Source organism: Cucurbita pepo, chromosome 1 (genome assembly GCF_057944985.1).
Source record: "Cucurbita pepo subsp. pepo isolate OVF chromosome 1, ASM5794498v1, whole genome shotgun sequence".
NCBI classification, from domain to species: domain Eukaryota; kingdom Viridiplantae; phylum Streptophyta; class Magnoliopsida; order Cucurbitales; family Cucurbitaceae; genus Cucurbita; species Cucurbita pepo.
This window is the reverse complement of record NC_141798.1, coordinates 4,002,486-4,138,364: the sequence shown is the minus strand read 5'-3', so window position 1 is coordinate 4,138,364 and position 135,879 is coordinate 4,002,486. Positions and strand designations below refer to the sequence as shown.

The 135,879-nt window shown below is 35.8% G+C and overlaps 20 protein-coding genes, 2 long non-coding RNA genes and 2 pseudogenes across 34 annotated transcripts in view; 10 read left to right on the top strand and 14 right to left on the bottom strand.

Moving 5' to 3' along the window:
- The window catches only part of LOC111802683 (ferric reduction oxidase 7, chloroplastic), a 12,710-nt gene extending 413 nt beyond the window's left edge, over positions 1-12,297 (top strand). The window contains exons 2-12 of the mRNA XM_087129313.1: positions 72-340; positions 602-702; positions 8,245-8,408; positions 8,689-8,782; positions 8,861-9,073; positions 9,157-9,391; positions 9,500-9,827; positions 9,928-10,195; positions 10,285-10,540; positions 11,164-11,605; positions 11,724-12,297. Coding sequence (XP_086985439.1) covers positions 72-340; positions 602-702; positions 8,245-8,408; positions 8,689-8,782; positions 8,861-9,073; positions 9,157-9,391; positions 9,500-9,827; positions 9,928-10,195; positions 10,285-10,540; positions 11,164-11,605; positions 11,724-11,896 — 2,543 coding nt within the window. The 3' untranslated portion in view covers positions 11,897-12,297. The remainder of the gene's footprint in view (positions 1-71; positions 341-601; positions 703-8,244; positions 8,409-8,688; positions 8,783-8,860; positions 9,074-9,156; positions 9,392-9,499; positions 9,828-9,927; positions 10,196-10,284; positions 10,541-11,163; positions 11,606-11,723) is intronic.
- LOC111802678 (NAD(P)-binding Rossmann-fold superfamily protein) lies at positions 3,674-6,439 on the top strand. The gene is made up of 3 exons (XM_023687131.2): positions 3,674-4,303; positions 5,532-5,881; positions 6,121-6,439. The coding sequence occupies exons 1-3, from the start codon at positions 3,818-3,820 to the stop codon at positions 6,266-6,268; spliced, it is 984 nt and encodes a 327-aa protein (XP_023542899.2). The 5' UTR covers positions 3,674-3,817; the 3' UTR covers positions 6,269-6,439.
- A 1,138-nt stretch (positions 12,298-13,435) lies between the features above and the next one.
- Positions 13,436-16,954, top strand: LOC111802661 (endoglucanase 25). Its single transcript, XM_023687106.2, has 6 exons — positions 13,436-14,024; positions 14,432-14,736; positions 14,955-15,416; positions 15,599-15,734; positions 15,849-16,021; positions 16,208-16,954. Exons 1-6 carry the CDS (start codon positions 13,646-13,648, stop codon positions 16,607-16,609), a joined length of 1,857 nt encoding a protein of 618 aa, XP_023542874.2. The 5' UTR covers positions 13,436-13,645; the 3' UTR covers positions 16,610-16,954.
- LOC147793787 (uncharacterized) lies at positions 15,938-16,287 on the bottom strand. Its single transcript, XR_015423233.1, has 2 exons — positions 16,163-16,287; positions 15,938-16,078 (listed from the first exon to the last, which is right to left on the bottom strand). It is a non-coding gene; the product is annotated as an uncharacterized LOC147793787 (long non-coding RNA).
- Positions 16,955-17,129: 175 nt separating the features above from the next.
- LOC111802669 (uncharacterized) lies at positions 17,130-21,489 on the bottom strand. The gene is made up of 6 exons (XM_023687118.2): positions 21,066-21,489; positions 19,825-20,103; positions 19,260-19,496; positions 18,801-19,018; positions 18,363-18,590; positions 17,130-17,642 (listed from the first exon to the last, which is right to left on the bottom strand). The coding sequence occupies exons 2-6, from the start codon at positions 20,074-20,076 to the stop codon at positions 17,507-17,509; spliced, it is 1,071 nt and encodes a 356-aa protein (XP_023542886.1). The 5' UTR covers positions 20,077-20,103; positions 21,066-21,489; the 3' UTR covers positions 17,130-17,506.
- A 5,955-nt stretch (positions 21,490-27,444) lies between these two features.
- LOC111807044 (very-long-chain (3R)-3-hydroxyacyl-CoA dehydratase PASTICCINO 2A) lies at positions 27,445-32,616 on the bottom strand. Of its 4 annotated transcripts, none has more exons than XM_087123065.1 (12): positions 32,308-32,616; positions 32,118-32,222; positions 32,001-32,019; positions 31,800-31,888; positions 31,652-31,705; positions 30,661-30,731; positions 30,403-30,567; positions 30,233-30,329; positions 28,733-30,144; positions 28,235-28,396; positions 27,989-28,126; positions 27,445-27,818 (listed from the first exon to the last, which is right to left on the bottom strand). In XM_087123065.1, the coding sequence occupies exons 1-9, from the start codon at positions 32,440-32,442 to the stop codon at positions 30,064-30,066; spliced, it is 816 nt and encodes a 271-aa protein (XP_086979191.1). In that variant the 5' UTR covers positions 32,443-32,616; the 3' UTR covers positions 27,445-27,818; positions 27,989-28,126; positions 28,235-28,396; positions 28,733-30,063. The 4 variants fall into 4 exon arrangements, with proteins under 4 accessions (XP_086979191.1, XP_086979200.1, XP_086979196.1 ...); XM_087123074.1 differs by having other exon boundaries at positions 30,486-30,567; positions 32,308-32,602; XM_087123070.1 differs by having other exon boundaries at positions 32,118-32,229; positions 32,308-32,532.
- On the bottom strand, positions 27,615-28,369 carry LOC111807037 (uncharacterized). The gene is made up of 3 exons (XM_087127292.1): positions 28,235-28,369; positions 27,989-28,126; positions 27,615-27,818 (listed from the first exon to the last, which is right to left on the bottom strand). Exons 1-3 carry the CDS (start codon positions 28,367-28,369, stop codon positions 27,615-27,617), a joined length of 477 nt encoding a protein of 158 aa, XP_086983418.1.
- Positions 32,617-38,388: 5,772 nt separating the features above from the next.
- LOC111785519 (uncharacterized) lies at positions 38,389-40,207 on the top strand. Its single transcript, XM_087121686.1, has 4 exons — positions 38,389-38,407; positions 39,378-39,533; positions 39,608-39,745; positions 39,861-40,207. Exons 2-4 carry the CDS (start codon positions 39,399-39,401, stop codon positions 40,062-40,064), a joined length of 477 nt encoding a protein of 158 aa, XP_086977812.1. The 5' UTR covers positions 38,389-38,407; positions 39,378-39,398; the 3' UTR covers positions 40,065-40,207.
- Positions 40,208-41,756: 1,549 nt separating this feature from the next.
- On the bottom strand, positions 41,757-45,646 carry LOC147793786 (uncharacterized). Its single transcript, XR_015420589.1, has 4 exons — positions 42,802-45,646; positions 42,362-42,627; positions 42,141-42,260; positions 41,757-42,057 (listed from the first exon to the last, which is right to left on the bottom strand). It is a non-coding gene; the product is annotated as an uncharacterized LOC147793786 (long non-coding RNA).
- A 2,743-nt stretch (positions 45,647-48,389) lies between these two features.
- LOC111807056 (very-long-chain (3R)-3-hydroxyacyl-CoA dehydratase PASTICCINO 2A-like) lies at positions 48,390-53,566 on the bottom strand. Of its 5 annotated transcripts, none has more exons than XM_087123049.1 (10): positions 53,381-53,566; positions 50,776-50,875; positions 50,586-50,697; positions 50,470-50,488; positions 50,269-50,357; positions 50,121-50,174; positions 49,130-49,200; positions 48,874-49,038; positions 48,704-48,800; positions 48,390-48,615 (listed from the first exon to the last, which is right to left on the bottom strand). In XM_087123049.1, the coding sequence occupies exons 2-10, from the start codon at positions 50,844-50,846 to the stop codon at positions 48,535-48,537; spliced, it is 759 nt and encodes a 252-aa protein (XP_086979175.1). In that variant the 5' UTR covers positions 50,847-50,875; positions 53,381-53,566; the 3' UTR covers positions 48,390-48,534. The 5 variants fall into 5 exon arrangements, with proteins under 5 accessions (XP_086979175.1, XP_086979166.1, XP_086979176.1 ...); XM_087123040.1 differs by lacking the exon at positions 53,381-53,566 and adding an exon at positions 51,700-53,369 and having other exon boundaries at positions 50,586-50,690; positions 50,776-51,615; XM_087123050.1 differs by lacking the exon at positions 53,381-53,566 and having other exon boundaries at positions 48,957-49,038; positions 50,586-50,690; positions 50,776-53,364.
- Positions 53,567-55,485: 1,919 nt separating this feature from the next.
- Positions 55,486-58,115, bottom strand: LOC147793785 (very-long-chain (3R)-3-hydroxyacyl-CoA dehydratase PASTICCINO 2A-like). 2 transcript variants are annotated; one of them, XM_087128750.1, is made up of 9 exons: positions 57,879-58,115; positions 57,691-57,795; positions 57,575-57,593; positions 57,374-57,462; positions 57,226-57,279; positions 56,234-56,304; positions 56,059-56,140; positions 55,806-55,902; positions 55,486-55,717 (listed from the first exon to the last, which is right to left on the bottom strand). In XM_087128750.1, exons 1-9 carry the CDS (start codon positions 58,065-58,067, stop codon positions 55,647-55,649), a joined length of 777 nt encoding a protein of 258 aa, XP_086984876.1. In that variant the 5' UTR covers positions 58,068-58,115; the 3' UTR covers positions 55,486-55,646. The 2 variants fall into 2 exon arrangements, with proteins under 2 accessions (XP_086984876.1, XP_086984877.1); XM_087128751.1 differs by having other exon boundaries at positions 57,691-57,802; positions 57,879-58,047.
- Positions 58,116-58,199: 84 nt separating this feature from the next.
- LOC147793784 (very-long-chain (3R)-3-hydroxyacyl-CoA dehydratase PASTICCINO 2A-like) lies at positions 58,200-62,222 on the top strand. Of its 3 annotated transcripts, XM_087128753.1 has the most exons (4): positions 58,200-61,078; positions 61,164-61,268; positions 61,366-61,384; positions 61,551-62,222. In XM_087128753.1, exons 1-4 carry the CDS (start codon positions 60,965-60,967, stop codon positions 61,553-61,555), a joined length of 243 nt encoding a protein of 80 aa, XP_086984879.1. In that variant the 5' UTR covers positions 58,200-60,964; the 3' UTR covers positions 61,556-62,222. The 3 variants fall into 3 exon arrangements, 2 of the variants coding, with proteins under 2 accessions (XP_086984879.1, XP_086984878.1); XM_087128752.1 differs by lacking the exon at positions 61,551-62,222 and having other exon boundaries at positions 61,366-61,543; XR_015423062.1 differs by lacking the exon at positions 61,551-62,222 and having other exon boundaries at positions 58,696-61,078; positions 61,157-61,268; positions 61,366-61,525.
- Positions 62,223-66,471: 4,249 nt separating this feature from the next.
- Positions 66,472-69,052, top strand: LOC111804970 (1-deoxy-D-xylulose-5-phosphate synthase 2, chloroplastic-like; annotated as a pseudogene).
- A 1,252-nt stretch (positions 69,053-70,304) lies between these two features.
- On the top strand, positions 70,305-73,322 carry LOC111807012 (receptor-like cytosolic serine/threonine-protein kinase RBK1). The gene is made up of 9 exons (XM_023692578.2): positions 70,305-70,607; positions 70,795-70,850; positions 70,937-71,431; positions 71,615-71,872; positions 71,988-72,139; positions 72,219-72,298; positions 72,402-72,537; positions 72,646-72,795; positions 72,873-73,322. Exons 2-9 carry the CDS (start codon positions 70,823-70,825, stop codon positions 73,038-73,040), a joined length of 1,467 nt encoding a protein of 488 aa, XP_023548346.2. The 5' UTR covers positions 70,305-70,607; positions 70,795-70,822; the 3' UTR covers positions 73,041-73,322.
- A 1,890-nt stretch (positions 73,323-75,212) lies between these two features.
- Positions 75,213-80,623, top strand: LOC111806986 (Xanthine/uracil permease family protein). The gene is made up of 10 exons (XM_087118094.1): positions 75,213-76,255; positions 76,636-76,733; positions 76,873-77,043; positions 77,229-77,329; positions 77,803-77,938; positions 78,153-78,203; positions 79,037-79,324; positions 79,464-79,698; positions 79,797-80,077; positions 80,200-80,623. Exons 1-10 carry the CDS (start codon positions 75,538-75,540, stop codon positions 80,419-80,421), a joined length of 2,301 nt encoding a protein of 766 aa, XP_086974220.1. The 5' UTR covers positions 75,213-75,537; the 3' UTR covers positions 80,422-80,623.
- Positions 80,624-86,687: 6,064 nt separating this feature from the next.
- LOC111808707 (AP2-like ethylene-responsive transcription factor AIL6) lies at positions 86,688-90,810 on the top strand. Its single transcript, XM_023694856.2, has 9 exons — positions 86,688-86,924; positions 87,015-87,221; positions 87,465-88,047; positions 88,297-88,379; positions 89,416-89,424; positions 89,521-89,609; positions 89,748-89,821; positions 89,902-90,029; positions 90,122-90,810. Exons 2-9 carry the CDS (start codon positions 87,080-87,082, stop codon positions 90,553-90,555), a joined length of 1,542 nt encoding a protein of 513 aa, XP_023550624.2. The 5' UTR covers positions 86,688-86,924; positions 87,015-87,079; the 3' UTR covers positions 90,556-90,810.
- Positions 90,811-90,895: 85 nt separating this feature from the next.
- LOC111808697 (protein NETWORKED 2D) lies at positions 90,896-95,384 on the bottom strand. The gene is made up of 2 exons (XM_023694841.2): positions 94,893-95,384; positions 90,896-94,632 (listed from the first exon to the last, which is right to left on the bottom strand). Exons 1-2 carry the CDS (start codon positions 94,984-94,986, stop codon positions 91,052-91,054), a joined length of 3,675 nt encoding a protein of 1,224 aa, XP_023550609.2. The 5' UTR covers positions 94,987-95,384; the 3' UTR covers positions 90,896-91,051.
- A 299-nt stretch (positions 95,385-95,683) lies between these two features.
- On the top strand, positions 95,684-100,539 carry LOC111806342 (cytochrome c1-2, heme protein, mitochondrial). 2 transcript variants are annotated; one of them, XM_023691609.2, is made up of 8 exons: positions 95,684-95,825; positions 96,473-96,543; positions 96,830-97,044; positions 98,494-98,773; positions 98,971-99,042; positions 99,808-99,924; positions 100,082-100,147; positions 100,230-100,539. In XM_023691609.2, exons 2-8 carry the CDS (start codon positions 96,487-96,489, stop codon positions 100,344-100,346), a joined length of 924 nt encoding a protein of 307 aa, XP_023547377.2. In that variant the 5' UTR covers positions 95,684-95,825; positions 96,473-96,486; the 3' UTR covers positions 100,347-100,539. The 2 variants fall into 2 exon arrangements, with proteins under 2 accessions (XP_023547377.2, XP_086979737.1); XM_087123611.1 differs by lacking the exon at positions 95,684-95,825 and adding an exon at positions 95,879-95,903.
- A 2,389-nt stretch (positions 100,540-102,928) lies between these two features.
- Positions 102,929-104,450, bottom strand: LOC111804960 (dof zinc finger protein DOF5.7). The gene has a single exon (XM_023689809.2). It carries the CDS (start codon positions 104,167-104,169, stop codon positions 103,120-103,122), a length of 1,050 nt encoding a protein of 349 aa, XP_023545577.2. The 5' UTR covers positions 104,170-104,450; the 3' UTR covers positions 102,929-103,119.
- A 3,467-nt stretch (positions 104,451-107,917) lies between these two features.
- On the bottom strand, positions 107,918-112,031 carry LOC111789844 (putative rhamnogalacturonate lyase B). Its single transcript, XM_087121147.1, has 16 exons — positions 111,841-112,031; positions 111,098-111,176; positions 110,881-111,002; positions 110,750-110,800; positions 110,557-110,676; positions 110,359-110,478; positions 110,130-110,265; positions 109,785-109,955; positions 109,548-109,703; positions 109,350-109,456; positions 109,155-109,245; positions 108,930-109,071; positions 108,692-108,848; positions 108,485-108,601; positions 108,278-108,404; positions 107,918-108,200 (listed from the first exon to the last, which is right to left on the bottom strand). The coding sequence occupies exons 1-16, from the start codon at positions 111,945-111,947 to the stop codon at positions 107,961-107,963; spliced, it is 2,043 nt and encodes a 680-aa protein (XP_086977273.1). The 5' UTR covers positions 111,948-112,031; the 3' UTR covers positions 107,918-107,960.
- Positions 112,032-115,295: 3,264 nt separating this feature from the next.
- LOC111778723 (L-type lectin-domain containing receptor kinase IX.1-like) lies at positions 115,296-117,711 on the bottom strand. Its single transcript, XM_023658701.2, has 2 exons — positions 117,365-117,711; positions 115,296-117,226 (listed from the first exon to the last, which is right to left on the bottom strand). Exons 1-2 carry the CDS (start codon positions 117,638-117,640, stop codon positions 115,451-115,453), a joined length of 2,052 nt encoding a protein of 683 aa, XP_023514469.2. The 5' UTR covers positions 117,641-117,711; the 3' UTR covers positions 115,296-115,450.
- Positions 117,712-120,180: 2,469 nt separating this feature from the next.
- On the bottom strand, positions 120,181-123,868 carry LOC111777439 (L-type lectin-domain containing receptor kinase IX.1-like; annotated as a pseudogene). Its single transcript, XR_015420541.1, has 4 exons — positions 123,503-123,868; positions 120,876-123,425; positions 120,512-120,562; positions 120,181-120,310 (listed from the first exon to the last, which is right to left on the bottom strand). The product of XR_015420541.1 is annotated as an L-type lectin-domain containing receptor kinase IX.1-like (transcript).
- Positions 123,869-125,608: 1,740 nt separating this feature from the next.
- LOC111804847 (tRNA/rRNA methyltransferase (SpoU) family protein) lies at positions 125,609-127,903 on the bottom strand. Its single transcript, XM_023689647.2, has 4 exons — positions 127,595-127,903; positions 126,643-126,940; positions 126,237-126,287; positions 125,609-126,035 (listed from the first exon to the last, which is right to left on the bottom strand). The coding sequence occupies exons 1-4, from the start codon at positions 127,840-127,842 to the stop codon at positions 125,637-125,639; spliced, it is 996 nt and encodes a 331-aa protein (XP_023545415.2). The 5' UTR covers positions 127,843-127,903; the 3' UTR covers positions 125,609-125,636.
- Positions 127,904-128,609: 706 nt separating this feature from the next.
- On the bottom strand, positions 128,610-130,722 carry LOC111804594 (L-type lectin-domain containing receptor kinase IX.1-like). Its single transcript, XM_023689432.2, has 2 exons — positions 129,380-130,722; positions 128,610-129,301 (listed from the first exon to the last, which is right to left on the bottom strand). The coding sequence occupies exons 1-2, from the start codon at positions 130,666-130,668 to the stop codon at positions 128,716-128,718; spliced, it is 1,875 nt and encodes a 624-aa protein (XP_023545200.2). The 5' UTR covers positions 130,669-130,722; the 3' UTR covers positions 128,610-128,715.
- Positions 130,723-135,879: the final 5,157 nt, after the last annotated feature.

Here is a 135,879-nt window from a genome sequence, read left to right as displayed (position 1 = left end):
TTAACTCCAAACCCTATTCCTCAATTTCTCTTTTAATTCATTCAATCTTTTGGATTCTTATTTATGTCTAGCCTTGGCTGCCATTGGCGAGAAGGAGTGGTTCTTCTACGTCCCTCGAGATCGCAAGTACCGAAACGGGGACCGCCCTAATCGAGTTACGACCTCCGGTTACTGGAAGGCCACCGGGGCCGATCGGATGATTCGAACCGAGGATTTTCGGTCCATCGGCCTTAAGAAAACCCTAGTTTTCTACTCCGGGAAGGCTCCAAAGGGTATCCGTACGAGTTGGATTATGAATGAGTATCGGTTGCCACATCATGAGACCGAGCGGTATCAAAAGGTTGGTTCTTATTTTGAGCTTAATCAAATAATTTTGTGTTTGATTAATTTGGATTAATCTAATCATTCATTTGCAGAGGGGAATTTATGAATTTCTTGTTTGCTTCCTACTGCCATATCACTGATCACTCTCTGACAATACTGTTTTATGTTTGTTTAAATGTTTTATCACCAACTGCGTGATCCGCTTTAAATTGTCCCCCAAGTTTTCAGAGGGACAGCTTATGAACAATGTTGTTTCCTTGTTTTTGATCTCACACAGACCGAGATTTCGCTATGTCGTGTTTACAAAAGAGCTGGCGTTGAAGATCACCCGTCGCTCCCTCGTTCTCTCCCCTCGAGAGCGTCCTCGTCGTCTTCGAGACCGATAAGCTCGTCGACGCCGAAGAATCTTCATCAAACTTCATCGTCATCTACAGACAAGTTTCAGAGATTCGAACCTCAATTCAATCACCATCTTCAAATTGGCGCCACCGTTGAAACCACCGCAGCCGACGCCTCCGCTACGAGCTCTTGCGAAGAAGTAACCACCGTCCTCGGCCTCTCGAAACAAAACCCTTTTACCTCAACTCCATTGATCAACATGGCTGCCACTTCTTCTTACACTCCTTTCTTCTCTCCTTCTTCCAATAATTCTCTTGACGACCTACAAAAACTCATTCACTTTCAACAACAACCGCCGCCATCTACTCCCACCACCCTCATAAACTCTCTACCAACGCCGTATTACCAGCCGACGCTACCACCACCGCCGCAGCTACCGGTCGTCTTCCCCGATAGATTGTGGGAGTGGAATCCAATCCCAGATGGAGTCAATCCGTTCAAGTAAATTCTCGACGAGAAGTCTCAAATTTTAACCAGTTACACTATAATCAGGTCGGTAATATCGATACGCTTCTACTTGATTGAAGAATACCGCCTCCTAGCTCAAACTACTTCAATTTCCATTTTCTTTTTTTGTTTATTATGCAGCTACATGCGATGAAGCTCATGAACATAAATATATATGACTAATTATAAGTTAGTTTACTATTGTTTCTTGTTGTCAATTATAAGGTAGAAGGGTTTTCATTAGATTTTTAAATAACTAGTTAGAACGTTTTATATTCGTAATAGATCGAAAGGGGATCTTGTTCTTGTAACATCTAGAACTGATATCAGATCTCAATATCAATATCAATATCAATATCAATAGATTGTCTTCTTTCTACGACCTTCTTGATCTCTCCAAAATTAGTTACTGAGCAGAGATTCAAACATCTGACCTCTTGTTCGATAATTATGTCTATGTCTAGCTCGAGAAGATAAGAATTTAAGGTCTCTGTCTTCGAGGGCTCGAACACAGGCATTAGGATAGGTGCGTGAGTTGGGGCAAAACATACGGTCATATTTATTACCAAAATTGAGGCACCATGCAAAGGCATTGAAAAAAATTGAGAGAAAAAGTTGGCAGAATAATTAATTTGAGAGAGCTAAAAGATTTTAGGGTTACAAAATAAATTGCATTATTATGAATATTGTAGTTATTGTGTGTAAATGTAGAGAGAGTAGTTATTATAGGTCCCAGTTTCGTTAAGGCAGCCTTCTTCTTTCTTTTTTGAGGACTTTTATAACCCATTTTCATTGCAATTGCAGGCTTGCAGCCCTACTTCGATACTGCCTATAAATTTGTATATACTATATGCTCTCTATCAATTAATTAATGTCATCTTATAAAGTCTAAACTTTGTTTTAATGACTATATACATATTACGAGTTTGAGTCGATGTCAATTATGGTGTTGAGTGTATGTGAGTCTTTTGTCTGAGGGGAGACAAATTGGGGTGTCGGGATGACCTTACTAGCGTGGGATGTGTCTTGATATATAGTATTCTTCACTATCTTATGGTAGGTCTAGACTTGATATTGATATGAATCAAGAGACGTCAATCATACAATATACTTCAATGAAGATGTGAAGAAAATATTGTTGAGATTATTAAAAGATATTTTAATTCATGTCACCTTGAACAAGAATGAAGTTTCATGTTATAATTTTGGGTGGATTATAATTTAGAGTTATTGTATTTCGTTAATGTATTTTAAGACTTTTTATTTAAGTTAGGTTACAATTACATAATGGTTAATTATGATCATTAAGTATGAATGTTACAACTCTCGGAATGCCTATAATAGTTTCATTTTGAGGCTTATAAAGCTTGTTCTTTTCTTTAGCCAATGACTAAGTTTCTTTGCAATTCTATGTAGTTTAAGTTGCATGTAGAACCATTCAAGCTCGACATGATCAATCTTGTTTGTGGAGTGATTCGAATCTCAAACAAGTGTTCTTGCATTGAGATATTTGATCAATAAAAATCATTCAAGCTAGACATGATCGATCTTGCTTGTAGAGTGATTCGAATCTCAAACAATGTTTTTGCTTTGAGACATTCGATCAACAAGGTAATCCGAATCTTACTCCTCTTATAGTGATTATTTATCTTATCAGATATGGTAGTGAGAATTAAGCAATGTTGGTGTAACGTGTGTGTGAGGTTGGTTCTTGAGCTCGATGGGCCTCTTTGATTCATCGCTCCTTAAATATGTCTCATTGGCTTGGTGAGCTCGATGATTGTCTCTAAGGGATCCTCTCCAACGTGTCATTTATGTGGTTCTTGAATGTCTACATGAAGGACGTAACGTGATCAACTGATCCTACTAGATGTATAAGATTAAGTTTATATAAGAAAAAGGTATGAACTCATGTATCATGATATGATATACAATAATAGATCATAAATTGTTGCTTTAATTTAATATATAATGCTATTAGACAACGGTCAAATTTACACATTCGATTGAAAGTGGCACAATGGACCTTCGGTTTTGCCAGACAGTTAATGTATCTAAAAGTATGGAATTTAGACTCTTTAGACATACCCACGATGTGAGTTCACCTAACCCACTTATCTAGTCACAATATAGTCTGAATCAGAATTATAAGATCTTTAATATTTTCAATTAACATTATTTATAAGGAGAGATTAAATATTTCGTGGTCCAGTTATTTTCATTTACATGAACGATTTGGATCAAATGATTTATGACAATGATAAAATGAGTCATATCAATAGTGACACCCAATATGCTGAATTATTTTCACATCAATGTTTTTCCGTTCCAAAAGTAACTCAAATAATTAAAAAAAATAAAATAAAAATATTAATGTAATTTTGGAAGTAATAGATTTCCCTTCCAAAATAATCTCAAATAATTAAAAAAGATAAAATAAAAGTGTTAATGTAATTTTGGAAGTAATAGATATTTTGAAACAAAATACAAAATTCAGAGCACTTCAAAACTATATATCGGATCTTCGGATGCTGAAGTTCAAAAACAAATCTCGTGCAGCTGAAATCTCTCAATGGATAAACACTCATCCTCTTTCTCTTTGCTTCATTTTTCCGATTCTTTTTCCACTCCAGGATCATAGGAGGCTATGGCGATTACCAAGGTGAAAGAGCCAGTTTGTGTGACCGGAGCCAATGGGTTCATCGGATCTTGGGTCATCGGTACGCTGTTGGAAGCCGGTTACACTACCATTCATGCCTCGATCTTCCCCGGCTCCGATGCTTCCCATTTGATCAATCTCCAGGCCTCCGCTAACCCTAATGCTACCCTTCGGATTTTCGAAGTGAACGTAATGGACGGCGAGGCTGTGGCCAGGGCTGTGGAAGGCTGCAAGGGCGTATTCCACATTGCGTCACCCTGCACGCTGGAGGATCCTATTGATCCACAGAAAGAATTGGTGGAGCCGGCAGTGAAAGGCACTCTTAAGGTTCTTGAGGCTGCGAAGAAACTTGGGGTACGGCGCGTTGTTCTTACTTCTTCTATTTCGGCTCTTGTTCCCAACCCTGGCTGGCCATCCGACAAGCCATTTGATGAATCGTCGTGGACAGATCTGGAGTACTGCAAATCGCGAAAGGTTATTTTTCCCTGGCTTTTGGTTGTCTTGTTTCCTAATTTGATACTGCTTGATGAAGTCTCGTGCTAATTGCTTGCTAGAAGGAACAGGAGGGTCATTGCCTTTTAGTGTTCTCTGTGTACAAAAACTTGTCCCTGTCCCTATTAGTATTGATGCTACCTATGAACGTAGAAGATGCATGCCTTTGTAGATCTTTCCCGCATTCAATGAATGTAAAGTAATGATTGAAGATAGAGATGAAAATTAATGTGAAGTAATGATTTAATTGTGGTGATAAGGTTTCATGTTTATTTCTTAATATGCAAGTATTGTAATCTCTGATATGGGCTCCTATAATAGCAAGAAGTTCAGCCTGCCAAAGAACATTCCTCTTATGAGGGTAAAAAACCCAGTTATTTAGCTTCTGAAGGAAACTAAGTTATTCACTTCAGGCACCATACATTCTTGAGCAATTTTAAAAGCTTACTAGATCACATAAGAGACAATAGATAATGGGAAATGATAGATTAAAAAGTTTGGGCAGCTGATTATATGATCTCTATAACCTAAGGAGAAAAAAGAAAAAAAATCGTAAGAACTTGGGGAGACCTATAAAGGTGGCCTTACAAGAGCTATGATGAGATGAAAGGCAAACAATGTTCCTATAATATTTTGGCTCTCTGTTTTGAGAAACCTTCTATAAATTGAAAGAATTCCTGAAATCTCCAAACTTACTAGTCAGCAGTTCTTCTGTGATCCCACATCGATTGAGGAGGAGAATGAAACATTCTTTATAAGGGTGTGAAAACCTCTATCTAGCCGATGTGTTTTAAAAACCTTGAGGAAAAGTCTGAATGGAAAAGTCTAAAGAGGACAATATTTGTCAACGGTGGTCTGGGTAAGAGTTTCATGCTTAGAGTTGGATTTCATTTCTCAAGCTGATTTATGAGACTTTGTTCAAGATTGGGGAATCTTTATCTAGTCTATTTCTAGTTACGGGGAGCTGATTATAGGAGTGATCTGATATGCAGGCGAGAGTTCTCATTAGGCAGTTCTCACTGGCTTTTAATTTTCTATCAGTGTAGGTAATCTGTATTTAATTGTTAATCTTATCAATTACATGAAGTTCTACGCTTATATTAGCAGAAAATTAAACTCTTCCACAGACATATTTCATTCTTTATCAACTCTTAATGTATAAAAATTCGGCTTTTAATATTGCTGTTTACTTATTGGAATGATTATGCAGAAATGGTATCCAGTGTCAAAAACATTAGCAGAGAAAGCAGCATGGGAGTTTGAAGAGAAGCATGGAATGGATGTAGTTTCCATCCTGCCTGCCACATGTCTTGGTCCTCTTCTGCAACCAAATTTGAATGCAAGTTGTGCTGTGTTGCAGCAGTTGCTCCAAGGATCAAAGGACAGTCAGGAGTATCACTGGTTGGGCGCTGTGCATGTCAAAGATATTGCAAAAGCACAAGTATTGTTGTTCGAGTCTCCCACTGCTTCTGGTAGATATCTCTGCACCAATGGTATCTATCAATTTGCCGATTTTGCTGACGAAGTCTCGAAAATCTACCCTGAATTTCCTGTTCACAGGTCAGAACATAAGTTCAACAAAACTGGCTCTCTAAACTATAGCATATGCTATTCTAATTCTGAACCATTTCATTAATAAATTGCATTATCACACAGTTGGAGTAACATGCATAACCTTACATATATTAAGTTTATAGTATTACGATACAAAGTTGAGGAATGTGGATCAGGTGTGTCCTATATATTCTCTTGTTTTCTGCTTACTGAGATCGAAAGTCACTGATTTGAATACCCTGCAGATTTGTGGGAGAAACACAACCCCACTTGGTTGCCTGCAAAGATGCAGCCAAGAGGTTGATTGATCTGGGACTTATCTTCACCCCTCTTGAAGTTGCAATTCGAGATACGGTTGAGAGCCTTAGAAGCAAAGGTTTTCTGAAGCAGTGAGTAAAATAATCATAGTAGCTTTTATTCCTTTTAATATTCCTCCTAAAGTATTTGAATGCAAATTGATATATAAGTTTATCCATGTCATGAATAAAGTAGATCTATAGCTTGTAGAACTGCTATGCTCTTGGTTATTTAGAAGTAGACACATAATATGGTCGGAGACTCTTATCTTTCTGCTATTCTTGATTTGATCTCCTGGGTTAGTTCTGTTTTCTTTCTCTAAATTCTAAGGTGATTTCAGTCCTAATTCAATTGGACCAAAAGCTTCAAAACCAAGATTAGCTGAATCAAGTGAGACCATAAGTTAGGAAGGAAAATGTAGGCTAAATGGACCAAAAGCTATCAGGTGAGTTGCAGCTAGCTTAGGCGAGTTGAAAAGCTAAGAAGTGGGACCAAAACTGGGACATAATCTAGACGCTAAGACAAGCATGAATCTAGATGTGGTCCGGTGTTGATCCATCATGTTGGCTTGTCCTCGACCATTCTTAGATGCAAGATTGCCACAGTTTCTCAAGTAAGCCTCAGCTGAACTTACAACTGGGTCGTTGTGATTTCTTTTGGTCCCATCTTTTAATTCCTTAAAACTTTTTTTTAAAAATCTAAAATATCCCTTCTAAACTTTCAATCGTATGTCTAATGGAGATTTTAAAATTCACGAACTTACTAGATACAAAATAGAGCTTCTAGAGTTTCATTATAGATTAAATTTAGTATTATATTCTATATACAAAATAGAATTTGGTTTTTTTTTTTCTTTTTCTCTTGGTTGGTATTAATTTAATAAGTATTTTATTATTCATTTAACTACGGTTGATTGAGATGGAATTGAAATAAGAGTGTGTCGTATTATTTGCAACCTATAGCAGCATGCATGTTCCCTTAATGTCCACAAAAAATTGTATGCAAAACGCAAGGCCATTAGATTCATAGGGGTCTCTATCTCTCTCGCCCTCCTTCTCTTTCATTTTCATCATAAATAAATGCTAAGCTATTCCTCAAATGCATATCCCTCTCGCCACCCCCATAAACCTGCTTTCGTGCTGTATTGAATTGGGTTAACTTATAGCTTACATCTAATCTAATTCTTCCATTGGTAAAATTTTCCAGGATTTAACTCTACCAAATTGAGATGAGTTTCCTTCAATTATTCACATTTTTTTTATTGTCTAAATTTGGAACTAAGTTAAGTCTTTTACAACTATGTATATTCTACTAAAATCTAACCTTAAAACGCTCACGAGTAAAAATGGTAGGCCACACAAAATAATACATAAACGTATACGTTAATGTGATAAGTGGGTATTAGAAATTGGCAGGACTTTAAACAAATTGGTCTAGGCTAGGAATCCTAACCTCTAGATGATAAAGATAGACATATGTTCTCACTTAGCTCACTTAAGCTAAGTGTTCTTCGAACTTAAACTGACTTCTTACCTAATTGTTTTCGGATATAAAACATTTTGATATATTATCTTAATTTGTCCTCATAAAAAGAGGTGGCCCGAATTGTGTTTGATTGCATTTCCACACACGTCCTTTCTCTCTTTTTCAAGTTAATTAATTTATTTTTGTTTTTTATTTTCTTGAATAATTGCAACACACAAACAAATTCAGCCCTTTCATTTCTCATCTCCCATCCCTTGTTGTGTTTTGTGGCTCAATTTTTGTTTCAACCAAATTATCCTTCCCCAACATTTTATTCCTAGCCATGCGTAAAAAAAAAATTAAAAAAAAAATCTACAAAATTCGAGAAATTTCATCTAAATTTCACCTCTTTCACATGATTATGGTCCCACCAACATAGTTTCTCCTCCTAGACTGGAGCCCATTCTCTATAAAGAATCTGTCTTTAAGCCTTCCATGGCTCCCAAACACCCCTCCTTCTACAACCACAAGGCCTCCATGGACAACGAACACTCTCCTCACCACCCACTTCTTCCGGCGCCCGAAGACCAGTTTCCGGCGACCGGAAATACATCGGCGATCGTTTCTTCGACGAAATGGGTTCTGAAATTGGCGATGTGGGTGATCTTCAGTGTATGGATGGTGGTTATATTTCTGTATCCATCTTCCTTCGCCTCTCACCTGTTTAGCGAATGGTTTGGAGCCTCCGGACAAACCCTTTTTGGAATCACAGGTTCCTTCTTCTAAACTCTTCCTTTTTTTTTTTTTTTTTTTTTTTTTTCTCTTCTTTATTGTTCATGTTTTTAAATTTAATGCTTAGTTTATGTATGAATTTTGCTTTTTACCGTTTTTAATAATTTTGTTATTTTTACTCTAATTTTAAAAAATATTTATATGAGTATGTGTCTAAAATAGTAATAAAATTATTATATATATTAATTGAATATAGATAAATGAATAGAATTAGTTTGTTTTTGGTTTGGATCCTCCATGGCTGATTCAATTACTTGCAGGCGCCATCTTCCTGACTTTCAGTGCGCCACTTCTGGCCATCGCCATCCTCGCCGCCGTATATCTCATCATCTCTCGCGACGACCAGCCTTACGAGTTAGTCATTTTCAAACAAATCTTTCTCTTCTTCCTCGTGTTCTTACTGTTTTAAAGGAATCTGAAATATAATAACAGGAGGAAGAAGAAGAAGAAGAATGGGAAAGAGAAGCCGAGATGGCGGCTCTGGACTTTGCCGGTGCTGGTGGAAGGGCCGTTGGAGGTAGTTACGGCGGCGGAGCTGGTTGGAATTTTGGTTGTTTTGGGCTATGTTTTCTGGGCTATTTACAGCTACACCTTGCGAATGCTGGCCACTGATTTCTCTCGGAATTTAACCTTCTTACAAATAAGGTAATTCAACGAATCCGTTTCAGTTCTGCTCATTTTGACTATCACGTTGAATTCAATTTAGTTTTGAAATTGTTTGGTTGCAGTTGTGAGGTGCTGGAAGTCATGGGGTTAAGGCTTGGTTCAATGGGATTATTCTGTTTAGGGTTTCTGTTTCTGCCAATTTCGAGGGGTTCGGTCCTTCTGCGCCTTATCGACATTCCATTCGAGCACGCCACTAGGTACCATGTTTGGTTGGGTCATCTCACTATGCTCATTTTTACTCTTCATGGCTTAGCTTTTGTCATTCAATGGTTAATCCAAGGTCGTTGCATCGAGCAAGTAAGTCTTCGTTATTCTTGATTCAGTTTCCAGTTTCCAGTTTCCTTTGGTTTTATAGTTAATCCAACCACTCACCTCCTGCTCTGGATTCGTGTTTTTGCATTGCAGTTGTTGGAGTGGAAAGACATCGGCATCGCGAATCTTCCCGGAGTTATTAGCCTTTTGGCAGGGCTGTTGATGTGGATTACCTCTCTTCCCAAACTTAGAACCATCAACTTCGAATTGTTCTTCTACACTCATCAATTATACATCGTGTTCGTCTTGTTCTTGGCCCTGCACGTCGGCGATTTCGTCTTCAGCATTGCCGCCGGGGGAATCTTCATCTTCATGCTCGATCGCTTCCTCAGATTTATTCAATCCAGAAGAACCGTGGATGTAATTTCCGCCAAGGCGCTCCCCTGCGGAACGGTGGAATTGATTATCTCGAAACCTAGAAGTATGGATCCAAATCGATTAATTTCTTCCATTGACTTTTGGTGCTTCGTTGTTCTGCGGCCTAATTTCCGCTATGTTTTTCTTTTATCTGATTGATTTAGGCCTGCGATACAATGCGCTGAGTTTCATCTTCCTGCAAGTTCGAGAGCTGTCGCTGCTGCAATGGCATCCGTTCAGTGTGTCATCGAGTCCATTGGAAGGGGAGGATCGGCTGGCGATTCTGATAAAAGTGCTTGGGAAATGGACAGAGAAGCTGCGGGGAAAGATCTTGAGTGATAAAGCCAAAGAGATTTCTTCTGATAAGCATCAATCTGTAATGACTGTTTCTGTTGAGGGACCTTATGGCCATGAATCTCCATATCACTTGATGTGAGTCTCTCTCTGTCTCTCTGAAAATCACCATTTGCAGTAGGATTGAAGCTTTTGAGAGTAAATTTGAGACTGTTTTATGTTTGTAGGTATGAAAATCTAATATTAGTAGCAGGGGGAATTGGAATTTCGCCGTTTCTAGCCATCTTGAGTGACATTCTCCATCGTATAAGAGATGGGAAGCCATGTTTACCAAAGAAGATCTTGGTTGTTTGGGCAATCAAAAACTCATCTGAGCTTCCTCTTCTCTCAACCCTCAATGTGGACTCCATTTGTCCATTCTTTGCAGATAAACTCAACATTGACATCTCCATCTACGTTACCAGACAGTCGCAACCACCACCGGTATGTTCTTTGCTATTGCTATTGTAACCGTCCAAATTCACTGTTAGCAGATATTGTCATCTTTAGACTTTTCCTTTCGTACTTTCTTCAAGGCTTCTAAAACATGTATGCTAGGGAAGGAAAAGGTTTTCACACCCTTATAAACAATGTTTCGTTCTCCTCCCCAACCGACGTGGGATCTCACAATCCACCCCTTTTGGGTCCCAGCGTCCTCGTTAACACTCGTTCTCTTCTCCAATCAATATGGGACCCCCAATCCACCCTCCTTCGGGGTTCAGCGTCCTTGTTGACACACCACCCCTTTGGGGGCTCAGCCTCCTCATTGGCACTCTGTCCGGTGTCTAGCTCTTATATCATTTGTAACATAGATGTGTGAGTTAGAGTGATGTCATTTGACTCACGAATCCCCCATAGCTTAAGTAATTCCCATAAATTAGGTATTCAAGGAAGTTTCCAAACGCGTTTTAAAATCCTTGATGGAAAGTCGGAAAGGGAAAACTCAAATAGGACAATATTTGATAGCGGTGAGCTTTGATTGTTACAATTATCCACCATTAAAATGTTGGTTTGGATCTTTTCATATCTATAAAAGTGGCGTTGGTGCATATTTAATCAATGAACAGGAAGGTGAAATCCAACCCTCAAAGGTGACTTCAATATGTCCACTGTCAAAGGGTTGCAACATGTCTGTGTTGGTTGGAACCGGTGACAATGTGTGGTCAGGGCTGTATGTTATTTCCTCAACAGTTGGCCTCGTGGTCTTAGTGAGTTTGATGGACTTCTATTACATAAACCCTTTTAACATCAAGAAATGGTGGTACAAAGGCCTTCTCTTTTTTCTCTGCATGGTTGCTAGCGTTGTCCTCTTTGGAGGCCTTGTGGTTTGTTTATGGAGCCTTTGGGAAGAACACATTTCAAGTAAAAGAACTACTCACAACAACGTTAATGACATTGAAAAAGTGGGTGAAGACATCCCCAAAGACACTCTTGCACAAAAGGATTTGAATCCCAAGGCCTTTGCTAACTCCACCACGATCGAGTATGGAACCAGACCAAATTTCGACGGTATGTTCTTTTATAACCTTTCGATTTGTCACTCATGTCAATGTGTTTAAGATTCTTTAAAGAATTAAACATTTGAAAATTCAAATTTATAAGACGGTTTTATGGATTTGATAAACAGAAATTGTTGAATCGGTAGCAGAGAATTGGGGGAAGGTAGACATTGGTGTATTGATTTGTGGTCCTTCAACACTTCAATCAAGCGTAGCAAAAGCAATTAGATCACACAACATGGTAAGACGACGCACTCATCATCCAATCTTCCATTTTCACAGCCATAGTTTTGATCTTTGATGCGAAGTCTAGTTCATGGGCATCATATTATGATATGATCAAACTTTCTATACTCTTCGTCTTAAATACGTTAAGAAAATACCATGTTTGTAAATTATAGGTATATATATATATATATATTGTCTTAGTTTTAATTATAAATTTTGTATGTATTGTATATTTATAGTTTATATATATATATATATATATATATATATATGTATGTATATAAAAAGGAAAATGTGGGTTGTTAGAGTGTCGGTGGGCAAAGCTCCTTCGTCAGCTTCTGTATATTTGTGGAGACCAAGCAAAGCCAACAGCTCACACAATCCTCTCTCACCTTTTTTTATTTTTAATTTCTTTTCATTTTATTTTGGTTTTCACTGTCTGCCTGTTGTGCAATTATATAGTTTTTTTTTTTTTAACATATAATTTTTAGAAGAAATAAAATGTTTTATTCAAAGAATAACAAAAAAAAAAAAAAAAAAAAGGCAAGAACTATCCAGTAAATTTTGAATAACTAGCTCAATTGACTAATATATTATAATTTTAACTAAATGATCCAATTTTTAACTTTACATGTTGAATAAAAAAAAATGAAAAAATGAAAAACTAAATAAAAATAAACAGGGAAATATTTTAGTTAAAAGTAGTATTGACCCAACCACCCAACTTTGAGTGAAAGTTTCAGTTTCTGAGGGGGAGATAGAGACAGGGAAATATATATTTATATTTATTTATTTATTCTTTAAAAAGAAAAGATAAATTAAAAAAACAAAATGAAAGAAATAATAATAAGAAATGGTAGACAGGTTGTCGGCGTTCAGTCCCAATCTGTGTGTCTACCGAATAAAAATGGTGGAAATTATATTTCCCTATAAATAATTTGGTCACCAATTAATTCATTCCAACCTCCCCATCACATCTATTGTTTTTCTATTTTTTTTTTTTTTTAATACTAATCATCAGCCTAAATTACTATTTTACCCTCATAATTTCAATTCCTTGCAAAAGCCTCCCAACCTTTTTACATCTACAATTTCTTTTGCTCTTCTTTTTATTTGTCTGTGAAAGTTAAATTTTTTTAATTTAGTATTTAGTATTAGTTTAGGTTAAAATTTAGTGTTACAAATCATTTTCAAATTTTAAATTATAAGAGAATTTAAATGATGTTAAAATAAGAGGCTCATAAATAAGTCTCGAATGTATCTATCTAATTAATAAAAAAACTAAATTTACCCTAATAATTTAACAAAATTAGGAAAGCAAGAATTGTTTAAGCATTGATATTATTATAGGGATAAGGGGTAAAATGGTAAATTCAGAGATTATTATTATAGTTTACTACTAATTTTACGATAATTTGACTGATTTTGAGTACCGTCCTTCGCTTTCCCAAAATTTAATTTAATTTAATTGATTGATTAATTAACAGAAAAAAGAAAAAAGGCCAAAAAAGTGTTTTGAGCAAGCAGAACACAGACAGCCATTGCTCTGCTTTCCTTTCTTCTTCATATACAGAACTCCTTCTGTGCTTTCACTGCCTTTAATTCGCTACTCTCTCTCTCTCTCTCTCTCTCTCTCTCTCTCTCTCTCTCTCTCTCCTCTATTTCTCTCTCTACATTTTTCCATTGCCCATTTTTTCAGTTCGATTCCGTAGATCTGGGGCTTTCCTCCGTTTGTCGGTGCCGAATTTCATCTCTCACTCCTTGATTTCATTCTTTCATTTGAGTTGCTTCCGATTCAGAGAGGTAGGAGGAGAGATCGAAGATGAGTATGTACGGGCGAGATCCGTGGGGGGGTCCGCTTGAGATTAACACGGCGGATTCGGCTACCGACGACGATCGCAGCCGGAATTTGCAGGATTTGGACAGGGCCGCTCTGTCTCGGCCTCTCGATGAGACTCAACAGAGCTGGCTGCTTGGACCTGGCGAACAGAAGAAGAAGAAGTATGTGGATCTCGGCTGCATTATTGTCAGTCGGAAGATCTTTGTGTGGACTGTTGGAACCCTACTTGTATCTGGGTTTCTCGCTGGTCTTATTACCCTAATCGTCAAAACGGTGCCGCGCCACCACCACCCCCACCCGCCGCCGGATAATTACACTCTTGCCCTCCATAAGGCACTCATGTTCTTCAACGCTCAGCGATGTATGTCCATCTTGCATCTCTTACTACTGCTGCCCTTGATTTTGATCATCGTGGTTTTAGATTGTTTTGCTTTCTGTCTGTTGAAAATTTGGGATGCGTAGTTAAGGAAATTAGTTGATGATGAAAACGTTTGTTGGTTATCTCAAGATCTATATGTGAATTGATGATTGCCTCGGTGAATAAATCATCCTGTCAATTTCGAAATTTATTACTGGCTAACCCCCGTACATTACAGAACTTGAAATATGACCCTGTTACTAATTAAGTTCTGATGAAACGGGGGACTGGATTTGTATTTGTAGAGTTGGGCAGTAAAGATTTAGCTTTATGTTAGTTGTCGTTTGATAATCAAGAGAGCACATGATATGGTATTGTGTTATTTACTTCATTTTCGTTCATGAATGTAGCTGGTAAGCTCCCGAAGCACAATAATGTGTCCTGGAGGGGTAATTCCTGCACGCAAGATGGCGATGATTCATCTCTCTTTAAAGATCTGTCTGGTGGCTATTATGACGCTGGAGATGCAATTAAGTTCAATTTTCCTGCCTCTTTTGCCATGACCATGTTAAGCTGGAGTGTCATTGAATACAGTGCCAAATATGAAGCTGCTGGAGAGCTCAACCATGTCAAGGATATTATTAAGTGGGGAAGTGATTATTTCCTCAAGACTTTTAACCATACTGCTGATTCTATCAGTACCATCGCCATGCAGGTATGAAAAACTCTCACTCATGTTTAATGCTTATTTTCAATGTCGTAGATGACTTGAAGTGAATTATGAATGAATTATGAATTTGAAACGTAGTGTGTATGAATAATCTGTATCTTCATTTGCATGAGTCTGGTTTTTGTTTAGTTGTGCCCCTATAATTTTATTCTGAGTCTTTTGTTCAGCGATGATAAACAAAAATTCTATCCATCATATGACAGGTTGGAGTAGGGGCTACCTCTGAAGGAAATACAAGTCCAAACGATCATTATTGCTGGATGCGCCCAGAGGACATTGATTATGTGCGGCCTGTAATTACGTGCAGTAGTTGCTCAGATCTTGCTGCCGAAATGGCTGCTGCTTTAGCTTCAGCATCGATTGTTTTCAAAGACAACAAGGCATACTCACAGAAGCTTGTCCATGGTGCCAGAACACTCTTCAAGTTTGCCAGGGATCAGAGAGGCAGATACAGTGGAGGTAATTCAGAAGCTTCAATCTTCTACAATTCAACTAGTTATTGGGATGAGTTTGTATGGGGTGGAGCTTGGTTGTATTATGCTACTGGGAATTCCAGTTATCTTCAACTTTCTACCACTCCTGGCATTGCCAAACATGCGGGTGCGTTCTGGGGTGGACCTGACTATGGAGTTTTGAGCTGGGACAACAAGCTTGCAGGCGCCCAGGTTCATTTACGAATTCTCCTTGTCCCAGCTTTGTAATTTTTATTCTTAAAATAATGTGGCATTTCTCTTAGACTTGTGATGAATTATAATACGTTCTTGTCACAATATTGAAGGGTACTCGTTGGTTCTTGCTATGCATTATGGGTGTACTTTGCTGAAATTCCTTGTACCATTTCTTGTAGGTTCTTCTCAGTCGTTTGCGATTGTTCTTGAGCCCTGGATATCCATATGAGGAAATCTTGAGGACATTCCACAACCAAACTAGCATAGTTATGTGTTCCTACCTGCCATTTTTCACAAAGTTTAATCGAACTAGAGGTACACCACTCGTTGGAAATTGAACTCTTTTAACCTTACAGCTACTCATCATCATTAGTTATAATTTACGAATATAGTTTACATTTTTGCTATCTTGTTGGGGTGATCTTATAGGAGGCCTAATTCAGCTAAACCATGGAAGGCCACAGCCTCTTCAGTACGTCGTCAATGCAGCCTTTTTAGCTACCCTGTACAGTGATTACTTGGAAGCGGCAGATACACCTGGATGGTACTGTGGGCCCAATTTCTATTCAACTGATGTTTTGCGCGATTTTGCGAAGACCCAGGTATTTCATCCTTCTTTAGTATTTCATCCTTCTTTACACATTATGTTGAACTGCTTACTGAACATATAAGATTAATTGAACCGAATTGACATGAGTATGAATTGGATTGGGTTGGTTCATCAGTTTAGTTCAGTTTCTTACCCTCAATACACACTCAATTCAACACTATTCTTGTGTGTTCTGCAGATTGATTATATCCTTGGCAAAAACCCGCGCAAGATGAGCTACATCGTTGGTTTTGGCAATCATTATCCGAAACATGTGCATCATAGAGGTGCATCAATCCCAAAGAACAAGATCAAATATAACTGCAAAGGAGGATGGAAATGGAGGGATACAAAAAAACCTAACCCAAATACAGTTGTTGGTGCCATGGTTGCTGGTCCTGACAAGCACGATGGGTTTCACGATGTTCGCACCAACTATAACTACACTGAGCCAACTCTAGCTGGAAATGCAGGCTTGGTTGCAGCACTCGTTGCCCTTTCGGGTGAAAAAACATCTGGAATTGACAAGAACACCATCTTCTCTGCAGTGCCTCCAATGTTCCCAACTCCACCACCCCCTCCAGCACCTTGGAAACCTTGATCATATTACTCATTTTTCTGGAAGCATGTCACTTAAGGTTGCAGGAAACGCTGTTGGTTGTGGTCGGATTCTGAAATTTCTGTCGAGGTGAAACTGAAGAATTTAGGGAAAGAATGTAAAACAACAATATTGCTTGGCAGCGAAACCACAAGTCAAATGATTGAGATAACTATAAGGATTTTGCCTTTAGGGAGAGGGGGTGTTTTTGATGCCTGTTTTAATCCATTATTCTGCAACTCTCGATTTGGAGTTTGTGATATAGGTAGTACATAATGTATTCTTTAAACACACACAGTTGTAGAGGTGAAAAGGTTTGACAATAAGTTGCTATGTTTTCTTTTCCAAGTCTTTTCTTCTCTTTATATATAATTCTTTCCTTCTTTGATCTAATATCTGGACTTCCTACACTAGATTCAGTGTTCTCGCATGCTTGTGGCTGTGGAGGAGGCCAGAGGAAACTAGTACTACTCCCATTCTTAGGGGGCGCATAGTAGGCAATCTTAAAAAGGGGGAAAGAACATTCGAAAACAACTCCTCCCTGGTAGATGGCAAGGGAAAGTGCAGTTTGATTGATAGCAATTGAACTACATTATAGGTCAGGGCAATCAGTATGACCATTACTTACACCCTCTTATAGTACATTTCTATGCACCTTGCATCTGTATACAGTAAGAGTAGACGTGCAAGGTGAGGAGAAGCCAAGTCACTTGCTCCAACTCTATATATACAGACTACAAATTAACTATACGGCATCAATATATGAAGGAAGATGTCTAGAGCTTGGTGCCAAAGGCATCTATAATACACCTCTAGACAAGCATACCCACATCATTCTCCCAAGTTAGTTGAATTCCTCGTTGATTGATGCTTTCAATCAGATCAACCTCTACGTCTTCTTCACCCTCTAAACTGATCTCTTTGGTTAGGAGGCCTTTCCACCTTATCAAGTATTCCAGCAACTCTTATTTTGTGGGTAATCTGGGCTACCACTTCTTCAACTGCTCTATCTTCCTTCATAACATTGATAGGAGATCTGCACATCCATCTTCTAAGTCAGGATGGTAAGGCTTCATATTACAAATATAGTTCTATATTGGCTAAAATCATTTAGTTCTATATTGTTTCTAGTCTTACGCGAACCCTGTACGGTTTACTTTTATTTAACCTGTTTCAGCAATGGTGCTTCTAATTCTCAATGCGAGTACTTAAAGTTCTCGACGTTAGTACTTCTAAGGTCTAATGGCAACCCCCTGCTCATACTTAAGATCTTGAAAAAAAAAAAAAAAAAAAAAAAAAGAAGAAGAAGAAGAAACTCCCACCTCCTGAAATTTGATCTCAGTGCTGACAATACAAAAATCATCTACTGAATACACAGTTTCAAAGCCAGCAAACAGCAATTAAACTACTTTAGAAATCATCACAAAATTCTTTGTTCTCTTTTTCGTTTCAAATCAGCCAGACTTACACAAACCCATTTCCTTTACATGAACCCTTTTCTCCCGCATGCTAAAGACCGGTTGGGGATGGAAGGATGAAAGGAACAGGAAAACAATTTGTAGGATAAATATATTTTAAGCCTAGGAAACTTTATAAAGCAAGCCGGAAAACCTTTATAGAACAACTTAATTCAATGGAAGAACTGTTCAGAATCCTCTGGGTTAATTGTTAATTGTGCAGGAACTAATCTATATCTAATCCAAGTGAGTTCACCAGTATGGCAATCTAGATGGTAGGTAAACCAAACTACTTGTACCTTCCGTGGGAAAGACTCTCGACCTCAAAATTGCCAGGGAGGGAGGTTGAATACTTTCCATCATCTTCTGCCCTTTGAAGGTTGTTCAGCGTCCTTTTTGCATAAACAGTGAAAATAACCGTAGTGATGATCGCAATGATGAAGGAGATGACATTATACACAATCTCAACAGTCGTCAGGTGATGCTTTCCATATTGAACGTCTGCTAGTGTCCTCATTAACCGACCACTGCACAAAAGTAGAGCCGAGATATTTAGCGTATGTAAATGAATGCATAGAAGTCAAGGGAAATATCTCAATATACAAAACAAGGTTGTATTCATTTGCCAGAATGCACACAAGCATATGACAGGCCTAAGAAAATTAACTTAAGCATATTAACTTTCCTCCTCCCATTCTTTGGTAAGTTAAAACTATATAAGGGACTAAGAAGGAAACCTGTAGATGTAAATGAAAGCCTCTGGTATCATTCCTGCAATTGACCCACACAAATAGGGCCAAAACCTCATGCTTGTTACCACAATTGCATAATTGAAAATAGTGTACGGAAATGGTGAAACCCTAAAGAGTGCGACAACTCGGAATTGACGAAACCAACTCCCCTCCCCAGCAAGCCTAAGCATTTCTGCTTTTTGCGGCCACCTCATCAACCATCCCTGAGAATCATGAATAAACAAATATCAGGGAACCAAATGAAAGACAATATAGTATGGGATGGGATTACAAATTCTATTCAATTCTGTTTCTCAGATTATTGAAGTTACTAATTGTTTACATATGTGTTAATTATTGGTTAACTAGTTAACCACCGTTTGTAATACTGTTCGGCTGGCTTTAGACATACCGAGCCTTCTTTCAATAAGAATATACTGGGAAATATATCAAGGTCTTACTTACATGAATGCGCTCCCGGAAAAATAATCCAATTAAATATGGCAGGACCATCCCAATTGTTGTTCCAACCATTATTATAATGAACCCAAATCCATAGCCAAAAATCATCCCAGCCAACCACATTGAAGGGCCAGAAGGAATAAAAAATACTGGAAATAATGCCAGAGAAGCCACTAGCGTTAGTGCAAGCATGGGTCGACCAAAGGCAGTAGCTTCCCACTTCATAATTGGAAGGATGACCTGAAATAAGCCAGGGGATTAAGATTAGCTCTACAAACTTAGATTATGTAAGATCTTTTTTTAATCTTGTACAGCTAATGCAATCATTTACTAATTACTTTCTTCTTCCAGCACAAATGCCCGTATTACAAACTGAGATCAAGAAGTTGCGGATATGATTAACCCATCTTTAAACTTATCACTACACCAAACTTAGTTGCATAAGCTGGTCAAGTATATCATACATTAATACTTGTAAAAATAAATAAGAAGCATAGCTTAAATTTTCTGCCGTTCAGCTCAAAGGTAGGTAAAGAGAAGAAATGGCGATGTAGTTAACAGGAATTACCTTCTCAAAAAGAAATGGCACTCCCCACTTGAAGAAAGCAAGAAGAAATACTATAATAATAATGCACCATAGGGAGACTTTGATCCACCACTTGAAGGATGATTCGCTTTTCGATTTATCATGAAGCTGTAGAATCTCTGATTCCAAAGGACTTGGTTCACTAGCTATGACTAGCCTTACATATTCATTATTCTCACTTGCTTCAAGCCTCCTATTTTCCTCTTTACCCACCTCTTCAGTTGGTTTGAGCATGTTGATGGGCAGCCGGTTAGCTATTATCTGAAAAGGCAGCATAACCAGAAACTTATAAAACCATAATTCAACAGGATACGTTAACTAGAATTGACATGTTAAGTGCTAACCATCACCAACAATCTTTTATGTGATATTTCATCCTACTCTCTAATCAGCCGAACAAACAGCAGCCATTACTATCATAAAAGCGCTTTAACTAATGATTCTGATGTAGGACAAGATGATAGAAAATTAGTATAGTTAAACTATTATTAGTTTAGCCGAAATTTTAGTTTAATTAGAACTTAATTTGCATCATAGATTGTAAGGATTCTTGTGAAGATTATAAGGAAGCCTTTTGGAATATCATTTTCAAATAGAACACTGTGTACTTCGTGAGTTTTCTCCCTCTTGGGATGAATTTTCCTTCTTTAGTCAGCTCAAATCCACAGGACCAGATTGATAAAAAACTATTCACAATAATATGGTAAACGAACATGATAGTGGTCACTAAAATAATATATACTGAACAGGAAGAATCAAGTTCCCAAGCATGCATGTTACTGAATAAATCAGCGTCCTTCTATACTGGAGCAAGGAATCGAACGCAAGCAGCACACAGAAGAAGAGGTGCAAGAGAGCAAGGTGCTTTGACTATTTACCGCCCTAAACCTAAAAAAACAGCATGACTAGCGAGACTGGTGGAAAACAAACATAGTCATAGAACTACACAAGAAACGATCGACTACCATCCAAGAAATTCTCAACAGCAGAGTTAATTACGATTCTCGAGACGAGCAAAGGCGCAACAGGATTGTAAAACAAACGGAAAATCCAAAATTAAGACTAGAGCATCATCAATCACACAACAAAACAACAGAAGAAGAAAAGAGCAAAAGGGAATCGCAAAGAGAAGACGGAAAACTAGGGTTCCCAGATATGATGGAGGCAAAGACAACAGAAATCTCGGAAAACAAAGAAATTCAAAGATGTTGAGTAACACCTACCAGTCTGAGTCGTGTTAGAAGAGCGGAAGCAGGAGTGAAGAGACGAAAGAGACGATCAGGCAGCAGGGTCTGTCGGACCTCGAAAAATGGCCCCGACCCACCGGCACCGGCAGGAGAAAAGCAGGAGAAAGGACACGAGGTTGAGCTGCTAACCCAATTACTTTGCTTACAAGAATGTGTTTCTTTAAAAAAAGAAAGGAAAGAAAAGGAGTTCAAAGTTCAAAATTCAAAGTAAAGACCAGGTTTGTTTATATCCAAAATTGGAAGAAGGGCTAAGAGCATCAATGGATTCTTCGAACACCTCTCAGCGCTCAATACTCAATGCTCAATGCTCAATGCTCAATGCTCAATGCTCAATGCATAAAAAAAACAATGATTTTTCAACCTCAACGTTCCTTTCTCCAGATTTTAGTGGCTTCTCTTTATTTTCTTTCCGTAAGCATCAAAATTAGTTTTTATTATTATTTTTTATTATTTTGTAGGTCACAAAAATTAAAATTAGTGGTTTCCCAGCTACTTGGACTGTTCTGAAAATTTTATTTCCGTTTTTATAAGAAAAATAAATTTTAATTTAATATCGATGGGGAGAATTAAACTATTTATTAATTATTATATTATCCACGCCATACCTAATTAAAAATTAAATTTTAAAAGTATCCAATAAGTCTCAAAATTTTTAATTATGTTTTAATATATCTTTTAACATATTCAATGTTTTACTAAAAATAATAAATTTATTAGACATTTATTAAAATTTATTTTAATTTAAGGACAGACTAAATTTATCATTTAACCTAAAATTAATAAAATTGTTAAGATTTATTTTATTATAGCCTCTTTTGTAAATAGTCTTTATTGTGGGTGATTATTTAAATTACTTATGGAAGCTGTCTTTATTTCAAAATTAAAAATAATTCTTTAAAATATTTGGTAGAAATATAATATAAAATATGAAATAAAATAATTTTGTGTGGTAGTATTTAGTTGGTGAGAAAAGTGAGGTGGTCATGAAGATAATAAAATCCAAATTATTTATGGTTGGTGGTAAACTCAAAATTGTGGATACCAAAACACCTGCTTTATTGTGGCCTTTATTTTTTTATTTCAATTTTTCCTTTCTTTTTTGTTTTTTTTTTTTTTTTTTTTTTTGTTTTAATTTTACAACGACACTCGAAACCTCTATATCTAAATAATTATCATTTTATTATAAGTTTAAAGTTGCACTCTTACGATAAAAGACAAGTTTTGTTTATGTATATAATTATTGCATGCAGTTCTATCATTCACGAGTTGTTTGCTATTAAAGTTAAGTCAAAAATTATTATTTTTTCTTATTGATCTAAATTATATGTTGAAGGTTATATTAGTTATTTGTATGGTTAGGTAAATAAAATATAGAAAAACATGTGGATTTTTTTTGGTAAGGAGGAAACTGGATATTCTCAATAACATGAGGGACGTGTTTTGAGGTTAGGGCTTTAGAAGATGTTTGACAAGACTCGTTTTGTACACGAGTTGTTTCCTCTTTATCTAAAAAACCTGCACTTGATTTTCTTTACTAGTCAATACAACATAACTCGAATTTTATTGCTGTGAAATTTCATATCGGTTGGAGAGGGAAACAAAACATTTATTGAAAGAATGTGGAAACCTCTTCCTAACAGGCAAAAACTATGAATATGACAACGATATATAAGGGTCAAAGCGCACAATATCTACTCACGGTGGCCTTGAACTATTACAATTACCGTCAATATAAAATGTATAAAATTGTCGTCAATAATAAAAACAACGGTAATGAAGCTCTTAAAATGATGGGGACCAAACTTTGAATAAAGCAAAAAACTTATAGACTAAGAACCTAACTTTAAGCAAAGATGTGAAAATAAACCGAACTTATAAATCCACCGCTTTTTTTAGTTACATGTTAAATGAGATTAAGCGTATTTATGAAGAAATTGTTTCTTTTTTTCTTTTCAATTTGAACTCATTTTAGGTAGATTTGTTTTCGTTTAAAACTTTGATCAACTTATATTTTAATTGATATCATTACCCTATTTCCTTTTGCAAACAAAAAATTAAACAATCCTTATAAGGCAAACAAGTAATTATTGAGCTTCCGTCACATCTCAAGTTAGTGGTCTCAAAAGTTGATATATTTACCATCAGTTTCTGAAATTAATAGGGAGTTGTTATCGAGATGATTTATATATATAAATATATTTTTTTTTTCATAGATTAAAAAATGTATGTTTCTTTTAAAATTTGTAATATTACATGTACAAGATTTTAGAGGGGAGAGTCTAAGTGTCATTATTTCAAAGTGAAATATAGATAAACATTTTGGTTACATTTATGTTAAACTATTCTATCGATTTCTACTTCAATAATTTAGGAATGTTTATTAAATTTCATAATATTGCAACTTTTTTTAATTAAAAAGAATTATTTTTAAAACAAACGAGGACTACAAGTTGATTATGACGTATGTGGTTGCAAATTCTGGTATGCATGCCTAACACGTTCTAAGAGGTGTCGAGCTACAAATTGGAACAATTTGCAAAAACAAGAATCCATGTACTAGTCTTGTGCACTATGTCCAACACACTTTTTAACGCCTAAGTTCATGACGCTGCGCATGGGTTAAATTACATACCTTTTATGGACAATGAATTAAAATCTTATTATATTCTGATAGAAGGTTATACCATCTCTAAATTAACCTTATTTATTTATTTATTTTGATTTGACTTTGAACCCTTCAAAAAATACATATATAGTTCTAGTCAATTTTCAATTAAAAACAGCTCAACCCAATGCTTCACCATCACACATCACTGCAACCAAATGTATTAATAAAATAATAAATTGCTCTCAATGTCTACCATTTTAAAATTAGTTACCTATTCATATAATATAAAATAAATATTTAAAGGAGAGGAATGTATAAATCCTTTTTTACATGATAAAAAAAACACAAAATTAGAATGATTACATTTTCTTGTTGTAATGTTTGATAGCTTCATTGGCTGAGATTCAAACCTCTTTAAACATCCACGAGAACTCGACCAATTTTATTGGAGATGTTACCAAAATCTGGTACATCAAAATCGTGCATACATTCTTCCGTTAAAAAAAAAAAAAGTTTGAACAGCGAAAAATTAAGAGAAAATAAACCTATAATTCTTAAAATATTCCATCTCTTCTGTTGATCAACCACCTCCGGAAGATATAATTATGACATGTACAAATCGTCGCTTTCTTCAATTGGGCTTTTCATATTCTTAATGGGCTTCAACTTTTCATATTCTTAATGGGCTTTGCTTTTCATATTCTTAGTGGGCTCTTTTGTTTGTATGAAAAATGAGTACAGGCCGTCTGAAAATTGGTGAGCCACTTGCTCCATTGATGGCAGGCCATTGATGGCGGTCGGTGAGCCACTAATTGCTCTATTGATGGCCATCTGACAATTTTGTACAACCACTTCTTCATTGTTGATGGCCGCGGCCGCCTGACGCTCAGTTGATGGAGAACAAGCATGTGGACAATCTTCCTATTCCGTTCATCTGATCCACGCCCCCTCTCTAGTCTGAAGAGCAACAGGCCTCGATTCGGATAATCTTACTATTTCGGCCATCTGATCAGCTTCCAACCTCCGACTTTTGCCAAAACTCAGGAAATGAGAAGGAAGATCTGGAGAATCTTCCTATTTCGGTTATGTGTGATACACGTCCCACTCTCTCAGAATAGGCAGTCGATGTCTCAACTCTTTTTTGTACAAATAATCCCTCCGTCTCTCACTTCCGTCCTCATCTCCTCTAATGATTTACTCCGAGACAAACTTTCGGTCGTGTTTGCGCTAGTAAGGATTTTTTTTTTTTTTTTTTTTTTTTTTTTTTTTTTTTGTTAGTTCATTGTTTTGGATATATATTACCTAAATTAGTGTTTATTGTTCTATATAATTATATACTATCTAAGTACATTTGTAAAATGATTTTGATCTAAAAGATCATTATTTACATGTTTATTTACCTGTTTGAAAATGATTTTGATCTAAAAAATCATTATTTACATGTTTGAGTACATCGGTGAAGAGTGTTACTTTCTACTTGTTTTCAAGTTTTATAATACTACCTGTCTACGGAAATGGTCGACCCACTTTCCTTTCAAGAAGAAGATATATGCAAGACTAATGATTTCGTCCACTTCTATTACAATCTATTCCAATAAATTTCACAATCTGACTAACTTTTTATTCTTTTACTTTATATAATGATGTATTCTTAAATTTAAAATAATAGATTTAAATTATAAATGAGTCCCTAATTAAAAAGTATAAACTTCTTTTTTATAAATTGATATATTCTTATCAAAATCAAATAGCGGAAATTATGTAAATTAAATACTGATTTAGAATAAATTATTTTTTATTAAATTTTCTTTTATATTATAAACTTTTAAAATAAGAATATATATAAAATATTTTTTCTAAAATTTTCAAAATATTTTACCTCAGTCCATAACACAGAACAAAATAAGAATATTGAGCCTTATAACAAAATAAGAATACCAGTTAGAGACTTAAATGCAAGGCGACCTTAAATGCACGCGACAACAAAATAAGAATACTTGTAACAAAATAAGAATACCAAGTTGAGTAGGGCGAGAACAAAATAAGAATATTATGTGTTTTTTTTTATATAATTTTTTTTTTTTTTGTTTTTCTCCGATGAACTTTGATTATTGTTATATATTGACCATATTATTATGAACAAAATTTTCTTTTTCGATATTATTTGAATCATGTTAAATTATATTAGGTTCATATCCCTTGTTAATATATTATTTTTTTACTATTTAACCATTTTTTTTTTATCAGATCAAATTCTGTCTAATTTTCTTTTTAACCATTGTAGGATGAATATTTTGATTGGCGTCAACATAACATTCTTACCTCGATTCGAAATCAAAAGAGATGTAGTATGTAGTGTGTACTACTTATTCTTTTATTATACATGTCTTTTCATATTTATATATTAAGATTTATTTTACATTTTAAAAAGTGAAATTATGTTTGAATTAGACTGTTGTTGGGCCATAGCTGCTGCTCGAGCTATTGAATCAATATATAACCTCGTTTATAAGGGTAAATACAAAAATATACTTCAAGCTGCACCTCAACATCTTGTAGATTGCGTTATTCCTAATCCAAGAAATATAGCTCCAGAAGAATGTTATTCCTTATCAGTAAATAAAGCGTTTGATTGGATCTTATCGAACCAAGGAATTGCTAGGGAGAAGGATTATAAGTTTAATGCCAAAAGAGGAAATTGCAAAGAAATCACGGTAAGATTTCTTTTCAGAATTCATTAATTTAATAATTTTTCATACGTATAATTTTTTTTTTGTAATATAACTTTTTTTTTTTAATTAATGGTAGATTTCAATCCAGATTAAAACTTACAAAAAACTAGCTATTGAAAATCTAAACTCAATAATCAAGAAACACCCGATAGCTGGTGGTATAAGAATTACTAAAGAGCTACATTCAATCTAAACTCAATAATCAAGAAACACCCGATAGCTGGTGGTATAAGAATTACTAAAGAGCTACGATGTCTCACCAGTGTAAGTAAAGAAAATTTATTTTAATAAATAAAATATTATAGTTAAATATTATTATTTTAGTTGATTTAAGGAGTAACATATTTTTGTTTTTATAGGAAATATATCATGGTATAGAATTGACAAAAGAGGAAGACATAAAGGTTTTTAATTGGCATGCTGTTTTGATTGTGGGTTATGGAAAAGATGATAATGGTAAAAATATTGGATCATCAAGAATTGGTGGGGAGAAGAATGGAGGAGGGAGGTTAGAGGTTATGGGAAGGTAAGTCAAGATTTTGTTAATACTAGTGTAGGTCCTATGTATTTGTTAGATAGATTATAAAAAAAGGTTAAGTTTTGGGTTAATTTAGAGAAAAAATCGAGAAAAAAAAAATGTTGTTGTTTACCATGAGAATATGGAAGTTTAATTTTGTTTAATATCATTATGAGTTGCATTTTTTTTTTTTTTTTTTTGAATGGTATGTTTAAATATAAACCTAAATTCCAATTAAAATGCAAGACATAGAATATCAATATAAATACAAATAGTAATTGAAGATTGTGTAGTAACTCTCTCGTTTGCAAGTTCTTTACAACCGGGAGAAATAGTAACAAATATGGAGTGTTTGGTTCTATTATATCTATACTTTTAATTCCCTCCCTCCTCTCGTTAATGGCTAAGTTTATGAACTTAATAATTTTGTTATGCCTAGGAATGTACACTGCCCTTCTAAGAGATATGTTGCACATGCTTGTGCTAAGAAACAATACAAAATTCAAACATAACACCAATATATTTAATTATATAATATTGTCAGAGGTTAATTATATAATATTGTCAGACCTCACAAACAAACAAAATGATACGATAAAAAGTAATAAAAAGTAACAAGTAGCCAACCAAAATGATATGATAAAAAGTAATAAGTAGTTTATCGGTCGCTAATTAAAGAACTTTGGCCTGCAAAGTTCGACGTCTATAATATCTTTTATAGGAATAGCATAATAAACTTTAGCTTGGAAGGTTATTGGGGGAAATTCTGCCGAGGTTCCAATCGGCTTCACATTAAATGTGATGTAATACATCGAGCCACAACATCCAGAATGATTCGCCTTCACAATCTCTACAACTTCAAAATTAGTTCCCTATAGATAAAAAAAACATAAAAGAACCATTAAATTAGTTCCCTATCTATAGGAAGATAAAAGAAACAGATCCCTATAGATAAAAAAAACATAAAAGAACCATTAAATTAGTTCCCTATCTATAGGAAGATAAAAGAAACAGATGAGTGGCTAGCAAGTTAGAACATTACATTTTCTTTGTTGTAATGTTTGATAGCTTTATCTGCTGATATTCGAGCCTCTTCGAGCATCCACGAGTTCTCATGCATATCTATTGGAGCGATGAGACTATATGAAAAGACTTTATCAAAATCTGGTACATCAAAACCCTGCATACATCCTCCAATTAAAAAAAGAAAAAAAAAAACATACATCCTTCAATTAAAAAAAGAAAAAAATATTGAGTTTGACCAGTGAAAAATTAAAAGAAAATAAACCTCCGATGCTTCAACTGCACGAAAATACTCCCTCTCTTCTTTCTTAGTGATAATATGGTAACCGTCTTGATAAAATTCATCCTCCGAATCTATCTCTTCCTCCTCTTCCTCCGAGAGGTGGTTTGAAGAAGCCATCAGATCCAGTGCTCGAAGTACCTTTATCTAATATATCCAAATCAATTTTTTTAATTTAGTTTGTTAATAAAATTTGAATGGATCCAAAACCCATGAGTAACAACAAAAGATATAGAGATTGGACATAAAGTGATTAAGTTTATAGGGTTAAAAATATATATACGGGGGAGAATCATCACACATCCAAGAGAAAAATACAGCAATAACAAAAATTACCAGAAATGGCCTGAGATAAAATAACACAACAATTACAAAAATTAGCAGAAACAGGAGAGGGCAAGAGATGATCCAACTCCATCCAACTGGCACAGCAAACATGATAAAAATAAAAATAAAGAAAAAAAAATAGAGTAAGAGACTTACGAAATTGACGGAGAGCAAACGCAGAGAAGAGGGGAAGATAATGGAGAAGGAAGATGGTGAGTTTTGAAGCCCTATAAATAGAGAAAGAGAAGTTACAAATGGTCGGAGAGAGCAAACGCAGAAAAGAGGCGAGAAGAAAGAAGATGATAGTTTTGAAGCCCTAAGGCAGAAAAATGATGAGTGTTGAAGCCCTAAAATGGGCCGGTTTTCTTGGGCTAAAAAACAGGCTTGGGCCGGAGTAGCTTTAAAAGTTTGGGCGCTTGGGCCGGAGTAGCTTTAAAAGTTTGGGCGCTTGGGCCGGAGTAGCTTTAAAAGTTTGGGCGCTTGGGCCGGAGTAGCTTTAAAAGTTTGGGCGCTTGGGCCGGAGTAGCTTTAAAAGTTTGGGCCGAATGAAAATGAGTATAAAAATTGGTGAGCCCCTACATTGATGGCCATAGGTGAGACACCTAATTCATTAATTGCTCCATTGACTTAAATGGAATGACTTAATTGGCCACTTAATTGCTCCATTGATGTCTCCATTGATGTCTCCATTGATGTCTCCATTGATGTCTCCATTGATGCCCATCTCAAACAAAAAGACCAAGTGTAGTGAAATCTAGACAAACATTTTAGTTACTCATTTATAAATTTTTACTTTAGAAATGTTTATTAAAGATCATAGTATTGCAACTTTTTTTTTTATTTAAAAAAGATATATTTTTAAAACAAATTAGGGGACTACAAGTTTGATTATGAAATAAAATTACATACTTTTAATGGACAATAAAATAAAAATCTTATTATATTGGGTTAGAACCTTATATTTTGATTTGCCTTTCCACCCTTCAAAAACATATATACAGTTCTGGCATAAATTGCTCAAAGCTCCAACATTACACATCATTACAACCAAAATATATTAATAAAATAATAAATTGCTCTCAACCGTCAATATAAAATAATATAAGATGATTAAATAAAATGTGAAAACCATTCATAAATGAATATCAATAAGAAAGAGAAAACCATAAATAGAACAACACAATTAAATGAGTAATAAATGATTTAGCATTCAATAATTCAAAGAAATAATCACACAAAAGCAGAACAACAATTATCTAACTAATCTAAATATTATAATTAAATCAATCATATTAGCTTAATTGGAGTTAGATTAAGAGTTGATTAAGAGTTTCGGTAGACAAATGTATTAAGGGAGGAAACAAAATGTCCTTAACAAGACTAAGCCAATCAAAAATAAAAATTAAGGATCAAAAATGAAAATTAAGGATAAATATGCGGAAAGTACACTGAATTAAGACAAACTGAACCCGAGAATAACATTAACTTCATTTTTTCCTACTCTTTTTTGGATTTTGAGAGAGCTTTTGACCTCTGAACAAGCATGTAGCGGTACATATGTGGACTTCCTGCAGGACACAGTCTCTGTATTACCAAAAGGAGCAAATACAAAAACATATGCAAAAGAAAAGCAGCAAGAACTTGAACCACTCGAACCTGGCACGTAGATTGCAAGAATAAGCATCGCTCCATAGAGGTAATCGAAAGAAAAGTTCCATTTGTTTGGCATTCTAAAAGAATACTTCCCAGATTCCTGAAAGCAACTCATTACGATCATTCACTGCAATTTGAAATGACGACAAACTTCCTAATGGAACGACGTATACTTCGACGCAGCATGCCCAAGATCGGTTTGGGATTGAATTCGTAAGAGTGAATCATGTGTACAACATGACATTGGATTTCTTACCTTCATGTAAGGAAGAGCCAGATAGACTAAACCAACTTCACTAGTGATGCCTGTTACATACAGCAAGAGGAATGTGCTATACCTACATGATATGATTGAGAACAGTTTTAATATCACAGATGCAGAGAACACCGACCAATTGTACTCCACTCCACTACATAAGGAGAGCCAGTACCTTAGCCATAGGAGCAATGAAGGTGCAAAACCAAACACCTCCTTCATGCCATAAAATGAATACCGGATAATCTGCAATCAAAGATTGGTAAAAAGAGTCAACTCAGAGAATCTTCCATCTTCTCCCTTTTAACTGTACCATTCAACTATTGGGGGTAAGACGAAGAAACCAAACATAGAACTTATCCACAACAGATTGCATATCAACATAAAGTCAGTAATTGTTTATTCGTCTCCATGGTACATCTTGGAAACTGTATGCCTTGATAGATAGATTTTGGAACTTTTTTCCATAACTTAGGACTGGTTTGTAATGAATTTCTAAGTATCTAACTCTTCCTATAACTACTTCAAAAAGAACACTTTGAGGTAGTTAAAATCACTTTTGTCGCATTTAAAATCACTCTGAAACATGTTTTTAATTACTCAAAATCAATATGTACGATATGAAAATTGTAAAATCAAACATTAAGTTGATTTGGAATGAATGATTAAAGCATGTTCTGGAGTAGGTTTGAACATGATGAAAGTAATCCTAACCATTTCAAAACTCCTCAAGCATGTTTGAGAGTAAGTTTGGAATGGCAAAATCACTAAGAAGTGATTTTTGACCATTTCAAAGTCACTCCTAAACATGCAAGAATTAAGTAACCAAATTTTCACAATTCTACGAATCATGTCAAACTCAGTCTAGATCTACTAATTTGAATGAGGAAGTGATGATCTAATAAATTATCATCTCACAGAATATACAATGGTCGGCAAACTTAACAATAAAAACTGAGTTAACAATGTACATAATTCCTAAAAATCAGAAGCCCATCACAAAGCATCAACCATTGGAGTTACACACACATAAAGCCGATAAGCATAGATTCATTATAAAAAGAATCTTGGATCATCTCTTGTGGTTTGTTAAAGGTTATAATCAATAACTAAAGTGAGTAAATTAAGTTTGGAATTAAGGTTTCCAGTAAAAAAAAAGTACTTGCCTCTGTGATAGACCAGCTGATGACCAAGGAGGAAACAAGTACGTGATTCCTAACCTGCCAGACCCAAGAAGTAATCAGTTTTATCAATTAAAATTACACACATAAACACTAATTTATGGCTAATTGAATGAAAAAGAAGGGTTTCAACCTCAGGGAAACTCCATAAGATGCCCCAAGTCAAATACAATCTAGAACCTATCTGTGGTAACGTTGCTGTTACAGGGGATCTCACAAGCCCTAATTAGGCAAAAACCAAAACCCACGATTCAGCTTCGTTTCTAAGCTACAATCAGGGAAAGAAAGAAAATCTTCGACACCAAAACTTGTAAGCGGATCAAATATAGCTTACCAACGAGGCCATGGAGAATCTGTGAAGTAGAAAAATGCGAGAAAATCATTATAAAATACTTCATAATAGGCTCTATGACGATAATCAGCTCATAAACCAGAAACGATCAGGGAATACCTCTAAAACAGCTGCAGTTTGAGCAAACTGAAGAGGACGTTCGACGGCATTATATACCTGTTGGTGACCAGATTCCTTCAATTGCTTGACTGAGAAGTAGAACACCTGAACCCTTCAACACCCAAGCAAAATTTTACATTACGAGTAGAAATATGAAGAGGGAAGTGATTGAGAAGGGGGAAGAACTTACCATCCGACGAAGAGAGTCCAGTTGTAGATGGAGAGGTACAGGCGCCGAATAGTTGCCAAAAATCCCGCCATTGATGGAGAAATGGAGAACGATTGAAGATCTGGAGAATCTTATGAGAAAATGAGTACATAGCATTTAGTTGAGCAGCTGAACTACTTCAGTGATTGCCGTCTGATCGGATCGCCCACCTCCATAAGATATCTTTCTAATATAATTACGACAAGTGGTACAAATTATCGCTTCCATCATATGGGCTTCATAGGGACTTTTCATATTCTTAATGGGCTTCATAGGGACTTTTCATATTTGATGGGGTTTTCACATTATTAATGGGAAATAACAAGAAATATCAAAAAGAAAGTGATTGAGAAGGGGAAGAACTTACCATCCGACGAAAAAGGAAGATAAGTGATGGTGAGAGAGGCAAAGGATATAATATGGGGAAGAGGAGATAGCAACTCACTGTTACGGTTACAACCGGCTGGCAGAGCAAGAGACTGTGGAAAAGAATATGGTTATAACAAACCACCTTGATGACATTCCGCATATATTTAATCTGTCAAGAAATTGAAGGAATCTGGTCACCGTCCAACGACCTCTTCAGTTTGCTCCTATGGTTGATGATCCATAAGTTAAACCACGAGAGATGATCCAAGATTCTTTTTATGTGTAACTCCTATAGTTGATGCTTTGTGATGGGCTTCTGTTTTTTTAGGAATTATGTACATTTTTAACTTAGTTGTTACTGACTTTATGTTGATATGCAATCTTTCTTGGATAAGTTCTATGTTTGGTTTCTTCGTCTTACCCTCCAATAGTTGAATGGATGTACCATGGAGAAGATGCTCTGACTTTATGTTGTATTCATTTTATGACATGAAGGAGGCGTTTGATTTTGCACCTTCATATCTCCTATGGCTAAGGTACGGGCTCTCCTTACGTAGTGGAGTGGAGTATGTTAGTGAAAGAGGGATTTATTGAATAATTGATGAGAAGATTGAATTATGAAGAGCAAGAATGCTCCATATTTATACAGAGATAACAAAAGATATTCAGAAAATCTACCTAAAAATCTGCAGAAAATCTGGTAACAAACGAGTAAACAAATCAAAATAAAATCTAATCAAATCAAAACTAAATCAAATAAAAAACTAGATCTAACTCCTAACGGAGATTTAATTAGATACTAACTGACAGCATTCTAAACAAATACGTGATCTTTAACACTCCTCCTTGTTTAGATGCTGTGAACTCCAAGCTTTTTTCTGAACACCCATCTTGCTTCAATTATTTTTCTGTTTAGAGGTCGATCAACCAACTCTCAGATTTTGTTTTTCTCGATCACTGAAAGCTCCTCCTTGGACAGGTGCATCATCAACCAAAGCATCTTGTCGTTCATCTTTAGACTCTTCTAACATGCCAATAAAGATGCCAACTTCTAACTTTTTGTCAAGCTTATCACGCTTGACCTGTGGAATGTAAATGAAGCAAAGACACCCAAATACTCTAACGAACTTTAAAGAAGGTTTGTAACCATACCAAACTTCAAATGGTGTCAGGTTCTTTACAACTTTTGTTGAAATTCGATTTTGCAAGCACATAATAGTGTTTGCTGCTTTTCCCCAAAAACGTTTTGGAAGATCCTTCTCATGAAGCATGCATCTCGTCATCTCCATTATGAATCTATTCCTCCTGAAACTGACGCCATTCTGTTGAGGAGTGTATGGTGTTGTCAATTGATGTTCAATTCCAGCCTCTTCACAAAACCTATTAAAAGTTTCTGAAGTGTACTCTTTGCCATTATCTGATCTTACAGTCTGAATCAAGCATGCACCTTCATTCTCAACTCTGGCTTTGAATTTCCAAAATACACCCGCAACTTCTGACTTTTGCTTCAGCAAGAATATCCAACACATTCTTGTTAGATCATTAATAAAAGCAATGTAATAAAGATTACCATTTAGTGATGGTGTTCGCTGAGGACCACAAAGATCAGTATGAACCAGTTGTAGCTTTTTCGAGCCTCTCCATGCCTGTTTAGGAAAGGGTTGCCTATGTTGCTTCCCAAAGTTACAAGCACGGTAAGGAGACATGTCATCATCAATGTCAATGAGTTCTTCTACCAGCTTCTTTGACTGTATCTGAAGCAAACCTCGATGATGAAAGTGCCCAAGTCTTTTGTGCCAAGTCCCAGTGGCACCAGCTCTGGATATAAAGGCCGTCGGATTTAGAGCAAAGCTTTTTCCTTTCATTTTGACATTGAACAAGTCTTTGCCACTAGCATCTTTGATCAAGCACCGCTTATTCTCAAACAACACTTTATAACCTTTATTAAGTAACTGACCAACGCTCAAGAGATTTTGATCAATTTTAGGCACAAATAAAACATCTGGAATAAATTTTGTACCTTCATAGCTTGTTATAGCTACTGTGCCTTTTCCCTTGACTTCCAAGTGTTCACCATTGCCGATCCTCACTCTCTTATCTTCGGTGTCTCTTAATTCCTCAAAAGACTCCTTGTCATAAGTCATGTGATTTGTGCACCCACTGTCAATCAACCAGGTCTCGCTTGATTCTTTGCTTGAGGAAGAAGTGACCATAAACAATTGATCTTCTTCTTCTTCTTCTTGATCAACGACCTGTGCATCTACTTCTTTCACCAGATCTTTGGCTTTGCAGATCACAGCTTCATGTCCAAGTTGATTGCATTTGGAGCAGAAGGCGTCAGGTCTTCTCCAACACTTGTATGGTGGATGACCTTTCTTCTCACAATGGCGGCAAGGTGGATAGGATTTTTTGAAACCTCCTCCTTTTGTCTTTTGATAATTGGCAGATGAATCTCCATACGTCAATTGATTTTTGAAATTTTTGTTGTTTTTATACCTGCGGCTATCTTGATGCTTAACAAGTAAGGCACCTTCAATCACCCCTTCTTGTCTCATAGACCTCCTTTGCTCTTGCGCTTGTAAAGCATTCAAGAGCTCTATAAGAGAAATCTTTGACAAGTCTTTGGTGTTCTCCAGAGTAGTAATGGTGGCTTCAAACTTCTCCGGAAGAGTGACTAGCAGCTTTTCAACGATCCTGGAATCATTTAATACAGAACCAAGCAATCTCACCTTGTTGGCGATGTTGAGAAGTCTGTCAGAATACTCTTTTACCGACTCTGACTCCTTCATCTTCTGCAACTCGAAATCCCTGATCAAATTCAAGACTTTCATTCCACGAATCCTCTCATCTCCTTCATATTCAGCCTTGAGATAATCCCAGATTTCTTTTGCTGTTTTGAGGGACATTATTCGCATGAAGATCATTTCAGATACAGCGGCAAATAGGCAAGCTTTTGCCTTTGATTTCCTTGTCTTCTTTTCCTTCTGTAATTTGATTTGTGCTACAGTAGGATTTGCTGGAAGCAGAGGGACCTCGTAATCCTCTTCTATTGCTTCCCAAAGATCCAAGGCCTCCAAATAAGTCTCCATACGAACTGCCCACATTTGATAATTGTCTCCATCGAAGACTGGTGGTGCAACAGCTGAAAAACTTGATTCTCCCATTTTGATCTCACAGATCCCTTAAGAAGATAGCTCTGATACCAATTGTTAGTGAAAGAGGGATTTATTGAATAATTGATGAGAAGATTGAATTATGAAGAGCAAGAATGCTCCATATTTATACAGAGATAACAAAAGATATTCAGAAAATCTACCTAAAAATCTGCAGAAAATCTGGTAACAAACGAGTAAACAAATCAAAATAAAATCTAATCAAATCAAAACTAAATCAAATAAAAAACTAGATCTAACTCCTAACGGAGATTTAATTAGATACTAACTGACAGCATTCTAAACAAATACGTGATCTTTAACAGAGTACAATTGGTCGGTGTTCTCTGCCTTTGTGATATTAAAACTGTTCTCAATCATATCATGTAGGTATAGCACATTCCACATTCCTCTTGCTGTATGTAACAGGCATCACTAGTGCAGTTGGTCAGGTCTATCTGGCTCTTCCTTACATGAAGGTAAAAAATCCAATGTCATGTCGTACACGTGATTCACTCTTACGAATTCAATCCCAAACCGATCTTGGGCATGCTGCGTCGAAGTATAGCGATAACACGTAGTTCCATTAGGAAGTTTGTCGTCTTTTCAAATTGCAGTAAATGATCGTAATGAGTTGCTTTCAGGAAGTTGGAAAGTATTCTTTTAGAATGCCAAACAAATGGAACTTTTCTTTCGATTACCTATATGGAGCGATGCTTATTCTTGCAATCTATGTGCCGGGTTCGAGTGGTTCAAGTTGCTTTTCTTTTGCTTATGTTTTTCTATTTGCTCCTTTTGGTAATATAGAAACTGTGTTGTGCAGGAAGTCCACATATGTACAGCCATGCTTGTTCAGAGGTCAAAAGCTCTCTCAAAATCCAAAAAAGAGTAGAAAAAAATGAAAGTTAATGTTATTCTCCCATTCACTTGGTCCTAATTCAGCCTACTTTCCAAATATTTATTCCTAATTTTTATTTTTTGTTAAAATATTTTGTTCCATAGTTTTATTCCATAATTTCTATTTTCCTAATTAATTTTTTGTTTTACTATAGGACCTTTTATTAAAAAATAATAATAATAATAATAATAATTATTTTCTCCCTTAATAAATTTGTAGATGTTGAAAATGAGGCTAATATGATTGATTTAATTATATTAAGATTAGTCAAATCATTATTTTAACTCGATGTTTATTAATGTTATTTATCTTGTATGGATAGGAACTAATTTTGAAGTTATAGATATTATGAATCATGGAGAGGCAGTACGAGATTGCATTAGTAAATTAGTAAATGATTGCATTAGCCGTACAAGATTAAAAAAACATTCTAGAGCTAATCTTAATACTCCTAGTCATCTTCTCTCGCTATTTCTTAACCTTTCCTACCTTTACTTTTAATTTTAATTTTTTTTCATTTTCATTATTAATTTATTATTATTATTAATTTCTCTAATTTGGCTGTTTCGTAACCTCTTTTATTTTTATTATTATTATATTTGTACGACTGCCCTCTCTATTTTTATTATTATTATTATGTTTGTACGACTGCCCTCTCTGTTTTGTAACCCTCTTTTTGTATGAATATTTTTCTCTCTTTTTATTCTCTTTTTATTCCTCGTATCTGGCAAAAATCTGCAAAAGCCCATATGAAGCGCATTAAGATATGAAAAGCCCATATGAAGCCCATTAAGAATATGAAAAGCTCATATGTAGCCCATTAAGAATAGCCCCTATTAAAAGCCCATTAAGAATATGAAAAACTCATATTAAGCCCATTCAGAATATGAAAAAGCCCCCCATTAAGCCCATTAAGAATATGAAAAAGCCCCTATCCAGAATATGAAAAGCCCAGAGAGCGATAATTTGTAGTCATAATTATATCTTCTGATATCTTCTGGAGATGGGCGATCCGTTCAGACGTCAATCACTGAGGTAGTTCAGCGTCATTTTCTCATAAGATTCTCCAGATCTTCAATCGTTCTCCATTTCTCCATCAATGGTGGGATTTTTGGTGGAATTTTTGGCAACTATTACGCGCCTGTACCCTCCCTCAGCCCAATTATAGGGGCATCGCCAAAATAAGAGAGGATTTTTGGCAACTATTCAGCGCCTGTACCTTCCCTCAGCCCAATTATAGGGGCATCGCCAAAATAAGAGAGTTGGGTGTTTGAGCAAATAACCGTCCTCCGGAAAACACCATAGCACAGCTGGTTTTTGAGATCTGGAAAACACCTCCGTTCCACCAAGGATCAAGGGTTAGGTAAGTTCTTTGCTCTCTCCAGCGATGCCTATTTTTCATTTTTTTTTTTTTTTGTATATATATTTATAAAGATTTAATAAATAAATGGATAAAAGATGGACGATCCGAACTTATTTCTGTAAAGGCTTTTTTTTAGCCCAGCGGCCCATTTTTACGACTTCAAAACTCACCCTCTTCCGGCCCAACCCTATTTTAGGGTTTCATAACTATCTTCTTTATTGATTTCAGATTTGGTGCTTCTCTTGGTTTGCTCTAGGTGATTTGGTAACCTCATTTGGTTCCTATCTTCGTTTGCTCTGGGTGATTTGTAACCTCTTTTACTTTCTTTTTATTTTTATTTTTATTTTTATTTTTATTTTTATCATGATTGTATGACTGTTCTATTGGCTCCCTCTCTCACTCTATTTATGTATTTTTGCATGACTGTCTTGGATTGATTTCTGGTCATTTTTGTTCTTGGTTTGTTATTTGATTGATTTTTTTTTGGTGGATCTGTGCTGCTTCTCCTCCTTTGATATCTTTTTAACCATATCTTTATCATTTTGGTTTATATATGTCCAACCTCCATGTAAGATTCAATAAATGAATTATTTTTAAATTGACTTTTTTCTAATTTTAAATAACTTCAATAAATGAATTATTATATTAAAATGTTAAAATGTTTAAAAGTGAGAGAACCTCCTTAATTATTATATTTAGATGATTGAATAAAATCATAGTTATTTTAGAAATAAAATTTGATTATTTATTAATTTAAATAAATAGATAAAACATTTTGATGGGCCTTATCTCTTTAACCCAGCTTCCCAAGCCTGTTTTTTTTTAGCCCAGCAACACCCGCCCAAACCTATTTTTAGGGCTTCAAAACTTACTATCTTCTTTCTTCATTTCCTTCCTAATTTCCTTCCTCTCTTCTCTGCGTTTGCTCTCCGTAAATTTCGTAAGTCTCCTATTCTTTTTTTATTTTTCTTTTTTTTTTTTTATTTTTATCATGTTTCTATTTGGCAATTTGGTGACCCTCTCTCTTTATTTTCTTCATTAACTTTGTATCACTGCCATTATCTCATGCCCCTCTCATGTTTTCTGCTAATTTTTGTTATTGTTGTGTTATTTGATTGATTTTTCTCTTGGATTTGTGCTGATTCTCCTTATTTTTAACCATATAAATCTTAATTTGGTATATATATACAATCTCATTTTGTTCTTCTTTAATGATTTTAGCTATGGATCCTTTTAAATTTTATTTACAAACTAAATTAAAAAAAAACAGACGAAAGTACTTCTGGATTTGATGGCTTCTTCATCCCACATTTTGGAGGAAGAGAAAGAAGAGATAGATTCGGATGATGAATTTTTTCAAGACGGTTACCATACTATCACTAAAAAGGAAGAGATGGAATATTATTGTGCGGTCGAAGAATCCCAGGTTTATTTTCCCTTGATTTTTCACTGTTCAAACTTTTTTTTTTTTTAAATAAATGGGAGGATGGATCTATGCAGGGTTTTGATGTACCAGATTTTGGTAAAGTCTATGCATTTAGTCTCATCACTCCAATGAAATTGCATGAGGTCCCGGGGATGCTTAAAGAGGTTCAAATCTCAGCAAATGAAGCTATCAAACATTACAACAACGAAAATGTAATCGTTCTAACTTGCTATCCATTTTGTGTTTTTTTATTGTGTTCTTTTATCCTGTAAAAAAGAATATGTTCATTCATCTTCTATAAATGTTTCTTTTATCTCCTATGGATAGGGAACTAATTTTGAAGTGGTAGACATTGTGAAGGCTAATCATTCGGGGTGTTGTGGCTCAATGTATTACATCACATTTAATGTGAAGCCGATTGGAACTTCGGTAGAATTTCCCCCGATAACCTTCCAAGCTAAAGTTTATTACGCTATTCCTATAAAAGATATTATAGACGTCGAACTTTGCAGGCCAAAGCCCTCTAATTAGCGACCGATAAGTTACTAATTATTTTTTATCATATTATTTTGTTTCGACATGAGGTCTACTTTGTACTCAAGACTGTTACATAATTTTTTTTTTGAAACAATTAACTATATTGGTGTTATGTTTGAAATTTGTATGCTTTTTTTAGCACAAACATGTGCAACATATCACTTAAAAGGGTGAAAAGCATATTAAGATAGAAGCATATCCGACTTATGTCCCTAATAATTGATCCATTCTTCTGTAACTTCTATTTCCTCCCTCCCAGATTCTTAATTATTCAATATTTTTTATTTTTCTCATATTTTTTTATTAATATTATCCTTTCTTTTTTGTTGTTGCATCTACTTATATGTAGCTTTAATAAATATCTTAAAAAAAAAATTAATCTTAAAAAAATTAATTCTTAATCCAACTTTAAATTATAAAAATCTTTGAAGGTGTGATATATAAGATTTGTAATTATATATCATCATTGCCCTTGGACACCTTGGACATTTATTTTTATTTCTGTCAACCAATTGTAACCGGTAGGATTATTAAGTTGTCATATTAAGTTGCATAAGAGTGTTTTATTTCTGTCAACCAATTGCAACTGGTAGGATTATTAAGTTGTCATATTAAGTTGTCATATTAAGTTGCATAAGAGTGTAAGTTGGCTTTGTTGTACTATGGGTGTACTTGCGTATACTATGGGTGTGCTTGCTGTTTCTTGGTACGTTTATATCAACTTGTGCTGATCAGTGTAGAAGGACTTGAATTTTCTTGAAGAGAATACAATAAATGCTCTTTAATTATTCTAACTTTAAAATCACTTTAGTCATTTAAGCTATTTTGTCACTTTAGTCATTTAAGCTATTTTGTCAATAGATTAATTTATGGATGAAACGACATTTAAATATACAGTGAGACATGGAAATTACATAGGCTACATAATGGAGTTATTTACTATATTTCCTGTAAAAAATATTCATAAATCAGAATAAATATATTAAAAAGAATTTGTTGGGTAATGCTCATACCCACGATTGAATTAGAATTTGAAATTGACATATTGCCTCGTTATTCTCTTAACATATTGCCTCGTTATTCTCTTACATCTTTTACAAATGATCACCTTACCTATTTGTTGCGATAACTATTATCCCCACATGTTTGAGTTTTGTTATCACTCATATGTTTTTTTTGATTTGATGGGCAGCAATATTATTTCACACGTGTGATGGTTGGATCATGGGTATGACTTTTGTTGAAATATGGTTAATTTTACGTCTCTTCTTCGTGTCCATTTAATTTCATAGGGCAGCAATATTATTTCACACGTGTGATGGTTGGATCATGGTTATGACTTTTGTTGAAATATGGTTAATTTTACGTCTCTTCTTCGTGTCCATTTAATTTCATAGAGCCAATTTAATTGTGTTTTTTATAACTAATAGAAGTTTTATAGGAAGGTTCAACCATTTTTTATGCATAATTGGTAGAAATTATGACTGAAATGATTGGGAGGAAATAATGCTGATAGTTGCTCAAAAATATTTTATAACTATTTGCAGTTGAAATTTATGTCTAATTTTATATATTTTTAACCTCTATATATATATATATATATAAACAATATTTTGCCTATCAAAAAAAGAAACGGAATGTAATCAATTCCATAGAAGATATTAATATTAGTAAAAAAAACCTCTCTATTACATTGTTGTTTGTAACATTTTTTTCAAACTCTCTCCCCTAATTAAACCAAAGACTTTTTTCTTTTTATTATTGGATACCATAATCTATCTATCAAATACACAGTACCTTCTGGAGTATTAATGACATCTTGACTCACCTTTCCATAACCTCCATCTCCCCATGCTTCTCCCCATGAATTTTTAATGATCCAATATTTTTTTCCGTGGTTATCCTTTCCATAACCAACGATCAGAATAGCATGCCAAGAAAAAGTGCTGATGTCTGTATTTAATAGTTCAGTACCATAATATATTTCCTACCAAAGAAAAAAAAATTACTTAAATAATAATGTTTAACTATAATATTTTATTTATTAAAAAAAAAAATTACTTTACTTACATTTCTCATACATTTTAATCCATCAGTAATTCTTATACCACCCGTTATGGGTTGATCCTCTATTTTTGAAGATAGGTTTTCAATATTTACCTTCTCATATGCTTTAATCTGGATCAATTGCTACAATTAATAAAATACATCAGTTATACTATATCAAAAAATAAATTATGTATATGTTAAAAGAAAAAATATTAAATTAATGAGTTTTAAAAGAAATTTACCGTGGTGACTTTTTTGCAATTTCCTCTCTTAGCATTAAATTTGTAATCTTTTTCCTTAGCAATTCCTTGGTTAGATATGATCCACTCAAAAGCTTTTCTTGGTGATGAGGTATAACATTCTTCAGGAGCTATATTTTTTGGATTAAGATTAAGACAATCTATAAGATGTTGGGGTGAAACTTGGAGGATATTTTTGTATTCACCCTTATAAACAATATTGTAAAGTGATTCAATAGCCCCCGCAGCTACTATAGCCCAACAACAGTCTAAAAAGAAAAAAAATAAAGAAAAAAAAATTAATTATTAAAATGTAAAATAAATCCTAATATAAATATAAAAATAGATGGGTAATAAAAAAATAAAATACAAAATAAATCTTAATATAAATATGAATATATATATATATATATATATGTAATAAAAGAATAACTAATACTTACTACATTTTTTTTGATCTCGAACTGGAGTGAGAACGTTATGGTAACGCCAATCAAAATATTCTTCCTGCAATTTTAAATATAGATAAAGTAAAATTGTAGTTAAATGTACACATTTTCATAAATTCATTAATTTGAATTTGATAATGAGTATGTTTTAACCGTAATTCATTTGATAATGAGTATGTTTTAACCTGTAACTCATCCATAATAGATTCTGCAGAATTTAAAATTAAAAAAAAATGGTTAGACTACAATTATTTAAAAAATAATATATTAACAACGAATCTCCACAATAATATAGTTTAGCGAAAGTTCATGTCTCGTATTAGAAAAGAAAAAATCTATCTTATTTTGTTCTACCTTCATGTAAGTGAAGTGGTTGTTATTACCAAAAATATATAAATTAGTGGTATGGACTAAAATATTTACAAATATGATTTTGGATCCAACTTTAGTCTGAATAAATAATATTTCCATTTGATTTTCATTTTTATTTTTAGAATTTGATTTTTAGGCTGAACTATAATAACAAGAAAAGAAAATAGAAAATAAAAAGGAAAGAAAAACAGAGCTCATGCAAAAACAAGGAGCAAGAAAAGAAAAGAGAAGAAAAATGAAAAGAAAAAACAGAGAAAAGGAATGGCGTACCTTGAGCTTATGCAAGAACAAGAAGAGACCTGTGGCAAAGAAAAAAAAAAAAAAAAAAAAAAGGAATTAGTGCAGACATGAAACGAAGAGGGAAGGAAATCCGTCACATGCTCCCAAATTTGTTTTTCCCTCCTTTTCTTTAGTTCTTGATCATTGGAGCCACCCTCTCGAAGGTTTGGAACGTCGACTGTCACCCTCCTCCTTATCAATAGACACCGACAGCAGTGCCAACAACCACACCCACGCATAGATTTTAAACTACCGATGGTAGCCAATACGCCGGAAGCACTGGCGACAGCCACCGCCTCGTTATTAAATATCTGAAACGCCATTGCCAACCGATGCAATGCTCTCTGGCAGCTTTTTTATTCTCCCAGCGAACAGAAGAAAACAGAGAAAAAAAGAAAAGAGGAAGGAGGAAGTATGAAATTAAAATGAGCAAAGGAGGAGAGACGAACCTGATCGGAAGGAAGGAAGTGCCAATTCACAGATGAGAGGGCGAAGGAAGGAAGTGCCAATTCACAGATGAGAGGGCAAGTGATGAATATTTATAGTCACTCAAGAATAAGAATACTGCTGGCAGTAGAGAGTCACTGAAGAATACTGCTGTCAGTTGAGACGAGGGCACAACTTCTGCCAGGAGAGAGCAAGGAGAATATGGTTATAAACAAGAGAAGAGATGACAACTTCTCTCAGGAAAGAGAAAGGAGAATATGGTTATAAGCCGGAGGAGAGAGCACAACTTTTGATTCAGCAAGGGTGAATATGGTTATAACCAAGATGCTCTGAGTTCACACTTTTTACCAATCTTTCATTGCACATTATCAGGTATTCATTTTATGGCATGAATGAGGAGTTTGGTTTTGCACCTTCATTGCTCCTATGGCTAAGGTACTGGCTCTCCTGGACCACAATTGGTCGGTGTTCTCTGCCTCTGTGATATTAAAACTGTTCTCAATCATATCATGTAGGTATAGCACATTCCTCTTGCTGTAGGTAATACAAAAACTGTGTCCTGCAGGAAGTCCTCATATGTACCGCTACATGCTTGTCCAGAGGTCAAAAGCTCTCTCAAAATCCAAAAAAGAATAGAAAAAAATGAAGGTTAATGTTATTCTCTCATTCAGTTTGTCTTAATTCAGTGTACTTTCCGAATATTTATCCTTAATTTTCATTTTTGATGTGCTTAGTCTTGTTAAGGACATTTTGTTTCCTCCCTTAATAAATTTGTCTACCCAGACTGCTTAGTCTAACTCCAATTAGGCTAATATGATTGATTTAATTATGATATTAAGATTAATCATATTTCTTTCTCCTCTTATTAAAAAATTATTGTATGTTAAATCATTTATTAGTCATTTAATTGGGTTGTTCTATTCATGGTTTTCTCTTTCTTATTGATATTCATTTATAAATGTTTTTCACATTTTATTTAATCATCTTATATTATTTTAGGTTGATGGTTGAGAGCAATTTATTTTTTTATTAATATATTTTGGTTGTAACGATGTGTAATGTTGAAGCTTTGAGTTGAGATGTTTTTATTTGAAAATTGGCCAGAACTATATATATGTTTTTGAAGGGTTGAAAGACAAATCAAAATATAAGGTTCTAACCCAATATAATAAGATTTTTATTTCATTGTCCATTAAAGTATGTAATTTAATTTGCAACCAGATCATAATCAACGTCCTAATTTGTTTTAAAAATATATCTTTTTTTAAATAAAAAAAAGTTCCAATACTATGATCTTTAAATAAACATTTTAGAAGTAAAAATTTAAATTTATAGAATAGTGGATGAAAATGTTTGTTGATTAGTAACTAAAATGTTTGTCTCTTGGTCTTTTTGTTTAATATTTTAAAATCTATGTGCATATTTTTTTTAATGTCTCGGTTCCTTACTGGTGCAAACACGACCCAGAGTTTGTCTCAGTTCCATACTGGTGGAGGGGATGAGGACGGAACTGTGAGACGGAGGGATTATTTGTACAAAAGAGAGTTGAGACATCGACTGCCGATTCTGAGAGAGTGAGACGTGTATTAGACATAACCGAAATAGGAAAATTCTCCAGATCTTCCTTCTCAGCTTCGCCTGAGCAAAAGTCGGAGGACCGAAATAGGAAGATTCTCCAGATCTTCCTTCTCAGCTTCGCCTGAGCAAAAGTCGGAGGACCGAAATAGGAAGATTCTCCAGATCTTCCTTCTCAGCTTCGCCTGAGCAAAAGTCGGAGGACCAAAATAAGAAGATTCTCCAAATCTTCCTTCTCAGCTTCGCCTGAGCAAAAGTCGGAGGACCGAAATAGGAAGATTCTCCAGATCTTCCTTCTCAGCTTCGCCTGAGCAAAAGTCGGAGGACCGAAATAGGAAGATTCTCCAGATCTTCCTTCTCAGCTTCGCCTGAGCAAAAGTCGGAGGACCAAAATAAGAAGATTCTCCAGATCTTCCTTCTCAGCTTCGCCTGAGCAAAAGTCGGAGGACCAAAATAGGAAGATTCTCCAGATCTTCCTTCTCAGCTTCGCCTGAGCAAAAGTCGGAGGACCAAAATAAGAAGATTCTCCAGATCTTCCTTCTCAGCTTCGCCTGAGCAAAAGTCGGAGGACCGAAATAGGAAGATTCTCCAGATCTTCCTTCTCAGCTTCGCCTGAGCAAAAGTCGGAGGACCGAAATAGGAAGATTCTCCAGATCTTCCTTCTCAGCTTCGCCTGAGCAAAAGTCGGAGGACCAAAATAAGAAGATTCTCCAGATCTTCCTTCTCAGCTTCGCCTGAGCAAAAGTCGGAGGACCGAAATAGGAAGATTCTCCAGATCTTCCTTCTCAGCTTCGCCTGAGCAAAAGTCGGAGGACCGAAATAGGAAGATTCTCCAGATCTTCCTTCTCAGCTTCGCCTGAGCAAAAGTCGGAGGACCAAAATAAGAAGATTCTCCAAATCTTCCTTCTCAGCTTCGCCTGAGCAAAAGTCGGAGGACCGAAATAGGAAGATTCTCCAGATCTTCCTTCTCAGCTTCGCCTGAGCAAAAGTCGGAGGACCGAAATAGGAAGATTCTCCAGATCTTCCTTCTCAGCTTCGCCTGAGCAAAAGTCGGAGGACCAAAATAAGAAGATTCTCCAAATCTTCCTTCTCAGCTTCGCCTGAGCAAAAGTCGGAGGACCGAAATAGGAAGATTCTCCAGATCTTCCTTCTCAGCTTCGCCTGAGCAAAAGTCGGAGGACCGAAATAGGAAGATTCTCCAGATCTTCCTTCTCAGCTTCGCCTGAGCAAAAGTCGGAGGACCAAAATAAGAAGATTCTCCAGATCTTCCTTCTCAGCTTCGCCTGAGCAAAAGTCGGAGGACCAAAATAGGAAGATTCTCCAGATCTTCCTTCTCAGCTTCGCCTGAGCAAAAGTCGGAGGACCAAAATAAGAAGATTCTCCAGATCTTCCTTCTCAGCTTCGCCTGAGCAAAAGTCGGAGGACCGAAATAGGAAGATTCTCCAGATCTTCCTTCTCAGCTTCGCCTGAGCAAAAGTCGGAGGACCAAAATAAGAAGATTCTCCAGATCTTCCTTCTCAGCTTCGCCTGAGCAAAAGTCGGAGGACCGAAATAGGAAGATTCTCCAGATCTTCCTTCTCAGCTTCGCCTGAGCAAAAGTCGGAGGACCAAAATAAGAAGATTCTCCAGATCTTCCTTCTCAGCTTCGCCTGAGCAAAAGTCGGAGGACCAAAATAGGAAGATTCTCCAGATCTTCCTTCTCAGCTTCGCCTGAGCAAAAGTCGGAGGACCAAAATAAGAAGATTCTCCAGATCTTCCTTCTCAGCTTCGCCTGAGCAAAAGTCGGAGGACCGAAATAGGAAGATTCTCCAGATCTTCCTTCTCAGCTTCGCCTGAGCAAAAGTCGGAGGACCAAAATAAGAAGATTCTCCAGATCTTCCTTCTCAGCTTCGCCTGAGCAAAAGTCGGAGGACCAAAATAGGAAGATTCTCCAGATCTTCCTTCTCAGCTTCGCCTGAGCAAAAGTCGGAGGACCAAAATAAGAAGATTCTCCAGAGTAGCTTTAAAAGTTTGGGCCGAATGAAAATAAGTATAAAAATTGGTGAGCCACTTAATTGCTACATTGATGGCCATAGGTGAGACATTGATGGGCATAGGTGAGACATTGCTACATTGATGGCCATAGGTGAGACACCTAATATATTCATTGCTCCATTGACTTAAATGGAATGACTTAATTGGCCACTTAATTGCTCCTGAGACACCTAATTCATTCATTGCTCCATTGACTTAAATGGAATGACTTAATTGGCCACTTAATTGCTCCATTGATGTCTCCATTGATGCCCATCTCAAACAAAATGAAATCTAGACAAACATTTTAATTACTAATTTATAAATTTTTACTTTTGAAATGTTTATTAAAGATCATAGTGTTGCTAACTTTTTTTTTATTTAAAAAAGATATATTTTAAAAACAAATTAGGACGTTGATTATGACATATCTGGTTGCAAATTGAATTACATACTTTAATGGACAATGAGTTAAAAATCTTATTATATTGGGTTAGAACGTTATATTTTGATTTGCCTTTCAACCCTTCAAAAACATATATACAGTTCTAGCAAATTTTCAAATAAAAACAGCTCAACTCAAAGCTTCAACATTACACATCATTACAACCAAAATATATTAATAAAATAATAAATTGTTCTCAACCGTCAATAAAAAATAATATAAGATGATTAAATAAAATGTGAAAACCATTCATAAATGAATATCAATAAGAAAGAGAAAACCATAAATAGAACAACACAATTAAATGAGTAATAAATGATTTAACATACAATAATTCAAAGAAATAATCACACAAAAGCAGGAAAACAATTATATGACTAATCTTAATATTATAATTAAATCAATCATATTAGCCTAATTGGAGTTAGATTAAGCAGTCTCAGGAGTTAGATTAAGCAGTCTCAGTAGACAAATTTATTAAGTGAGGAAACAAAATGTCCTTAACAAGACTAAGCCAATCAAAAATGAAAATTAAGGATAAATATGCGGAAAGTACACTGAATTAAGACAAACTGAACCGGAGAAGAACATTAACTTCATTTTTTCCTACTCTTTTTTGGATTTTGAGAGAGCTTTTGACCTCTGAACAAGCATGTAGCGGTACATATGTGGACTTCCTGCAGGACACAGTCTCTGTATTACCAAAAGGAGCAAATACAAAAACAGAAGCAAAAGAAAAGCAGCAAGAACTTGAACCACTCGAACCTGGCACGTAGATTGCAAGAATAAGCATCGCTCCATAGAGGTAATCGAAAGAAAAGTTCCATTTGTTTGGCATTCTAAAAGAATACTTCCCAGATTCCTGAAAGCAACTCATTACGATCATTCACTGCAATTTGAAATGACGACAAACTTCCTAATGGAACGACGTATACTTCGACGCAGCATGCCCAAGATCGGTTTGGGATTGAATTCGTAAGAGTGAATCATGTGTACAACATGACATTGGATTTCTTACCTTCATGTAAGGAAGAGCCAGATAGACTAAACCAACTTCACTAGTGATGCCTGTTACATACAGCAAGAGGAATGTACTATACCTACATGATATGATTGAGAACAGTTTTAATATCACAGATGCAGAGAACACCGACCAATTGTACTCCACTCCACTACATAAGGAGCCAGTACCTTAGCCATAGGAGCAATGAAGGTGCAAAACCAAACGCCTCCTTCATGCCATAAAATGAATACCGGATAATCTGCAATCAAAGATTGGTAAAAAGTGTCAACTCAGAGAATCTTCCATCTTCTCCCTTTAACTGTACCATTCAACTATTGGAGGGTAAGACGAAGAAACCAGACATAGAACTTATCCACAACAGATTGCATATCAACATAAAGTCAGTAATTGTTTATTCGTCTCCATGGTACATTTTGAAAACTGTATGCCTTGATAGATAGATTTTGGAACTTTTTTCCATAACTTAGGACTGGTTTGTAATGAATTTCTAAGTATCTAACTCTTTCTATAACTACTTCAAAAAGAACACTTTGAGGTAGATAAAATCACTTTTGTCGCATTTAAAATAACTCTGAAACATGTTTTTAATTACTCAAAATCAATTTGTACGGTATGAAAATTGTAAAATCAAACATTAAGTTGATTTGGAATGAATGATTAAAGCATGTTCTGGAGTAGGTTCGAACATGATGAAAGTAATCCTAACCATTTCAAAACTCCTCAAGCATGTTTGAGAGTAAGTTTGGAATGGCAAAATCACTAAGAAGTGATTTTTGACCATTTCAAAGTCACTCCTAAACATGCAAGAATTAAGTAACCAAATTTTCACAATTCTACGGATCATGTCAAACTCAGTCTAGATCTACTAATTTGAATGAGGAAGTGATGATCTAATAAATTATCATCTCACAGAATATACAATGGTCGGCAAACTTAACAATAAAAACTGAGTTAACAATGTACATAATTCCTAAAAATCAGAAGCCCATCACAAAGCATCAACCATTGGAGTTACACACACATAAAGCCGATAAGCATAGATTCATTATAAAAAGAATCTTGGATCATCTCTTGTGGTTTGTTAAAGGTTATAATCAATAACTAAAGTGAGTAAATTAAGTTTGGAATTAAGGTTTCCAGTAAAAAAAAAGTACTTGCCTCTGTGATAGACCAGCTGATGACCAAGGAGGAAACAAGTACGTGATTCCTAACCTGCCAGACCCAAGAAGTAATCAGTTTTATCAATTAAAATTACAAACATAAACACTAATTTATGGCTAATTGAATGAAAAAGAAGGGTTTCAACCTCAGGGAAACTCCATAAGATGCCCCAAGTCAAATACAATCTAGAACCTATCTGTGGTAACGTTGCTGTTACAGGGGATCTCACAAGCCCTAATTAGGCAAAAACCAAAACCCACGATTCAGCTTCGTTTCTAAGCTACAATCAGGGAAAGAAAGAAAATCTTCGACACCAAAACTTGTAAGCGGATAAAATATAGCTTACCAACGAGGCCATGGAGAATCTGCGAAGTAGAAAAATGCGAGAAATCATTATAAAATACTTCATAATAGGCTCTATGACGATAGTCAGCTCATAAACCAGAAACGATCAGGGAATACCTCTAAAACAGCTGCAGTTTGAGCAAACTGAAGAGGACGTTCGACGGCATTATATACCTGTTGGTGACCAGATTCCTTCAATTGCTTGACTGAGAAGTAGAACACCTGAACCCTTCAACACCCAAGCAAAATTTTACATTACGAGTAGAAATATGAAGAGGGAAGTGATTGAGAAGGGGGAAGAACTTACCATCCGACGAAGAGAGTCCAGTTGTAGATGGAGAGGTACAGGCGCCGAATAGTTGCCAAAAATCCCGCCATTGATGGAGAAATGGAGAACGATTGAAGATCTGGAGAATCTTATGAGAAAATGAGTACATAGCATTTAGTTGAGCAGCTGAACTACTTCAGTAATTGCCGTCTGATCGGATCGCCCACCTCCAGAAGATATCTTTCTAATATAATTATGAGAAGTGGTACAAATTATCGCTTCCATCATATGGGCTTCATAGGGACTTTTCATATTCTTAATGGGCTTCATAGGGACTTTTCATATTCTTAATGGGCTTCATAGGGACTTTTCATATTTGATGGGGTTTTTCACATTATTAATGGGCTGGGCTTTTCATATTCTTAATGGGCTTCATATGGTTTTTCATATTCTTAATGGGCTAGAAAGAAAATAGAGAGAGAGGAGGTAAACGCAGAGAAGAGGGAGGGGGCAGAGTAAATGAGAGAAGAAGGTGAGCCATTAATTGCTCCATTGATGGCGTCTGTATATTTGGGTGGGCCATTTAATTGCTCAGGTTAATTTCTCTTTTTTTTATTATTTTTTCTTTTTGCCAAAAATCGAAAGGCGCCGGCGACCCTAGCAAAAAATTCGAAGATATGGAGAACCGGACATGGAGCGCATAATCTTCCTACTCTGATCCACGCCCCCTCTCTAGTTTGAGGAGGAGCAGGTCTGAATCGGGATAATCTTCCTACTTCGGTCATCTGATCCACACCCTACCTCCGGATAAATGGCCTAAAATACGGGTGAAACGGAGAAAGAAGATCTAATTCGGCTATCTGATCCACGTCCAACCTCCTACATTTGCCAAAAATCAGGAGAAACTGAGAAAGAAGATCTGGAGAATCTTCCTATTTCGGTTATGTCTGATAAACGACTCACTCTCTCAGAATCGGCAGTCGGTGTCTCACTCTCTTTTGTACAAATAATCCCTCCGTCTTACAGTTCCGTCCTCATCCCCTCCAACAGTAAGTAACTGAGACAAACTCTCGGTCGTGTTTCGCTGGTAAGAAATTGAGACAAACTCTCGATCCTGTTTACTCTGCTCTTTTGGTCAGCTTAGTGTGTTTTCGTTGAGGGTTTTTTGGTCAGTTTAGCGTAAATAGGTGGTCATTCTTCAATCTGATTGTGTATATATATATAATCTAAGCACATTTGCAAAATGATTTTAGATAGATCATTTACATGTTTGAGTAGATTGGGTTTGGGTTTGAGTACATTGGTGAAAAGTATTAAGTTTTATAATACTAGTTTTTCTAGTTTTATAATTACTTCATCTGGTTGGTTGAACCTATTCTTTTTTAATCTGATTTTGTATATATATATAATCTAAGCACATTTGCAAAATGATTTTAGATAGATCATTTACATGTTTGAGTAGATTGGGTTTGGGTTTGAGTACATTGGTGAAAAGTATTAAGTTTTATAATACTAGTTTTTCTAGTTTTATAATTACTTCATCTGGTTGGTTGAACCTATTCTTTTTTAATCTGATTTTGTATATATATATAATCTAAGCACATTTGCAAAATGATTTTAGATAGATCATTTACATGTTTGAGTAGATTGGGTTTGGGTTTGAGTACATTGGTGAAAAGTATTAAGTTTTATAATACTAGTTTTTCTAGTTTTATAATTACTTCATCTGGTTGGTTGAACCTATTCTTTTTTAATCTGATTTTGTATATATATATAATCTAAGCACATTTGCAAAATGATTTTAGATAGATCATTTACATGTTTGAGTAGATTGGGTTTGGGTTTGAGTACATTGGTGAAAAGTATTAAGTTTTATAATACTAGTTTTTCTAGTTTTATAATTACTTCATCTGGTTGGTTGAACCTATTCTTTTTTACTTCATAGGTCCTTCATAGGAAGACTTTTTATTCTATTAACACCTAAAAGTTAGGTACTTCAAGTAAGTAAATCTTAATATAAAATTAAGGAAACTTGCAAATCCTAATATGAAAATAATGAAATTTGTAAATTAGGAAACTCGTAAATACTAGGAAAAGAAAGAAATTTGTAAATTCTAATATGAAAATAAGGATACTTGTAAATCATAGGAAAAGAAACAAAAACATGAAAAGAGAAACTTGTAAATCCCGATATAATAAGAAAAATGTAAATTAGATACTTAGAAAATCAAACCTTTTAAGTTGTAAATCACAGATCCAGTAAAAAAAATCAATCAAATAACAAACCAAAAACAAAAATTACAAGAAACCAATCCAAGGTAGTCATACAAAAATAAAAAATAAGGAAAAATAAATAGATTGAGATAGGGTTACCAAATAGCCAAACTGTATAAGATTTTAAAGGATCAAAACCAGAATCATTAAGAAACATCAAAATATATGAAGATTGGAAATATATAAACTAAAATGATTAAGATTTATATTGTTAAAAATATAAAGTAGGAGAAAAAATCAATGTCCATATATTTTGATTAATAGAGTGAGAGAGGGATACCAAATATCCAAACTGTAGAGGGACAGTCATCGAAATAAAAATATAAAAAAAAAAAAAAAAAAGAAAAAAAAAAAGAGTAGAAGAGGCTACCAAATCACCGAGAGCAAACGCAGAGAAGAGATGCACGAAATCTGGAATGGAGAGAAGAAAGAAGAAAGAAGATGATTTGGCGAGAGCAAACGCAGAGAAGAGAGTCACGAAATCTGGAATCTGGAGCGAGAACGAAGATGATACCAAATCGCCGGAATCTGGAGAGAGAGAAAGAAGATGATGAGTGTTGAAGCCCTAGAAATAGGCTTGGGCCCATGGTGAGTTTTGAAGCCCTAAAAATAGGCCGGCTGGGCTAAAACAGGCTTGGGCTGGTGTAGCTTTAAAAAATAAGTTTGGGCCGTCTATCTTTTATCCATTTATTTATTAAATCTTTTCCATAAACATATATATAAGAAAAATAACCATCTGCTGGGGAGAGCAAAGAACCCTTGTTTTCCGAGTGTTCTTGATCCTTGGTGGAAGGAGGTGTTTTCCAATCACTTAGATCTCAAAAACCAGCGGTGGTATGGTGTTTCCCGCCAACGGTTCTTTGCTCTCACACCCAACTCTCTTGTTTTGGTGATCTGCCATTGCCCCTGTAATTGGGCTGACTTCACTCTTATTTGTCGGGTAAAAGTAAGACATTCATGTACGGATGACGACATTACGGTGATATAACAGTAAGGTACTCATGTACGGATGACGACATCACAGTGACGTAAAAGTAAGGCACCCATGTACGGATGATAACATCATGGTGACGGCCATAAGATCAAAGCTAGGGTAGATGTGTTCACGTTATTCTTCTTCCATAGCTCTTAGTTTAGATAAGGACATTTAAATTCATGTTTATTTATTTTCTCTCACATTGTTTTAATGACTTTGTTATAAACATATAAGTCTTTGGTTTCGTTATGAATATTTTAAATGACTTTTTCACGCATATGTTATATCTATCCTAACGATCTTGACTTTAATAAAAAATTAGGATCATTGCAAAAGATGTGAATTCTTTTTTTCGAGAGTGAAATAATACTGTTACCCATCAAATTATCATACAATTGGTAACCTAATTTCAACACAAAATTGGCCTTCATAACTTCCTTTATCACAATTTCATGGATGTTTATAGAATTAAGGTTGGTTTTTTTTTTTTTTTTTTTTTTTTTGGACATATATAATGTTACTTGATAAAGATATGAGTAACTTTTGTTTATCTTTTAGGTTATAAAAAATATAAAAATATATTGGATAAAAAGAATTAGTGGAGGATAAAAATATTGAATAATTTAGAATTTGAAAGGTTAAGGAGACAAATTACCGAAGATTTAGTTCATTATTAAATAAGTCTCATATATATATATTTTAAGATTATTGTATTCAATAATAGCAATACAAAAGACAAACATAAAACCAATACATAAGAAAACTATATAGCATAGAAATTCAAAGATCAAACTAATACATTTACGAAATTTAATGTAATATGTTATACAATATGATATTTACCTTCACAATGTTTACAACTTCAAAATTAGTTCCACAACCATACAAAATAAAGAAACATAAATAAAAATACGCACATACATATATAAATAAAAAAAGATTTTAAAATATTAAACAAAAAGACTAAGTGTCATTCTTTGCTATACAAACACAAACATTTTAGTTACTAATCAAGTTAATTTTCATCAACTATTCTATAAATTTATAAATTTTTACTTCTAAAATGTTTATTAAAGATCATCCTATTGCAACCTTTTTTTATCTAAAAAAAGATATATTTTCAAAACAAATTAAGACATTTGATTATGACGTGGTTGCAAATTAAATTACATACTTTAATGGACAATGAGTGAAAAATCTTATTATATTGGGTTAGAACGTTATACCATTTTAAAGTAACCTTATTTATTTATTTATTTTGATTTGCCTTTCAACCCTTCATTGCAACCAAAATTACACATCATTCATAAATGAACATCGATAAGAAAGAGAAAACCATAAATAGAACACAATTAAATGAGTAATAAATGATTTAACATACAATAATTTTTCAACTTATTTTCCATTTAATAAATGGAGAAGGAAATAATCACACAAAAGCAGGATAACAAATTAATCTTAATATTATAATTAAATCAATCATATTAGACTAATTCTAGTTAGATTAAGCAGTCTCTGTAGACAAATTTATTAAGGGTGGAAACAAAATGTCCTTAACGAGACTAAACACATCAAAAATGAAAATTAAGGATAAATATTTGGAAAGTAAACTGAATTAAGACAAACTGAACCGGAAAATAACATTAACCTTCATTTTTTCCTACTCTTTTTTGGATTTTGAGAGAGCTTTTGACCTCTGAACAAGCATGTAGCGGTACATATGTGGACTTCCTGCAGGACACAGTTTCTGTATTACCAAAAGGAGCAAATACAAAAACATAAGCAAAAGAAAAGCAGCAAGAACTTGAACCACTCGAACCTGGCACGTAGATTGCAAGAATAAGCATCGCTCCATAGAGGTAACCGAAAGAAAAGTTCCATTTGTTTGGCATTCTAAAAGAATACTTCCCAGATTCCTGAAAGCAACTCATTACCATCATTCACTGCAATTTGAAATGACGACAAACTTCCTAATGGAACGACGTATACTTCGACGCAGCATGCCCAAGATCGGTTTGGGATTGAATTCGTAAGAGTGAATCATGTGTACAACATGACATTGGATTTCTTACCTTCATGTAAGGAAGAGCCAGATAGACTAAACCAACTTCACTAGTGATGCCTGTTACATACAGCAAGAGGAATGTGCTATACCTACATGATATAATTGAGAACAGTTTTAATATCACAGATGCAGAGAACACCGACCAATTGTACTCCACTCCACTACATAAGGAGAGCCAGTACCTTAGCCATAGGAGCAATGAAGGTGCAAAACCAAACGCCTCCTTCATGCCATAAAATGAATACCGGATAATCTGCAATCAAAGATTGGTAAAAAGAGTCAACTCAGAGAATCTTCCATCTTCTCCCTTTTAACTGTACCATTCAACTATTGGGGGTAAGACGAAGAAACCAAACATAGAACTTATCCACAACAGATTGCATATCAACATAAAGTCAATAATTGTTTATTCGTCTCCATGGTACATCTTGGAAACTGTATGCCTTGATAGATAGATTTTGGAACTTTTTTCCATAACTTAGGACTGGTTTGTAATGAATTTCTAAGTATCTAACTCTTCCTATAACTACTTCAAAAAGAACACTTTGAGGTAGTTAAAATCACTTTTGTCGCATTTAAAATCACTCTGAAACATGTTTTTAATTACTCAAAATCAATTTGTACGATATGAAAATTGTAAAATCAAACATTAAGTTGATTTGGAATGAATGATTAAAGCATGTTCTGGAGTAGGTTTGAACATGATGAAAGTAATCCTAACCATTTCAAAACTCCTCAAGCATGTTTGAGAGTAAGTTTGGAATGGCAAAATCACTAAGAAGTGATTTTTGACCATTTCAAAGTCACTCCTAAACATGCAAGAATTAAGTAACCAAATTTTCACAATTCTACGAATCATGTCAAACTCAGTCTAGATCTACTAATTTGAATGAGGAAGTGATGATCTAATAAATTATCATCTCACAGAATATACAATGGGCGGCAAACTTAACAATAAAAACTGAGTTAACAATGTACATAATTCCTAAAAATCAGAAGCCTATCACAAAGCATCAACCATTGGAGTTACACACACATAAAGCCGATAAGAATAGATTCATTATAAAAAGAATCTTGGATCATCTCTTGTGGTTTGTAAAAGGTTATAATCAATAACTAAAGTGAGTAAATTAAGTTTGGAATTAAGGTTTCCAGTAAAAAAAAAAGTACTTGCCTCTGTGATAGACCAGCTGATGACCAAGGAGGAAACAAGTACGTGATTCCTAACCTGCCAGACCCAAGAAGTAATCAGTTTTATCAATTAAAATTACACACATAAACACTAATTTATGGCTAATTGAATGAAAAAGAAGGGTTTCAACCTCAGGGAAACTCCATAAGATGCCCCAAGTCAAATACAATCTAGAACCTGTCTGTGGTAACGTTGCTGTTACAGGGGATCTCACAAGACCTAATTAGGCAAAAACCAAAACCTACGATTCAGCTTCGTTTCTAAGATAAAATCAGGGCAAGAAAGAAAATCTTCGACACCAAAACTTGTAAGCGGATCAAATATAGCTTACCAACGAGGCCATGGAGAATCTGCGAAGTAGAAAAATGCGAGAAATAATTAGAAAAGACTTCATATTAGGCTCTATCATGATAATCAGCTCATAAACCAGAAACGATTAGGGAATACCTCTAAAACAGCTGAAGTTTGAGCAAACTGAAGAGGACGTACGACGGCATTATATACCTGTTGGTGACCAGATTCCTTCAATTGCTTGACTGAGAAGTAGAACACCTGAACCCTTCAACACCCAAGCAAAATTTTAGAAATAACAAGAAATATCAAAAAGTAAGTGATTGAGAAGGGGAAGAACTTACCATCCGACGAAGAGAGTCCAATTGTAGATGGAGAGGTGCAGGCGCCGAATAGTTGCCAAAAATCCCGCCATTGCAGAAATGGAGAAGGATTGAAAATCTGGAGAATCTTATGAGAAAATGAGTACATAGCATATAGCATTTAGTGTCGCCGAATAGTTGCCAAAAATCCCGCTGGAAAATTGAGTACATAGCATTTAGTTGAGCAGCTGAAGTACTTCAGTTATTGCCGTCTGATCGGATCGCCCACCTCCAGAAGATATCTTTCTGATATAATTATGACAAGCGGTACAAATTATCGCTTTTTCATCCTATGCGCTTTTCATATTCTTAATGGGCTTCATAGGAGTTTTTCATATTCATCCTAAGGCTTTTCATGGGCTTTTCATATTCTTAATGGGCTTCATAGGAGTTTTTCATATTCTTAATGGGCTAGAAAGAAAATAGAGAGAGGTTAAGGAATCCAAGAGATGGTAAACGCAGAGAAGAGGGAAGGGAGTAAATGAGAGAGGATGGTGAGCCATTAATTGCATTAATTGCTCCATTGATGGCGCTGTAAATTTGGGTGGGCCACTTAATTGCAAAAAATCGAAGGCGCCCGGCGACCATCGCCAAAGATTTGAAGATGGACATTCGGACATGGAGTGGATAATCTTCCTATTCCATCTTATCCACACCCCCTCTAGTCTGAAGAGAAACAGGCCTCGATCTGGATAATCTTCCTACTTCGGTCATCTGATCCACGCTGGAGTGGATAATTCCAATTCCGTTCATCTCATCCACGCCCCCTCCCTATTCTGAAGAGGTACAGGCCTCGATCTGGATAATCTTCTGTCACAATTTAGTGCAACTTATTTTAGTTTAAATTAGTTATGGAATATATGATATTCGTAATCTTCCAGAATATATTAGTTAGGAAATATATCTTAGATATCGTAATCAGTTGAATTTGAATAGTAGTATATTTTATTTTATTATCCGGATTTAGTTAGTTTATATTTTCTTGGTAGATATTATTTAGTATCTTGTATCCTATTTAAAGGCGCGAATATCAATGAAGATTAGAACATTCGATCCCAATTCTTTTTCTAATTCTTAAATCGGTATTCTTTCGTTGAGTAATAATATTTTCATATCTATGCACACTTTATAGTGGTAGATATTGCGTCATCTTCCTATTTCGGTCCTCTGATCCACGCCTCACCTCTAGGTAAATGACTGGAGAAACGAGAAAGAAGATCTATTTCGGTCGTCTGATCCACGCCCAACCTCCAACGTTCCCAAAAAATCAGGGGAAACTGAGAAGAAAGATTCGATCTTTCTGATACAGCCCCACCTCTCTCAGAATCGTGTCGACGTCTGATGTCTCAACTCTTTTTTGTACAAATAATCTCTCCGTCTCTCAATTCCGTCCTCGTCCCCTCCAACCATTTGCTCCCCGAGACAAACTACAAACTCTCGATCGTGGTTGTGCTGGTAAGCAACTAGACAAACTCTCGATCGTGTTTAGTCTGTTTTTTTTTTTGTAGCTTAGTGTTTTTAAATAGTGTTCATTGTTCTTGATATATATATACATCAAACTGGTTGTGTATATATATCATCTAACCATATTTACAAAATGATTTTGATTTAGAAGGTTAAATGATATTTACAAAATGATTTTGATTTATAACATATTTGGTTAGATGATATTTACATTTTGATTTAGAACATATAAAATCATTTTGAAAATATGGTTAGATTATATATATATACACAACCAGTTGTATATATATCAAGAACAATGAACACTGTTCAAAAACACTAAGCTGACAAAAAAAAACAGAGTAAACACGACCAAGAGTTTGTCTAGTTGCTTACCAGCGCAAACACAACCGAGTTTGTCTCAGATACTTACCAGCACAACTACGATCGAGAGTTTGTAGTTTGTCTCAGGGATCGAGAGTTTGTAGTTTGTCTCAGGGAGCAAATGGTTGGAGGGGATGAGGACGGAACTGAGAGACGGAGGGATTATTTGTACAGAAAATAGTTGAGACATCAGACGTCGACACGATTATGAGAGAGGTGGGGCGTGTATTAGAAAGATTCTCCAGATCTTCCTTCTCAGTTTCTCCTGATTTTTGGCAAAAGTAGGAGGTTGGACGTGAATCAGATAGCCGAAATAGATCTTCTTTCTCCGTTTCACCCGTATTTTAGCTGCCATTTACCCGGAGGTAGGGTGTGGATCAGATCACCGCAGTAGGAAGATTATCCAGATCCAGATCTGTTCCTCTTCAAACTAGAGAGGGGGCGTGGATCGTGGATCAGATGAACAGAGTAGGAAGATTATCTAGATCCAGGTCTGTTCCTCTTCAAACTAGAGAGGGGGCGTGGATCAGATGAACAGAGTAGGAAGATTATCCAGATCCAGGTCTGTTCCTCTTCAAACTAGAGAGGGGCGTGGATCAGATGACCGCAAGTAGGAAGATTATCCAGATCCAGGTCTGTTCCTCTTCAAACTAGAGAGGGGGCGTGGATCAGATGAACAGAGTAGGAAGATTATCCGCTCCATGTCCCGTTCTCCATATCTTCGAATTTTTGGCTACGGTCGCCGGCGCCTTTCGATTCAAAAAAAAAGAGAAATTAACCTGAGCAATTAAATGGCCCACCCAAATATACAGACGCCATCAATGGAGCAATTAATTGCAATTAATGGCTCACCATCTTCTCTCATTTACTCTGCCCCCTCCCTCTTCTCTGCGTTTACCTCCTCTCTCTCTATTTTCTTTCTAGCCCATTAAGAATATGAAAAAACCATATGAAGCCCATTAAGAATATGAAAAGCCCAGCCCATTAAGAATATGAAAAACCCCATTAAATATGGAAAGTCCCTATGAAGCCCATTAAAAATATGAAAAGCCCTAAGAAGCCCAGAATATGAAAAGTATGAATGAAAAGCCCTATGAAGCCCAGAATATGAAAAGTATGAAGCCCATACGATGAAAGTGATAATTTGTACCACTTGTCATAATTATATCATGAAGATATCTTCTGTAGGTGGGCGATACGATCAGACGACAATCACTGAAATAGTTCAGCTGCTCAACTAAATGCTGTGTACTCATTTTCTCATAAGATTCTCCAGATCTTCAATCGTTCTCCATTTCGGCAACTATTCGGCGCCTGTACCTCTCCATCTACAACTGGACTCTCTTCGTCGGATGGTAAGTTCTTCCCCCTTCTCAATCACTTCCCTCTTCATATTTCTACTCGTAATGTAAAATTTTGCTTGGGTGTTGAAGGGTTCAGGTGTTCTACTTCTCAGTCAAGCAATTGAAGGAATCTGGTCACCAACAGGTATATAATGCCGTCGAACGTCCTCTTCAGTTTGCTCAAACTGCAGCTGTTTTAGAGGTATTCCCTGATCGTTTCTGGTTTATGAGCTGATTATCGTAATAGTGCCTATTATGAAGTATTTTATAATGATTTCTCGCATTTTTCTACTTCGCAGATTCTCCATGGCCTCGTTGGTAAGCTATATTTGATCCGCTTACAAGTTTTGGTGTCGAAGATTTTCTTTCTTGCCCTGATTGTAGCTTAGAAACGAAGCTGAATCGTAGGTTTTGGTTTTTGCCTAATTAGTATTTATGTGTGTAATTTTAATTGATAAAACTGATTACTTCTTGGGTCTGGCAGGTTAGGAATCATATACTTGTTTCCTCCTTGGTCATCAGCTGGTCTATCACAGAGGCAAAAGTAATAAAAAGTAATAAAAAGTAATAAGTAGCGAACCAAAATGATATGATAAAAAGTAATAAATAGTTTTATCGATCGATCGCTTGGTCGCTAATTAAAAGACTTTGGCCTACAAATATCAACCTCTATAATATCTTTTATAGGAATATAATATCTTTTATAGGAATTTTATAGGAATAGCGTAATAAACTTTGACTTGGAAGGTTTGGCTAATTAAAGAACTTTGGACCGCAAAGTTCAACATCTATAATATCTTTTATAGGAATAGCGTAATAAACTTTAGCTTAGAAGGTTTCGCTAATTAAAGAACTGGGCTGCAAAGTTCGACGTCTATAATATCTTTTATAGGAATAGCGTAATAAACTTTAGCTTAGAAGGTTATGAGGGGAAATTCTGCCGAGATTCCAATCGGCTTCACATTAAATGTGATGTAATACATCGAGCCCCAGAATGATTCGCCTTCACAATCTCTACAAGTTCAAAATTAGTTCCCTATAGATAAAAACATTTCACAATATAACTTCAAAATTAGTTCCCTATCCATACAAGATAAAGACAAGATAAAAGAAACATTTACAAGATGAGTGGACAAATTCTTTTTCACATGATAAAAAAAAAAAAAAAAAAGGCATAGCTAGAAAGTTAGAACATTACATGTTGTAATGTTTGATAGCTTTATTTGCTGAAATTCGAACCTCTTTAAGCATCCACGAGTCCTCATACATTTCTATTGGAGCGATGAGACTATATAAATCCTGCATACATCCTTCAATTTAAAAAAAAAAAAAAAAAAAAAAAAAAAATTTGACTAGTGAAAAATAAAAAAAAAATAAACCTCCATTCTTCAACTGCACGAAAATATTCCCTCTCTTCTTTTTTAGTTCTTAGTGATAGTATGGTAACCGTCTTGATAAAATTCATCATCCGAAGAGAGGGAATTGATAAAATTCATCAACGGTAAGAAAAGCCATAACAAAGAAATTGCTAAGGAAAAGGATTACAAGTTTAATGCCAAGAGAGGGAATTGTTAACGAGGTAAGATTTTTTTCAAACTGATTAATTTAATTTTTTTTTTCATTTAACATATACCTAATTTGTTTTTCATATATTATAACTTATGTATTTTATTAATTGGAGCAATTGATCACGATGGAAGCATATGAAAAAATAAATATTGAAAATCTAACTTTAAAAAACGATGAACAACCAATAGCTAGCGGTATAATAATTACGAACGAGCTAAGATCTAAGTAAAGTAATTTTTTTTAATAAATAAAATATTATAGTTAAATATTATTATTTTAGTTTTTAAGAATAACTTTTTTTTTATAGGAAATATATCAGGTACCGAACTCGTAAATAAAGACATCAAAACTTTTTTTTGGCATGCTGTTATGATCGTTGGTTATGGATAAGCACGGTAACAAATATTGGATTATCAAAAATTCTTGGGGTGAAACATGAGGAGATGGAAGTTATGGAAAGGTGAGTCAAGATGTCATTCATATCCTATGTATTTGTTAGATAGATTATGGTATCAAATAATAAAAAAAAGATAAATGAGGGAAATTAGGGAGGAGAAAGTCTTTTTTAGGTCGAATTGAGAGAGAAATTAAGGAACAATGTTGTTTTAATTTTTGTTTGTTGAACAGATATTAATATTTTGTTTTTAATTTTTGTTTGTTGGACCAATATTAATATTCTCAACCATGAGAGTGTTTTTGGTTTATATATATATATATATTTTGTTAAAAATATATAAAATTAATTGCATGTCTAAATATATAATTTTTTTATAACTATTTGTATAATAATAATAAAAAAAAAATTATACCAATTTTTAATAAATAGAGTAAAATGTTCTATAAATCATTGATTATTCCTCCCAATCATCCCACTCACATTTCTATAAATCATACATAAAAAATAAAATTGATTATTCCTCCCCATCATCCCACTCACATTTCTATAAATCATGCATAAAAAAGTAACATTAAATTATATTATCCATATTTCAACAAAAGTTATGGTCATGATCCAATAAATGTGAAAAAATACTGTATTTATCATTTTATTGGATGTTTTCCAAAAAGCATATAAGTGATAAATGAGGTAAAAAAATGATGAGGCAATATGGTAAATCCAAATTCCAAATTCTAATTCGATCATAGCGTTATACAACAAATTATGTTTAATATATTTATTCTAATTTATGAACATTTTTTAAAAAAAAAACTTCTTATTTTTAATATATTTATTCTAATTTATGAACATTTTTTAAAAAAAAAAACTCAATTAAGTAGATGTAATTTTCATGTCCCATTATATATTTGAATGTTGTTCCAATAAGTTTATTGACAAAATAGCTTAAATGACTAAACTGGTTTTTAGAATAATTAAACAACATTCCTTGTATTTTTAGAATAATTAAACAAACATTTGTTATATTTTCTTCCAGAAAATTCAGATCCTTCTATAATAAGCTATAAAAGTATCAAGATATCGATACAGAAAAAGATACCGATACAGCAAAACGACACTTTAATGACTCTCTATGCAACTTGATAATCTTATATGCAATTTCATGGATTTTTATAGTTTAAGGTTGAATTTAAGAATTAATTCTTTTTTTTATAAATATTTATAATTCAAAATTGGATAAAGAATTAATTTTTTTATAAGATATATATTAAAACTATTTATGAGTAGATGCAAGAGCCTGAATGATTTAAATTAATATTTAAAATTAAAATGATGTTTTACATTATAAAAAGATGATAAAAAATATTAGATAATTAAAAATTAAAAAAAGGATAAAAAATATTGAATAACTAAAAAACAATTATATTAATAAATTTCCTTTAAAAAAAACAATACTGTGTACATGTAAAAAAAACAATACTGTGTGCATGTAAAAAAAACAATACAAAATTCAAACATATATATACTATATTTAATTGTTCCAAACAAAAATTATATGACATTATCATAACAAAGTAGAGCTTAGAACATAATATAATAAAAAGTAATAAATTGATATAATAAAAAGTAATAAATAGATAATTTGTAGATTATTGGTTTAAAGAGGCTTTGGCTTAGAAAGGTAAACCTCTATAACATTTTTTATAGGTAGAGGGTAATACACTCTTGTTTGGAAGGTTATCGGGGTAAATTTTGCCGAGGTTCCAATCGATTTCACATTAAATGTGAAGTAATACATAGCGCCACAGGCTCCCGAATAATTTGCCTTCACGGTGTCTACAACTTCAAAATTAGTTCCCTATTAACAGGAGATAAAAGAAACTTTAGAAGAATGAAAGACAAATTCTTTTTCCATAGAAGACAAAACGGGACGATTGCATTTTCGTTGTTGTTGGATGATGGAAGTCCCACATCGGCCTAATTTAGGGAATGATCATGGGTTTATAAATGAGGAATACTAACTCCATTGATATGAGGCCTTTTGGGAAGCCCAAAGCAAAGCCATGAGAGCTTATGCTCAAAGTGGACAATATCATACGTGGAGAGTCGTGTTCGTCTGACATGGTATCAGAGCCATGCCCAAAAGACGTAATCGATGATCATGGGTATAAGTGAGGAATACTAAAAAGACGAAATCGAAAACAAACATGACGAGTAGGGAATGATCAAATTTTGTTTCTTAATTATTATAAAAGAAATTGCAAATATAAAAGATAAAAATAATCAGAAATTTTGTTTGTTAATTATTATGAAACGAGATGAGTATAAAAATTATACTCAGTAAGCCACCTACTTGTAGGCTCTCTTCGCATCTTAATTTAACAGAACTCCGACCGTTTCCTAGTTCGGTTCTAGGACATCGGGTTCTAACCTTAGTCTCTTGGAGCTTGCCCCTTGGGTTTCACCGGTTCATCGTCCTTTTATTAGTCACCTAGAGGTTCCTTATGCCAAGCTGATATGGTCGGTAGGACATCGGGTTTTAACCTTAGTCTCTTGGGGCTTGCCCCTTGGGTTTCACCGGTTCATCGTCCTTTTATTAGTCACCTAGAGGTTTCTTATGCCAAGCTGATATGGTCGGTATCTCTCTATGAGGCGCTACCTCTACATGGTTATCTAGGACTACATGGTATCTAGCCTAGAGATGTGCTGACTACCCCTACGCCCATATAGTCCTCCTATGGGGGGCGCGACCCAACCCGTTCCCATGCAGCTAATGGGCTGTACGACGTGGGGACTCATTTCCCATGCGAAATGGCTAAGAGCAGTAAGGACTGATCAGGGACCGTTGGTCCTCCCATGAAGCTATAGATATCATTCTCACGCTAGCAATCTATGAACACTCCTATGTACTTTCTTGCCATGGTGAACCGCTAAGTTCCTAGGGGAAAATTAAGTCTGGCTGGAGCGACATATCGCTCCTAACAGTAATTCTCTAAGCTTATCCTAGAAATGGGCACTAGAAAATAACGGGGGTGCATGCAACCGCCTTCTAACATCCTAATATTCATGCAAACTAGGCACGCCGGCTCAACGAGGCGATGGCCTCCATCCAGCACCCAAAACACGAAGTTCGCGCTCAATGGGGCGAATTCATCCATCGAGCACCCGGAACACGGAATACACAATTCCAACATAAATTAAACGCATGCATACGTACAACGGAAGCTTAAGGCATACAAGCAACACTCAGATAATTCACCCAACACATCATAACAATCCATCTGATTAATCTCATTCATGGAGAGCTAATTTAAGGCAAAATTACGAACATGCATACATACAATCCAAGCGAACCCTACAAGTATTTCTTCCTAAATACCGGGTGGTGACTTACCTGGTTGATGCGTGCCCTTTTTGCTAGCGTTTCTTTGCCCGTGAAATGTCCAAAAGTACTTATTTCTTTAAATTAGGTCCCTATTCACGTAAGAACAGTATTAGAACTGGAACCGGGACAAAAATCGGGCAAACAGAAAACAACCGGGCCAAATTGACCGTTCCACGCGCTCTCACTGTAACTAATGAAGAATCTCTCATTACAGGTAACACTCTCGGTTGTTGAATTCTGCCAATTAGGAGATTTCTGCCATTTGTTCTTGTTTCTCATTGTACTTTGAGATGTTGTATTCTCTGTATCCAAAACTGGAGGACATTTAAGTGCAAGCTTAGGTGTAGTGGAGTTAGCAGTGGCGCTCCATTATGTGTTCAACACCCCAGAGGACAAAATCATATGGGATGTCGGTCACCAGGTGCATAACCAACAAAATTCGACAAAAATGAGCTTTTTTCTTTCTAGAGTTAGAGTTGATTTGGGTGGTTTTTTTTTTTTTTTTTTTTTTTTTTTTTTTTTTTTTTTTTTTTTTGCAGGCATAACTCTAGAATGCATACTCTTAAGGCAAACTTCAGGGCTTGCTGGTTTTCCGAAAAGAGACGAGAGTGTTCATGATGCTTTTGGTGCAGGACACAGTTCTACAAGCATATCAGCTGCTCTTGGTATGGCTGTTGCAAGAGAGCTTTTGGGAAGAAGAACAGTGTCATTTCTGTGATTGGTGATAGAGCTATGACAGCAGGTCAAGCGTACGAGGCGATGAATAATGCAGGCTATCTGGATAAGAACATGATCATTATTCTCAACGACAACAACCAAGTCTCATTGCCAACCGCTACGTTAGATGGCCCTGCTACTCTTGTTGGAGCACTCAGTAGTGCCTTAACTAAGCTTAAAGCAAGCACCAAATTTCGAAAGCTTCGTGAAGCTGCAAAGGTAAAACATTAGAGGATCGCACACGCTTACACATTTCGAAAGCTTTGGACACTCATCAGACTTTCATACTACTTTTTACAGAGCATCACAAGAAAAATTGGAGGCAAGCTCACGGAGTTGCTGTAAAAGTTAATGAATATGCAAGAGGTATGATAAGTGGCTCGGGGTCGATTTTTTTCGAGGAGCTTGGCCTGTACTACATTGGTCCTACGGATGGACACAATTTGGAAGATTTGTTCACCATTTTGGATAAGGTGAAATCGATGTCAACCCCTAGACCAGTATTGATCCACATCATTACAAAAAAAGGGAAGGGTTATCAAACGGTAGAAACAGCTGCAGATAAAATGTATGGTTAGTCTCTGTTATGAATGAACACCCTTTTTTATTCATGAACTCTTTCAAACACTTGATTCTTTACAACTTTTACACTTTCCACACTTTCCCACACTTTTGGAGTTGTCTCTGTTATGAATGAAGACCATTTTGTTAGTCTCTGTTATGAATGAACACCAAATCACGTTTGACCCAAAATAAGCAAGCAATTCAAGGCAAAATGTCCCACACTTTCCTACACTCAATACTTTGCTGAGTCTCTGATAAAAGAAGCCGAAGTGGATAACAACATTGTGGTCACCGACGCTGTCATGGGTGGTGGAACTAGTCTTAACCATTTCCAGAAGAGATTCTCAAATCATTGCTTTGATGTGAGGATTGCTGAGCAACACGCTGTTACGTTTGCAGCTGGTTTAGCAACAGAGGGTGTTAAGCCATTTTGTGTCATATACTCATCCTTCCTTCAAAAAGGGTTTGATGGGGTGAAAGTTGTGAAAAAGATTAAGTTCAGTTGACAATGTTGTGTTTGCCTTGTTACTAACTTATATGCGGAATGGTCATCAAGGTGGTGCATGATGTAGATCTTTAGAAACTCCCTGTCCGATTTGCAATGGATCGAGCTGGTTTGGTTGGTGCGGATGGCCCGACACATTGTGGAACATTTGATATAACATACATGGCTTGTTTGTCGAACATGGTGGTCATGGCTCCATCTGATGAAGCTGAACTAATGCACATGGTTGCAACTGCAGCAGCCATCGACGATAGACCGAGTTGTTTTTGGTTTCCAAAAGGCAATGAGATCGGAGTCGTTCTTCTACTTGACAACAAAGGAACTCCAATAGAGGTTAGCATTGAAGAAGTTAGAAAACACTGTCAAGTAAAAGTATAAGGTTCAATGGTTCAACAATGTGTTGGAGCTTCAGAATTGCTGAAAACAAGAGGCATTGCCCCAGCAGTAGCAGATGCCAGATTTTGCAAACCTCTCGACGCTGAGCTTATTATTTAATTGGCAAAGGAACATGAAATTATGATGACTGTGGAGGAAGGTTCCATTGGAGGCTTTGGTTATGATGTATCTTATTTCCTATGCTTAACTGGAATTTTGGATGAACATGGTCTCAAGGTAATTCCATATAATAATACTCTCTTTCTCCACCCATAATGTTGTAATGGTATTGGTTGGTTGTGTTTGCAGTTGAGAACTATTGTTCTTCCGGATCGATACATCAATCATGGATTGCCACAAAGACACATAGCTGCCACGGTCTTAACTCTCTTGGGAAGATCAACAGAAGGTTTTTCAATCCAAGTTTCTACTGCTACCAATCCAGATCTATTGAAGAAACTATGTAACCTATAGAATCATACATGTGTTCATATGGAGTAAGAAGCCTATGAAGATCGAAAATATATTGTCATGGATGACGCTGAATCATTGAAAATTAATCAATGATGATCTATCACAGTAATCAATGTTTTCCATCTTATTAAGCCATCTATTTTTAACTTAATCGTCATGTTTGGATTAAATTATTGTCACCAATTGAATGGGATTTAATTAATTTAAACTTTCTATACTATTATCCGCCTTTTTGGCACATTAAATACATGGACTCAATTATGTGGCCTAGACGATATGTATGACGTACTAGGGAGCCTTAGTCTATGATTTATTTTTTCTTAGTCCTTAAGCTACGTCTAGGGTCCGTTATAACGATATGAATTGACTAGATCTATGTAGGGATGGTTCGGGTACAATCCCAAATCGTGAACTTGTCTTGACTAATGACAATCTACTTAGCATATAGTAGAGCAACATCACCAACTTATAGCCCATGGTACATTAGAGGGGAGCTTTTGAGAGGTTACCTATAGGGAGTTGCGACTCCTCCTCACTAGTTAGATTTTTCTAGAGATTGAGACAGACGAGGACATCTCGACTTATGTGAAAGAATTGTGATGAGTAGATGAGTTGAAGAATAAGAAATGAGAGGCGAGTAAATAAGATATATAAGAGCTTGATAGAACTAGAACCAACTTCTATAAGATACATTTTGTGAACCACCATCAGTATTTTTTAGCTAGGAAGGAATCTAAAAAATTTCAAACACTTTAATAGATAGATGAATCCAAAATGACATTTATCTGTACTTTTCCCAAATTCCAATAGAAGGAATCATGTTAAATTTTATTGTTTTTGTTTTTATTATTTATTTATTATTATTATTATTATTATTTTGATATGTTTGGCGGTATGGATGAAGCAACAATTAAGATGATAAATATATATATATATATATTATTATTTCTTTATTTCTTTTTACTAAAAATTAGTTTAACAATTGCATGTTGTATAAGAAAAAAAGAAAAAACCATTTAACCATTTGGGTTAATCTGTTATAAATGATTTAATAAATAAAAAATTGTAATAAGAAATAATGTTAGTTAAAATTAGGATGAGAGTAAAATTTTGGAAGGTAAAAAAAATGAAGGGCTTGAGAGAAAGAGAGAAAGAGAGAAAGAGAGAAAGAGAGGAAGAAGAAGTTATTATCCAATGGAAGTTAATGCAAAAAGGGAGAGGGAGTATATAAATAAGGGGATAACTAAATTCCCATTCATCTTCCAATTACAACTTGGCTTTCATCGCTTCCTCTGCTCGTCAAACAATAACGACCTCCTAAACATATACCCAACACCCCTTCTTCCTCCTTCCATATTTTTTCATCTTTCCTTTTGTTCCGCCCGCGGGAGCTTCCGCTTCTGCTCCCTCGAATGTGACTGAGATTCCTTCCCCTTTTCCTTTCATTCTTTCGACTCTCATTTTTTTTTTTTCTTCTTTTCTACAGGGGAGGGGATTCATCTCTTCTTGTTCTTCCCTTTTCGTCTCTCATTCACCACAACTACCACTGCCCAAGGTATGTCCTATTTCATTCCTTTTGCATTCTTCTTCCCACCAACCTCATTTTTGTTTTTGCTTTTCTTTTTTCAATCTATTCTCTACCCATTTTCTGGGATTGGACCACATTAGGTATTCATTTCTTTTGATGTTTTCTTCTATCATTCATCATTTTTGTTATTATTTCTCTTTTCTTCTTAATGCAGGAGATTAAACATTGATCAAATTCTAAAAATGAAAGTGGAAATGGAAATGGAATTTGGTAAATTCTGTTATTCTTTTTCTTTTTAGTTAAGCTACAGACCACTTGAATGGAAATCAAATTTTGAATCGATGCATGAAACTCAGGGAATGCTCGAAAAGGAATAAAGCATATGGAAGAAATGGAAGGATACGGGGGGCTGAAAATCATTGGCGAGGAGGAAGATCTATGCGAAGAAAACTCGCCAAGGGGTGTGTTTGAGATTCCAGTTCTGGGGACGGATTCGGACCAAAGCGAGAGCAGCAGCGGGGGCGACGGAGGGAGCCTGACGGTGGCGGTAAACTCGATGTTGCCGCCGCCCGAGAACTCGCTGTTGCCATCGGTTCTTCTCCAAGAGAGCGGAGGAATTCCATGGAAGGCGATGATCGGGTTGATCAAAAAGAAATCGGTTTGGAGATTGTCGACGATTCCATTACTGGCTATGAGCTACGATATTTCGAAGAAGAATTTCAGCAAAAGATTTGCTCGTATTCGCAGCACTGATGAGGGAATCAGTATCGAGGATGTTCCCTTCTGCAAACCTTCTTGGAGAATTTATGGCTTCTCGGAGCTGTCCACTGCTACCAACAATTTCAGCCCAGGTAAATCACAAATTTGGTCGATTCTTTTTCAATTAAAACAACATTTTGGATCCGGAGATTCCAACTTCTATGTTATGAATAGGTTTAGAATATGTTTCTAAAAAATAAAATCTAATTTACATTTTGTTTAGGTTGTCTTTATGGTTCCAAAATTGTAATTCTATGGTTGGTTCACTGTTTCAGAAAACCTGCTTGGAAAAGGAGGGCAAGCAGAGGTTTACAGAGGTTGTTTATCCGATGGCCAATTTGTGGCGGTTAAGAGACTTATGAAAAGGGAGAAGGACAACGAGGAAAAAACTTCTGATTTCTTAACGGAGCTTGGAATTATCGCTCATATTAGCCACCCCAACGCTGCACGGTTGCTTGGTTTTGGAATTGATGGTGGTCTCTACCTTGTCCTCGAATACATCCCTTTTGGCAGCTTTGCCTCTGCCCTTTTCGGTTCGTCACTCTCCCACATCCACGTTACGAAAGTGTTGTGTTGTTAGAATTAATTTGAATGAACAAACAAACCAGGCCGTCTTACTTTCAATCATGGATATATACTTTCATTCAGGTGCGGAATCTCTGGATTGGAAGATAAGATTTAAGGTGGCTATTGGCGTAGCAGACGGGCTGAACTATCTCCATCGTGAATGTCCAAGGCGCATCATTCACAGAGATATCAAAGCCTCTAACATTTTGCTCGGTGAAAACTATGAGCCACTGGTAACGCCTTTGTCTAAAGCATGAAGTTTCAGACACTTCTCTTCCTGTAATAATGAAGATGGCTCTTCTTTCCTTGCAGATCTCTGATTTTGGATTAGCGAAGTGGCTGCCTGAAAATTGGGCTCACCATGTCGTCTACCCCATCGAGGGTACGTTTGGGTAAGTTATGCGACTCCGTGGTTCGATTTGGTATAAAAAATTATATCAAGACCTATTATCAGGCAGCCCCTAACCTAATGCATCTTTAAATTGCCTCCCTCAGATATTTGGCTCCAGAGTACTTCATGCATGGAATCGTTGATGAGAAGACGGATGTTTTCGCTTATGGGGTTTTGTTGCTTGAGCTCATAACTGGGCGCCGTGCAGTTGATTCAAGCCAACAAAGCCTAGTGATTTGGGTATGAATGATTCAGTGATATCCTTATAGCATCTCTATCTAGTATCTGAAGTTGGTCTTAAATGATTCCTTGCGTACTTAGAATAAAGTTTTTGTTTTATTTTTGCAGGCAAAGCCTTTACTTGATAACAATAGCTTCCAGGAATTAATGGATCCAAAGTTAGGAGACGACTACGATCAAACTGAAATGAGACGAACCATGTTAGCAGCTTCGATGTGCATAAACCAGTCATCATCGATGCGGCCACATATGAACTCGGTAAGGGTAGCATCCGATTGATATCCATTTATGTTGCGACTTTTCCACTAGCTGACTTGAGGGTTGTGGGAGGGTAGGTAGTGCAGCTGCTGAAGGGAGAAGAAGGAGCATTAGAACAATTAAAACAGAACGCGATGGATGAGGATCAATCGTGCGCTTCGGAAGCCAGCAACATGGAAGATTACTCATGTAATTCAAACTACCTGGACGACATGAGTCGTCACAGGGAGCTGATTTTGGAGTGAAGCGTGATGAATTGAAGTGAAGAAAAGTTGGTTGTTTGCGTTACAAGTTATACAAAATGATGCGTATGCAATTGTGTCAAAGGCTTCTCTGATATAATGTTGACACAAGTGAGTGTCGGTTTCTTCTAAGACTGTGCCTGTGTTTATATGCAACCTTGAAAGGCTCTTCTTTTTGTCAAAAAGTACAGGGATGAAAAAAAAAAGGGCCGCTTATATATATAAACATACATTTATTTATGTGCTTTCCGAGGCAAAAGAAAAACACAAGTGTATATTGCATTATATGGTTGTTGTGGTACTCTGTTTTTTTTTTTTATAGCTTCCTTTCCTTCTCTCTTATTTAAGGCCTTAACAGAGGCGGAGCTCCTAGGGCCTTGGGAGGCTGCAGCTCGCCCTGAACTTCTGAATAAATTACTCTTTAGTATTATTAGTAATACGCTCCACCTCGCTCCTTGCGTGTTTGTGTTCGAGCCTTCATCAGTTCAGAATTTTCACTGTATTACTTATATATATATATATCTCTGTTTATAAGATGTCATTTTTATTGGTTTAGAAATATATATATAGAAAACTATTCTTTTCCTCTAAAGAAATTAATTTAGACTTTTTAAGTTTTAATACAAATTTAAACTTCTACAAATATTTACAATTTAGAAATATAAAACAATAACAAATATGCAATATTATATTTTTGTATTAATTCTTCTTCAAAATTGACTTTTTTTTCTTTTTCTTTTTCGGGATATTATTTAAAGCGGAGTGCTAAAACTGGATGAGTTTGTGACATATTTTTTTCAATAAAAAAATGTTCCTTTTTTTGGGGGGGGTCATTTTTTTAAGAAATAATATTGATCAGTTCATTTATCTATTTATTTTTTTTTATATTGTTAAAAAAATTAATTTATTCCTAACATCCAAATTATATAAAATTATAAGCCAGACAATAACATCAAAAAAAAAAAAAAAAAAAAAAATTAAAGTTCGATAAATTTGTGAGATGTTATGAATAAAAAACACTTGTTAAAAAAATTTGTTGAGCATTTTTGAGTTGTTTAAAAGGGGTATCATTTGCAGTTTTTCATCATTTTCTTAAGTGACAATTTTGGTTATTTTAAAATGCTTCTTTCTCATTTTAACTTCTGGGCCTATTACTCAAATATTATTCTAAACCTAAAATCCCAAAATATTTAGATATAAGATCTTAACATTTCAAAAAATAAAAATAAAAAGTATAAATAGATAATTGAAAATGGGAGGCGAAAGAATTAAGTTATAATCAACATTTTTTTATTCATGGCGGAAGATGTTAAAATTTTATGAATTTTACATATTCTTTTTTTAGTAAAAGCATGTCCTAAACGTTTTGTTTCTCTGCCATTTTTCATTTTTTTTTTTTTTTTTTTGAAGGAATATCATTTGGCTCAATCCATTTTATAAACACGAAATACATCTAATTATATTATATTGTACACTTGTTCAACACTAAATTAATCTGTTTATGAGAATTTATACTACACAGAGAGATAGGCTTTGAGATAAATTTAGGAGGTGAAAAGACTACGTGACTTCATATAAGCTCCGTAGAGCCAAACATTAGAATCTTAAATGATGATTGGTTCAAATGAGATGAAAGATTCTTATTTGTAGTGTTCTTGTGATGGATTGCCTATGAACAATTCTTATTTGTAGGATTCTTATTTGTAGGATTCTTATTTGCAGAGATTTTTAGCCTCCAACATTGTTCAATTCATGCGGTATTATTTTACAAGTTTTGAACTAATTAATGTTGAGAGTTAAAACGAAAAGTTTATATAATTTTCAAGTTTATTTGTATAACTAATTTTATATAAAAACTCTTAAAATGTGACCTTTTTTTTAAATAAAAAAAAACAATTAAAGTAAATTCACTACCTAGCAAGTTGGTAAATGGGAGGAGCATTGGAGAAACTTGAATTGCAAGACTCCTCCACCACACCCATCAAAAGTAACACCACTCAAGGACTTCAAACTCAGATTTAAACAAAATAGTTCTGTTCTGAAGGACGAAGAAAAAGGAACCAAATGTTCTTCGCTTTCACACTTGAAAGAACGTCAAGTAATTTCTAAGTGGCCCAAGGATCCAACTCCAATCCATTGATAGCAACTTTTGGGCGGTAATCCAATTTAATCACAACGCAAATCCATTCAAGTGGATAAAAGATGCCTCAAGCTAAAGGTTTGGACCTCACTCACTTCCCTTTCTCTCTACACTCACTCTCTTTGCCGTTCTAGAAATTCATATCACAATTATGTCACTCACCTTCTATAACCTTTTTTTCCATCCCCCACATTAGTCCTTATCTTCCTTTGCTTTTACTCTTTCTTTCCGAAACTGTTCACTGTTTTCAGTTTGTTCTGATGAGGAGTAAAGGGTGATTGGGATACCGAGCTTCAACTCTGGGGGTTTTGTGATTACATTTTTTGAAAAAAAGGGGAACCCATTTTAGCAAGAACTCAGATGGAATCTGGGTCGACTGCAATGGACAAAGTAGAGACGGGAAAACGTGGCACCAAGCTTGGTTCGATGGTCTCAAATGCGCCAATGGTCGATCGGTTTGTGCCCAGAGCTGATCACAATCCGAGGGACCTAAGATCTTGGGCCAAGAGGACTGGTTTTGTCTCTTCGTTTTCTGGGGAAACAACCAGTATTGTTGGGGAGAAGAATGAGAGTGCTAGATTTGATTTGGAGAAGGGTCTCGAACGGAGAGGCGGAGGGTCTTCACCCAAAATTGAGATCGACCCAATTCTGGGTCGGACCCGACATAACAGGGAGATTGAAGTGGAACCAGTTACAGGGAGTGGGAAAGAAGAAATGAGGACTGAAAATGAAGGGGTGTTAAGGTTCAGGGATGGAGCAGTGAGGGGTGAAGAAAGGAGACGGATAGGGCTTGAACATGTGATGGGAGGAGCTAAAGAGGATGAAAGAGAAATGACGAATGGTAAAGGAAGAGAGAAAGGGGATGGGGCTATGAACAGGAACAGTGATGGAGATGTTCATGGAATCGGCCATGGGAGGGTCTCTGTGGTTACTCCTGCAACTGAACCTAAAAGGGAAGATGATAGAGATGAAAGAAATGAGAATATCAATGTGAATGGAGATGAAGGGGAAGCTACTGAAGGAGGATGGCTAAGACCTTCAGGAATGAAACTTGGACCAACTGAAAATCCGGGTTACGGTTAGCGTTCTTGAATCTCTTACAAATTTCGTATATTGTTTTCTTTCTTAAATTAGTTTGTTGATTTTCACCATAATTAGTGCATCATAATGAATTTATTGGCATAATATTAGGCGACTACATTCGAATGTAAACATTTAAATATAAGGATGAAGGTGTGCTTGATCCTTGGCTCTGCAGTCCATACAAACCATGCGTAAGATCATGGAATCATAATTAGCTTGTGCTACTGCCTAGTAACCAGTTCATGTTTGTCGGTGACATAATTATGATCATGGAAGCATATTGTTCTATCATCTATGTCTTCCTTACAAGTCCTCTTGCTATGTTTCACCATATAGCTGTAGCTTTTCCTTATGTTTGCTCGACTGTTTTTGCAGTTCCATTAATGTATTATGGACTTCAGCATTATTTGTCGTTGGTTGGGTCAGTTGTTTTCATACCCCTGATCATTGTACCTGCTATGGGTGGAACGGATGTAAGCATCTTTTTTATGTCATTTTTTGGTTCTAACTGAAAATGTTGAGGAAGAGACAGGACACCAAGTCTTTTTCCAACTTTTAATGAAGTCAGAATGTGCGTTTGTGCTCAATCATGTGTTCTTTCCAAAATGACAGAAAGATACAGCTACAGTAATTTCAACTCTACTACTGATTTCGGGAATCACAACAATCCTTCACTCCTGCTTCGGTACCCGACTACCATTAGTTCAAGGAAGCTCATTTGTGTTCTTGGCTCCAGCACTAATTATCATGAATGCTCAGGAGTACCGCAATCTTACGGAACATGTAAGCTCCGAGAACTGAATTTGGTCCTGTTTACTTAAAGATCGCTCACCTGTTCCAAACATGTTAAATTGAAGGCTGTTATGAAAGTGGAGAGTTCTTGGATAGTGATGTGGAATTTGGTCCTCTGTAATGCTTTTCTTTCACTTTTCTTGTATAGTTAAAGATGTGTTTTTCTTTTCTTGCAGAAATTCAGGCATATAATGAGAGAACTGCAGGGAGCAATAATTATTAGTTCAATATTTCAAAGCATTTTGGGATTCAGTGGTTTAATGACCCTTTTCCTTAGGTATTATTGCAAATTGTTTCGATATGGTGTAGGGTATCATTTCCATTATCACTGATCCATCACTTTCCTTATGTTATGAAGCATATCTTTTCAGCATCACTTACCCAACAATTTTCCTTAGTAAGTTTGAAGATTGTTTTTAATGAGCCAAGGTAATTGCAGTATGTGTTAAATTAGTCTCTACCTCCCTAATTTCAATTTTAGATACGTATTTCTAACCTATCATAATCTGGAAAATTAGTCGAACGTGAAGGAATACTAGGTATCTCTAAAGAACTCGAGACCGAATTTGATTAACAATGATGATAAGCTCATCATTTTTTATTGTTTATGTTTTTCTGATGTCATGTGTTACACTGCAAGACTTCTACGAAGCCTTGATTCTAAGCTCCTGCCTCCTAATATATGCAAATGCTATACAATTTTGTTACATCACTGAGCAAAGAATTTTCTTCAATTCTCATAATCTGCAGGTTGATAAACCCAATTGTGGTTGCACCCACGGTTGCTGCTGTAGGTTTAGCATTTTTCAGCTATGGCTTTCCACAAGCTGGTAATTGTGTGGAGATCAGCGTCCCGCAGATAGTTTTGCTTCTTATATTTACCCTGGTAAGTGTTGAAACTTAAGCAATTACCAACCATTTTAGTTGTCTGTTGCTAAAAGTTCAGATCTGAGCAATTTGTTCACCGGTTGCAAAATTATACGAAGTAACTCATCAAGATTTTAGCATTACCGAACAGTTTACATATTTCTAGTGACTAACATGTTAAAAGTGTCACTGAAATTGTTCATAAAAGTAATTGCTTGTGTTTGCATTTGCAGTACCTCCGAGGAGTATCCATACTTGGCCATCGTGTATTCAGAGTTTATGCGGTATGTATATCTTATCTTTTGAGGAATGGTGACTTGCAACAAGTTCCTCGGATTAGTCTACCTTATTATTAGTATTATTCATAAGAAATTGTTGAGATTTGTGGTTTTTCTTCAGTTCTGTGTTTCTAAAGTTACTTTATTATTAGATTTAATTATTCAGTTTTAAGTCTTAAGTTTCTACGCATTTACTATTCATCTTGTTTTTATTGTTTTTAAGTTTTTTAGTTGTTAGATCTCAAATAAGGGGCAAAAATTAAATTTAGTTGTTTTTAATTTCTTTTTAAGTTTCAAGTCTTACGTTTCCAAGCATTTACGATCGGTTCGTGCCCATCTGCCCTATGCCTTGTCTATGTGATTAAAATATACAGTTTCTTATAAAGTAAGGGGCAAAAATTAGTTTATATCCCTAAACGTTGGAGGTTGTTTCAATAAAAGTCGTATCACTTTAACCCTAAACTTTCATAAATGTATCAATTTACACCATCTCTCATAAAACATTAGTTTACCTGTGCGGAGTTATAGTTATATCAATTAAACTAGTAAATTTTCATAATTGAACCAATTTAGACCATCCATTTCAAATTTGACGATTTTCAAATAGAGGGCCTAGAATTTTAAGAAGTCTATATGCGTGTAAGAATTGATGTACGAATGATTTTCAAATTGAAAGCCTAAATTTATTCACACTTCAGGGGCTTAGTTGATAGAATTATAAGATTGCACAGTGTAAACTAATGTTTTTCCATTGGAGTTATAATTGTTATAAAGTATGATACATTGGAGTTAATGTTTTTCCATACCACTGATCTTAAGTTCTTCTTTCCGGATGATAGGTTCCTCTTAGTGTCATGATTATATGGGCCTACGCATTCTTTTTGACTACTGGTGGAGCATATGATTTCTCAGGCTGCAGCCCAGATATTCCTAGTTCAAATATCTTAGTGGATGCGTGTAGAAGGCACGTATATACCATGAAACATTGCAGAACTGATGTTTCAAGTGCATGGAGAACTGCAGCATGGGTTCGAATTCCTTACCCTTTGCAGTGGGGTGTGCCAATCTTTCATATAAAAACTTCTATTATCATGATCATGGTTTCTCTGGTTTCATCAGTGGACTCTGTAAGTACACTCAAAGCAAATATCTATCCCTGTCTTTGATTCCCAAGTCTTTATATCTATCCCTGATCATTGTAAAGAATAGATATATTTTGGAACACTGCACTCAGGCATCTGATCCAGAAAAAATGCTCCTTTTCAGGTTGGTACTTATCACACTGTGGCTTTACGTGTTGCTTCGAAGCCACCAACTCCAGGAATTGTTAGCAGAGGAATTGCTTTGGAAGGTTTCTGCAGTATCTTGGCTGGACTGTGGGGTACAGGTTCTGGATCAACAACGTTAACAGAAAATGTACATACGATTCATGTAACAAAAGTGGCGAATCGAAGGGCCTTGGAAATCGGAGCAGTTTTCTTGATATTTATCTCATTCATAGGTAAACTGTCCATCATATCACAGGAAACCAATCAATAATAGGATTTCCTATGCCTGTTCTTTGACGAGGACACCAACAAGTTTTTCATGTTTTTGTAGGTAAAGTTGGTGCTGTTCTTGCCTCCATACCACTGGCATTGGCGGCTTCAGTCCTCTGTTTTACATGGGCTCTAATCGTTGCATTGGGGCTCTCGACACTACAGTATAGTCAAACTGCGAGTATCAGAAACATGACGATAGTCGGCGTCTCGTTGTTCCTTGGCTTGTCAATCCCTGCCTATTTTCAGCAGTTCCAATCTGAAATTAGCTTGATTTTACCAAGTTACTTGGTTCCCTATGCTGCAGCTTCTAATGGACCAACCCATACAGGAAACAAACAAGTGAGTCACTACTATTGATGTCCCTAGCAGTTTCTACATCACAGCTTGACATCAAGTTCCCCTTTGTCTGGCTGTTCGCTGTTGCTTTTTTTCCACTGATCCAGCTGTGTGATATCTTGCAGTTTGACTTTGTATTCAATGGCATCATGTCCTTGAACATGGTCGTGACATTTTTTATAGCGCTCATTCTCGATAACACGGTTCCAGGCAGTCGACAAGAGCGAGGAGTGTATATATGGTCACACGTTGATGACATTAAGAATGATCCATCTCTGGTAGCAACTTACTCCCTTCCAAAAAGGTTTTTGCGGTTGTTTTGCTGGTCAAAGTGTTTGTGTTTATGAAAATGGTGTATCTCGATGCAAGCTCGGTCTTCTAGTTGATGTTTTAGCATGTCGTGATGAAGGTTAGATATGACAATACATACGTAGGTTTTATAGATTCACAAGATTTGAAAATTCGGTGATAGTGTATCAACCACTATTGTTAAAACATGGATGGTTCATTGTTTAATTAGTTATAATATTCTTTTCCGTGATTATGTTATTCTATATCACCAAAGAATATGGAGGTCTCAAATTGATATGAAAGTTGACCGTTTAGCTGACCAATTTGAGCATACCTCAGCTAATTTTTTTTGTAGTACATAAAGAGGCACTTCGGACCAATTTTAAAGTTGGATCTCTAAAACATAAATAGTGGTGATATCCTTCAAACATGTTGGATGAGAGTACTTAAAGAACAATACAGAAGTTTCGAACGTGATTTTTTTTTATAGATCTAGACATTTAGATCACTGAAAACGATCGGAGGGACGTTTTATGGGCTTAAGAATATTGATTTTAGTTAGATCGAAGGTGTCTGATGATTCTTCTATAAATTGTTTATTTTGGTTTAGGGGATCATTTTGAATAAATGTTGTAAATGGGGTGAAGCCTGAGAGAGAAAATGCTTGGAAACGCATGTGCATGTGTTAAGTTACGTGTGGACAATCATACACATGGGCTTAAAGCCCAACTTATCGATCATTTAGGCCCAATTCTAAATAGGTATGGGCTTAAAGCCCAACTTATAGCGCTTGGTTCCTGTCCAAGTTGTACGGATATGAAGAAAGGATCTGTTACCAGGGTTACTCCCAACATCTCCAAATATTCTAGACTTTCATTATGCCCAAGTAATATGTGTAATGAATTTTGTATAGAATGAAATATATTTATTGATCATAAATATTAATATATGTTATATAGCTATTTCCTAATTTTGTTTGATTAAAAATTATGTATAAAGAAAATATTTTGTTTTTAGTTTTGAAATTCAAATTATAAAAAGATTAAGAGTATAACTAACTGGGAGCGATTTTAAAATAGTTAAAATCACTCTTGTCGTATTAGAAAATATTTTAAAGCATATTTTTAATTATTTAAAAGTTATGCTATTTATCAATTAAATTTTTTAAATGAATTATTTTATAAATATTAAAAAAAGAAAACTTAGAAGTTAGAAATATATCCAAATGAAACAATAATTTAAGGGCTTTCTATGTATATATATATATATATATATATATATATGTATAATAGTTGAATAATATTATTATTTAAAAAGAATATAAAAGGAGAGAGAGAAAAGGACAGAGAGAGAGAGAGAGAGAGAGAGAGGAGGAGGAGGAGGAGGAAAAGGCAAAGTTTTTAAGATTTTAAGACAATTATTAAAATGAAATGCGTCAGAGAGGGCGGAAATGGGAAGAAGTGCACGTGCGTCACCGAATCCTTCGAGATAAATTTGAAATTTTAAAGATGCAACGCACGTGCCTTCAGTCAAAGGTCAAAAGTTCCTGATTTATTATTTATTTATTATTGTTGTTGTCGCACGCGTCGTCCATATGCCCCTAATTACACCCTACTAAACCCTTGCCCTAATCCCCCTCTCCTTTTTTTTTTTCCCTATTTTATATTTTCTATTTTCTTAATCATTCTTCAATTTCATAATTATTTCCTAATTCTCTTTTTATCTTTATAATTAATACACTGCTAATAATTTCAATCATCACACCGGAGATCAAAACAAAATCCAAATGTATAAATATACCCATAGAAAAATGATGATTAAATATAATTATGATCCACCACTTTATACTATACATCTTATACATTATTTTCTAAATATAGAATAAAGTTAGGGGATGAAGCTACACGTCAGCTCAATTATGATTTAGAGAGGGTAGATGATGGGAGCATGTTACTTTGAAAGTATACGACCACGTGTAATCCAGGTGGCAGGATATATTTATATTTATATATTTAAATATAGCATGTAGGACTGAAGATTGAGGGATTTGGTTTGGTGTGGCGATGTGCGAGAGAGAGACGTGGATGAGTTACGAAACAAAAGATGATATTTTTAATTTATTTTGTACAAACCTTACTTACAAAGGGAGGAGGTTCACATTCCTTTTGTCTGCTTACACCACGTGTTATATCAAACCTCACATGCACCAACTTGGATTCTTTCTTTTTTTTTCATTTTTTTTTTCATTTTTTAACAGTTGAGAACACCCAAAGGCGATTCAGCATTATAAGGTTTACTTTTAGATTAAGGTTGTTCATACCATTTTAATTACAAATATTCATTAAAAATTGCCCCACAAACCAAAATGTCTACTTCCATAACTACTCCCCCTTTCATAAAATATGTGAAATCTATTTGATTTGACTACGACAACAACTAGCTCAAACCAGTTTATGCCTACAAATTTAAGATTTGTGTGAACAAGAAAGAAGATGGGCATATGTCGTATACACAAAAAGAGGACTGTCTTTGAACATGGAATAGGTTCAAATGATTTTGTGTTTATAGGTATAAGAAGAGCGAAACGTCGTCAAAAAAGGCAACTAAGCCAGCACCGTGGTGCCCTCGAATCATGCATATCCAACTAGTGTAAGCGCCATAATTTCCTCCCTTCTCATCAGCAAACACAGCCCAACACGTCTACAATTTTTTTTTTGCCTACGTATTATATACTTCCACGCGTCACAGGTAGATTGGATTTATTGTATCAATTCTCATAAATGATACAAAAAGGTTCAGCGCTATTGTTCTTCTTCTTCAAAGTTCAGATTCAATGTTTGTTTATGTTGGTCCTTATCATCGATTATCTTGTTATGGTTGTGTGTTTGGACAAACTTATACGTATTTTAACCAACCTCATGACCCTATTATATTAATTGTCAGAAATATATAGGATATTAAATCTTAGGTCGGTACATACAATGGGGTGAATTCATTTTATTTAACCTTTTTATGCTTTTTCCTAACCCATGGTCCTCACTAGGTTAACCCATCATTACATAGATAGGCTCTAGGGAGTCAACTCTTTTAGTTTTTTTTCACAACCATAGTTAATCACTTAGTGAACCCAGGATGGTTATTGTAAAAAAATTATAGAAAACAAGCACAAAAAACTAAACAGTTATCCAGCATGATCTATATGTTAATATGAGATGTTAATTGAATTAACAAATGATAATTATTTAGTATAACGGGGCATTGTGTGATTTCCGAACACATTAAAACCACCTATGGAAAAATAATTTGGAAAACGTCGAAATCAATGAAAAACATAAATTAAAATATTTAAAGTAAGTTAGAGACAAAAATAATAACAAAAGATGGAGAGAAAGGGTTCATGATTTTTTGTCATGTCATATGTAGTAGTGTCTCAAGTTAGAGATTAAACGTAAGATTGATAGAGAATATTCGATTAGAAACCTATAATATTCTGTTAGAAACCATGATTCTAAACAATGATATGATATTATTCACTTTAAACATAAGTTCTCTTAGTTTTGCTTTTTGTTTATCCAGAATAGCTCATATCAATAGAGATACATTACTTACTTATAAACTCCCTCAACGTATTCAAATTCGATGAAAGAGATGAAATAAGAAAATTAATGACCCACCAGACGGTATACTATTGCTACCGAATGAAACTATCATCTAATAAATCTTAAAAAGATTAATTAAAAACTTATCATTTAACTAAAATAAAAGTAAAAGTAAAAAAAAAAAAGTAAATATATAAATGAATTTTTTATAAAAAAAAAAAAGAAAAAAAAAAAGGCATAAACACCCACAGTATCCTTTTAAAAATAAAAGGCAAGAAGAAGATTATATTATATGAAAAGGTGCATAATTGTTTTTAAACATATGAACAAGTTTAGAAACCCCAAAAGAAAAATAAAGTTTGTGTAGGTCTATTAACCAACACCTCCATCCAATTATGTCGCTCTCTATCTCACTCTCTTTCCAATAATCAAACACAAAAAGCTATTTCCAAATAATTAAACTCCAAATCCAACCTTAATGAAAATATTAATATGATTTTGTTTATTAATGGAACTTCAACTCACAACAAATCCCTACCTTAAACCCAAAAATGTGCATTAAATTTTGTCGTTTACAAACATTTTTTTAAAAAATATTAATCTTATAAGACTTCTACTTTAATGCCCTATGAAGCTCGCAAAATTGCATTTCCAGTTTTCCATGCTATTACACTATATTTTATACTTTAATATCGATTCCATAACATATTATAAATATGGTTTTTGAAATCTTAAGAAAGCTTTTAAAAGAGAAAATACATTATCAACTCCACCTATTGTTTGGGATTTGTAAAAAAATGAGTAACAAATATGACGTGAACATAGAGGTTATTATTAAATAAATGAAAAAAAAAAGAAAAGAGTAAGTGGTTAAAATGAAAGGGTAAATAGGTGAAATTAGGGGTTATAAAGTGAAAGATTAGATGGTAGGGTGATTTAATTAGGGGGGGGAAGGAGGAGGAGAAAAAGTGGGAAGGAATTGCGGGAGGGTGTGAGGGTGGTCGGCATGCCAACGTCGTCAAAACACACCGTTTAAAACACTGGCACTGCTTTCTACGAACTTTTTTTTTTTTTTCCTTTTTAAAATTAAATAATAATAATAATAATGTTGGGGTTGCCAAATTACTTGCCATAAAATGGGGGGATGAACTTTGTTTTCACAGCGCCAAATTAATCCTTTTCTACCCTTTTTCTTCCGCTTTTTGCGCTCATTGGTCGCCAACTTTTTTTTTTTTTTTTTTTTACTTCAAAAAAAGAAAAAAAAAAGAAAATATGATAAAATCTATTTGAATTTAGTAATTTATATTAATAGTATAGAATTAGGATGATATGGATAGTCACCATAATTTAACCTATGTTTAAATATGTCAGAACTTTTATATTGTTTATAGAGCTGCTGCCAGTATAGTGTGCTTTTTTAAACATGCTATGTAAATTTGTTTCTGCTTTTATATTTTGTTTAAAAAAAAAACAAAATATTAAATATTTTGGAACTCTAAAAATAATCATATCACTTTCTACTTATTTTCCTATTTCCTATTTATTTTATTAAAAAAAAAAAACGGTTACACAATGGGTCCATTAATGAAATTTTTTTTCTACAGTTTTTTTCTTAACAAACTTCTTTTTATTTATTTTCTTAAATAATTATGAAATTTTAGTCAAACCTTGAAAATAGGAACAATTATTATTTTTGAATATTTAGTTAAAAATTGGTTTAAAAGCAAAAATAATGTTTTAATAAAAATAAAAAATTGGGGCATGCATGGTGGAAAAGTAATATAATATTAGATAGTATTTGAAAAAGTATTTATTAGGGGGAAATAGGTTGCGTTTGACCGCAGGCAGAAGAGAAAGGGGTTCCCTCAAACAGGGTTAAAAAAGGTAAGTTGAATTCATTAATTAATTCGTATAGGTATGTGTAATCAATTAATTTGAGTTTATGAAATGATTATGGGAGTAGAGAAAAAATGAGACTAATTTCTCTATTTACTTACTTACTTGTAGGCTTTTATTTATTTATTTTTAAAATATAAATAAAAAAAAAGGCAATAATTAGGGAGTTGTTTCATGAGCACATGCATATTAAAATTGAGAGAGGGAAGGGCATATGGTTTCTGCAATATCTGCCTCCCAATATTCCATTTTAATATCACTTTCCTACTCTTAATTACTTCAATTATTAATTCTATATTCAAAAATTATATTTCAATTTAAATTAAAAAAAAAAAAAGAAAAGAAAGTGAAAGTAAAAGAAAGAAAGGTCCAGGGAAGATAAATCACACGGAGTCAGGAGAAGTAATTAAGTGATAAGTAGGTGATGTGCATGCATGACAAGTGGGTAATATTATCACTCTAATCCATTGGTCAGGGGAGTTGATGGAAAACAAGAATTTATAGATATTATGAATACACATTTGAATGCATAATATAATCTTCATAAACTAACTAAACATTATAAGCTAAGAAGAAGGAGGAGGAGATTTTGAAGTAGCCCGGATGTTTCGCGACCTTGTTTCAGACAAAATTTCTTCAGCGCAGTGCCAAAAGTCGGTTCTCTACTACTACTCTCTCCTCTTTTTTGCATTCATTTTTTAAATTCTCTTTTTATTTGTTTAATTTAATTTAATTTAATTTGATTTATTTATTCAAGTCTTGAATGCCGGTTGGCAAGTTGAACCGCTTCTATCTTCCCCTTATAAACCTCCACCTCCTCCTCCTCCTCCTGCTTCCAAATCCCTTGCCTTTCACTGCATGCATTTCTTCTTCTTCTTCTTCTTCTTCTTCTTCTTCTTCTTCTTCTTTACAAACAGAAACATAGGGTTGAACCCAAATCGATAAGTGTTGGACAAAAGTCTTCCTTCTTATTTTGTAATTGGGGTTTGGTCAGCTTCGTGATTCTCGTAGTGATTCTCCTGATATGGGAGCTCTTCTATTTCAGTAACGCACTCTCTGTTAAGGTAAAAAAAAAAAAAAGCTTCGGTTTCTTTCTTCTTCATTTTCTTCTCGTTTTTTTTTGTTTGTTTATAACGTGATCCTATGCTTCTCAGATTCATCACCAAACAAGAAGGTTGAACATAGTTTCAATACCTTTTTTTCTCAACACCATAAACTAATGGCTCCTGCGACTAACTGGCTTTCCTTTTCCCTCTCTCCCATTGAAATGCTTCGCTCTGCTGACTCTCAGTTTGTTCCTTATGAAACCTCCTCCACCGCCTCTCCTCACTATCTCTTGGAAAACTTCTACTCCAATAATGGTATTCTTTTTTTTTTTTTTTTTTTTTTTTGCTTATTTTCTGTTTGGATGCTGAGAAAGTGCTAGAAAGTGATTGTTCTGTACTGGGGTTTGAGTAATTTCGGATTCCCATTTCAGATAATCACTGATTAAATGAAATTTTTTTGTCAAAATCGATTCTTTTTTTATTGGGGAGTTTTTATTTGACTAATTTCGATATGGGTTTTTTTTTTTTTTTTTTTTTTTTTTTTTTTTTTAATTGAAGGATGGAGTAATAGTACTAATGCTCACCCCAAATCATCATCCCAACTTTTCTTCATGGATGGAGATGAGAACAATGAGGTTATCAAAGAAGATCATCATAATCAATCGACACCCGCCATTTATACGAGCTATCTTCATCCACAAACCCACCACCAACCCAAACTGGAAGATTTCCTCGGCGATTCCTCGCCGATGGTGCGGTATTCCGACAGCCAGACGGAGACTCAAGATTCGTCTTTGACTCATATTTACGACCATGGCTCGGCACCCTATTTTGGAGACCAACAGGATCTCAAAACCATTGCGGCGTTTCGTGCTTTTTCTGGGAACTCCGGCTCTGAAGTGGACGATTCGGCTTCTATAGGGAGAACCCAGATCGCGGCCGGTGCTCATTCTATTGAGTCTTCGGTTAGAAACGAGTTGGGGACTTTCTCTAGCTGCCCCACGGGTGCTCTTTCCCTCGCCGTCGCGCAGAGCTCTGACACGGTGGCAGCTGGGGGTGTCGTGGCGGTTGACTCCGATTCGTCCAAGAAAATTGCCGACACTTTTGGCCAGCGAACATCAATTTACAGAGGAGTCACTAGGTCAGTACTTAAACAATCAACACATTTTATTTCATGATTAAAGAAAGAAACAGTGTTGTTATTAGGAATCACTTGTTTTTGGGGTGTAGTGGAGAATATAGTTGTATTCTATGAAGTTAAGGGTTGGAATAGAGTGTATTGAGTTAGTAGTAGAGTTGGGTAAGCATGTATGTATGTATGTAATAAAGAAAGCACAGAAGAAGGAGGTGAAAGGTGGAGTTTTGTAAACGTTGGTGTTTGATTTTGCAGGCACAGGTGGACGGGTAGATACGAGGCGCATCTATGGGATAACAGCTGTAGAAGAGAGGGTCAGGCTAGGAAAGGACGTCAAGGTTTCTTTCTTTCTCTCTCTCTCTCTCTTATAAAAAACCCATTAAAAAAAAACAAGTCTTTTCTAATTTTTGTTAATGGGGTTTTGAAGAAGTTGCCAAATAATAGTGTTATTACTTAGTAGAAGAGGAAGAGAACAGAGTCTAAGTAGGCAGGCAGGGGAGGCAGGGGCAGGCAGGCAGGCAGGCGTGTATTATAGAGGAGGGCATTAGGCTAAGAAAAAGGCTGAAAAGAGAATTAAAAAAGAAGAGGGTTTTGCTGCATGCATGAGGGAGTTTCAGAGATTTCATTTAATGGGGGGATTTGAAAGAAAGAGAGAGAAATGAATTAATAAAGAGAAGTTGGGTTCTTATCATATCATATCATATCAGAGTCTTTTTTATTATGATTGAGTGATGGTATATGTAATGTGTACTTTTTTCCCATTTTCAGTTCCGACTACTCTTCTTCTTTTATGTTTATATATATATATTTGTTGTTTTGATTGATTTGATCAGATGTGCCGCCATTTTGCCTCATTTATTTTTCTTTTACTCTGCTAAGAGAGAGAGAGTTAATTAGTGGTCACTTTGATGCGACCCACATCCATGAGTCTGTACTCACTCACTACTCTGCCTGCCTCTTTCTCATCTTATTTCTTCTGATCAGTTTTTACGCTTTTTTACTTTTGCTTTTGCTTTCTTCCTCCTCCCTACCACGGTTTGACCAAACCACTAGTAGTTTACTCATGTCCAATGTTGTTAAAACTTTATGATGCTCCAATTTTCGACCGAACGGTCGGATTTGTGTTTTGGGTTTTTGTATAATGGGTGTGTTGCTCTCAAATCTAGTTTGTCTTGGGGGAATGTTCTTGTATTAGGAAAGCATTTAGAATGTTATGAACAAATTTGGAAAGTGTTCATGAGCCTAAACTGATATCACATGCTACTCACGTGCTTTTACTATTTGTTTATTTGTTTGTTTGACTATTACTAAGAGTTGGAATTGTCTTTTTTTTGCATAATATCTGCGCTGCTGATTTCAACCTTTGTTCTTCAGTTTATTTAGGTATCAAATTTCTTCCCTTTTTTTTTTTGGCTATGTCTTCTTTTTCCACATTTATATAGAAATTATTTATTGAGTTTATGAATCATGTTTTTGCAGGTGGGTATGATAAGGAAGATAAGGCAGCTAGGGCTTATGATTTGGCGGCTTTGAAGTACTGGGGTCCCACTGCAACCACCAATTTTCCTGTAATATATATATATACATAACACTCTTTCCATAGAATTGTAATATGGTAACTATATACACTTCTATATCATACGTAGTGTTTTTCTAACTTTTTGTTCACTCATTTTTTTTGTCCCTTTCCGGGTTTCGTCTCTTAGGTTTCGAATTACGCCAAAGAATTGGAAGAGATGAAACATGTCACTAAGCAAGAGTTTATTGCATCTTTGCGAAGGTAAGTTTCGGGTTGTTTTGTTTTTGTTTTTGTTTTGTTTTCCTTTGTTTGTTTGCTGAAAATTCTTGTTTGGGCTTCAGAAAAAGCAGTGGTTTTTCGAGGGGTGCCTCTATTTACAGAGGTGTGACGAGGCATCATCAGCAAGGTCGATGGCAGGCGAGGATTGGGCGTGTTGCAGGGAATAAGGATTTGTATCTCGGGACATTTGGTAGGTTTATTTGCGTGATGTGAATGTGGGAAATATGTTTTGATTACTTATGTTTATGTTTAATGCTAACTAGCTTGACTCTTCTCTTGTAGCTACTGAGGAGGAAGCTGCTGAGGCGTATGATATAGCAGCGATCAAGTTTAGGGGTTTGAATGCCGTGACGAACTTCGAGATGAATCGATACGATGTGGAGGCTATTGCGAAGAGTGCATTGCCAATTGGGGGAGCTGCAAAAAGGCTGAAGCTTTGCCTTGAATCGGATCAGAAGCAGATATCAAATCATGATCAAGCAGCCCAATGCAGCAGTGGAAGCAACAGCATCAACTTCGGCGCCCCTATTCAGTCTATGCCACCCATCCCCTGTGGAATTCCATATGATACTGCAGCCATGCTGTATCACCATAACTACTTCCATCATCTCCAACCTAACCCTCTCGGCTCGTCGGAGTCGACCACCCCAGCCATTGGAGCATCTACCATGGCACCTCAAGCAGCCGAGTTTTTTGTTTGGCCTCACCAGTATTAGAATTTTGGCATTTACTGATATGATGATCGTAGTAAAATGTAGCTAACACATGACCCGATTAGTTCGTCGATGCTGTCTGGGTAACCTGGATCTTTATCCAAAATGACTGTAGTTCAACTCTTAACCCCTTTGAAGTAGGATCAAGGAAAGAGGTAGGGTGGTGGGTTTTTGGTATGGAAAAACTAAACTTGTTATTTGTAGGAAGTTGATGAATTTTGTAATGTTAACACCCCATGAATATCCTTGAGATTTTGACGTGTTTGAATGTGGAACAACAGATGTGATAGTACTGCGCTGGTTGATATCAATCAATCAAGGGCTATTATTAGCCCCAATGATATGAACAGAGAATTTAAGGGATGTGTATTTTTCCAGATGAACTTAAAAAACAAGCTTACACAACAACACGAGTCTAGGAAAATCTCACTTCTGCCAAAAATTGCAGAAGACCAAAAGAAACAAAAGATGTGGAAAGTGGGATGCAAAAACAAAGAATTTACAGATTGCCTGCTTTCAAAGCATAATACTTCTTTTGCATAACAGGTGCCATCCCGGAGAAGATGGATTGCTTCTTTGGTTTGACGCCGAAGATGAACGAACGTAAAGGAACTCTGTTTCTGCTTTCTGAGTGCGTCAGCTGTGAAGGAGTTTCCTGCCTTGACCCTGAAAGTCTGAACTCCTCGTTCAACTTTGCCAGATTTGTCTCTACCTCATATTGAAGTGATCCTATGTGATCTAAAGCTGCTTGCAATTCATCCGCCACTTTATTATTCTCTTGTTTCATGTTCAAAACCTCCCCTTGAAACTTGGCAGCTTGGTAGCTGGTGAATGAGAAATCATCATCCTCCGCGCTTGCCTTCAATCCCGCAGTTATTTCCTCTTGAATGTTGCACAGTGATGTAAATCTGTCCTCCAGCTCCTCTTTCAATTCCCCACTTTTATCCGACCAGACGTTGAGTTCATTCTGTATCTCCCTCAAGTGTTTGTACAATGGCCGCGCTTCTGATCTCAACGAGAAGTTCCCACTCCCACTCACATCCTGTTTCTTCCCTTTTTCTTGAAGCTTTGTCACTTCCGTTTTTAGATCCTGAATCCCAGTTTCGAACTGCTGTATATGATGGAATGTAGCGCTGAACTTCAACCAGAAGTCTAAATTTTCCTCCAGAAGTTCATCAATTCTCATCCGGAGTCTTTCTTCGATCTCTGATGTTGTTGTCGTCTCTGGTTGTTGTACTAGAAACTTACTGATGTCAAATCCCAAATTGTCATTCGATACATCTTGACGTGTCAGTCTTTTTCTCCGACCTGCTTTTCCGTTCGTTGTTTTATTGGTTTCCTCACTTTGATCATTTGAGGTTTTCTGGTCGTCTGTCCCAATTTTCTGCTCCCTTAAATCCATTGATTCCCTGTTTTCATTGAAACATTTCTGCATCAGATCCAATTTATGGTGCAATGATCTGATTTCTTGATCCTTCAACGCGTTTACAGTTTTTAATTCATTTAGCTGCTTTAATGTTTGAAGATGATCACGATCCTTTTCATCCATTTCGATTAGCTTCTTCTTTGCGTCTTTGAAATTTCGAAGAGTTATAGTGTACTCTGTCAGGAGAGCTTTTTCCCTGTCTTGTATTCCACTCAAGAACAACTGCTGCCAATTTGGTTCATCTACTTCATTCACTACTTGCAATTCTTCGTCTTTTTCTATGTTAATTGCCTCTGAACAATTCCTCTTCATTATCTTCTTCATCATCATCTTCTTCTTCTTATTCTCTACTTTAACTTCTCTTCCATTTCCAGGGGAACCATTATCCTCGTTCTTCTCGGGATTGCCAACCGACAAGTCGACAACAATTCCTTCCGGACCTTTGGCTGTGTTGCTTGCATCGGATTCATCATAACTACCTTTTGAACTCTTTGATTCGTCCTGGATTTGGACTTCTTCTACTTGACCTCTAGAAGTGGTATTCACTCTAGCTTCCTCTCGATCGCCTTCTGAATTAGCCTGGGTTTGAACAACTTCCACAAGATTTCTAGCAGAACCAGAACCAGACAAGGTTTGAGCAATTGCTTTCTCACTTTTGACAGCAGCATCTGCATTGGAGTCCTCATAGCTACCTTTTGAACTCTGTGATTGGTCCTGGATTTGAACTTCTTCTACTGGACTTCTACCAGTGGTATTCACTCTAGCTTCCTCATGACCACCTGCTGTATGCTGTGAATTAGCCTTGGTTTCAACAACTTCTACAAGATTTGTAGCAGACCCATCAGCCTCATTTTTCTTGGGATTGTCTGCAGCATTCACTGACAAGGTTTGAGCAATTACTTCCCCACTTTTGACAGCAGCAGCATCTGCATCCCTAATATCAACAACTCTTAGACTTCTAGAAGCATTACTAACACCAAGTTTCTTAGAACTTCTTCGCAAATTTCGAGAATCCATCCGGACTGGACAAATGTCATTTTCATTGCTGTTCATGCTACTTGCATCAGCTTCCTCAGATTTACCTTCCAAATTCTGTGATTCCAATTCTTTAGGGGATGCTTTCATTTCATTGATTGGTTCCTCATTTCTCCTCGAAGCTGTTACCTGACACTCTTCAACTGATCCCATTTGTTTTGGATTATCAGAACCCTCATTGGGCTGTTTGAGCTCTGTATCTGCTCCACTTGAACCTAACTTTACACCAGCAACTTCCTCTTCTTGTTGGACCTGCACCATGCTTACTAAAGATTTTGGCTTTGGCTCTTCATCAGCTTTCAACTTCTCTGGTTGTTCAAGCTGCACCATGTTTACGGAAGATCCTGGCTTGGAATCCTCATCTTGCTGTATGCTCGGCAGTTTACCAGAAAGATGATCAAGATTACAATGTGCCTCAATTATTTGGGATTGGAAATGGGTTTTCTCATTCTCAAGTTTCTGGTTCAGATTCTGAAGCGCACTCAGTTTCGTCTCCGTATCCTTTAGCTTCTGTTGTAGAATGTTGTTTCCATCAATTATGGATGTCTTCCCGTCTTCCAGAGTTCGTACCTGTGTTTGCAGGTTGTTGGTTTCTGATCTTAACTGTTTGATAAGAGCAGTCTGAGAAGAGAAGGCGGTTTCTAAGCTGATCACCTTGGTTACAAGCTCATCAATGTTTTCAGCCATATCTGTCATGGTAAGACATGTACTGCCCTCCAACTGCTGCTTGATTTTTTCGCGTAATTCCTCTGCTTTCTGTTTCTCTTCCATACGAATGTTAACCTCTTCAGGAACTACTGGTTTTTGCTTCTCCTCATTGGGTCTGTCACCATGAAGCTCAGCTTTGATAGAATCTAATCTCTTTCTTGCTTCATTAATCCTTTCAGACTCTGTTCTTGCTTCCTCAGCTGATCTCTCCTGTTTATCCTCCAACTGAATCAATGTTTCTTGGCAGGACTTCAAAGCAGTGTTTGCCATCAAATTACGAGCCTCGTCGTCTTCAATAACGATTCCCTCTCCGAACTCATCTTGCAAGCTGAAAACTCTGTCTTGCATCTCCTTGATCTGATTCTCGATCTCCCAATACCTCCCAAGCTGGCTTTCGTAAGAGCTCTTCAAGAACTCCTTCTCTGTTTGTAATGACAAGATATGTTTCTGCAGCTTGTCAATCTCATCCAATGCCTGTCGTTTCTCCAACCCGGATTTAGCAACTGCGGAAGCTGCAGCTGCAAAATTTGAGATCCTTTTGGGCTTCAACTTCTTCGTCGCTGTCGTAATGACAGACTTCAAATCAGCAGGGGCCTTGGGAACTTTTGGGATGTTTCCTCTGTTCATGTGAGGTGACTTCTTGGAGAATTTAGGCATGGATTCTTCATCTTCCTCATCCATCGCGAACTCAACTTGCTCCGGGAAAACCGAAGCAATCGTGTTGTTCGCATTCTGCAGCTCAGTTGAAATGTGATCATAGCGTTCAGCCAAAGCTCTGTAAGCTCTGTAAGATTCCTCCACGAAGTATATCAGCTCTGGCCTCTTTTTATAATACATTTCGGCCCTCCGCGCAAATGAATCTCCATCTTCTTCTATCAACTTCAATGCGTGTTGGACCTTTTCCTCCATATCTGCAATTTGCAGAAACTTTCATTTCACATGATTAATCAACGAGACGTGGATCGATCTGGGCAATTGATTATATGATCCAATTCCAAATGGGAATCCTTAAACTTTCAGAACAAAACATTTAGGATATCCAGAACACGATCTTACCCAAGAAAAATGAAGAACAATGTAGAATTAGATATGCAGATCAGATCATCCATATCAGAAACAGAGAAAAAGAAGAAAACCCAGATGAGAGAAAGGAAAGAAAAGAGAGATGAACCTAGAAGATTCTGCTCCATCCATTTGGACTGTTTGGTCCTGATGTGGCTTGCCCACCACCATGAATAAGCATTGCTTGCAGCTCTCTGCAACATGGTTTATGTTTGCGTAGGGATTCTGCTATCCTAAAATTGTGAAAGCTGTGTGTTTGTGTTATGTGTGTGTGTTGTGTGCGGTTTGATTGTCTGTCTCTCTATAGAGGAAGAGAGAAGACATGGAAATGTGCGTGGAAAGGGTTTGATGAAGAAGAAAACAACGGAAGAACAGAGAGGAGAAGGAGAGAAAGAGAGATCGATTAAGGCCATTGAGAATAGGAATGTAGAAAGGAATTGCCTTTTTTCTTACTAAATATGAGATCATGGAGGAGAGTAAACTTCGCTCTAATTACTTGTTTTTAATTAATTGTGAATTAGAATTGCCTTTTTTTTCTCTCTTTTTTTTCTTTTTAAAATTTCTATATACTATTATTTTTAACAAAGGAGACTAAGATTACTATTGTCTTTTAAATATGTATCAATTTCTTTTCAATTTAGTTACAATATTTGTAAGCATGAATTATGACGTCAATTTTATCAAACAAATTTTGAGATAAAAAATTAATTCTTTTTTCATACATATAGATGAAAAAATATGGTAAAATTTACTGATTTGTTAGAATAAAATAAAATTTATATCTAATAATTAATTGATTTAAAAATTTAGCTCTTGAAAATTGCCGGTTTTTGCAGAATTGGTTCGGCCATTTTAATTCAAGACCGGACCGAACCGAACCAATTAGGGCCAAGCAAACACTAGACGCCACCGGAGCCCATCCAACATTGTTGGGCCAGGTAGCCATTTCTGAACCATAGATTTTCTTTTTTCTTTTTCTCTCGCCTCACCTGCAATTTGCGAAGGACCTCTGATTCTGCATCCTATCTCTGAGCTTCAACAGGTTATTTGACCCTTCTCCGCGCCTCTCCTGCTTGCCCTGCGCCGATTATTCCATTGGATCGCGTTGTTTAGCTGTTTCGTGTGTATTTTTGCTTCTGCTTTGTTGCCCGATTTCTCCACGAATCTATGCCTGTTCTTCCTCTTTGTTTTCGCTTTTCGGGCTAGGTTTTATATGGCGTGTCATGCCGTTTTTTAGATTTTGGTTGTAGTTTCAATTTTGTGACTTTTTAAGCTGTTATGATATTGATTGAAAGGCTAATTATGTTATTTCCGTACTGCGTAGAAGTATTTGTTCCATGACATGGGAGTTTTGTTTTGGTATGGATGTTGATTCATGTGAAATGGGGTTTGAAGCGTTAACAGATTGTCAACATGGTTAAAAAAATTTGATTTTGTGTTTATTTCTACCAGCATTTTTAATGGCATTTTCTGTAATTAGCTGAAATTTTCGTATTAGGTAGTATGCGTTCACTTTTTCCCTTTATCTTCGTTGTTGTAAGTTATCAGTTATGTGAGTTCTGGGTGATGTGTCTTGTATAGTAATCTTCTCCTCTCAACTCTCTGCCATTATTGAAACAGTGTATGTGTTTTATCTTGTCCATTTTGACTCTTATTATTATTATTTTTTTTTTTTTGAATAATTTGCAGAAATTGTGACTGGAATGGCTGGGGGAGGAATGATCCGGCACCTACTCAGGAAATTTCCATCTCAATCTTCAGTAAGTACTTTAGCTTGTTATTCTATGTCCTAAACACAAAGGATAAGTTTTTGATTAAGTTCTCTATTTGTCCTGTCATAAATAGATGTTAAAGAATCTGCATAGTTAGTCACTATAATGCTTGATTTTGGGAAACAGTGTTGGTGTCACAAGTATTTACATTGTTGAAGAGGTGACTTTTACCGTAGTTATGGGAGATGAAGAGGACTGTTTCTATTTCATTGATCAGTGACATCAATTAAATTAGCTGATACATAGTTGTGGTTACGGTACCTTACTTGTGCAGACCCCTCCTTTGACCTCTTCCCTTATTTCAAAAAACGAGGAAGCTGGCTTTGCTGGGATGAACTCCTTTAGAAGGCTTGCGCTACTTGGAGCAGGCCTTTCTGGATTTTTCAGTTTTGCAACTTTGGCATCTGCTGATGAGGCAGAACATGGCTTGGAGTGTCCAAACTATCCCTGGCCTCACCAGGGCATTTTGAGTTCATATGATCATGCTTCGTAAGATATGATGATGACTTTTTCTTTTTCCCTGCTTTATAGAACTGTCGGAATTCTTGAGCTGTCTTTACTTCACCATCAGTCTCACAGCTCTTACCTTAGTGTTTTAAGCCCGCTATAAGATGTTCTACATGTTTTTAATGATTTTTATTTTCTTTTTAGTTGATTTAGATGGATTATATTATTGTAGAGTGCAGCAATTTATTATAGCATTCCCCTGTTTTGACATGAAGTTGACTGCTCATTCGTGCTCGTCACTTATCATTGACCCATCTAGAAATTGATAGATGGCTCATATCTTAATGAGGTGATGGCCTTCTTATGTCTTTTGTCTAGAAGTAGATGGCCCATTCAATCCCGTCCTTGGTCATTGAAATATTAAGAAACTTTATATTAATGGACAGCCTCCATAGATTGTGCATAGTCTTATCATCTTCATCATCATCTTATCCTTCTTGTTATTGATGTTGTTATTAAAATCATCATCATCATCATATTATGTGAAATGTTTTTTTTTTTTTTTTTTCCCAATTTACATTTATTAAGGTGGAATTGTGATGACATAAAAGAATGAAAAAAGAAAAAGACTGGAAGGAGATCTGCAAAGGGAGCCCAGAATTAAATAAGATTCCAACAATCAAAGAATGGGAAGAGTAAATTCTATAATTTCTTCTTCAGCAGGAAAGGATTACAAAAGGTTATTCTTATGAAATAGAAGAGAAATCACTAGGAATTGTCCCAAGGCATGGAAGATTATAAAACTCTTCCATTTGGTGTTTATCGAGAAGGAACTGTAATTGCCAAGAGAGATTAGAAAAAAAGCTTCGAAGTGAGCCCAGATTTTGATTATATCCCAAATTTCAAAGAAAGGGTGGAGAAATTATATAAATCTCTTCCAATTAGCATTTTAGTTTTGAACCCTGAAAATGTTTAAGAAGGGGGAGATAAGGAATCGTCTCTTCAAAGGATTACTAATAGTTCTTTCATTGGGTTCATATCAAGAAGGAACTGTAATTAGAAAAGAAATTGAGAAGTAAGACTATTTAGAGAGCCCGTAATTTAATGAGATCCTAATCATCCTAGAAGAGTCAGCAAAAATTCTACAATTTCTTTCCAATTAAACCTATCAAGGCAAGGCTGGCCAGAATAACATTCTCCCTTAGATCTTTGCCCATATATAGGGGTTTCAAAGAGTTAAAAACTTTTCCTGGTAAGCACCAGGTGAGACTAAAATCCTTTTAAATTCCTTGCCAACATTTCAAAGTGAAGGAGCATGTCACATTTTCTTATCCATTAATTTGTTTAACCCTATGGTCTTGTGGATAACATATTTCCTATCTGTTCCTCCTGACTCAATAAATTAATTGGTCAACATTAATCATTTATGTTGAGAGAGATTTGATGATAGTGTATAATCTTAATGCTCTAAGGTTAATTTTGGTTGAGCAGGATTCGGCGTGGTCATCAGGTTTATCAACAAGTGTGTGCATCTTGTCATTCTATGTCTTTGATATCATATCGTGATTTGGTTGGTGTTGCATATACTGAAGAGGAGACGAAAGCAATGGCTGCTGAAATTGAGGTAGTGGATGGGCCTAATGATGAGGGTGAGATGTTCACTCGTCCAGGTAAACTCAGTGATCGGTTTCCTGAACCATATGCCAATGAACAAGCTGCTAGATTTGCTAATGGTGGAGCTTACCCTCCGGATCTAAGCCTCATCACAAAGGTAATTCTTCTTTATCATTCTTGTAGTTTCAGGAAGCAAGATTGTATATATTAAATCATGGGTGTTGACTATTGATACCAAAATGTTTATCCGTTCTTTTTCCCCTTGGTGATACAAACAGAATCATTTATGCATATAATGTAGAGAATTTGTGAATAAACTTTGTTCTAATGCCATTTTATCTTTTTCCCTCTCAGGCTCGTCATAATGGTCAGAATTATGTATTTTCCCTTCTGACTGGTTATCGTGACCCACCTGCTGGTGTTTCGGTAAATTTTAATCCACATTAGTTTTACTAAATTCCATAGGATGTTCTGTATTTCTCATTGCAAATTTACAGTTGTAAATTATGGGACTTCTGTGAGTAGAAGATATATTTTGATTGTCCTTATTAGGATACTACCATGTTCTATTATTTCATGTGAGCTTCCTTCAGTAGGGTTAGTTAGTTTTAGATGTCTTCTATTGCCTGCCAATTTTGATGTAATGTGTGGGTACAGTTCATATGGAACAGATATGTGCATGTTGCATATCTTAGTTGAAATTAATATAACACCATATTTGTTTTTTTTAGTGTGCGAGATAGACGTTTCTTGTGGCCTCAGAAGCTGCAAGTCGAGTGTCATATTTTCGTGCTTATTTATGGTAGAAAATTGTAACTCACCTCTGAGGTCTAGTTTGAACTTAGGTAGCCTGTTTTGGAAGGTGTATTTCTTCATTGTGTGAAATCATCAGATGTCTTGCATATTGATTTTGGTTTTGTTTGTTACTCCCCTGCCTCATTGGAGTCTGATGGAGTATCTTTTATCCATCTGAGTATTCTATTCTTGAATAAATATGAAACAACCTTTTATTCTTATGATCATTGTTAAACATTAGTTCACAGTGTTGTACTCGATTTGAAGTGAGCCATGGTCATTTAAAGCTTAGAATTGGACGAAATTCAAATATTTCCAACCAATAAGCAAATTTGTATTATTTTCCAGCTTGATAACTCTTCTCAATTCTGAAGAACACTCTGAATGGTTTTGTAGATCCGAGAGGGTCTGCACTATAACCCTTATTTCCCTGGTGGAGCAATTGCAATGCCTAAGATGCTTAATGATGGAGCTGTTGAATACGAAGATGGTACCCCTGCAACAGAAGCACAGGTTAGTCTGCAAAATATGCAAAGTTCGTAAGTTGTATAGAACATGAGAATATGTATTACGAATGCACAAATCTACCAGCGCTGACTGAGCATCATATTGCTCAAGTATTGATCCTTCGTCCATCGACTTATAAGTTCCATGCCCCTTTGTATTGTAGATGGGGAAAGATGTTGTGTCATTCTTGTCATGGGCAGCTGAACCAGAAATGGAAGAAAGGAAACTGGTAATTTGCATATTAAGTCTATGTTGCCTTGTTTCACGTTTCTAGTTCTCTTGTCTGATGTGTGTTTGGCCTTGAATGGCAGATGGGATTCAAATGGATCTTCGTGCTCTCTTTGGCTCTACTTCAGGCCGCATACTACCGCCGATTGAAGTGGTCAGTTTTGAAGTCCCGCAAGCTGGTTCTTGATGTAGTCAACTAGTAGCTACCTGCATTTGAGTTTGTGTCTATTATTTTGCTTCTGGTAAGAAATGAATTGGCAATAAGTATCTGTTAGAATGTAATGGTTCTTGCGAAGTAATTTCCTTTTTGAATCCGTTAATTTGCAGTGAAATGACCTGCATGTGTCGAGTTCCTCCTTTTTGATGAAAATAAATTCATTAGTTTGTGGTAAATTGTGAGTAAGATTTATAGGCCAAAACAAGGAATGCGAAGGGTGTCTGCCTATTTGGAGTTAACAATTATGTTTTACCAAATGACCACATTTTGGCCTATTCAGTGATTAGTTTATATGTTGTACTATTTGGTATGATAAATTTCAATCACTCAAGATCGACTCATACCTGTGCTTTTGGTTTCATCCAAAATATCTTACCATCTCAAAAACCTTCATGATTTAATTTTTACAATCTCAACAATCTCAAAAACCTACCCGATTTAATTTTTTTAATACAACATATCAGATAATTAAGTTATGCTATGTGTAAAACATATTTTACAGATATATTTCTTGTAAAAGTAATAAATACAAATATTGATAATTTTGATTGAACCAATACTTGTTCCTTGAAAAAGGGACAAATTGGTATGCTAATTGAAAACCGAAAGGAAATGTCAAAAAGAGGAGAGTGATGAGAAGCAACTCAATCAAAGTCTTCACGTTATAAAGCAAAGCTCTCACATTCTCCTCCTTAGTCTTTTCTGTTTTCCAATCCGAAATGAAACCACCACAACCAAAAACAAAAGGTTATTTGCAAAGAAAATGGATGTAACGCCAATAATTTCCACAAAACGACACCATCTTTGATTACTCATTCGAAGCAAACACTAAACACTAAATTATATCATAATTATATGTGTGGTTGCTAATCCTTCATAAAAAGGGAAGATTCCTTTCTCTGTCTTGTTTTTCGTGCATGTTTTAACCCCAAAACCCACATCCACAAAGGTCGAAAATCATTCGTGTGAAACAAAAAAAAGTCTCACGACAAATTTTCTTTCTCGTATAATCAATGTCTATTCAACACGAAGGGAAAAGAATAACTCATAATTTTGTTTGAAAAAGAGAAGGCCACTTTTTTTTATTTTTTTTTGGTTTTTTGGGGGGTGGGAGGTGTTGAAGTTTCATGTATCTATATATGTAGAGCATATGATGGGTCATGAGGTCCTCGCATGGTCTCTAAAATGACAGTTTGCAGTTCTAACAAAAGCTTTCCTTATCCCACGCTGTTCCTCACTTCTATCACGTTTACTCGCCCCTCTTCATACGTTTCTTCTCCCTCCCTCTCTCTCTCTCTCTCTCTCTCTCTCTCTCTCTCTCTCTCTCTCTAATACTTATGCATCCAAAAACATTACGTTTTTTTGGAAGTTTCATTTTTAAAGAAATCCAATGAACAACAGAAACAAAATGGGTGCTTAGTTCAACTACTTTTAAAAGATTGTGTCTATTTAGAAGTCCAACAATAGGATCATGTCCAACCCTATAGTTTGTTAATGTTTATATCATCAAAGGTCTCATCAATCCAAAAAATGATTTTCTCATCAATTATTTCATGAATAATATTGTTTGATTTTTAATATATTTATTTAAGTTTAATGATAGTTGAGGTTTTGATACTCAAAAAAGATTTTATAATGAACACTGCAACTTTGAACAGAGACCTCTTGAAAGGTTAAAAACAAAATTTAATCACTGAGGGGACTGAACTGTAAGCCCAACCCTTTTCACTAAATGGTAAAAGCAAGCAAAGGGGAGACAGAAAAAGCAATGATTCAGTGAAGGAAAAAGAAAAAGAAAAAAACAAAGCATCTTCGAGGCTGCAGAACACAAGAAGAGATGCTGAGTTAACAAGTAGCTCTTAAAACAACCTATAAACATTAATCAAACCCTAAACCCTTTTCACCTTCAAATTGACACTTCAATTCATTCAATGCAATCCCAAAGCCACCAGTTTTTGCAGACACAAAGTACAGTGTGTGTGTGTGTTTGTATAATTAATTATATATGAAAGAGGATCAGAGAAAGGTGCAGGCTACAGGCTATTTACTGAAGCCCCTGAGAGGCTAAGAGCAGAAGAACAAGAGGTTATAGGCTGCAAAACCACACTGCGACACTGCCATGTTTCATTTATACATGTTGACATAATGTTGAGTAAGGCACAGATTAAGTCCCCCTCATAAGGATTGATACTATCTAAACTCTGACACTCTCATACTTTGAACACAAGCGTACCTTTTGATTCTCTCTGCATAAAACAAATCAAAGATATGCTCTATTAACTTCTAGCTTTTAATAACACTCCAAAACTTATTTCCTCAGATCCCAATGAATAAACCAATAAAACTATATCAACTTCAACTTTTTTTTTTATATACTTTTCATGATAACAACTGTTGAAATCACCAATTTACTTTAGAAAACCAGGCAGAGAATATAAATAAGAACTAACATTAGCCCTTTTGTTGTTTTTGTTTTATTTCAAACAAAATCTCTCATCCCTATAAATGGGTCTCTTCAATTTCTGAATATATTGCTTGGAAAGAACAAAATGTTATGCATTTCAATGGAATAATTCAAACCCAATAAGAAATTAACTTACAGTAAATGCCATCTCTTTGATCAAACTTACAATAACACTAAATAAACATCTAAACTGAATTAAAATATGAGCTAACATAATATTCAATTTTATTCACTATGATGATTTTTTGGATAAGACTCCAACCTTTTTTTTTTTTTTCAATTTGTAGCGGCCTCAGGGCAAGGCAGTGAAATGGTGCAAATCTTCCCAAGCTTGAACTCCATTATTATTGTTAGTATGATTCCACCCATTCGCACCAGCACTGTTTGTGGCACTCACTTGATGATGATTTGGACGATCATCATAAGAATTATTTCCGAAGAACCATTCAGTTGTAGTGGCATCCTCCCCGGTTGTTGAAACTGCTGCAGATTGTGTTCTAGGATCATGAATATTGAAACAACTATCCTGTTTTGGAGTCTCTAGATTGTGAAACAAAATGGGTTGCAACAATTTGTGATTTTGATCCTTGTTTTGCACATGATCGTGGTCTCCAAATATCATAGCCAACCGGTGTTGCTGTAATTTAGAATGGAGGTCTTGGTTTAGAGAGCTCAAAGATTGAATTGAAGATGCAAGGGTGGTGTTGGTATTATAGTGAGGTTGGAGGTTTAAATTTGAGTTGGTATTGTGGTGGTGAATTAGAGGGAAATTGGTGTCGTAGTTGAGGCTCATGTATGGATGATTTGTGGTGGGAGTTGTTGGGAATAATTGTGGTGAAGATGATGAGAGTCCAACTCCAAGACCACCATTCAATTGGAAATCAATGGAGGGTGAGATTCCAGCAAAGAATCTGAAGGCAGGGGTGTCGCCAGAGGGGAGGAGTTTGGAATTATTGGAAGAAGAAGAAGAGGAAGAAGATTTGAGCTTTTTGGTTTTCCGGCAGCCGCCACCGATGGGGACATTTCTCAAGGCGCCACCTTTGGTCCAATATCTACGACACGTCTTGCAAAAGTGACGAGGTTGAGTGAGGCAGTAGTTGTTGTAGTAGCAAAACTTGGTGTTGGTGGAATCACATCGAGGACATTTCAGAGGTTGTTGTTGTTGTTGTTGTTGTTTTGTATTTGAGGAGGATTTGGTTCTTGTTGTGCCTGAGTTTTGGCTGATTTCTTCTTGCGATGAGGGCCTCATTGGTTCTTCAATGGGATGGATGCTGCAAATGAAGTCAATATGTGAGAAATAAAAGGGAAAGGAGGAAGAAGCAAAAGCAACAGAGGCACACATTAAATTAAATATATATATATAAAAAGGAGTTTTTTTATGGTCCTTCTTCTCGGGTGTTTCAGTTTCCCTTTTCCAGAGGCAAATATACTAAATTCAATGTTTTCATGCAGTGATTGACATTATGATGGATGTTGATGGGTGCTTGTGATTTTCATCAAATATTGGTTTCACACACATTCAAATACAACACTCATATACAATTAATCTATTTATCGATAAATCGAGAGAAAGTTTGATGTTGATTCTTGTGGGAGATGTGGGAGATGTCAATTTAACTCGCCAGTAAACATGTGAAGATGGGTTGAAATTGAAGAGGCCTGTGTGTTGTGTGGGTAGACAGAACAGAAACAGTGTATGAAGAAAGCACCGTACAAAGTACATATTTACATAAGTGAGGGTAAGCAGTAATAGAGTGTGGAAGCACAGCCCATGCATGGCATTGTCATATAAGCGTAAGGCTATGAATGGTATTGATTGGGATTGATATAGATTTAGCGAAACAGAAAGTTGAAGATTTATATGTGGTGTGAGAGGGAGCAGCGTGAGAGCTGATCCGTAATAATAAGTAGCTCAGAGCACACCAATCGATACACACACAATCAGTGGCACTCACCAAATAGACCTTACCTTTCTCTCTTCATTCTTGCCTATTGTCCCCTTTCAAAACCAAACGCCATTTCAAGATTATAAACAATTACAAACATCACTTAGTTCATACAAAAACATAGACTTTCAAAATTAATGATGTACATCTAGCTTCACCTCTACCGATCTGTGTACGCCCTCGTCTCGTTTGCGCCGTCTAGTTTTCATCTGAAAAAATTAAAATAGCATAAATGGGTATCAAAATACTCGATTCTTAGTTAGTTTTGAAGTCTTATGTCGTTTAGTTTGTTCAGTTGTTCATATATCTTTTTCGTACTTAGCATTCCCATTTCTGAGTCATAGGATCTTCCTTGGCTATCCTCTAGGTTAACTTGGCTCACCTAAGCTGAACTTAGGTTAATGGTGCGAAAGCCATTAAATTCTATTTTTTTAGCTCTAAGTAGATCATCGGTTCTCAGGATTTACTGCCTCATAAGTTCTATCTTTGGGCTCTAAGGTATCTTGATTAGTTGTTTACTAGTTTTTTTTGTCATCATCGTCAACCTACATACCATAGGCACTCAAGGTGTCACCCCATCATGAGTTCCAACCCATAGTTCTCGTCATAGCATTATGGACAATATTCTTGATTCCTCTAGCATAGTTTAGTTGACATCTCCGTACTAGACTCCATAACGTAAAAATCATGAAGGGGGCTACTTTCAAACTTACCAATGCTCGTCTACTTATTTGATCCCTTGCTCTCATCCGACTAAGATCACTATTAGAGAGTGGTTGAAGACCCTTAATTTCACCCATAAGACTCTCATAAAATTTTATTAAGGTCCATGCATTTCAAGACTCAACCTCGTTTCTATCAACTTATAAACATAAAAGTACTACTACGGACCTCTGTCAATCGGAGCAGGTCCACTATTAAATATTAACTAGCAAATCCCTAAAGTCCCCACAAAGTACAAGTCTGGACAATTAAATCAAGTGGTTGGTTAGCAAATCTTTAATCTTCTACCTATAACAATATAAACATATCCTAGGAATGAATCCTATCATCAATATGGAGCATCCATCGAACCAACATGTTTTTCATCGGTCAAACTAACTTATACCATTCCAAATATTTCTTATAACATTCTAGATATGGTATTTATCAATCTGAAATTTCGAGGTGCTACTTACTTGATTCAATCACTAATTTAATGGTCGGTTTGGGTCGTCAGTACGTATCAAATTTCTTTAAACTCCTTAAATAGGTCCTCAATTAAGAGAATAGAGAAGCCCATCGAAATAAAATAAAAAATCTAGCTTAAAGAGGACCCGAGGAAGGAAAAATAAAGGAACCAGTTTTGGAGCAGACATCCCTAATCATTGGCAGCCGGTGTTGTTGTAGAGCCCATTGAGTGTATAGAAGCAAGAATGATTAGAGGACTTTATGTAAGTATTTGAGGGGAAAATGCGTTGAGGGGCAGGTATTCTTTTTATGTTTTATGGTTTATTTTATTGAGTGAAATGGATGTGTGTATTAGATAGCGAAGAAGAAGAGAGGGAGTAGGTTTCGTGAAGTGTTGCAAAACTATTGTTTTTAGGGCTTTGGTTCGTTAGAGAGTGGGCAAGGTTGTTGTGATAAGGCTCGCACAGATCCTGGTCGGGCTTGGGTGGGTGGGTTTCTAGGGTTTTGTATCAATATCATCTCCGACTCAATTTCCTTAGTTTAGCAATAGATATTGGTCCATAAATGTCCCAATCAAATTCCCTTAGTTTCCCAGTTGGATTCCCTACTTAGGTTTTTCTTATAGGAGAAGCATGATTACGTGAGTGGTAGTTGGTTGAATTGGACATATTGAAACACATTAACAGATTGATGGTTGTAAGTAGTTATTCAATAATATTTTTACGTTTTAATTATAGAAATAAGTTGAATATGGGTTAGTATTGAATTTTGAGGATGAAATGAGATTGAATTTATTGAAATGGTCCCCGAAAAGTATGATCCACGATTGAAGTATTTATGTATGCTCGATTTTGATGATTTACTGCATACTATGTGAAATTAGGAAAATTAAGAGGATCATAGGTAATTTAGTTATGCAATCTGCTATACCTTGTCTATGGTTTACAATCTATGATATGATTATGCACCTAGGTGGGTATGATTCACTAGCCGATCCGTGACCCTAGGTTGTCAAACTACAACCCACATAATATTTCAGGGAATTATAATATGAGATGATGTGATCATGTTACTATGTGGGGGTAGTGAAGGATTTACTAGTTTATCCTTGATCGTTAGCTGTCAAAACAAGACCAACTAAGTATGTCAATGATTTGTGATACAAGATGTGATGATGTGGATTGATAGAGGGGTCGTGCCCTCCGTGTCAAATATATCCGTGGTTAAAAAATGATCAGCAAGGGATAGCAAAGAATTAGCTAGATTGTCTTTAACCTAAATTTTTTTAATGAAATAGATGAGCTCCAACAAACTAGATTAGGATGAAGGATGATATTGCTTATCATGCTGCTATTGCGGGGTGAAGATGAGTGCAGGCGGTGGAGAAAAGTAGAATGGCGTGAGAATAGAAAGAGTGTTACTAAAAACAGCTAAATGTGAGGCATTGACAGCAGATAGGAAGAAGATGAAGAAATAGAGAGAAAGAGAAACACGTGAGAGAGGGGTGTGTGGATTCCCGTGAGGGCTATGCATTATCCCAACCCCTGGAACCCACAAACAGACTTATAACACTTCTCACGGGTTCTTTTCATCCTCCCTCCCTCCCTCCCTCCATATCCCACTCTTCTCCACCTACCTTTCCCTATTCTCGATGTATTCGCATATTCAGTAAGGTATATTACTTCTGAACACACTCTACCACAAAATGTGTACGTCAATATGGGTATGTGGAGGTTTTAATTCATCACAGTTGACATTAGAGAAAGATCACTACTTGTCATTACTTGCCACAACTCAAAACAGCTTCTGATGGAACAGTATACAATTTCTTTGAACCATCTAAAGGGCCGCATTTATCAACTAAACTAAATCCTATATTTGTGTGTGTACTAAATTTCTGTGGTTTTTGAGTTAATTACTTTTCTTTGATGCAATATGTAGTTTTAATTAAAAAAAAAAAAAAAAAAAAAAAAAAAAAAAAAAAAAAAATTGTAAAACACTGTGTGAGACGGGGGGATTATGTTTGAGGTGGAGCTTCGAGTCGAACGTAGTCGTACATGAGACCTTGGAAAGGGCCTTTGCTTCTTGCCTGAGTGAAATACATGGAGTTGTTCCCTTTCAGAAATTGAGTGCCAGGGAAAGGCGCCGAGTATAACCAGTAAAGCCCATGAATCCCATGCCTTGCAATTGCGTTGTCCCTTCCGATCCTTCCTGTCGTAAACCCGGGTTGGCTCGACGTTTTATCGTTTAACCGAACCTTCAAATCCACAACAGAACAGAGTATTAGTTTAATCTTTCACGAAAACACTACTCTGCACACACACACTCTAATACCTGTAATTCGCAATCAGCAGCAGATGCCAATGCAATTTGCAGTGTGTAATTTGCCGTTTGGTTCACAGATTGCAATGAAAATCTGACCTCCCATGTGGTTGCTTCGTATGTTTGATTCCCCACATCCCTGCATAAAAGAACAAGAAACACCTCTTAAATCAGTCCCTGAAACACTAACTAAATGTAAAAGAAAAGCCCCAAACTTACCTGGTAACATGAGCATAGAACCAGTCCTGGGTATAATTATCCACACCAACAGTAAATACAAGATCATTATTTGGATACATAGCCGCATAACGTTCCCACAACCCATATTGTCTGAACCTGTTAATCAAACCCAACTTCTCAACATCATTAAATTTTTATTCAAACAAAACAAAACAGAATGAGTGGAACAGAATTTTTAAAACCGACTTGTCATCATGGTCGATGTATAGTTTATTCATGAGAGTCGGAAAAGGGTCGGGCACATAAAACTCCGCTGCTGTGCGGTCGGGAATGCCGATCTCCCAGATGGTTGGGCCCTGTCTCGGCGGATCAAACACCATCTCATCCAATTTAATTTTAGACCCTACAAAACGAAGAGCTTAGCTTGGTTTGGTTTGGTTTTTTTTTATGAAATGTGACGGAGAGAAAGTTGTTTATTACTTACCAGCCTTGATTGTGATATTTCCCTCGTACTTGTAGTCTCCAATAAAGCCAGGAACAAAAGCATAAAGATTATAAACTCCTTCTCGAACGTTATTGATTAAGAAGCTGCCGTGACTGTCAGCTTGAGTCCAGAATTGATAGCCCTACAAGAATGGAAGTATAATATATTAGCAAGCACGTCTTGGTTTGAGAACTCTTTGGGGAATGGAAATTAAAAAAGGATTACCTTGCTTTCCCTTTGCCAAGATCCCACAGGACCAGGCAATGCCAATCCAACGAAAGCATTACTCGCACGCAAAAGTCTGTCGCTGATAGACCTGATGGAAACAATACGCATACGCATATTCAATTCACAATGTTTTGAACTTAATCACAAAGGGAAGGGAGACTCAAATTTGTCTAGAGCGAGAGAGAGGAATACCCATCACGGATTAGTAACCGGCCGGCGACGCTCCCTCTTTGGGCAGAAGAAGGGAAGTCTTCTGATTGAGGAAAAGTATAGGGCCACTTACTGATTTCCGTTGCCAACTGTGATAATTTGATGCATGTCAGTTGAATGAGTTACTCTAAATTCAGCATTAAAAGAGATATAGAGAGGAAGAGAGAATTAGGGGGGGACCTGTTGTTTGGCATCTTGCCATAGAGAACGATAATCCTCCTTAGGGGAAGCAGAGTTGAGATAGACAAATACAGGGCCGAAGACCTTCTTCCAAGGCTCTCCTTCTGCAAATTTCATGCCCACATCCGTTCCAGCGTAGTGGGTGCTAACGAACATCTGTGTGGTAGAAATTAGAGTGAAGGTATTGTTAGGAACCGGTGATGGATGGAAATGGAAATGGGTTAGACGGGAACTTACGGAGAGAGTGATGGGGCCGGCGTGGGAGGTGAGATCCTGCTTGAACGGACCGGCGACGCGGAACTCGTCACTAGGAGTGATCATCCAGAATCCAGTCGGTGGATTTCTGGAGATCCAGCCGTGAACTAGGTTGTCCTTGTCCTCTATTGAGTACATGTACTTGTCATCTACCTGCACTCACACATCACTCATCATTCTCAATTTCTCATCAATGGCGTCACTTGAAACCCAGATTTTGATCATCAAAGCCAATGTGTTGAATTCAACAATGAACCCAATTCAAAGCCTCAAATGTGTGTGCGTAGATATCAAATGAATTTTTTCAGAAATAAATGGTAAAAATACCTCTCCTCTGAGTTTCTCATTGGCAGGATTGGTCAAAAGAACAGCCTCAGGATATGCCAATGGATCACCATTATTTCGGTCGTCCATTGTCGGCATCACTCTCTGCCTACTGTCCGATACAGCCATGTAATCAAACCTAAACACCCAAACCATTTTATATCAAAAACTAAACTCAGAATTTAGGCAAAAAAACAGAATCCAAAATGGGTTTTTTTTTTAATTGTTCTACATTTTTTTCTGAGGTCTGAAAACGATCCTAACTTGATCCATTTCAATCTCCGGCCACCCCGTCGGCCTCTCGAATACGGCATACGTATAAAACCCAGAGCTTCCTCTCAGCAACACGAACCTGCAGAGCCAAAAGGAAGCAAAAACGACGTCATTTTTCACTCATCTTGGTCTATAAAACTTACAAAATTCTCCCCACCTTTTGTCTACATTGACAGGGGCGTTCTTGTTCCCAACTGCAACGCTCCATGTTTTGACAAACGAGATTTCCAGTTGCTCGTCGGTGGATACTATCACTTTAAACGAGGTTCCTAGTAATCTAAATGGGGACAACAAAATTTTTTATGATTAGAATTTAGAAGCCAAAAGGGAGAATGGGTTTTGGTTTATACCTGTCAGTGTTAATGTGTTCGTTTGGGTTGTTCCATACGGCGTCCCAGTAGCTGTGAAACACAACACTTAGCCCTCAAGTAATCCAAACCAATTCTGTTTCAGCCATATATATATACATGGTTCTACTTACCCTCTGTTCGGCGCTTCGGTTTTGGTGTCCAGAATGTTATCGATTCCATTGTAGCTCAATCCAACCACGTCACCATCTGGGGTGGACAGAGTAACTTGGACAATACCATTATCCATCACGACCTGAATAATCATCATAATACAAAGGTGTTGTCTTTTGGATGCCAATAAATTTAATTGTTTTAAGGGAAAGAAGATGAATTGGTATAATTACTTACATTTCCACCACTTCTTTGTAGTCTGACTTTGAATTGCCCCGAAGAATTGTTGATGTTCATGTCCATTAAGTTTCTCCTACTAGAAGGCCAATGTTTAATTTACTATATATTAATTAAACTTTCAAATTTTATCTTTTTTAAAATTAAAAGATAAATTAGAGAATCTATCTAGAAGTTGAAACAAATAAATACTGAAAGTCAATAAATAAACAAACAAACAAACTGAAATCTTCTTTTCTGAAGAACAGTAAAAGTAAAACCGTCTCACCGACACTTGTCCGTTTTTCATTGGTCCACATATTTCAAAGACCGAAAAGCAAACAGCACCAGCACTTTGTCCCGTGACAATGTGGGGTTAAAAAAATGTATATATATTATTAGGAAAAAATAAAAATAAAAAACAGCATAAAATTCCTGTGGCCATAAATCGAACATTCTCCTTTGTAAGATCAAATATGTGAAGATTAAATTAAATTATACAAACGTGACAGAATAATATATGACTCCCGACATAATTCCACATTTACTGTACATTTAATAAAGTTAATTTAAAAAAAAAAAAAAAAAAAAAAAACTATATTGGTTGTTCCCGTCGTCTTCAACCTCTGGTTCGGCTCTGCATGCATTCATCTTGCAGAAGAGGCAGAGGCCAGCAGGTCAAAGTTGAATGGGTAAAAATTGTATTTTTTTTTTTTTTTTTTTTTGTAGAAAATAAATAAAATGTAGATGAATATAATAATTACCTTAGTGGGGTGGTCGGAATCCGATTGGTAGTGTGGTGGAGAGGAAAGAGGAAGAAGAAAGCGGCAGCCATGGCTGTGCACCAAAGGGCCAAACCCCATTGCTTCATTTAAAGAAATTAGCCTGAAATTAAACTATAAAGCTACAAAAGGAGCAGAAAAAAAGAAGAACAAAGGGATTTAATTAAAGTAATGGTGAAGCAAGAACATGGGCACGAAGGCTTCTTATGAAGGATGATAGAAATTGAGAGACGAAGTTAATTACCCCTGTTATGGCAAGCAGTTAGCTACAGTAAAAGCGTTTTAACTCTCCCTTTTAATGGACTGAATTAATACCATAAAAATATATAAAAAAATCGTCTTTTTGTTTTATTTTTGTTTTTGGTTTCTTAACAACTGGGTTGAAGCTGTCACGTGAAGGTGTACATACACATATATAGATATATATATAGGAAGTAAAAGGTTAAAGGTAAGACTCAGCTGACGAAGACATTGATTTCCATTTCTTGTAAATGGAAGATTAGAGGAGAAACCAAGTTGTCTTTTCCTATGTTTTGACATTTTGATTATTGCAAATTCAATGCATTAATGGTTACGGTATTGAACCCAAAATCTGACCATTTTATATGTACATTTCTGCCTAACTCCTCATCAACAATTTCAACTTTCATGTTACCCCGTAGATTAAGTTAAAACACCTTTTTATACCCAATTAAAAATAATAATAATTCAATATGAATAACTCTCCTTCCATGATGAACTCAATCCAAACCCAATCATAAAACACGATCATTTAGTAAAATAATTATTTATTTATTTTTAAATCTTAAGTTAAGATTTGCTATCAATTTTAATAGGTAATATATTTAAATATGAAAATCATTGATTTCATACCATAAACTTTAACTTCAAAAAAATTCATTTGAAAACTAAGAAGTTTTTAGAACCGTTCTCATCTAACACCAACTATTAACCCAATTTAAAGTTTAGGATTATTTACATTCAGAATTGAAATTTTTATAGTTTTATTGACCATTTTTTTTATAGGACTAATAAGACATTTTTTTAAAGCTATTGAAATTGTTGGTTCAAGTATATTAACAATTCAATTTTAAATTTATAATTTAAAAGTATTCATATAACTCAATGACTCGATAATTTAGATTACTCAACCAAAGTCATAAAGATTAAGTTAGATGAGAATTTTAAAACGTAAAAATTGAATTTAATTTGGTCAAGTCCATCCACTGATTAAAAAATACCTCAAGAATTTGACCATAAAAAGTTGATTAAATAAGTAATTGAGGTGTTGGGTAAAATACCAATTGAGATAGGCGTAATGAACAAAAAGAATTAGGCCGAAACTCAAAATTCCAAAAGGAGCAACAAATCCAGAGAGATAGGGAATTTGAAAGGCAGGCGGGCACAGCCTCGGAATCCGCACATTGGCGCTGGTGAGGTGAGCAGAACCTTCGGGTGCATGACACGCGGAAAGGCCTAATAATTTGGTACTTCCCATTGCCACTGCTACTTGTTGTTACCGAGACCACACCACCCGTGAACTCTTCTACTCTTTTTAACTCTTAATTAAACTTCCAATGATTTTAAACGTTCAAATTATTAAAATTTTAAAACAATTTGCATTAAATTTTACAGGACGCTTCTCATCTTTTTAAATTATAAGAACTATTTTTAATATATATATTTTTTTTAATTATGTCTCTCCAGCAAACTCAACATTCTTGTTTAATTAACTAGATAACTTTATGATCATACAATTAATCATGTTACGAGCCATACGATCCCATATGGTATGAGTATGATCAAGTTTGGGCACAAGTGACTTGCGAGTCTTTAATATACATAATTGAGCTATATGACCTATGTAGTTGCTTTGTGGTATTATTTTGGGCTACTCTTTAATTTATCACTTCATGTTTTCTAGTGCCCACACTCTTAAGTATAGAATTGTGATAGATATAAAATCTACCTAATTATTTCCAGTTTCCAATCACACCCACAAGTTCATCACACAATTTGATCAAATAAATTATACCCATACATTAATTATCCTTTTATTTCATTTCTAAGTCCTATTAGCATTAACGAGGAGCTTTACCAATTTCTTTTTTGAATTTTATTTAAATTGTTAACTTTTTTTGAAAAAAAAAAAAAAAATTATAACACTTATCTAAATTGGATCTAATTCCATAAAAAGTGAAAATTAATAAATGATGATAAATTTAAGGATGAAGTTGACATTTTAGTAAAAGTTAACTTTGATAGATTCTTGAAAAGAAAAAAAAAAAAAAAAGTTTATTGTGTAGCAATTATGGCAACTTAGATCCTAGGTTAAGAGAGTTAAAAATATTATAATCTTTATCAAATGGAAAAAAAAAAAAAAAATGATAAAGAGGGTGTCATGTGGCCAACTAAAGTATGGAAAATTAGTGTGGGTCTCTATACACCATACATGACAAATGACCATAAATTTAATAATTACAAGGAGTTCGAACGAGGTGAAATTAGAATGAAAATATTATTATTTTGGAGTTGTTTGAAATTAGAATCATAAATCAATTCATATTTTTTACATCCATCTATGGTTGAAATACGACATATATGGAGTTACTAGAATACCCTTTACATTCCTAGTAAGTAACTTTAATTGAAGCAACATTTATTGAGAGTTACTAGAATACCCTTTATATTCATAATAACTTTAAAGTGTATTAATTAAAGAATATGTTGCCTAACTTTCTACTACCATTTATAACGACTAATACCTATGATTCAAAATCTTGATTTGATATTTTATGGCCCGACATTCTCTTGCATCCCCTCCAATATGGTCACGTTACTTACTCATCGTTTCTAAAAGTGAACACCCTCCCCACACAAACTAATACAAGCCCTTCCAACATATTTTATTTTTACTCCATTGTAGACAAATTTATAGGAGGTCAGTCAACACAAAATTGGTCCAAATAAAACACGTTTATAATCATGAAGTTCTTATAGTTGAGCAACAAAAAAAGAAGATACATTTTATTGATATACGTATGACTTTCATTTTTTTAAGCTTTTTTAGTCATTCTATCTTTAGGATCGCTTTCATTCCCATATGGTATCTATTCATTTGTGTATTTCTCATTTACTCAAGTGTTACAATTCCTACATTATCTCAAATATCCCTAAAAATGCCAATAGTTTCAATAATGCGATACGCTTTTTAATAAAAACAAAAAAAGTCAAATACCTTAATTATTTATTTCCCCTATCAAAACAATTAAAGAAGTTGACTATTTGTATGTTGAAGTTAATGCTCAAAATGAAAGAGTTACTCTATGAGTGGGATTAAGAAGTTATTCAAAGAAAATGAAGAAGGGTTGAGTCACGAATTAAAGCAAACAAACAGACACAAAAATTGAAGACGAAAATAATTTATAAGATAGGCTTACCACACCTTTTCTCTGTTCATCCCACTACCTGAAGGGCTCAATCTTAAGTCAATAATTGAAATAATATTGGACACTACAAAACACCATTTGGAGCATCTTTTACATGAAAATCTTAATAACAACTATAAGGCTATGCAGGCTGCAAACTATTGCTATCTTTCTGATTTCAAAAGCGACATACTTGATCCTGATGATTTTGTGGTGTAAGTCGAACAATTACTACATGAACACTCACTTCTATCCACTGGCGTCTCGGTGGAGCCTGTCGATGTATACGTAAACTTGCATAAATCCAACGGCGGTGCAAAGTACATCGGCACGGGTAACTTTGCAGGCAGAGCGGGCAGTGGTGCTTCAACATTTAGAACATTAATCACCTGTCTTATGGAGGGCCGCATCTTGAAGTCAGGGTGGCAGCACCATAGTCCCACCACCATCAAACTCTCCATTTGTTGCTCATCGAAGTCCATTTCCAGTCTCTTGTCTGCAGCTTCTAGGACTTGGCCTCTGCCATACATCCCCCACACCCACTCCACGAGCCTCACTTGATCAGGTTCCGCTCTTGCTTCTACTGGCCGCCGTCCACAGGCAATCTCAAGAGCAACCACGCCAAAACTGTAAACATCTGATTCCTTACTGGTCTTGCCATCCGTCACACACTCTGGGGCTAGATACCCCATGGTGCCAGCCAGAACAGTTGTTTGTGAGCCCATCTCATGGTCCACAAACCTTGCAAGCCCGAAATCCCCGAGTTTGGCGTTGAAATTAGAGTCCAGCATTACATTGCTGGATTTGATATCTCTATGCACCACACATTGTTCCCATTCTTCGTGAAGATATAGCAAAGAAGAAGCCAAACCTACTGCTATTTTGTATCTAACCTCCCAAGTTAGCATTGTTTTACCTTTGAAGAGGTGGGTATCCAGGCTACCATTGGGCATGAACTCATAAACCAAAAGGAAATCACCTCGTTCATGGCACCAACCGAGGAGCTGAACAAGATTCCTATGCCTCAAACGACTTATAATCTTCACTTCAGATACGTACTCTTTTTTCCCCTGTCTTGATCCTCTGGAAACCCTCTTTACCGCGATTTCTGTATCTGATTCGGTTAACAAACCCTTGTAAACACCTCCAAACCCTCCTTCTCCAAGCTTGCCGGCCTCATCAAAATTCTTTGTGGCGTGAGTTAATTCCCTATAAGTGAACCTTTTTGGGCCAGTTCCTCTTTCAAACTCATCATCCATAAGATCTTCCACATCTTCCATTCTCCTTGTCAACTGTCTCCTCCACCAAAGAAATCCGAACAAACTCAACCCACATATCAAAACACCAAGCCCAACACCTATGCCAATGGCCAGACCAATATTTTTATTGTTATCTCCACCTCCAGTATAATCGTCCAAGGTTGAATTGAAGTTCCAAGAAATCATGTTATGTATTTGATACCTGTTCCCCGTAGCGGCGGAGAATCCAATTCTGACCTTCTCAGGCAATAAAATTTTCAAGTCAACAGAAGCTGAGATGCTAATATTTCCAGTAAAAATCGGATCTTGAACATAAGTTAGAAACACAGACAAATTTTTAGTGGAGGAATTGTATGTTATCCAGGCATTGGCTGTTTTGTCTTTCGTCAGGCTGGAGCTCCAATTAAGATGACGAGTAGACTTAATGGAATTGATATTGATTCCTATATGATCTGCCTTCGTGTCCCAATCATCCTTCTTACTGTCAAATTCAACAGCAAAAACTTGATTCTTGGAGGTATCAAAAGCAGAGTGGGAGCTGAATAATCCAAGAAAACCCCCTGTTGAGTTAGGTGGGATTGTGGAATTGTAAGGGACGATGAAGAAGGCTATGCCATCACCAAATACAGTTTGGTTAAGTGTGTCGATTCTGAAGGAGAAGTGGGTAGCGAAGTCCGCAACCTGCGGATGCAGCGGATTTCTGATTAAGCCAAATCCATGATGGAATAAATCAAAGAAACTATTTATACTAGAATTCTAAAAGCACTAATTAACAAGTAAATAAACACGAACTATGACATGTTATACATCCTACATTACCTGTCCTGTGGAGGCATCCCATAGGCGTATCGGCTTGGCATAGGAAGCTCGGCCGGCACTCTCGGTGAGGGAGGCGTCGACTTGGTTTGTTGTAAGTTGAATAACATCATTGCTGATGGAGCTATCACCTTCGACAAATAGGTCGGGATTGTTTGGTTGAAAGGTAGGGAAGGTGAAGGAAAGTGAATGAACCTTGAAGAGAATCAAAGAGAAGATGAAGAATTGAAGTGCATGAAAATGGTGGTTTGTTTGAACTCCAAGATTGGAAATGGCCATGATTCACAGAGGGAGAGAGAAGGGATTATGGGGAAAGTGGGTTAACAAAATGGTGACTTTGGGAATGCAAGAATATGAGAAAAGGATTGCGTTGTTGTGTTCAAATATAAAACATTTGGAACATTGACTTCAACTTTTCTTTTGCTTCTCGATACACATGAGAGTTTTATATGAAACAAAAGTTGTGCTTTGACATCTTATTACAAAATTATTGCAAAAGATGTTAAATTTTGATTTAGTCATAAAATAAAATAATATTTGATTTTTCAAACTTTTTTTAGGGTTAAATTTTGTGTAGACTCTTATAATTCAAAGTTTAATTGGTCCAACACCATCCATTCAACTTGTATTTTTTTTTTTTTTTTTAATTGGAATAAGTAACCACTTCAATAATAAACTCTTAAAATGTCCTCATAGGCTACCGGAGATTTTAAAAAATTTAGAATCCACGACTTGAGGAGCCAATCGAGGAGGCAACTTGGAAAAGGAAGCAAGCAAGGCATTGGTTTGATGGACCTCAAAGCCCTTTTTTATTTATTATCCTGGATGAATGTGCATGAACTTAATGGAAGTAAAAGTCTTCGTAAGCGTCCAAATTTCAAGTGGAATCTTCGTTCAAATTGTGCATTACTTATGTTAAGATTCAACTTCGATGTTGGTGAGACTTATCCTTGCACCAAGTTGGCAGCCCTCGCAATTGGCTTTAATTTATGCTCGCTCATTAAGATGGAGGATACCCAGCCTCTTCTTCGACACCTACCTCATAGTTGTTGTAATTTGTTGCAAGTTTTTTTATTTGGATTAGATTTGATTCGGTTATTTGAATTAGATTTAGATTTAGTCCATGGAAGATTTGATTCTGCAATGCTATATAATAGCTAATTTTATTCTTCAATAAGAAGAGAGATTTCTCCCTCCATTCATAACAATAACAAGTGGTATAGGAATTTGGAGGAGTTTTGTGTGTCACATTTCATTTCTTGAATGACATATGGGTGAGAGTCTTTGTAGTGTGATAGGGAGGTATTCACTTGTAACCCTTTGTTTATTAGTGATTAGTTGCCACCGGTAGATATAGGAGAACTTCCTCTCTCCGAACCACGTAAATATCTTGATGTCTCTTCATGTAATTCCGTTTACTGGTGTTGTGAGTACATTTGTTCTACTTTCGGCGCATAACAATAGTTGCCCAAACTATTTAACAAATTAAGTCCTTCCAAATATTTTACTGTAAGTGGAACGTTAGAATTGTTATTTTTAGTTGGTGTGTGAATGGGTGTTGTAAAAAGAATGGGCTTTTGTGCAAAATAGGAGTTTAAAATTCAAATGCATTCCCCTGCATATATTATTGTATATCAGTTGACCTTTTCTTTAAAGGTTGTTGTAGCAACTCCACCTTAAATATTGATTAATGTTGATTAATGGATCAAATACTTTTTTTTAATTTATTAAGAAAATTGTTTGATTATTAAGAGTAGTCTTCCCTACCGATTTAAAGAGAGAAATCATAGTATTTGTGGAAATTTCTAGTTCCTAATATGTCTCCATCTGACAACCTAACTTGTTTAGACACAACCAAAAGTAAATTAATAGTATTTACTAATTTTGAGTCTTGGAAAATGAAGTCAAACCCTCATTAAAGATCTTATAATCTTCTATCAGAGGATTAATAAGCTCTCATGGTTTTGCTTTAGGCTTCCCCAAAAGGCCTCATACCAATGGAGATAGTATTCCTCCCCTCGAACAAAGTACACCATTTGTTCGACACTTTAGTCACTTTTGACTACACCTTCGAGGCTCGCCATTCTTTGTTCGATATTTGAGGATTTTATTGGCATGGTTAAGTTTAAGGCATGGCTCTGATACCATGTTAGGAATCACGACTCTCCACAATGATATGATATTGTCCACTTTGAGTATAAGCTCTCATGGTTTTGCTTTAGGCTTCCCCAAAAGGCCTCATACCAATGGAGATAGTATTCCTCACTTATAAACCCATGATCTTCCACTAAATTAACCAATGTGGGACACTCCCAATCCCAATAATCCTCAACAATTACATGGGAAAATTAGTCTTTTGACTCACTTGTAATTATGATCAATTTGTAAAAGATCGACTACAACTCATGAAAGTTTGACATGCATATAGTAGATATTGATACAACTTGTATAAAACTTATTATATGGTAATGTGTTCGACATTTATGAATTTAAAAGATTATTATTTTAATTATTAAAAGAAATTGCCACACGTCCATCCATTTAAAAGAAATTAAGGGGAGAAAGCTTCAATAGACGTGTTTCATAAAATTAAAAAACTTGGTGGAGAGTACACATTTTGAAATTTTCAATCCCGGAAGATTCTTTTAATATAATTATTTGTTTTAGTTATCCAAAGAGTGATTCATATAAGTCTTTTTGGAGTTAGAGTTGTTATTACCACTAATCATTGTTCTGTGGAGTTTCTCTCCAGTATTATGCTTTGTAAATAGTTCAAAATGATTTGTGAAGAACTCTGATTTTGAAAACATCAAATATGTCTATCGTTTTCAGCCTGCACCATGTACAAGTGCCAGAGACTATTGGAAGCTGAAAAGATGCTCCTCGTGAGGCTCGGAGTGCCTTCTCGTTGAATGGATCACAACACCCAGGAAGCAGAAACACACCATTCTGTTTGACATACCCAAATATGTATCAGAAAACTTATTTGACATACCCAAATGCTTCATCATACTTCAAAAAATTGCAGTCTTAGACATGGTATGTCATGTATAATCCTTCAGGTAATTTTGAACCATCAAGGTGAGTATGTCCATCAGCATTCATTGAAAATTGGGTTCAAAGAAGGATTATTCAAACCAATAACCTTACCCATTTGAAGGCCAAAGCAGACCTGATTAATGTACCAAGATTGCCCGGGTCCTGCAATAAGCAAAGATGAACCTTTAAATGTCATGTTCACATATCCATACTAAATCAATGAAACTATCTGTAATACTTTATAACATCAAATGCTAAATCCTTAGCTACAGAGAAACTATTGGCATGTCAATGTGCACAGGTAAATACCAGAAGTGGCATTTGAGAGATAGCTTAACACAATGTAGCAAGTTATCTCAGCAGTAACTATAGGAAGAAATGCAGGAAATGATAACTATTTTGAAACAACTTAGAGACAGGACAACTAGAGGCACCAAATTACAGGACTTGGGTTGATTCGAGATGAAATAACTACCTGGATACCCTCAAGGACTAGTATTCAATGTGGAGATGGAAACCATCTTTTACAATGTGCTTGTTTTAAATTGCCATCTAAACTATAAAAACTGTCAGGTATTCTCATGAGGGCAATTGCATCAATAGATTCTGTTGATTGCATTCCAGAAAGCTTTTTCATCACAGTCGGGCTCACCCGCACGACACGAACAGAGACATCGACAAGTTCTTCAGGAATCTCAACTTCATCTAGCAGAAGTAGGCACTCCAATGTACAACTTATCCCACGCAGAGTCTCTTGAAACTTGCATATTTCTCTGTAAATGACTAAGATTAGATGTATGTGCAGACAAACCTTGTGAAGTCGAGCAAAACATTTACCTCAAAGAATGACCACATGAGAAATTGAACTAATACAAGACAGAAGTAGAATTCCCAAGATCCGGGGGGTGGGGGGAGCTAGCAAATTCCTCATGGGAAAACATTACATAAATTTGGTTATGCTCCAATTAGGATTGAATACAAATGACAGGAGGGCACATATTCTACACAACTCCAACAATTAAAGCAAAAATTAAAGAGGAAAATAATTTATAAGATAGGTTTAGCACACTTTTCTTTGTTCATCCCACTAGCTGAGGGGCACAGGCTCAATCAAGTCAATTGAAATAATATTGGACAGAACAAAACACCATTTGGAGCATCTTTTACATAAAATGGTAAAACCGAAAAATCTTAATAACAACCATGAGGCTATGTAGGCTGCAAACTATTGCTGTGTTTGTGATTTCAAAAGCGACATACTTGATCCGGATGATTCTCTGGTGCAAGTCGAACAATTACTACATGAACACTCACTTCTATCCACTGGCGTCTCGGTGGAACCTGTCGATGTGTACGTTAACTTGCATAAATTCAACGGCGGCGCAAAGTACATCGGCACGGGTAACTTTGAAGGCAGGGCGGGCAGTGGAGCTTCAACATTTAGAACATTAATCACCTGTCTTATGGAGGGCCGCATCTTGAAGTCAGGGTGGCAGCACCATAATCCCACCACCATCAAACTCTCCATTTGTTGCTCATCGAAGTCCATTTCCAGTCTCTTGTCTGCAGCTTCTAGGACTTGGCCTCTGCCATACATCCCCCACACCCACTCCACAAGCCTCACTTGATCAGGTTCCGCTCTTGCTTCTACTGGCCGCCGTCCACAGGCAATCTCAAGAGCAACCACACCAAAACTGTAAACATCTCATTCCTTACTGGCCTTGCCATCCGTCACACACTCTGGTGCTAGATACCCCATGGTGCCAGCCAGAACAGTTGTTTGTGAGCCCATCTCATGGTCCACAAACCTTGCAAGCCCGAAATCCCCGAGTTTGGCGTTGAAATTAGAGTCCAGCATTACATTGCTGGATTTGATATCACTATGCACCACACATTGTTCCCATTCTTCGTGAAGATATAGCAAAGAAGAAGCCAAACCTACTGCTATTTTGTATCTAACCTCCCAAGTTAGCATTGTTTTACCTTTGAAGAGGTGGGTATCCAGGCTACCATTGGGCATGAACTCATAAACCAAAAGGAAATCACCTCGTTCATGGCACCAACCGAGGAGCTGAACAAGATTCCTATGCCTCAAACGACTTATAATCTTCACTTCAGATACGTACTCTTTTTTCCCCTGTCTTGATCCTCTGGAAACCCTCTTTACCGCGATTTCTGTATCTGATTCAGTTAACAAACCCTTGTAAACACCTCCAAACCCTCCTTCCCCAAGTTTGCCGCCTCATCAAAATTCTTTGTGGCTTGAGCTAATTCCCTATAAGTGAACCTTTTTGGGCCAGTTCCTCTTTCAAACTCATCATCCATAAGATCTTCCACATCTTCCATTCTCCTTGTCAACTGTTTCCTCCACCAAAGAAATCCGAACAAACTCAACCCACATATCAAAACACCAAGCCCAACACCTATGCCAATGGCCAAACCAATATTTTTATTGTTATCTCCACCTCCATCTCCACCTCCACCTCCAATATTATCTTCCAAGGTTGAGTCGAAGGTCCAAGAAATGATGTTATGTATTTGGAACCAGTTCCCCGTGGCGGCGGAGAATCCAATTCTGACCCTTTCAGGCAATAAAGTTTTCAAGTCAACAGTAGTTGAGATGCTGACATTTCTAGTAAATACAGGATCTTTAACATAAGTTAGATAGACAGACAAATTTTTAGTGAAGGAATTGTAAGTTATCCAGGCATTGGCTGTTCGGTTATCCTTCATGCTGGTGTTCCACACAAGATGACGAGTAGAATTAATGGAATTGATATTGATTCCTATATGATTGTCACTCGAGTCCCAATCATCCTGCTTACTGTCAAATTCAACAGCAAAAACATGATTCTTGGAGGTATCAAAAGCAGAGTGGGAGCTGAATAATCCAAGAAAACCCCCTGTTGAGTTAGGTGGGATTCTGGAATCGTAAGGGACGATGAAGAAGGCTATGCCATCACCATATAAAAGATTCGTCAAGTGTGTTGATTCTAAAGGAGAAGCGGGTGGCGAAGTCCGAAACCTGTGGATGCAGCGGATTTATCCATGATGGAAGAAATCAAAGAAACTAAATCAACTAATTATATCATCCTACATTACCTGCCCTGTGGAGGCGTCCCATAGGCGCATCGGCTTGGCATAGGAAGCTCGGCCGGCACTCTCGGTGAGGGGGCCGTCGGCTTGGTTGTTTGTAAGTTGAATAACACCATTGCTGGTGAAGCTATCACCTTCAAAGAATAAGTTGGGATTGTTTGGTTGAAAGTTAGGGAAGGTGAAGTAAAGTGAGTGAACTTTGAAGAGAATGAAAGAGAAGATGAAGAATTGAAGTGCATGAAAATGGTGGTTTGTTTGAACTCCAATATTGGAAATGGCCATGATTCAGAGACAGAGAGAGAGTGGATTGTGGGGAAAGTGGGTTAACAAAATGGTGACTTTGGGAATGCAATAGAGTATAAGAAACAGATTGTTGTTGTTGTTCAAACACATTGTTGTTTCAAAATGGTGACTTTCAAACATTGCTTCTCCATTCAGAAAAGTTGTGGTTTAATATCTTATTACAAAATTATTGCAAAAGATTTATAATTATTATTATAAAAAGGAAAAATAGAAGCAACGTGTTTAGTTGTGAAGATTATATAATTCATACAAGACTTTTTAATCATTTATATAATGGTAGTTTAAGGGTAATAAAACAAGGACGGGACAATCATTTTCAAATACAAATGTATTTAATAATGCTCTCTACAATTTTAAATTTTTAAAAAAGTAATGAAAGTTTTATTTCAACCAATATGTTTTTAAATAAAGTCAATTTCGATATAGCGGAGGAAGGGTGGAAATATATCACTCTGAAATACATCTCTTAATGGGGTAGTCATCAACGTATTCGGTTTTGCATCTGCATGGGCAACACTCCACGTCCGAGGAGCATAACAAGGTAGGACAACTGTTCTTGAATCCAACAGATTTGAACATCTTCCTGGAGCAACCATAATTGAAGTGGTTTTCATTTTGTTGTGAAGGGAGTTGGATGATCTCATTGTCCACCGCAGACTGAACCACACTGGACATGGACATTAGCATCATGCATAACATTGCCACCACCAAACCAACCTTCTTCATCTCCATCTCTTATACTTTTCTCTCTTGCTCTTGCTCTTGCTTCTTCCCATCACACCACTTCTCTATTTATTGTATGGATTTAAGGGATAAGGGTGCAAAATCTACACTGTAGTACGTACACGAGTGGATAAGAATGAATGAAAAATGTGATCCAAAACAATATAATTAATCGGTGTTCCTAGGCTCCATATAATTAATACGTGTTCCTAGCCCCCCGAATAGAATAAAATAGAACAAATATAAAAAAATCTGTCAAATAGGGGCAAACGGGTCATTTTGCCCTCCGCCCATTATGGGGTCTTGAGTGGCCTTGAAAGAAAAAGTGAGAGAAAGTTGAGAGAAGTGGAAGAGAGAAGAAAGAAGGAGCCACCGGAAAACTCACTGGAAACTAACGTCGGGGTTCATTCCGGCCAAAACTATGATGCAGGAGTCTTCCTTGAAAGGAAAGAGAAGATTCGAGTGGTTAGAGTTCCATAACGAGCTATTTTTATTTTATTGGATTTTTTTTTTTCTTTTATTCTACTCTAACGAGTAAATTTTCAGATAGGCCTCACGAAAAGATACATTTCCTACAGTGCATATCCTTGATCTAAGTAGAGCACATGAAGGCTTAAGGCACCTGTTGGTTTGCGTAGGGAGAACCTTCATGTGATTTTTGCTGGAGAAGCTCCAAGTAAACGGTCAATCTGTTACCACGGAGGGATCAAGCTTTTACAACAAGATTGCTTTTACAACAAGATGGAGAATCTCACTAACTAAAATAGAGATAGGAAATGATATGAATTAAGGTATAGAGATAGGAAATGATATGAATTATGGTATCTCAATAATCGTTAAAATAGAGATAGGAAATGATATGAATTAAGGTATAGAGATAGGAAATGATATGAATTATGGTATCTCAATAATCGTCAATAATCGTGAAGAATGTTGTTCAAATTAAAGTCAAAGTCATATTAAGTAAAATCAAGTTTCATTAAACTTGAATTCAAGTTGTGGTAATCATTTCTCGACTTTCGTTTCCTTTTCCTTTAGTTCTGTGGAGTTTCTCGAGTACTATGTTTTGTAAATAGTTCAAAATGATTTGTGAAGAAGTCTGATCTTGAAAACATCAAATATGTCTATCGTTTACAGCCTGCAGCATGTACAAGAAAATTCCTCCTGCAACTGAGACGTTGAGGGACTCGAAACCACCCGCCATTGGAATGCTCAAAAGCTCACAAACCTGCCAACATTTCTCAGATAGACCACTCCCTTCACTCCCCAAAACCAAGCACAATGGGATATCTTTCGAAGAATTCGCGAACTGTTGCGAAAGGACCGATACAGGCTTCAGTTCATTACTTTCGGGATGTCCAGCCAACATTTTCATTTGGAATTCGGTTTTTAGAGCCTCAAGATGATTCCAAGTGCCAGACACTATTGGAAGCTGAAAAGATGCTCCTCGTGAGGCTCGGAGTGCCTTCTCGTTGAATGGATCACAACACCCAGGAAGCAGAAAAACACCGTTCTGTTTGGCATACCCAAATATGTATCAGAAAACTTATTTGATATACCCAAATGCTTCATCATACTTCAAAAAATTGCAGTCTTAGACATGGTATGTCATGTATAATCCTTCAGGCAATTTTGAACCATGAAGGTGAGTATGTCCATCAGCATTCATTGAAAATTGGGTTCAAAGAAGGATTATTCAAACCAATAACCTTACCCATTTGAAGGCCAAAGCAGACCTGATTAATGTACCAAGATTGCCCGGGTCCTGCAATAAGCAAAGATGAACCTTTAAATGTCATGTTCACATATCGGTACTAAATCAATGAAATAATCTATAATACGTTATAACATCAAATGTTAAGCATTAAAAGTTCTTTTCAAAGCCTTAAAGATAGATTAAGAAGACCATAGCTACAGAGAAACTATTGGCATGTCAATGTGCACAGGTAAATACCAGAAGTGGCATTTGAGAGATAGCTTAACACAATGTAGCAAGTTATCTCAGCAGTAACTATAGAATGAAATGCAGGAAATGATAACTATTTTGAAACAACTTAGAGACAGGACAACTAGATGCACCAAATTACAGGACTTGAGTCGATTCCAGATAAAATAATTACCTGGATTCCTTCAAGGACTAGTATTCGATGTGGAGATGGAAACCATCTTTTACAATGTGCTTGTTTTAAATTGCCATCTAAACTATAAAAACTGTCAGGTATTCTCATGAGGGCAATTGCATCAATAGATTCTGTTGATTGCATTCCAGAAAGCTTTTTCATCACAGTTGGGCTCACCCGCACGACACGAACAGAGACATCGACAAGTTCTTCAGGAATCTCAACTTCATCTAGCAGAAGTAGGCACTCCAATGTACAACTTATCCCACGCAGAGTCTCTTGAAACTTGCATATTTCTCTGTAAATGACTAAGATTAGATGTATGTGCATACAAACCTTGTAAAGTCGAGCAAAATATTTACCTCAAAGAATGACCACATGAGAAATTGAACTAACACAAGACAGAAGTAGAATTCCCAAGATCCGGGGGGTGGGGGAGCTAGCAAATTCCTCATGGGGAAACATTACATAAATTTTTTAATGCTCCAATTAGGATTGAATTCAAATGACTGGAAAGCACTTATTCTATACAACTCCAACAATTTATCCTTCATAGCTGAATCAGAGAACAGCCACAAGCAAATAAAACTCTGAACGAAGCTTAAGGGTGCTTCAAAAACATTCAGTCACATGCTTGCTATTACATTAGACCTGATTCCAAGAACTTAATTCTTCAGAAACTGAAATAACTACTCATATCAAACCGACATTTCGGGAGAAACTCACAAAACAACTTTCATCTTTACTTCGGAAAAATAATAAACAAGAAGGGAATTGCTTAATCCATACGATAAATTTGCAAAAATATTCAAGGATTTAGAGTTTCCTTTTTGATGAAATGTATCAACAAAAAGAATTCAAAAGGCAAAACCCTGCATAGACGAATTTGATTTTTTTTAATTGAAGAACAAAACTATGGACAGACGTAGAAAGTAAAGCGTTAAGAGGCGACCTAATTGGGGTAGCGCCGACGACGATGACGGAGCCATGGAAGTGGCGATAAGAGGAACTGAAGCGGAGTTTAACGCAATGCTTGACGAAGGGGTTGGAGGTGCTGGTGATGGCTTTCACATGAGAAGGAAGTGAAATTCTTGCAGCAAGATCAATGGCCTCCACTTTAAGATTTGATGATAGCTTGAATTTGGAGACGGAAGGTCCGAGTTTCAAATTTGAGGGCAAGGAAATGCAGGAGCATTGCATTCTTCGAGTTTAGCTTCTTTTGTTCTCAAAATTTACAGGAGGAGTTTTTTTAGGGTGTCTTCTTACGTGTCTCTTTTATAAGATGGAAAGACCAATATAATAGATAATATAAATACTAACAATAAATCTAAATAATATAATAATTCCTACTTACCAACTAAATCATATTAAGTAATATAAATAAATTTAACAAGATATACTTAATAATGGAATTACACAAATATCCTCTAATAGTTATAATAAAATTTAAAATATTAATTAACCTTAATTGTAACCATCCAAGTCCACAGGTACTAGATATAGTTTGCTTTTGCTTTTCCTTTAAAGTTTTATTTTCATACTCTTATAAACAAAGCTTCGTTTCTTCCCCTTTTGGAGATCCAACATCTTTACTGACACATCGTCAGTAATTAGATATTGTCTACTTTTGTCCATTACATATCGTCGTTAGTCTTACGGTTTTAAAATGCGTTTGCTACGAAGAAGGTCTAGCCTTATTTCGACCAGTGCCTCGCTTTGTTCGGTGACTAACTCAGATAGCATTTGTAACAACTCAAGTCCATTGGTAGTAGACATCGTCATCGTTAGACTTTTTTTCGAGGGCTTCCATTTTGAAAACACCTCCTCTATGTAGAGGTTTTCACACCCTTTTAAGAAATGTTTCTTTCTCTTCCTCAGTCTGGGTGTGATCTAGCACTTAAATAATTTTCGAAATAATTAACAGCATTAATTAAAACAATATAAGATGTATAAATAGAAAGGTTGAATGATGAAAGTAGTCCATGGGAGAAATATTAAGGTGAAGAATATACAATATAATGTCTGGATGCTCCTAAAGGCTTAAACGTACAAAATAAAGTTTGTGTGGGGAATTTAAAACTGAAGGGAAGGCTGACAAAAAGTTGGAAGAGGCATTTGTTTGGGTAGATTAGGCATTGCCTCTTCAAAACTAAGAACTTGAATCACTTGCTTTATGGATGGCCTTTGAGCAGCATCAGGATGAGCAGACCACAGCCCAACCACGCTCAAACGCTCCACTTCTCTTACCTCCACAAACCCCTCTCGCAATTTTTCATCCAATATTGCTTCAACAACCTCTCCTCTCCCATAAGCATCCCAAACCATCTCTATCAACCCCTTCCCTGAATGATCACAGCACTTTCTCCCACTCACAATTTCAAGTAAAACCACTCCAAAGCTGAATATGTCTGACTCCTTGCTCGCCCGACCGCTGCTTATGTACTCCGGAGCCATGTACCCGAAAGTTCCCACCAACCCAGGTGTTTTCGAGTTGAGTTCATGCTTTGCTAATCTCGCTAATCCAAAGTCACCCAGTTTTGGTGTGAAATTGAAGTCTAATAGCACGTTGCTCGACTTGATATCTCTGTGGATGACGCTATGCTCCCACTCTTCGTGAAGATATAGCAATGCAGACGCTAGCCCCAAGGATATCTTGTACCTAAGTTGATAATATGGATGAGAGATCAAAGCTTTTACACATTAGAGAACAGTAGCTAGTGAGTAAACGTAAACGTACCTCAAAGGCCAGGGCAGAGGAGGGCCTTTTCCAAAGAGATGAGAGTCGAGGCTACCATTGGGCATGAACTCATAGACGAGAAGAAACTCGCTATTATCCCTCTCGTGGCACCATCCAATGAGTTGCACCAAATTATTGTGCCTCATATGGCTAATAATCTTCACTTCACTCACATACTCTCTCTTCCCCTGCATTGACCCATTAGAAGACCTCTTCACAGCAACTGTCTTATTAGCACCAGGCAAATGGCCTTTAAACACCGTCCCAAATCCTCCTTGTCCCAATTTTCCATTCATTGAGAAGTTATCTGTCGCCATGGCTAGATATCTGTAAGAGAATCTCCTTGGTGATGAAGCCTCTTTGTTCAAATCAGAATAAATTGAAGCCAATTTCATCCCTGCATGTTGTTGTTGTTCATCTTTCTTCTCCTCCTCTGCCCCAGATCTTGCCAAAGAAACTACAAAAATTGCAAGAATCGCTATCACAAAAACACCCACCCAAGCTATTAGAACCGCTAATAATTTCATGTTTATGGCCTTTTCACTTTCTTCCATATGCAAATTGTCATCATTCTCTTCATAATTTGCATCAAAATCACTCGAACTGAATTCCCAAAACTCAATACTCAGATTCTGAACCGAAGTTGAAAACCCAATTGTCACCTTTTCTGGAAGAATCTTCAACAAATCGATATGATGAGAAAGAGTTGCATTATTATTCAATGACACACTTAGATTCTTAGCCGTTGCATTGTAAGAAATCCACACGTGTGTCTTCTTCTGAAAATCACTTGAATTCCATGGCGAATAAATCGATGAAACAATTGAGTTTCTATTTATGCCCATGTATTGAAACGGTGGATCCCATTCAAATTCCACATGAACAATTTGGGAATGAAACGACTCGTTTCGCGTGGAATTATACAGACCCAGAAAAGATCCAGAAGAATTAAGAGGTGGGTTGAATTCAGAAGGAGCAAGAAAAAACGCTAATCCATTGCTATGAACAGTGGAGTTGGTTTGATTATAGTTTGGTATGAGAAATGAGAAGTGGGTTTTGAAATTTGAGAGGTGGCCTTTGGAATGATCACAAAGACGCAGGCTTTGAGCGTAAGTGGCCCAACCAAGCTGACCATTGAAGCTAATGGAACCATTTAGAGGCTTTGCATCTCCATGATAAACCATGTTGTCGGAATGAGAATCGAAGTCATTGATTTTGAAAGAAATGGAATGAATTTGATCGGGAGAAAGAAACAGGAAGAGTAAGAAGAAGAGGCGATGAGATGCCATGGTCGCCGGAGAGAAAAGGAGAGAGAATCGGGCAATTTTGAAATGGGAAGTGAATTAGCTAAAGTTTAAACATATAAGAAGGAAGATTAGCGATGGTTGACCTGATATATTTTAATAGAACTATCCATATTACAATTATAAATGATCATGTTTTTACTGGTAGAAATTAATTAATACAACCAATCTTAATTTTTCTTATTAATAAAAGAAAATATAAATTAAAAGGGATTGGAGGAGAGGGACGTGGAAACCAGTGAGAGATGGGTAGAAGAGGGGAAATATGATAATTTAAATCTTGAAAAAAGTCAAATGTGATTTTAAAATTTAAAAAAAAAAAAAAAAAAAAAATTTGAAGCTTGAAAGAATATCCTTTTGGATGCTGTTTTGGGTTGAATTTAAATAGGAAGATGACCAATGGTACCAAAAGAACATGAAAAATAGATGCGGATTATTTATATGTTGTTGCCAATAAACTGACATGTCCATTACGCAAACAGCTCTTTTCTATCCATTTTTTGTGTTGGTTAAATTATGAATGTGTCTCTAATATTTATTAGATTGTTATTGTTTATACTATTATTTAAGTAGATGACATTATTATAGAATGTGACACAAAAATAAAAAATAAATATTTATATTTTCTCTCCTATTTACTATATATGATAATTAATTAATTAATATTAAAAGATATTCATACGATGGTCTATAAGAAGTTAGCTCATTGACATATCTCTTTAGCTTATTGACATATTTTTTTTGGGACGCTTACTTACATTTTGATTTAACTTTAGTTTAATTTAACATTTTCGACTTTAGAAGTCAACTAAATAAAATAATTGTGAATGAGTTGAAAATTAAAAGTATAGGTGATGGATGGTAATACATTTCAAATTTAGCATTCTCTAGATATTGTATCTATCTTGCTGTGACGTTAGAAGAAGATTTTGACAACTTCTGTCACTCTAAAATACCTCATTCTCTTTTATGTTTCATTTGAACTTTTAAGGGATATTAGAAAAAATATGAAATTACGAGGTTGTCGTATTAGAAATCATGACCCTCCAATCGAGCTTGTTGTGTTAGGAATTACGATGCAGCCAAAATTGTCGTGTTCAATCGAGCTTGTCGTGTTAGGAATCAACATGTTGGAGTCCATGAGGAGCGCCTTGTACTAAACAGATAGACAAGTTACGTTATTTAAAAGCACAATTACATTGTCTTATACGCTTCACTGATTAGGAGCAGCCAAGGAAACAGAGTTAATTAAGGATGCGCAACTCAGATCTGCCCAATACAATATGATATAGATTCGATATATACAAACGTTGTTGAATCAAACCAAAAACAGAAACAGAACCCCCCAACAGAGAGGAAGAAAAAAACAGAACTTTCATGTCTGAACTCTGTGAGAGCCGTCGTCGAAGTTATAGGAATAGCTAAGGGCGTCGTACTGGAAGGTGAAAGACTTGTAGGCGTAACCTCTGCTGCGACCCTTGAGCCACCTTTTGAGAAGATGCCGCCATCTGATTCTGGTTTTTGCGGAAGAGGCGTTGAGGCGAGAGTAGTGGGTTGTTTTTGGATTGTTCGTGCCAAAACAGGAGGGCGAAGCGAAGAAGGAAGAAGACTGGAAGGGATTCGAATGGCTCAGGCTTTGATCCGAATCCGCCATTAAACACAGAGACTAGAAACTCCTCTGTTTTGTAACCAAATAATGCGAGAGGGAGGCAGAGGTAGAGAACCCCATCCTTCCATGTCTTTTTATGGGTAGCGCCGGTCCTTTCCCTGCCCTTTTCTAAAACCAATGCCCATTTTTACTTTTACTTTATTCATGTACCCATCTAGTTTAATGAAAGCCAATAATGTTGCATAGGGAAAAAGGAGAGTGGTGTGTGAAGAGATAAAAAGGGAATAACCCACAAGTTGGAGTGAAGGGCAGTGTGTTTAGAAGTAGGGCGCTCTGTAAAATGGCGTCAGAATCGGGCGACCCCATATGCGTGTAGGTGCCCTCCATCCCTTTGCTTTTGGACTGTTTCCTCTTGGGATTCCTTTTTATTAATGCACATTCACAAATTTGGGTTTGTGCTTCTCTCTCCTACGGCCTACATTTTGAATGAATCTTATCCTCTGCCGTTCATTGTTGAAGACATGTCTCTACCTCTAGTGACTACTAGGTTGGGAAGTCCGGGAGTTCATTGTCAAGGTATAAGCTCAAAACGTTATTTGATTATGTGTTCTCTCAAAATGAAATTTGAGATGACAGCAAGTCGGCCCAGTAGATTTTCAGCCCACGTGCCAGTCGGCCCAGTAGCCCAAGTCCAAGGTCTTCAACCCATAAGCTCTCAGCCCACCACTCCAAGCCCAACAGATCATAAACTCTTAAATTCTTCATTTTTTTTCCTTTTTTGGACGACGTCCCATCCACGTCGAAGTTATATACCTTGAATAAGTGACGTGGCACGTCCCATCCACGTCCCATCCACGTCAACAGTCTCAGTATAAAAAGGTTTGGTTGGAAGAGGGAGTGGGAGTGGGGTTTGGTTGTTGAAAAATCTTCCCACCAGGAGAGAGTGGACAACATATGGCCCTTAACATTGACAGCCTAAACTTTGCAAAATCGATCTTATTTTCATTGCATTATTGTGACATAATTATTGGAGCTATGTTTCAAAAAATGTATGTAAACTTATAATTCTATAAATTAAACTTCTAAACTTAATTTATTAATTCTCACACAGGTGTAAATATTAACTTAAATTAAGGTGTTTGAAAATAAGTTGAGACACTAAAATAGTATTTTAACCTAAAACAAAAATCAAAAGGACATTGTGTATCTCGAGGATCAATCATTTTCAAAAATAAAGCATCAAATCCTAGAGCACTTACACGATATGTCCCATTAGATATTGTATGACCTTAAGATGACCAAAACCGTTCAAAAAGAAAAAAAAAATGATTGCGACTAGTTGGAGAATATTTAAATTGCGCAATAAAAAGAAACTTACACTAAAATTCAATATGATTTGATGATACATTGAAACGTTATATAATAAAACAAACCAACAATAAAATAAAGGACATAAAAACATTGACCATGAATTAGAAATTTAAGCCAAAGAAAAACCAATTATGAATAGCTCTGGCTTAGATGTGTTTTCCAGTTTATTCATGCATTTACTCGAGGTTACTTTTTTTAGTCAAATTTCAAAATTAAAATAAACTTTAGAAAACAAATTTATTTTTTAGGTTTGAAAGTTGATTTTTAGGGAGTAGTAAGTAAATAAAATAAAAGGTTTTATTTTAGTTTTTGATTGTAAAGTAGGAGTGAGCATGATTGAAGATGATAGGTTAAATTTAATGGCACAGCTTGCAGTGAGCATTGGAAAAAGTAAGTTGACTTATGAGTCTACTAACTTACTTTTTTGGCTTCTTTTTTTGTGTTTCAATAATAATTATTGGTTTGGTTGGTTGGGCGTGTGTGTATATTATATGGTCACCCATCCATTCAACACAAACGGATTAGTTCAACAGTCTCAATCCCCTACCATTCAACGTCCCAATACCCAACCTATCTTTTAATTTCATCCTCATAATAAACTTATCCACTATTTTGTTTTCATAAATTAAACCCAGTTTCAATGTTCAGTCTTAATTCTAACAAAAATAATGCCTTACCACCTTTGTTTATGGATACCCAATTAATCCAACTCAATTATTTCACTCTTCTAACCACCCATCATTACAATTCTTATTAACTTGTATCGTGGATATTGTTTTTTGGATATCAATATTAAATTAAATATACGTTTCAATGGATAGCATAATCAATTTCTTGTGTTATAGGCCGACATAGAAGGACAAAATCACATAACAAATTCTCGCTACACTTTTCATATGGTCAGCCTCTAGAAGAGCTGACCATATAGATGGCTTCACCTCGAAGGCAACACTGACCTTTAAGAAGATACATTTCATGTTGAAAGATACAAATTTGAGAGAAATGTGAAAAATGTAAAGATAGGCTTAGTCAAAGTTGAGACCAAAGTTTTCAGTAAAGGTAAATATTATGATCCAGTAAAAATTAAATAGTAAACTGAAAGGCATTCCTTTACAAAATACAAATGTTTGTATTTTATATTTGTATTGGGAAGAATTAAAAAGAATTTAGAAAGGGTGAAAGCGCATTTAAAACATTATGATGCCACAGTTTTTGGATGGTAGGTATGATGCTATATTTTATTTATGAGTGGGTAATATTTTATTGATTATACTTATATGTCATCCTTTATTTGTTACCTTACCACGCAATACTTTAACCCATACAATTTAATACAATAATGAAGACGTTAGTACTCTATTCAAATTAATATTGCGTGGGAAATTATTGTTTTCTTTTATAAAATAATTGTTTTTATTTTAAGTATTCTTTTCATAAATACTTAAATGAGATGGTATTCGAACAAAACCGTAGTTTGTATTTATACATTAATGAAATGGCTTTTAACCATTAAAGTGGTGCAACGAAAGCGTGGTGGGTCCATAATTTATATATTTTTTTTTATTTATCAAAACTTGGCTTTTAATATAAGAAAATTAAAAAAAGATTAAAAAACTAAATTTTAATAAAGATATTCGGTCAGCATAGGTCAAATAAATGAATGCTACAAAAAGTGGCGTAGGAGTAGTTTATTGTAAAAGCGGGCAGTGTAAACACACACTCGTTCAAAAAGCGGGCAGTCCAAAATCAGTTATTCCAAATAAATCCAACCTCCTAATGAATTCAAAATTCAATAATATATGATTTCTGTAACATAATTAACTCCATTACTTTACATTAATAAGAAATAATAATGACGTCATATTCCATAGAGACTTGAATGGGGTCAACATGAAAGGCAAATGGGTACAAAAGCATTAACACATAGTGGAGTGCAGTAGCAGCAGCAGCAGCATATTTGGACCCAAATGCTTCAAATATGATTTATAAACTTAGGCTTATATGACTATGGCCTTCAAGCCCAAAGCATGAAAACACAAGATATTTGTATGACACATCTTTGTTTGTAAACTAAGTTCAAATTAGAGAAATGAATTATCATTAATTATCATTTTTTTTTTAAGAAATAAAAATTACTTTCAAAATATAAATACTTGTAACATAAGGCATTTGGTAGACATAGTTTGAAGGGTATAGAATCAAATGTCAACTTGATT

Bases quoted from the DNA above. Each gene is read 5' to 3' on its own strand.
- LOC111802678 (XM_023687131.2), top strand. From the start codon at position 3,818: ATGGCGATTACCAAGGTGAAAGAGCCAGTTTGTGTGACCGGAGCCAAT. The intron at 4,304-5,531 runs GTTATTTTTCCC...ATGATTATGCAG, and splicing joins AGTACTGCAAATCGCGAAAG to AAATGGTATCCAGTGTCAAA. The intron at 5,882-6,120 runs GTCAGAACATAA...AATACCCTGCAG, and splicing joins CCTGAATTTCCTGTTCACAG to ATTTGTGGGAGAAACACAAC.
- LOC111802661 (XM_023687106.2), top strand. From the start codon at position 13,646: ATGAGTATGTACGGGCGAGATCCGTGGGGGGGTCCGCTTGAGATTAAC. The intron at 14,025-14,431 runs GTATGTCCATCT...TCATGAATGTAG, and splicing joins GTTCTTCAACGCTCAGCGAT to CTGGTAAGCTCCCGAAGCAC. The intron at 14,737-14,954 runs GTATGAAAAACT...ATCATATGACAG, and splicing joins TCAGTACCATCGCCATGCAG to GTTGGAGTAGGGGCTACCTC.
- LOC111802669 (XM_023687118.2), bottom strand. From the start codon at position 20,076: ATGCTCAAACCAACTGAAGAGGTGGGTAAAGAGGAAAATAGGAGGCTT. The intron at 19,497-19,824 runs GTAATTCCTGTT...GGCTTATTTCAG, and splicing joins TGCCATTTCTTTTTGAGAAG to GTCATCCTTCCAATTATGAA. The intron at 18,591-18,800 runs GTTTCCTTCTTA...ACTTTTGTGCAG, and splicing joins GCTTTCATTTACATCTACAG to TGGTCGGTTAATGAGGACAC.
- LOC111807037 (XM_087127292.1), bottom strand. From the start codon at position 28,369: ATGGCTTCTTCAAACCACCTCTCGGAGGAAGAGGAGGAAGAGATAGAT. The intron at 28,127-28,234 runs GTTTATTTTCTT...GGATGTATGCAG, and splicing joins GTGCAGTTGAAGCATCGGAG to GGTTTTGATGTACCAGATTT. The intron at 27,819-27,988 runs GTAATGTTCTAA...TTTTATCTATAG, and splicing joins AACATTACAACAAAGAAAAT to GGAACTAATTTTGAAGTTGT.
- LOC111807044 (XM_087123065.1), bottom strand. From the start codon at position 32,442: ATGCTATGTACTCATTTTCTCATAAGATTCTCCAGATCTTCAATCGTT. The intron at 30,568-30,660 runs GTACTGGCTCTC...CATATCATGTAG, and splicing joins TCATTGCTCCTATGGCTAAG to GTATAGCACATTCCTCTTGC. The intron at 30,330-30,402 runs GTATACGTCGTT...AGTTGCTTTCAG, and splicing joins CTTGGGCATGCTGCGTCGAA to GAATCTGGGAAGTATTCTTT.
- LOC111785519 (XM_087121686.1), top strand. From the start codon at position 39,399: ATGGCTTCTTCATCCCACATTTTGGAGGAAGAGAAAGAAGAGATAGAT. The intron at 39,534-39,607 runs GTTTATTTTCCC...GGATCTATGCAG, and splicing joins GTGCGGTCGAAGAATCCCAG to GGTTTTGATGTACCAGATTT. The intron at 39,746-39,860 runs GTAATCGTTCTA...TCCTATGGATAG, and splicing joins AACATTACAACAACGAAAAT to GGAACTAATTTTGAAGTGGT.
- LOC111807056 (XM_087123040.1), bottom strand. From the start codon at position 50,910: ATGCTATGTACTCATTTTCTCATAAGATTCTCCAGATCTTCAATCGTT. The intron at 49,201-50,120 runs GCAAGTACTTTT...CTTTGATTGCAG, and splicing joins TCAGCTGGTCTATCACAGAG to ATTATCCGGTATTCATTTTA. The intron at 49,039-49,129 runs GTACTGGCTCCT...CATATCATGTAG, and splicing joins TCATTGCTCCTATGGCTAAG to GTATAGTACATTCCTCTTGC.
- LOC147793785 (XM_087128750.1), bottom strand. From the start codon at position 58,067: ATGTACTCAATTTTCCAGCGGGATTTTTGGCAACTATTCGGCGACACT. The intron at 57,280-57,373 runs GTTGAAACCCTT...TGGGTCTGGCAG, and splicing joins TCTTATGGAGTTTCCCTGAG to GTTAGGAATCACGTACTTGT. The intron at 56,141-56,233 runs GTACTGGCTCTC...TATATCATGTAG, and splicing joins TCATTGCTCCTATGGCTAAG to GTATAGCACATTCCTCTTGC.
- LOC147793784 (XM_087128752.1), top strand. From the start codon at position 60,965: ATGCTGTGTACTCATTTTCTCATAAGATTCTCCAGATCTTCAATCGTT. The intron at 61,079-61,163 runs GTAAGTTCTTCC...TGAAGGGTTCAG, and splicing joins TGGACTCTCTTCGTCGGATG to GTGTTCTACTTCTCAGTCAA. The intron at 61,269-61,365 runs GTATTCCCTGAT...TCTACTTCGCAG, and splicing joins AAACTGCAGCTGTTTTAGAG to ATTCTCCATGGCCTCGTTGG.
- LOC111807012 (XM_023692578.2), top strand. From the start codon at position 70,823: ATGAAAGTGGAAATGGAAATGGAATTTG. The intron at 70,851-70,936 runs GTAAATTCTGTT...CATGAAACTCAG, and splicing joins GGAAATGGAAATGGAATTTG to GGAATGCTCGAAAAGGAATA. The intron at 72,140-72,218 runs GTAACGCCTTTG...CTTTCCTTGCAG, and splicing joins GTGAAAACTATGAGCCACTG to ATCTCTGATTTTGGATTAGC.
- LOC111806986 (XM_087118094.1), top strand. From the start codon at position 75,538: ATGGAATCTGGGTCGACTGCAATGGACAAAGTAGAGACGGGAAAACGT. The intron at 76,734-76,872 runs GTAAGCATCTTT...CCAAAATGACAG, and splicing joins CTGCTATGGGTGGAACGGAT to AAAGATACAGCTACAGTAAT. The intron at 79,325-79,463 runs GTAAGTACACTC...GCTCCTTTTCAG, and splicing joins TGGTTTCATCAGTGGACTCT to GTTGGTACTTATCACACTGT.
- LOC111808707 (XM_023694856.2), top strand. From the start codon at position 87,080: ATGGCTCCTGCGACTAACTGGCTTTCCTTTTCCCTCTCTCCCATTGAA. The intron at 89,610-89,747 runs GTAATATATATA...TTCGTCTCTTAG, and splicing joins CTGCAACCACCAATTTTCCT to GTTTCGAATTACGCCAAAGA. The intron at 90,030-90,121 runs GTAGGTTTATTT...CTTCTCTTGTAG, and splicing joins TTTGTATCTCGGGACATTTG to CTACTGAGGAGGAAGCTGCT.
- LOC111808697 (XM_023694841.2), bottom strand. From the start codon at position 94,986: ATGTTGCAGAGAGCTGCAAGCAATGCTTATTCATGGTGGTGGGCAAGC. The intron at 94,633-94,892 runs GTTCATCTCTCT...TGCAAATTGCAG, and splicing joins GATGGAGCAGAATCTTCTAG to ATATGGAGGAAAAGGTCCAA.
- LOC111806342 (XM_023691609.2), top strand. From the start codon at position 96,487: ATGGCTGGGGGAGGAATGATCCGGCACCTACTCAGGAAATTTCCATCT. The intron at 98,774-98,970 runs GTAATTCTTCTT...TTTCCCTCTCAG, and splicing joins ATCTAAGCCTCATCACAAAG to GCTCGTCATAATGGTCAGAA. The intron at 100,148-100,229 runs GTAATTTGCATA...CTTGAATGGCAG, and splicing joins AAATGGAAGAAAGGAAACTG to ATGGGATTCAAATGGATCTT.
- LOC111804960 (XM_023689809.2), bottom strand. From the start codon at position 104,169: ATGTGTGCCTCTGTTGCTTTTGCTTCTTCCTCCTTTCCCTTTTATTTC.
- LOC111789844 (XM_087121147.1), bottom strand. From the start codon at position 111,947: ATGAAGCAATGGGGTTTGGCCCTTTGGTGCACAGCCATGGCTGCCGCT. The intron at 110,266-110,358 runs GTAGAACAATTA...TTGGGTGTTTAG, and splicing joins TTCAGACCTCAGAAAAAAAT to GTTTGATTACATGGCTGTAT. The intron at 108,201-108,277 runs GTATTAGAGTGT...GTGGATTTGAAG, and splicing joins CTGCTGATTGCGAATTACAG to GTTCGGTTAAACGATAAAAC.
- LOC111778723 (XM_023658701.2), bottom strand. From the start codon at position 117,640: ATGGCCATTTCCAATCTTGGAGTTCAAACAAACCACCATTTTCATGCA. The intron at 117,227-117,364 runs GTAATGTAGGAT...CTGCATCCGCAG, and splicing joins GGGATGCCTCCACAGGACAG to GTTGCGGACTTCGCTACCCA.
- LOC111804847 (XM_023689647.2), bottom strand. From the start codon at position 127,842: ATGCAATGCTCCTGCATTTCCTTGCCCTCAAATTTGAAACTCGGACCT. The intron at 126,288-126,642 runs GTAATTATTTTA...TGCTTATTGCAG, and splicing joins TAGTCCTTGAAGGAATCCAG to GACCCGGGCAATCTTGGTAC. The intron at 126,036-126,236 runs GTAAGGTTATTG...TATGCCAAACAG, and splicing joins CTGCTTTGGCCTTCAAATGG to AACGGTGTTTTTCTGCTTCC.
- LOC111804594 (XM_023689432.2), bottom strand. From the start codon at position 130,668: ATGGCATCTCATCGCCTCTTCTTCTTACTCTTCCTGTTTCTTTCTCCC. The intron at 129,302-129,379 runs GTACGTTTACGT...TTATCAACTTAG, and splicing joins CCTCTGCCCTGGCCTTTGAG to GTACAAGATATCCTTGGGGC.